This window comes from Lathamus discolor, chromosome 4 (genome assembly GCF_037157495.1).
Source record: "Lathamus discolor isolate bLatDis1 chromosome 4, bLatDis1.hap1, whole genome shotgun sequence".
In the NCBI taxonomy this organism is placed as follows: Eukaryota; Metazoa; Chordata; class Aves; order Psittaciformes; family Psittacidae; genus Lathamus; species Lathamus discolor.
In genome coordinates this window covers 48,063,206-48,207,384 of record NC_088887.1, presented here as the reverse complement: position 1 = coordinate 48,207,384, position 144,179 = coordinate 48,063,206, and the positions used below count along the sequence as shown (strand labels likewise).

General features: G+C 39.6%; 2 protein-coding genes across 7 annotated transcripts; one reads left to right on the top strand and one right to left on the bottom strand.

The window, feature by feature from the left end:
* Positions 1-48,100: 48,100 nt before the first annotated feature.
* On the bottom strand, positions 48,101-116,309 carry CTPS2 (CTP synthase 2). 6 transcript variants are annotated; one of them, XM_065677389.1, is made up of 19 exons: positions 116,151-116,309; positions 113,232-113,437; positions 110,412-110,582; positions 110,032-110,132; positions 107,141-107,257; positions 105,617-105,700; positions 101,293-101,373; positions 99,922-100,073; positions 99,537-99,669; positions 98,719-98,807; positions 97,330-97,424; positions 96,437-96,499; positions 95,780-95,823; positions 66,960-67,056; positions 65,566-65,621; positions 63,795-63,891; positions 60,271-60,415; positions 51,246-51,355; positions 48,101-49,634 (listed from the first exon to the last, which is right to left on the bottom strand). In XM_065677389.1, exons 2-18 carry the CDS (start codon positions 113,395-113,397, stop codon positions 51,274-51,276), a joined length of 1,773 nt encoding a protein of 590 aa, XP_065533461.1. In that variant the 5' UTR covers positions 113,398-113,437; positions 116,151-116,309; the 3' UTR covers positions 48,101-49,634; positions 51,246-51,273. The 6 variants fall into 6 exon arrangements, 5 of the variants coding, with proteins under 5 accessions (XP_065533461.1, XP_065533463.1, XP_065533462.1 ...); XM_065677391.1 differs by having other exon boundaries at positions 110,439-110,582; XM_065677390.1 differs by lacking the exon at positions 116,151-116,309 and adding an exon at positions 115,804-115,964.
* Positions 116,310-116,341: 32 nt separating this feature from the next.
* SYAP1 (synapse associated protein 1) lies at positions 116,342-137,461 on the top strand. Its single transcript, XM_065677394.1, has 9 exons — positions 116,342-116,665; positions 121,450-121,568; positions 123,311-123,377; positions 124,911-124,984; positions 125,337-125,476; positions 127,202-127,347; positions 131,917-131,975; positions 133,522-133,669; positions 135,220-137,461. Exons 1-9 carry the CDS (start codon positions 116,452-116,454, stop codon positions 135,345-135,347), a joined length of 1,095 nt encoding a protein of 364 aa, XP_065533466.1. The 5' UTR covers positions 116,342-116,451; the 3' UTR covers positions 135,348-137,461.
* Positions 137,462-144,179: the final 6,718 nt, after the last annotated feature.

Sequence of the window (144,179 nt, the reverse complement as noted above, 5' to 3'; positions counted from 1 at the left end):
CCTGCCCCTCTACTCTGCTCTTGTGAGACCTCACCTGGAGTATTGTGTGCAGTTCTGGTGTCCTCAACATAAAAAGGACATGGCACTGTTGGGACAACTCCAGAGGAGGGCCACGAGGATGATCAGGGGACTGGAGCACCTCCTGTATTAAGATAGGTTGAGAAAGTTGGTGCTGTTCAGCCTGGAGAAAAGAAGGCTGCGTGGAGACCTCATAGCAGCCTTCCAGTATCTGAAGCGGGGCCTATAGGGATGCTGGGGAAGGACTCTTCATTAGGGACTGTAGTGATAGGATAAGGAGTAACAGGTTAAAACTTAAACATGGGAAGTTCAGATTGGATATAAGGAAGAAATTCTTTACTGTAAGGGTGGTGAGGCGCTGGAATGGGTTGCCCAATGAAGTCATGAATGCTCCATCCCTGGTGATGTTCAAGGCCAGGCTGGGCAGAGCCTTGGGTGACACAGTTGAGTGTGAGGTGTCCCTGCGCATGGCCTCTCTCACCTCATTCTTGCATCTTCTGAGGTCCTTGCTGTCCACCAGGTTTTCTCCAACATCAAAGAAAATGTTATGGCAACATAACTGACATTTAGCAACAGCACAACCTAGTCACACATACATCCATGTTCTGTAGGCATTAAGAGTTCACTCTACCAAAAATGGTGATCTATTATAAGGCAGATAGATGGATAGCTACATACAGATATAATGGTTTGTCAACTACTTGCTATTAGTATTCCATATAGTAATAACACTTGTATGTTATCAAAAGAGCTTTTATGGCATTTGCAACACAGAGATGGCACAAACTGACTGGGGCAGGACACTTAGGCAGCACACAGCTTCCTCCTGCTTCCTGAGCCAGAGCCTTGGCTGCTGCCAGCTGGTGGGAGCTGCATGGCGAGTGCCTGCCAGGGTCATAAGTGGATAGGTACTCTGTAAAGGGTGGTAAAATGATCATTTGGGGCAGCTCTGTGTGTGGCCTTAGCCAGTGTGGCATATGATAGTGTGAGGTATACAGGAATGATTCGTGTCAGCAACTTAGGAGTTCTTGTTGCCATTGTACTTTATGTGGATCGGAACCCCTTGTGACCATTGTACCGTGTGTGGGATGTACAGGAATTATCATGATTATGATAAATGTTCCTGTCAATACAATGATAAGAGAGAAGAAGAAACCAAGGAATAATCCCTCTTACTCAACCGCTTTGTTTTTCAAAGGGTGCTTTGTTTAACTGCTTGAATGTTTTAAGGGGGTTACGTAACTAAGAGATAGATACATCCTGTTACAGGATAAGTAACCAGATAAGGAATGGAATTTATGGGGCTAAGATGGTGGTTAATTGCATGTGAAATTGGTTAATTGGTTGTGGTTAATTGCATGTGAAAGACATCTCCATTGTATTACCAAGAAGTTCAGCAACGTCTTCACCAGAGAAAGACCCCAGCAACAAGAAAAGAATAATGGAAAGGGGCTACGTCGGCATCCGGGTACAGAAGAATAGATTGGCTGAGACCCCGGACCAAGAAGTATAAAAGACTAGACCCCAAAGACCCCGATGCACGTCTCTGGTGGAGCACAGACTCCCCAGCGCACCCAGCATTGCTTGCTTACTGCCTTTTGATATCAATCAATTGTAATAAAATAATTGAATCAGATCATAGCTAAGACGAAATTTTTATAACAAAAGTCCTTCTTTACTGAGCTCCTTTACCTATCACTGCAAGGCATATTACAGTGGGACCTACTTACAGGATCATTTTGATGGGTTTTCACATCTTGTTTCAGGGTACCTAAACCCTGCAAAGTGACTTTCTAGATGCAAATCATTGCTCTGTAAGATTATTATAGATCTTTAGTTTGCAAATCTAGAGGTGTTCTGTTTCTAAAAATAGCTCTGCCATCATCTGAGTTGTCAAAGTTAAGCTCTCTTGTTTGTGAGTTGCACATCACTACACTCAATAAAGCTGTAGAGACTAGCAGTTGTCTTCATTTAACATAACTCCTCTGTATTATGACTTTCTTATCCTGTATGTGGGTTTTCAGGGGGGCATGGAGAAAGGTCTTGGTGCAAATTGATTACTGAAAGCTGTATTCAGCCCACCTAATAGATTGCCTTAGACAGATTGGTGGGATGGTAGTAGGGCCAGGGAGTCGCTTTAGGGACATTAGGTGCCTGAATGGATAATGAGGTTCAGCAGGTCATTCAAAGCTCTGCGGAAGCCCTTTGGTTCTCAATTCAGACATATAGACTGGAGGAATAGAGTTTGATGGCATTCATTGTGACCTAACCAATGACTTTTTAGAATCATACAGGGAGGTGACAAGCAATTCAGAGCACTTGATGTCCCGTACTTAGATACCCCAGCTGTCTGTACAGACACTGGAGAGAGGCAAGTGATGCCTGTTCTTGGAAAACGCAAGAAGGATCCAGATGTTAGCCCCATGTCTGTCCTTGGGAAGGCTACAGATGCCTGCCCAGGCATGTGAAGGAAAAGGCAGGGTAGTCTCCGCACTTGCAAGTCCCCAGTAAGCAACAGTTTTTCCTTCTCAAAGAAGTTGAGTAATCTTACAAAAATTTAACAGATTAAATACTGGGCAAAGAATAAGTGTTGGGATGAAATCTTCATGATTCTATTTAGTATAGATGCTGCATGTTATCATACGGATGAACAGAATTTTCCAAAGGCTGTTGTTATTAATCTATTTAAAACATTCAGAAATTCAATTTCCAGTCAAAATTGTGAAAACTGGATATTCCTAAACAATTTCCAGCTTGAAACACACTACTATCCGATACACATGCATATTTATCTATCAAACACTCCCTAGACTGTTCACTCACTCCACCCATTCTCAGGATAGCCAGAAAGTAAAAGGAAGGTGAGAAGACTTATGGATTGAGATAATGACAACTGAAACAAAAGCAGAGTACAGAAGCAAAGCAAAATATGTAGTTTATTCTTTACTTCCCATCAGCAGGTAATTTTCTAGTTGCTTCCAGGAAAGCAGGGTCTTAGCACTCGTAATGTTTTTTTAGGAAGAAAAACATCATAGCCACAGATGCATTCCCTTCCTCCACCTTTCCTTGAGCACAACAACAGTCAGTATGGAGTATTCCTTTGGTCAGTTCAGGTCAGCTGTTTCCCTCCTAACCTCTTGCTCACCCTCATCCTTCATGTTGGGGGGCAGAGTGGGAAGAAGAGGAAGTGTTGACACTCTACATGCACAGGTCAGCAACAGCAAGCACTGGTTTGTTATCAACATTGTTTTAGTCACAAGCTTAAAACACACAAAACGTATCTACAGATAATTGTCATCTGATTCCATGATACTCAGATGTTCTGATTTCTTAAACTAATCTTGTCTGCCCATTTTTAGCTTTGCCTTTTCCCACGTTTGGCTCTTCCCCTGTGGTCTGAACAGTGATGGAGCCTGAAAACACTTTATAAACCAAAGGTTTATTGAGGCAGTAAGAAAGATGATCAGCAACACACCCATATGGCAACTCACCCTATCACTTATAGCAAACACCGAATCATAAGTGATGCCATGGCTCTGGTGGGATGCCAAGGACACAGAATGTTTTGGGTCATCTGGCAGCAACAGCCAATTGTGCAAATGCCTTCTTAACATAAGAGTCACATGGTCCCTTGGCTCCACCATAGTCAATGTGACTAGGGAGAATCATACCTTATATAAATCATGTGGGTGGCATCCAGCTATGCGGCCCATGTCACTTGAGGAGCAGGGGTGTGGTGTTGTCAGTCCGGCCTAGCTGCCTATGTTGGTTGACTGGAAGGGTATCAGGAGGCAGGGTGTCATCTCCTAAATATCCCATAGTGAGTCCTGTGCAATCCTGAACTGCTTTTCCTTTGCATTCCCTAATGTGTCCCAGCCTTTGGCAGAACTCTCCCTTAGTCTAAAAGGTGATCTAGAAAGCTACTCCCGGTGACTCCTTATCATGGGTTTCATATCTGGGTACTGAAGCTGAGGCCCTGCTGGGACAGCCCTGGAAGGGGCTCAGACAGAGCATTCATTCCTCTGAGTCCTTGATTTGGATTCCCATCCGCCTTTGTGCCCCTGAGCTCCTTTGGGCAGATGAGGATGGGTCTCTGGTGGGCTAATGGCCCTCAGGATGGGCATGGGACAGGGTTTAAATTGGGATCCCTTCTGCCATTGCTTCTCCAAGCTCCTTTGTGAGTGTACAGACCAACTTTTATTACCTAACATGACAGATTAAAATCAAAGTCTGCAAACTACTTCTAAATGGTGCTGGCAATGGCTCTAGAAAGGCACCAAATGTTGATTTAACGGATTTATAGTATGCATGAGCTTGCACCCAGGTAAGCACAGCAATTACACTTTCACTGCTTTCTTACAGCCTATATGACTAAGTTTCAGAAGACAGGTTGAGGTCTGTAGGAAGATGTCTTGCTGGTCTTACAGTCAAGGGTATTGAGCCATTGAATAATGACAGCTTTTATTCTGGCAGCATGAAAACCTTCACCTTACATCTGCAGATGATTTCCTTTTGTCAGCTTGTGTGCCACCCAGCACAGTACAAAGAGATAGATGATCTTTCATCTTCTGCCCAGCTTTGACAGTTGCTCTCTGGAATTTCCCATGCTGCCATAAGTCTGCGGCTTTCTTACCACTGCGAATACAAATGTGGAAGAGGAAAACTGAGTAACATTGTTGTAAACTCATTATTATAACTCTAGTCTGCAAAGCCTCTTCACTGGAATGCCATATAGGAAAGAAAAGCAAACCCTCACAATGTAGTCCTCTTTCTACTGCAGGCATTTCCATTTAATTGAAGATGATATGTCCTCATCTGTCCCCATGAAGGAAAATTCAGATAAAAAGGATTTCAATTTGCCGTTCCATTGTAAAGACTAAGAAAGGGGAGAGTTACGTCTCCAAAAAGAATCCTCTTTCATTTGATAGCTTCCTTTCAAGCACCCATAATATTATGGCCAGGACACTTCAGACTGGTACCCTGCTCTAGAATCTCTGCTGAGAGTGCATGTATTGAAAGCTTTTTTCCTTCTCACATCAATGAGAAAATGTGTAAGTGCAGAGTGTAATTTTATTTCTATTAGATGTAAATGTAAAAATAGAATTTTCTTGATAATTCAACCTGGTGCCTCTTACACCAGGTAATTCACTGAGATCAAAGCGTAGATACATTTAACCAATGAAGGGCTATTTAATCTGATGTTTGAGAAATAAAATTAAGCACAAATTATGTGAACAATAATTTTTTACCAGGAGGTATCAGCACTTTGGGAAAAAAAATATTAATTTATTTATCCTTATATCGTAGAGATGTTTCTACTTGGATGTTCTCCATGTGTGGACCATAAAGTTTTCAGAAATAAATGAAATCTTTCCTTCTAAGTGTCTTCATCTGCAGTTTTCTCAGATGTGGGATTTTGGGAAGAAGGGAGTTTGGAAGGATGGTTGTTTTTTGTGAGCTTTTTTGCACTTGGAGAACTACAGCTTTTAACAGAACAGAAATACAGTTAAAAAGCCATGGGTTTGCCTCCGTTGCCCACCAAGAGTTCTCCACCAGCCTTTACTGCCAGTGCAAAATAAAAGCTCTGGAGAGTATTTTAAACACAGAGTAAGAGTTAGACACCTTCTTATTCTGCCCTTTAGTGTGCCTTACAAAATCTACCCTGAAGTCCCCAAGATGTCCATAATGAGGGACCAGGTAAACAGGTGGGGTCCTACATGAGTTGTAGTCGCAGATGCTTAGAAAATTGCTACCCACATAATGCTGCTTAGGGAGTGTCAAAGTAACAAGTGTTTGTGGCAAGGCAAACCGTAACATTACCTGCATTCAGACAGTGAAAAATGGCAGAAGTTACTTTAAGAGGCTTAAGGTACGAATTAAGATAGAAACATTAACCTTGTCCTATGCAAACCTTGGAGGCACGTCACTGCAAATCAGAATGCAAAATCAGACTGTTAAAAGGGATATACCTTGCTCCTCCTCAAAGAGGGCTGGTGTAAACCAAATATTTTTCTTGGATCTTTTAGGAATGTTTGTTGCTTGTTTCTTCAGACTTGTTTCTCTTGCAACTAAGTACACGTTCCCCATGGGCAATGCCACCTTAACCACCTTGGACAACATGCACTGTCCATCTGAGATACTCACGAGTCTCACAGACCACAGACCTCATAGTTAAGGGCAACTGCCACACGCATACAGCAGCTTCTCTAGCGTGTCACAGCAACTTCCCTAAGCACAATCTAGGCTTTCTGGTGGTCAAGCTGAGGTGACTCAGAATGGACAAGGACACTTCCCTCCCCTCAGTGGCAAATCCAGAGGAAGAGTTTCAGGAACACAGAAGGATCCTTTCCATACCTTGCAACATGCAGGGACCGAGCAGGAACCAGCTTCAGACCAGTTAGAGCTCTGCAGGCACGCTGCAACCCTGCTTTCCCTGAGAAGGCACAGCCCTAGCACCAAGCCAAAGCTACAACAGCTGAAAAGATTAGAAGTAGAGTTTGGCATTTTTTTTTCTCATGACAAAATAAATGTAAGTAGAAAAATCATAGTCAATAAGTACAAGGTGACTACAGAATGCATTGTTTTGGTAAAAAATCAATTACTACTTTGGTTATCACAGAGTCCCTCAGTCCATTGGTATTCACGATGTACCGTAAAGTTCACTGATAAAACTTCATCTTTCATAAATTTTCAACAGTATTTTCATTGGCCACAACAGCACACAGTTATAACTCTCACAAATAATATAATCATCTCAGTCTTCAAATTACTCTTGTTTTTCTTTTATTTCGAAAGGGCTGACAACTGCACTCAGAAATCAGCGTATGTGGCTTTACATTTTTTATTTATTCTTCAGAAAACATTGCTCTGGCTAGTGCAAAGGGTTTGTGTAGGCTGAACAAAGATGCTAGTGAAGTTATCACAAAGTATTCTATGTACTGCAGTAGGAATAGCTTCAGGCACATTAAACTCATGGTCCATTACATCTCCTTCATTTACAGTACAGTGATGAAAAAAGAAATTAATTTCATACCCCTTCAAGCCTTCTCTGTCACAAAGCAGTTGGTAATGCTTTATTCCCTTCTTCTTGGGTGGTTAATTTTTACTGGCAGTAGGGAAATGTAATTACCTTCATTCTGGTGTAGTTCTAGGCTATACTTGCTCTCCCAAACATACCCAGATCACCAAAACTGTCTTCCACAGGAATTTCAACATATATAGAAGTTAAATTTTATGTTAGACTCAGCAATGCCTTTTCTCCTGCAGCAACAAGTCTGGTCTTTGTGATCTAGTATTGTATGAAAAATAAGCTTTCCATTCAAATACAGAGAGTTCTTTCACAGAATTATTTGGGGTTTTTTTTCACCTATTTGAAATCCATTGTCAAGCTAAATCATCTAATAGACACCAGATCCCAATTTATGTTCAGGTAGAGTACTGTCTTAGGATTCTTGGAACTCTGTCTCATTAGTGCACCCTGTCTGTGTAAGATTAGTATTTTTCTTTAGATACAGATGTCAACCAATATTGATGAAGTTCTCCCACTCCTAAAAATTGGCATGAGATTGTTCAACAGTCCCTGCATAGAAATGCATAACCCCTTCTGTAATGAGCCATTCAGCATTCACATGAAGAGCTAGCAAGGAAACCATGTTCTCCAAAAGCTAATATGATAAATTAAAAATTGTGAAACTTCGTACCATGTCAAAGAAAATTAGAGTGCTCTCTAAGGCTTTAAGTACATCAGTTCACGCACAGCTCTGTGTGTACAGTCCCTTAACTCTCCTCTAGTACGATATGAAGGCCAGCATTTATAATTGCTTATTATCTTCTTTGTTTAAAGAAAAATAAGTCAGAACTGTTCAAGGTTGCACAAGGTCTCTTCATGTTCCTTGAGTTAAGAGCTTGTTCATTTTTACCTCAATACACCATTGTCTTCAATCTCTCTTCCTTATTTTGTTTTGCTATTGCAATGGATCAGGCTGCTCTCTCAGGAAACCACTTGGGAATATTACTGTGGAGGAACTAGAGAGGGAATCACCTACAAAAGAGAAACTCGAGAGGCCATCTGGTCCCTGCCCCACACTGTTGGAGAGATGGCCCTGTCAGATCACTGTTCAGTCACTTCTTGAAATTTTCTGAAGCATTTCAAAAGCCTTCTATGTCTCTGTTTCTATATACCTTTAGAGTTGGATTTTTCTTTCCCACAGATCAAACTTACATCTTCTTTTCTGCAAGTAAACCGAGTACTTATTGCCAGCTGTGGAAAACAACTGGACATGGAAATCTATTATTTGTTACGTTCTTCACATTTATCTTTTACTTATTAGAAATCTATTAGGGTGTTCCCCACCTCTGTCCTCTTTTCCTAAGACTAAGTAAAGGCAAATCTTTCAATCTGCCCCTCAGAAGTGATGTTTTTAAGTCATTCATCTTCTTAATGTTGCCTTTCAGCTTTTGGCATACTACAGTTTGCCTTCACTTTTCAATGGGATTGAAAAGCAGGAAAAGGCCAAAAACCAGAACTGGACAGAATCTTATTGTATGGTTCCTTTTTTTTTTTTTCTTTTTTTTTTTTCTAAAACAATCCTCTTTAACATAATGAACACAGTTCAGTTACCAACACAGGGGCATCTAGTGTCATTTGACATGTCCTACAGACCTCCCCAACTGGCAGATGCTGCTCCACAAACGCACAGCTCTCTCATGACTGTACATTCCCCAGTCCCACACAGATGTCTCAGCTATCAAAGCAGCAGAAATGACACTTGTTTAGGCAATTCGATCTCTGTGTTTCTGCTTACAGGGCTGGACAAAAAAAAAAAGAAAAGAATCCTACAAAATGCAAACTAATGTCAGTTTAGTTCATTCATTTTAGATATCCTTGTGCTTTTGCAGGCCAGACAGATTTCTACTGCCTCACATTATGCCACTTTACACTTCCTGAGGATCTGCGGGTATAGGAAGTATGATTTTCTATCATTGTCCAAGAATAAAGCAGTTCACTAGTAACTTAAGCTGTGTATTGATATCTGAGTTACTCTCTGGCCAAAGTACTTTTTTGCTTCATGAATCATTCTATAAGCTCCAAATATAGTTAATTATGTCAAAGAGTGATACCTAAACCCAAAACAGACTTCCATGAAAGTTTTCCTGGAGAACTGGGTGTAAAACCAAGACTTTGCTCTTAATTTGAGCCAGCATCTGATTATCATCTGGTTTTCCAAGTGTGCTTCTGCAAGCTCCCTTGTTATCTATGTAACTATGTAAACATGTATGTATGGCATTCCTAAACCCCTTCTGTAGTTAACAAAAAAGATAGACCTTCCAGACTCTTGGACTGTCAATGAGATTAAATGTAAAGGGCCAGGAAAGAAGTTTACACATTGAAACTTTGAGCATCTGTAACTTTTCTTATTCCTTGATATGTTTTTGATTGCTTCAGCTAACTCTAAGATTCCACCCATGCCCAGTAGAGATGACAGCAGAATAATTCTCTCAAGAAGATGTCCCATTTTAGGACAGGTATCTTCTATCTCACTCAATAGAAACACCATTTTGGTGGTTTAAAATACAGACCTCCTGTTGTCTTAGTCAGGGGAACTCAAAGTACACACAGAAGAGTAAACCCAGCTCTGAGGCAGAGGAGCATCAGCATGGGCCCAAAAGAAACCCTGGGCCAAGAAATGTGCAGCTTAGACATCACCAATCTGCACTAACAGTGGGAGCAATACAGACATGAGCCAGTCCACACCAGCTGGCTATGCAGCCAGGGAAATGCCTTACCTGTACTTAGAATTGGAAAGTCATCATCTCCCCTACTAAAAACAGCTTAAGACAACAAAGTCTTTAGGTGGCACTGCACACCCCCAAAAAAGCCAGCTGAAGGCCATATGCTGCTGGGTAACTGTAAGTAACAGATTTGTAGATCCTATCCAGAGGGGTTAGAAAGAAGTTACAGGCTACATGGGTTTTCCTTTTCCTGCTCCTGTCCTCGTAAAACAGTTACCAGGGAATTCCTTCAGGCAGCCCAAGGGTGAGAAAATCCTCATTTGACCAGTGCTTTGAGATACCTTGATGTAAATTGTAAGGGGGACAAGGAGGGATACTTTTTCTTGGCGATTCTTAACAGTAATGTGCTTTTTTCATGTTGAAGGACAACCGTATAATTTCTCTCAGCAGAAAACCAAAATGTTTCTGATAATCTGTATGGTGAAAAAATACTTATTAACATGCAGAAATTACAATGTACAAAATTACAGTTTTTAATTGAAAACTGGCATTGTTGCAAGTATATTGCTGTAGAGGGAAATATGGTTTGCGATACTAGCAGTGTTGAACCCTGTAGCGGGCTGTTATTTACTAATGTTTTTATACATCCAAAGCATACACCCATTAGCAAGCCACTTCAGTAAATAAGTAAGGTACAACTGTAGTTAATAATTATTGCAACTGAACCTGTACTGAACACAACCTCTTCTCATCTGCACTCAGACACACAGACTTTCCCCTTTAAGCTCGTTGCTTATGCTTACATGTGAAAAATAAGCTCTCTGCTTTTATATGGTTTGCCTTTCTATGTTGTCTGCAGAATACAAGAATAGCAGCAGGGCTGAAACCCTCAAACATGACTCAGAGAGCTAAGAAGAACCACCAGCCACCCTGCTAATGTGATGAGAACTCACACACAGAGCTTCTAACTGCTTCTCTACAAAAAGCCTCCCCCACGTAATACATCTCTACTCACTCTTTGTATCACAGCTTTCATATGTATATATCTACGCACACTGGGGATGAGCATGGCACAAAAACAGCGGCCTCAGTGAAGTCAATCATAATATTCCTGGTGAGTTAAACAGGGACAAGGATTTGCCTCAGATATTGAAATCAATGTTGCTGTGTAAAATCACATCTAAACTGCAGGCCTGAGCCTAGTGTGGGGTGTTTGCATTTGGTTTACCCTGGAGGGAACTGAGGGAAAGTCAGTACGTCAAAAGTTTGACATAGTTTCCATACATAGCCAGGCCCCTAGCTGAGGCATGAAGAGTATGCACCCACCATGCTGTTGCAGTCCATGGCCAGCACACATTCCCTGAGTACTGCAGCCCAGCCTTTAGCCAGATTTGCTGTTTCAGTAGGCACAGGATCCCCCACTGTCAGCTCACCTTGTAAACCTGTTTATTGCTTAACCCATCTGAAGGGAAAAGCAAAATCATATTTATTGTCACAGAAGACAGGGGCAATGTATTAGGAACAAAGTTACAAAAATTAAAAAAAAAAAAATCTAAGTATCATAGAATCATAGAATGGCTTGGGTAAGAAGTTACCTTAAACATCATCTAGTTCCAACCCCTCTACCCCGGACAGAAACATCTTCCACTAGACCAGGTTGCTCAAAGTCCCCTCCAACCTGGAATTAAACACTGCCAGGGATGGTGCCTCCAGAGCTTCTTTGAATCTTCACAATTTGTTCCATCTTTCCAGTATTCCACTTTTCAGCTATTAACATCAGAGTTTGCACTGTATTTCAGCCTCATTTCCTTTTTAACGTCATGCCAGCCAGTGCAGACAGGTCCCTTGAGGCCAGTTTGGCATGTCATCAGTGCTGTGCCTGCTGCATTTGCACTACACGTTTCCACCACTGGTTCAGCAGTCCCACGGTTTATCACAAAACTTCAAACATTACATTTTTACTGTTCCTTAAGATATAGTAGCACTTCACTAACGCGCAGTTCAGCAAGTTTCTCCCCACCCCAGACAATGAGGCCTGAGACACACTCTGTAAGAGGGGCGGAAATTGAAGTGGAGGCAAGAGCTACAAGCCTGTCATGTCTACTTAGCGTGAGGCTGAAGAAGCTGAGCGGTGGAAACAAGCTCTGTAAACTGGGCTTACGCTCAGCTGTGTGCATTCATTTTCACTGCCAGGGACCCCTGTACCTCACAGACCACCACATGCCCCTTTCAAATCCAGCCCTGCAAATGCAGATGTTTAGCACAGAAAGGCTTAATCCCCACTTTCTAGTGTCCTGGGAGAGATACTGGCCTCAAGCACTCAGTGGGACTGTGGGAGGTCGCATCTCCCCTCCATACCCAAGGATACAACATCATTCTGAATCAGCAACCCTTCAGAGATGCTCATGCAACCCAGCCATGTGTCAGTGCCCGATCCCCTCTCCTCTGCAACAGTTTTCTGATCAGTGTGAAAACAAAAACCAGCGAAATCAAAATCCAGCCCTTACTTCAGGGAGTATGTGTTTCTCTAAATAGGGGACCTTTCCAATATCTCTGGTTTTAAGTGCTGTGGCAACAGGCTGTATGAACATTAATAAATCAAATTGAATGGGAGGAAAGGCTCTGAAACAAAGAGAAAGACCACACTGCACAAGTGGACTGTGCAAAATGGTGAAAAAGCCAACACATCTAGAATTTATTTAATAAGTGATATGCAAAAGGTACAGATTTCTTGGGCCTAGTAAATAGGGTAAGAAATCTAAAGATTTAACAGCTGAACCTGGCAATTGTATCCCATGTAATTATCTTGACATCTTGAAGTGCAGATGTGTTAGTTGATGCAACCAGCACTTGTTATCTACAACAAACCCAAGCAATTACTTTTCAGGGTAAAAATGTCTTCAAAGCAAACTCAGGGCAGGGCAGCAGTGCTGAAGCTGCTCCTTTTTCTCATGGCTGCAGTGCTTTCCTGAAGGAGCTGTAACTTCTGCATTCACTCCTCTGCTAGGACTGGCACCGGAAAGACCAGAGGGCAAATGTGGCTGCTATTGAAGCCCTTCTAAAGCAGGTCTGGCAAGCAGGATTAAAATAAGTACATCCCTTAATCTGCACTTACAGACAAATATAGATGCAAAAATCAAAATAAGGCAAGTCTATTTCAAGAGAATGGGACTGTAATATGAAATAATATACTGGAACAATACACTTAAGTCTTGACATATGATTCCTATTCTCATTACTTCTTCCCATTTCTAGATAGGGATTTGGTTCATTTTGATCCTTCTTTACAAGCAAGTCCCACTGTGCTGGTACTACCACAAAATACATGGAAATAAGAGTTTGCGAGGGGACAAACCCAGTCATTTCTTACCTCACCCCAACTGACTGCAGAGCCATTTTTCCTACTTTCTCAAGTTCTTTTTAACATATATGCACATTAAATTCCTATACATACAGAATATGATGCAACCAAATCAAGATAAGGTAAGGTTGCTTTCTTCTAGCAAATCACCAAGAAAATAAACACAGAGTGATTATTACTGAGGATTCTTCAGTGTTGGAGTGCTGCTCACTCACTACTGTCACTTCTTATGTAGCTATTTACAGTTGTATAAATATAGCTAACTAGTTGCACTAGTTACTAGGAGCCACATTAACAGGAATCATGCGAAATGATATCAAACGCCACCAGACTGTCCATCCAGCAGGAAAACCTTTAGGGGTCAAACCACACTTATTCCTCAACAGGTGATTCCTCTCACTCTAACCTCAAACGAAAAATAGACTAGCAAGGTCTCTGACACAGGTCTGTGCTCTCTTGGAGGTGAATGGCACCCAGCACAGCTGAGCTCAGTCCCAATGGAGTTAGCACACATCAATAATTGGTCAGTTAAAAGCTACTGTATTGAAGGAATGCACACTAATTTAAGAAATTCCAGAATGAAAAGAAAACAAATCACATTAGCTTTGAAGCTGAGCTAGGCCTGCACAGGCGCCCAAAGATGTCAGAGGCTGTCAGGACCACCCAGGCATTCACCTTCCTCTGGGGGTCACAGGACCACAGTTAAAGCAAGCTGTTGTCCTCCATGGCAGCACTGCCATCTCCCAAGTGCACCCATCTCTACTCGCTGCTCCGTGAGCACCATGAACTCCTTGTGAGTCACCACAGCAGAACCTTAAATTCAGGAAATTAGTTTGCTCTTCGAACAACTTGTCATAACTTCAGCTTGATTTGGAAATAAGGAGTGAGCAGTGTTTTTGCTGGAAAAGTTCTCTGAGCTATACAGCAACACAGGAACAGTGTAAACATTCACAACAAGGTGAAGATGTATATGATCTAGCCTATCGGTTTCAGCACTGAAATTTGGTCTCATCCAGCAGACATGCCAGGTGTTCACAGTGCTGAATAGGTGAATATTTAGTGTACAGTTCAGAAAAGGAGAAGTTTTGCTGTTTAGAGGTTTAAATTGATACAGCATGAAAGAAAAGGCTTGAACACCTATGGCTTCAAATACATTCAGTTTTCTTTTCCAAGTATATGAATCCTGTGCTCAAGCAGCTCACTATGCACACAGTTTTCTGAATTGCTTTTAACAGACATAAACAACCTCATTTTTAGTTCACAGTGTTCCAAGTTTTATCAGCAGCATACTGTGTCTCATAACCTCTTCCAAAGTCCAAACACAAATAACATGCTGAAAATAAACTGCTTACTTTGCTAGCTCTACGTACTGGGACATTTTTCTTACTTTTATAACTCTAAGCACTGCTTGGCATTTATGGATTTGAATATATGGAGTATGAAAAGGAAGACAAGTGGATTTTCTATGGGCTTTCTAAATGTCTTCTGTAAAGACTGCTCCCAAACAAAACTCTGGAACAGGCTGACCTTGCCGCATGTTTGCCTGTTCATCTGCAGTAGCTGCACAGTGGAATCATTTTTAAATGTGGGAAAGAGATGCTGAACAAAGGGAGCAAGCTCCTGCAGATGACACATGGGGTTTCCTTTCTTTATGGGTGAGGTTAACCAAGTGTTCCACTGATTTTCATCCAACTTCCTCCAGAAATCTCAAGACTTCTAGAGCAGCTGCTGTGAGGAGCGCTGAAGCAAAAGAATCAGAATATGCTAACCAGGCCTGCAAACATGAGTAATCCCAAGGAGGGCTGCTTTGGGCACCCAAGCATTTGAGCAGAACTGCTGTGAAATTGGACCAGCCTCTGAGACAAAGGCATGCTGGGTGGTGAAATTACTAGCATAGCTAGTCTCTGCACCAGCACTGGTTGTCCCAGTGCAATTTCCCCACCGAACCCAGTTTGTAGCATTAGCTACCTGGACCAGCATTAGATACCTGGACCACAGTCACAGTACATGCTGTGGGCTGCTTCCCTGATGGGACTTCCCTGGAGTGAAATACGGCATTCTCTCAAATGAGTTCAATGCTGAGAAGTGACAGTGTACTTACATGCCCAAGTACTTACATGCAACACTTAATGAGTAATTTAATCTTTGTCTGGAAAAGCATTGCCCAAAATGATCTTTTGAATCAGAGAAGAAAAGGGAGCTGCCCCTTTGCCAGGGATCTCCTGCCAGGGCACCAGGTGGAGAGAAGAACCTCCCATGTTTTGCAAAGTGGAGCAGAGTGGCTGAAATGCTTGAAGACAAAAAAAGCTTGGAATTACAGCAAACTACAGCCCCCTGGAGGTCATGAACTTCAACTCTCCAGAGCTAAGAGGCGACTGGAAAGCTGTCATGGGAAACCCAGACATCCACAGATGACCACTGAAACAAGCTTTTGTCAAGCAAGTTATGCATAAAGATTACTGCTTTCCTGCTTTCGGATGCAAAAATGTCTACTCCCCAAACATGAGCACCTTCCAGGTCTGTACAGATCTAGGAGGAAATCTTGATCTAGCTAGATCTGTAGGAAGAGGGAGCAAGGCACAGGGGAAGAAAAAGGTCAGAATAACAACATGGGCTTTCCAGATTGTACCCGTGCTCTGACAGGCTTTGCAATACTACAGGAGGGGAAAAGGAGCAGGTTCATTTTCATTAGGGTTTGTGCTGCAAGCTTGTTCTCAGATGAGGTCCACAGGCTTCTGGCAATCACTGCTGTCTCTGCTGGTTGCTTACAGACAGATAACTGTTCACATGGCAGTGCCTCCTCTTTCCTGTTTTCAAATCATTTGAAGACATATCAAGGTAAAAACAGATATCCAAAACTGAATGTTACTTGAGAAGCGGAGCAGAGGTCATGGGATGATGGAGTTGCAGCTGCTGAGCTGTCAATGTGGGGGGAGATTGGCTCAGGGCAGATGTGCTGAAACACAATGCTGGGTCAGCAAGAGTGACCAGGAATCATGGCTTGAGGAGTCCTCATCAGAAAAACCATTTGACTATTTTACAGAGACTTGATACCAGGAAATGGAGTATTTCTCTAAACATGGCAAACCTGTGGGGAGAAACAGTACTGTAATGTGGGAAAGAGCTGCCCACAGGTGTGTGGTGAGGAGGGAGCACCAGCACAGTTCTGTTCCCCAGTCAATGGGAGAAGGGCAGGAACAAGAGCATGTGAGGCCAATGGGTTTGCTAACCTATCTTGAAGATATGAAAAATCACAATGGTGGCAGGTATCATCTTCATAAAATAGCTATCTCCTGGAAAAGTCTGAAGGCCTGTCACTGGCATGAAGCTAAAAGGAACCTACAGAAGATTTTTTACATTGTCTTGAATTCTCCATGTGTTGTGGTAGTTTCTGTTGAATTGTGTTTTCCCTGTAGATTTAAAACTTATCCCCCAGAATTCTATAGTTACAGTTTGTCTTTCTTTTAAAGAGATAAATTGTCTTTTTTTTGTTTCTCTCTCTCTTTTAAAGAGATAAATTGGTTCTAAAATCCTTTTCAAATACTATAATTTTCTATGAAGATTATCTAGGGACCACCCAGAAAATCCATATGGACAGAAGCTTCAATTACATAAACCACAGATACGGATATTTTACATGTGCATTTCCATATGTAATAACTCATATTAAGCAGGTTTGCCAAATCAAACAGTCCATAGAAGGGAATGAACATGTCATTATCTCTACCAAATGTTTGGTTTGGAGTTTACTTTCTTTATTTATTTTATTTTGGCAAATAGAAAGCAAATATCTTAATACACATAATCTGTTCTAAATAAATACAGAAATTGACTTCTATATATCTTCTATAGATACAGTATATCTTCTATATCTTCAAAATACCATTCATTATCATCAGATCCTGTCACCTTATACCAATTACTCTATCAATTTATAAGCAGCCAAAGGGAATAGATTTCAGTAATACCTTGATATATAATTGATGAACTCAGTGTTGCAGATGCCTTTGAGCCAAATAGCTGGACCATGCTACTCCAGCCTGACTGAAGAGGTTTTTAGTAAAATGTCACAAAAGCATGTGATGAGTTATTGCCCATCAACACTATATATTGGTTGGTCCACTAACTGGACAAAGATGCATCACCTGCAGCTGCTTCAAGTCCTCTGTACTTCCAGCTTTTCACATGATGAAGTGTCTGCAGGCATTGATTTTCAATAGCTTGCAGTGAATTACATTATTCCAGCTGTGAAGTTTACAAAATTACAGAAAATAATCTCTGTTTTCCATTATTAAGAAAGAGGTTGGGCTTTGTTTTATTCATTGAATTCGTTGCCCAGCCTAATTCCTAAAGTTTTTTCCAAACTTTCTGTTCAAAAACTCCTAAGAGCTCTGACATATTCTTGCACTCTTAAAAAATATGAAGGTTTCTATTTGTAAAAGAAACCAGGGGAAAGAAAGAGTGAAGGGAAAGAACAGAGAAAGGAAATCTTATCATCCTATCCTTTCCATCCCCCAAGCTCTCCCCACCTCCCCTGAAGTGTGAAAACTTAGCTGCTGTGCTGGTGGAGGTGGTGCTGGCAGAGATAATGTATGAGGAGGCTTTGAGGCTTTGATGTCTCCTGACTCTTTATTCCACCTACACCCTTTAACGCACAGCAGAAGTGGGTGTGCATCCTCTGACCTCTCCAGTGCAGCCAAGGAATGGCTGAGAATTCACAGATCCAGCTCATGGATACTGCTCCCTGTGGAGCTGATCCTGAGACAGCAGGACAGGGATGCAGGGATGCTCAGAGTTGCTAGGCTTCACATGGGCAGGATTTTAGGGGCTTGCTTAGTGGTGGTGGACCTCAAAACCAGTTAAAACTACTCCCTGTTTCTGGGAACATGAAGACAGAAGTAACCTGCCTGAGATTTTTCTAGCATCAGTGGCCAAGACTGTAAACAGAAGTGTTTTCCCACTGGCAAATCCTGAGTTATTCTGTAGTATGGCACAGAGTAAAAGGTGCACTCCTGGATGGCCTAGGCTGAAAATTAAAGTGCAATTTCTCTGTGTACTGCAAGATATCTCTTATGGAAATCATGGCTAGGACTGGATTCAAGCTGCACTGAAAAGACCTTTAGCTGCCACATTAGAAACATTTTCCTAACATCAGCAGCCACCTTTTCAATTCCTTGGCCAGTTTCTTTCCTGAGGAGCCTGAAATTTGGATACTACAGAGCAACATAGAGAATCTCCCTCACAGCTGCAAAATGTTTTTTTCTTATTATTTTATACTTAGGCTCTATTGTCAGTAGTCATAATGAGAAAAAGGCATATTTTGTTCTTCCAGGCCCAGGGCACTCTGTTGGGTGTGACACTTGCCTGGTGCAGTCCTTTCATAGAGAAACATATTCAAATTGAGTCAAAATGGGTGAGGGAAAAACCACATAAGACACTCTATGCCACTTAAAAGTTGGCCACTTTTCTTGGGTAGAGCAAAATGGACACCAAGGGAAAGAGAAAGCTCTAACTTACCCCTGCCCAGGGAAAGCCCATTAGGGTTACTGGGAAATGGTGATTTCATGATCAGATCCACATTCTCTGACCAGTGGTCTCCCCTTACTCTTTCCTTTCAGGCAGTGTTTGCTCTCAGCCTGCCCTGACCCCTAACAGACAAAAGTAGAAAGCTTCGTGTGTTAAGATGATGTTACATTACTTTCACTTCCACTGGCAGAATAAAACATTTAGGAGTTTTTCTTTCACTAATATCAGAGTGGAAAATGTGAATACATTTTGTCAGCAGCATAGGAACAAACTCTGACAATAACTTGGCTTTGATTTTGGGGGGTGATGATTGTATGAGTGGAGGAAGTAGGTGTTTTAATTTTCATCTGTAGCAGGATTTATTCTGAAGAGTTAGAACACATTCTGGCATGCACACACATACAGATGCACACACGCCACTGACCGCAAAATTTGGTCTGCTTTATTCAGAGCATATTAGAACACTTTGCCTTTGGGTCCGCAAACAGTTCACCCCTGAAGGTATCAATATGAAGTTATGTGGTATAGAGAACTACTGCAAAAATACCTGTACCAACATTACACAAAAGCAGGCACTGATACTGTAAACAGCTGAGCAAGAAATTAACTCCCGTGGTAGGAGCAGACAGGGAGGTGAATTTTCTTTCTGTGTGATACCTGCCTCTTTTTAGGATCCTATACATTCAATTTACTTCGAGCATTTTCATTCCAGCAGTGGATGTCACACAACTTGCCACACAGCTGTTGTCAATTAATAACAATGGAGCATTATAGTAAAACAAATAGCCTATTAGATCACATCCTGTTTTATTTTCGTGCCTCACTCTTGAGAAAACCAGCAGGCAGCTGCTCTGGGACTTTAAACTGGTCCGTATTCATTCCCTTATGGGTTGTGCCTGCACACCAAAATGAATTATGCATGCACACCAACACAAAATGAGCCTCGTTCTTGCTTCGAGTATGCGAAGATAATACATTGGATGTGACGGTTATATAAATAGTAGTAATTATGCAGAAAACAGCCCCTGTTCCCTTGGTAGTGGAACCTCATTAATACCTCTGAAACCTCTCTAAATTATAGTAATGAATTCTGCTGTCAGTTTTTGGGTAGGGGTTTTTTATTTGTTTGTTTTTCCCTTTCATGAGCAAATTGTGCCATAGAAGAGTAATATTGGAAATGTTTGCAGTGGACAAATTGCCGATCTGATAAAAAGGCAGTGGGAGAGAAGAGCTATGATGCATAGTATACACTGAAATTGTGCTTGCTAACAGCTGTAGAGAAAGTAACACTGACAAAAAAATTAAAGAAGTAATTCCAGAAGTGGTGGAGCCCAGTTTCCAATGGATTCTGCCTTGTGGATAGCTGAATTGCATTAAGGCTACAGCAGGAACTCACCATGTCAGTAGATAGGGGACACCCCTCAGAGGAGAAAGAAGTAACATGAATTTTGAGGAAAACTGCAAGGTTTGGGTTTTTATTAGTCATAAAAGCCAGATAATCTGCTTAGGACCCAACCACTGACAGAGGACAGGACTCTTCACTTGTAACCAGCCCTGTGCATTGTGCAGCTGAAAGTGAGCCATGAAACACAACTCACTGGAGGGCTTGAAAGCAGCCACAGCACCCCTTCAGTCACCATATAGATCTTCTGGCTACTAGTACAATTGAGCTGAGGCTGAAATATCTTTCTCTCAGTAAGGAAATGAGTTGAAATGAGGGTCTTTGAGGCCTTCAGAAGTCCTTTAAATCTGATCAAAAGCAAAGCACAAGTTTGACAGTTATTAAGAAGGGAGATAATGGTGGACATATATGTGCAGTAATGGAGAATGAGCTTAATTTCATCAAAAACCAGGCGAATAGAGAGATACTCTCTCATTATTGTCACCTTTCTGGTTCCCAGGACTAGCCAACAATAGTGTCACCAAGTTGATGGCCTCTGCATAAAAGACTACATGTATTCTTTTCAATATTTCTGTCTTTGGACTTCCAGACCTTTAACACATGTATTTCTTTTCAATGGACAAACACTACAGAAGTAGCTCAATAAGTAAAAGGAGTGATCAAAGTCAGGACAAGACAGCATTGGAAGCTACATTTTTAGATATCAATTTGCTTGTGTACTAAAATAGACAATGAAAAACATAGCTCCACATATGCGGCCAGTGTTCACAGCTCAGTATGGGAGCAGGACGGCACAGAGATTCATTTCTCCCCCCACGTGGCAACAGCACAAGCAGCTACTGCTCCAGTGGCATTGACCTCAAACAGTCTCAGCACTTATCAAAATATATTTTTTTCAAAACATAATTATTTCAAACTTTATTCCTACTTTCAAAAGACTGTGAAGAGTCTTCTTCAAAGACTAAGACACTCAAAGCTATTTTGGTTTCATTTACAAAATATTTGATAGATAACTAACTGCTAATAAATACTCCACAAATCCAGGGATATGTGAAATTTTCATTTCATTTTCTATACTATTGGATGGAGTAATTGTAAGGTTAATTCATGGCTATTGCTCTCCTGCACATGCAGAAGCATTCAGATTCAGTTGCCATTTCCTGAAGTTTCAAGTTCAGTTAGTCATCAGTCTGTTTCTGATTTATTTTTTTTTCCCAACCCTTTGTTAATTTTACCTCATCTAGCTTTGTAATTCCTGGTGAGGGTTGTTCCCAAAGAATCCCAAGAACCAGGTATTTCAGGAGTTCCTGAATTCCCAGGTATGTCCTAGCTGAGGACCTGACTGGTTCTCATAAGCGAAAGTATGGATGAATGCTTCAGTATCTGTGCGTGCCATGTTTTCCCATCTTTTCTGCAAGATGCAGCTATAGAGTGTCACTGTTTTACTTCATTCTGGCTTACTCATTCCTTTCATAAATTGCATGCCTGTGATACGTCTTATCAAAGACTTCTCAACAAATATAACCGTGCTAAAGAATCTTGATAAAGAAAATAGTTAATGAAAGTGTAAAAACAAGTATTAAAATATAATTTAAAAAAATGAATACAAAATTTGTATGAGTATGTGGTATTTCTAAAAAGGTCAGTGAGAAGGTTGGAGAACACTAGGGAAACCTCCGGGCCAGTTCTTCTTGGTTCCAGCACACCTGTACAGACAGGTCATCATTTTCAAGCTCAGTTAATGTGACATTAAGAAATACTGAGTATATACAGGCTGTCGACTAGAGGCAGGAGTTCTTAGTGGCTGTAAAAAGCAGTGTTTTCTAAATTAAATCCTGAGGCAGGAAAAATATCAGTCAATGCCTTTCTTACTAGCTGTTTCGAATTATTCTCTTATTTCATTGTATTTGGTTTATACAGCAAAGTTTTGGTAGCAGGTGCACTGCAGGAGTGGCTTCTGTGAGAAGACACAAGAAGCTGCCCCCATGTCGGACAGAGCCATTTCCAGTCGGCTCCAAGATGGAGCCACCAAAAGCTGAGCTCATCAGCAATATATTTATGCAGGGATGAAAAATGCTGTACAGCAGGTGGGAGGGAGGAGTGGGAAAATATGAGAGAAACGTCCCTGCAGACACCAAGGTCAGTGCAGGAGGGGAGGAGGTGCTCCAGATGCTGGAGCAGGTTCCCTGTAGCCTGTGGTGCTGGCTAGGTGAGGCAGGCTGGTCCCCGGCAGCCTATGGGAAGTCCATGGTGGAGCAGATACCCACCTGCGGCCCATAAAGGACCCCATGCTGGAGCAGGGGGATGTGTCCTAAGGCAAGTTGCAGCCTGTAGATTGCTCCTGGCAGGAGCTCTCGGCCAGGAGCTCCAGGAGCCCATACTGGAGCAGGTTTTCCAACAGGATCTGTGAGCCTGTGGTGCCTATATGTGACTGATGCTGGAGCAGTCTGTTCCTGGACAACTGCACCCCAGGGAAAGGACTCATGCCAGAGAAGCTTGTGAAGACCTGTGTCCCATGGGAAAGACCCCACAGTGGAGCCAGGGAAGAGCATCAGCTCATCACACATCTCTGCCACAAGCCCCATGTCCAGTCCCCCTGCTCCACTCAGGAGGCAGAAGAGGGAGAAATGAAGTTGAGTCTTGGAAGAAAGTGGTGGGAGGAGAAGGTGCTTTTAATTTTGTTTTATTTCTCACTATGCCAGTCTGTTACAATTAATTGGCAACAAATTTAATTAGTTTCCCCAAGTAGAGTCTGTGTTGCCCATGATGTCAATTGACAAACAATCTCCCTGTCTTTATCCTGACCCATGAGTTTTCTTCGTATTTTCTCTCCCCTGTCCTGAAGGGGATTGGTGGGCACCTGGCAGCCAGCCAAGGTAAACCCACCACATTCATTTACATAATGTTTTCTTCTTGTCAGAAGTCCTTCTGTGTCTATTTACTCTGTTTTTACTCCCTGTCTGATATGCCTTATTTTCTCTCTCTTCTGTTGTGGTGTTTCCTAAGTAAATACACAATCACTCATGTTTTAACTAAACTTTAGTTACTAAAATTACTGCTTTTTTATTCACCGGTTGTGTTACTTAATTTTACTTCATTTTGCTTGAAGTTTTAAGTCTGTATTCAGTCTTTACTAGTGCAACACATTATTCATTCAGTTCCTGAGGTACGCATAGTACTTTCGACAAATGCAATGATAGTCTGCCCTCTAACAAGCTTAGAGCTGAAATAATAGATGGCAGAAGAAGCCTGAGCTGGGGGCAACCGGGGAATGACCAGATTTGCACCGTATACACTTGAGAATGAGTTGACCACAGGATATATATAGATCATCACATCCTTGATGATGTGTAACCACATAATCAGGATCTGATAAAGGCTTCACAACATCAAAACAATGAGGTTTTAGAAAAACCTTCTTGTTTGAATTGCAGGCACAAAAAAAACATGTAAACCTTAAGCTGGAGCCTGGCATGTTTCTGAAAAGAACTGTGTGATACTAGTCTGCAGCAGTGGGAGAGTGGATTTTCTTTTGTCTTGGTTTTCGGTGGGGTTTTTTACTTCTTTTTTTTTTTTTCCCCCCACTCTATTTTTGCATTTGCTTGCTGTGAACAGGGAGGGAAAGGGGCTTGTTAGAGTGCAGGTTTGAAGAAGGTGAATGCCAGAGCTGTACTCATGAGGGTCAGCAGTCAGGGAACAGCACCTTGTGAATGGAGGAAGAAGTGCTACATAAGATCTATCAAGAAAGCAGGCTCATTAAATGGCTTTCCAGTGGTTTCCCATCTGCTCCTGTGATACCTCGTTTCCATGCTCAGGAGGTGAAATTTTTTCTTACAGAAGAGACAGACACTGTGCATTTGGCAGAGTATTGCTGAGGACCAGCAGACAATGGTGACAACGATGGCTGTCAATGTGCCATACAGTGCTGCTTGCACGTGACACCATTCCTGCTAACTTGCCAAACCTCATTAAAACAAACCATAAACTACTTTCCAAATAAGCATTTTCTCTGACTTTTAGAGAGCTAATAAAAGCAGGGAGGAGAAGGAAGTTGGTCTGCTGGGTGAGGAAGAGAAGGGGGGGCATGGCCAGAAAACAGTCTTGCAATTGACTGTGATATGTTTTTCAAAAATAGTTTCTACTCCATCTGCAAAGAGTGTATTTCATAATAAATGGCACTGCTGGCAGAGTGGCTGCATGTTCTAAGAAAAAAATAAATGGTTCATTTGATTATATGGGGATAAAACATTTGCACAGGTGAAGCATAATTGAAGTTCTCTACAACCCTCAGAACACTGCTGCTAAGGTTAAGATACTGTCTTTTTCCCTTGTGCACTGATTTCTTTTTTTGCCCGCACACACTCACACCCTAGATCTGCCAGCTTGCTGGATGTGCCCTTTTTTCCTGATTTGAAATAGTCTTCTCTTACTGGAGAAAATACTTTCATATGACCACTGGTAGCTTCCCAAATACTGGTAGCATTCAGGAAGCACTGGCAGGGAATGGCTTATTCAGTCCATCTGTTTCTGTCACCGATCATGCCTAGATTCTGAATCGTGTTTAAAATACATCTTTATTTCCTAACTGACTGCTTGCCTAGGAGTACAGATATCTGAAAGGAAAAGGCCAATTTAGGGGCCAGGTGAAGTGTGATTACAAACTTTAAATTTTTATTGGATTTCAAGTAGGAAGAACTTTTCTATGGTGCTACCTGATAGAGAAATCCAGGAGTTTCTACACAGCAACTGCTTAGTGGCTTCCGAGCCCCAGGTGCCACCCTAGCATACAGTCAGGCTGCTTTCTCCCTGGCTTCTGCTGTGCCTGTGGTATCTCCACTGAATGTTTCATTTTCTGTCACTCTGCAGAAGCCAGGCAATGCTGTTTCCTTGGAATTTTTCAAGCACCTCTAGGCACATAATTATTTCTACATAAGCCTTCTTCAGCTTCTTCTCCTCTACCTACTTCACTCTCTGCTGCAAGTCCCCTTTTGCTCTGAAACCTTGACACAGCAAAGGCAGCTGCTGGTTCAGAAATTGCTGTCTACTGCCCTGCCTGTCCATGTCTACCCATGGAAACTTGTTACCTAATTATAGTCAAGTGGGAGGCAAAGATGGTCTTTGGCCAGCACCCAGCATGTAGGGATCCCACTATGTGCAAGCACTGCTGAGCTTAACACAAACATATCAACAAAATAGCACTTGGAATAGAAAGACTCTGCCACAAACACTCAAGAGCCCCTTTTCCCTCTCTGTTGTTGTGAGGAGTTTGATCTCCCTTTGTGCACCCCCTTCACCAAATGTCTTTTGCAGCACACACAGAGGGTTACTGAGCAGGGCAAATTTCAAACCAAAGCAGCTGCCTTGAAGAGCATTGCGCTCTGACCATGTATCTTGAATGCAGACACCAAAGTAACACCTCCCCTTTGATTTTCTTTAAAAGGTTTGTTACTGCATTTCATACTGTTTTGACTTGCTCTCTGATATTTATTCTTAGTGTCTTTCTGGCAATAAAGATGTATTTTCCTCCATGAGAAAGTGGAGAGTATTTATTCCTCAGCTCTGTAAATCTGCTTTCACTATCTCTTTCAGGACAAGCCATTGCTAGCAGAGCTGGGTAAACACAGTACATTGGACTTTCTGAAGTGAGACAAGAGCAAAAAAATCTTGAGTGTGATGGATCAAGCACAGGGTGTCACAGCACTTCTGCCATGGTCTTGGTGAGGGAAAGTAGAATTCAGCTGCTGAGGCCCTTAGGGACACTTCTCACTCAAATCCAGGGGTAGCATCCACAACCTGTTCTCCATAAGTCCACTGATGGCGAGACGTATGGGAAACCATGGAATACACCTCTTAATTCTTGAGGAAAAGCACCCAAAAGCTCTTGCATAGAGTTATAACACTCCAAATTCCCTGAAGGGAAGGAGAAATGGGGTAAAATGAAGATGGGGGAGAACGTGAGAGGACTAGATGGTGCAGCCATCCTGCCAGCAAGAAGTATGGTCAGTGAAAGGCTCTTCAGAAAGTGGGGTTACACCATTGCCCTGGGCATCAAACGTCACCTTGCTGTTGACCAGATTTTTTTGTAGTCAGTTCTGTGGGGAAGTTCTCTCCTAGAAACTGTTTACTCATTGCCCCATGTCTGGAATAAAAGCTGAGAGTCTGAGAGAAGTTTTGAGTTATAACTTGGTATCTTCAAAGCTTCCCAGAAAACATGACTGTAGGTGCCATCAAATAAAGTTTTTCTTGTTCAGTCTTTGCTGGAGATCCAGCTTCTCTCTTGAACTTGTCATGCCAGTCAACTTCATTTCAGTCACTTAAAATGGGTAATGCACTATTCCTTCATGTTTATATACAGGTAATGGCCCAAAAGGTGGAGGCAGTGTAAGAGTTTAGAGTTTTTCCAGCTTAGCTTTGTTTCAAAAATAATTTCAGTTTCAGAAATTAAAAAGAGCCCAAAAAAAGGCAAGCTTTGCTTTTGTCCTGAGTATGGACTTCAGATCAACCGAAGTTACAAGCAAGTTATTTGTAGGGTTGGGTTTGAACTTTCCTATAAGAACAAGGCCTGTTTAGATACAGGTCTGCATCACTCTACCTACCTTTATATGAACTGAAATTGTCATTATCTAAAATATATTTTAAGTTTCTTGAATTTAAAAACAATGGAACAAACAAAGGGTTTGTTGATAGCTGCTGTTAGGCAAGAGACCAAAACACATGCTAAACCTCAGTTTCTTTAGAATCGTCCCAAATCTCTTTTCATTTAGTAAAAATTTGGGATATTGGAAAAAAGGGTACACACTGTTACTGTAGGAATTTAAAGAAGTATTATCATGTTTTGATACTTTTAAATTCCTGACTTTCAGTTATTGAAGCACCTTAAACCTCATGTAATTCACTGTAGTTCTAACAACATCTGTAGTTTCCTTGGGAATACTTCGCTTGTCAGAAATTAAAATTATCACTAATGAGATATTCTGATTTCAGATTGTCATTTCCGATTCTAAATATAAAAGTAATTACCAGCACATATGACCCCCCCAATGGAACAATTTTATCATAATTCCCGGAAGTAACATCAATCCTTTTGCTGTTTCTTGTAAATGAAAAGCCTTTACCATAATGATCCCCTGAGAGTCAAGCAGAAGACATTACATAGATACAAAGGAATTAAATAATTGCATCAGAGGTTTAGTAACATTTTCTCCTTATAAGAGCAAGAAATAGATACAAAAGAGTAGTTATTATGTACAGTAGTATAATAAAGGTTTTGGTTTTGTTTCCAAACACATGAAAAAAAATACCCAAATAAAGCAGTCGAGTCTATGAAAACTGCAGCAATGGCAAGCAGCAAAGAAAATCATAGAATCACAAAATCATAGAATCATAGAATGGTTTGTGTTGGAAGGGACCCTAAAGATCATCTAGTTCATACTACTTGTAAATCTCAATAAATAAAACATCCTTTCATTTCATCTTACCAATATCTCATTTTGCAAACTATACAGCTATTCACAAGAAGCCTTCTAAAATACAAGCATCAGATTCATAAAAAAGCTGGATATTAGGAACAATTTTGTCAAGTGCAAACCTGATATGTGTCCTGCAGCACCTCTCCTTTTTCAGCACAGCTTTCACAGTAAGCAAACCTTTCTATTAGCATCAGCATCTGTTAGCATCATCCATGTTACAATTTGGCCCTATCAGCCCTGTATGCTCTATATCAGATTTCCTGTGATTGATATAGAATATCACAAGGTGTCTAAGAAGGGAGTCACACAAGTAAATAGACATTTATAGACTCCCTTCAGCTAGCACTCATAGTTTAGATTACCTAAATAACTGCTGCATTCTTATACTACCTATTCCTACTCTATAATTGCATTGAATATCCCTGCACGTGTCTATACATTATAACATACCTCTGCATAGCCCCATCCATGCTTTATAAATTAGATTTTTTGATGAATAATACTGAGTATATTAAGAATGGTGATAGATTACATAAATTTGTCAAGCACACTTCTTTATTACTTACTGCTTATTACTGAGAAACCGTATTTTGTACAAACTGTTCTGGTTTATTCTAATCAAAAAGTTTTTCAGAACAAAGCACCATACCGGCTATCTGATCAGCTCAATACTTAGACAGATATTAACTATGCCCCCCTTTCCCACTCCCATTTCACACCCATTTGAAAGACATGAGAACTTGGTGGTTTTTTACTAAATTCTTTCTCTAGTTAAAGACCATGGGAGGAGATTGATTAAGAAGAGAGAAAGGATCTTCTTGGATCATCAGGCCTAGTCTTTTGTCATCTCGATTGGCTATGTCACACACATTTTTTCATAAAGAGACAAGTACATAACTTATTATTATTATTGTTCCTATCAGAAATCAGCTACCTGTTAGGAACACTGTGGTCATTTCCACTTCAAAATTATTCGTGTCCATGTTTATTTCCAGTTGTTTTTATATTAGTATTTAGGTTAGATAAATGCCGCTAGGTCCTTCAGTTAACTGCCAGGAAATGGGTTTTCCACTCTTCTGATCCTCTTCTCCCTTTTGTCCCCATTCTTAACCACTCTTCAGAAAGGACAGATCAGCACAGATGTGTGCAGTGCTTTGGCCTGGAACTTACCTGTGGTTCATATGAGGTAAATAAGACTTTTCCAGTCTCTATAGGTAGTACTCTGGTCCAGCCATAGGCCCCTTGTTGGCATTCCCACAGTTGAATCTCAACCTGTTTACCCTGGAGCTGTTTAGTATAACAAGGTCTTGTTCCTTCATCCTTTGTTTCCAGTTGATGAATTCCAGCTTACAGGAGGAATTTTTGATGCTTAGCAGTCTGTAATTTTGACTTTAACAATTTCATTATTTCTTTATTACATCAATATTTAAGGTCATTCTGATGTTCCTTTACTGTTCCTACCTCCCAGCTGTTGCCATCAGGAGTTCATTAAGGATGTTCCTATTTTTTCTGCTGATCTCTAAGAGATTTCTGAATCCCACATCCAGTCCCTGAGGAATTCAGGTCTTCTCTTCCTTCCTATTGATTAGTTCCCCTACACTGTAAGCCTCTTGCCATCTGCTTATTGTCCATTTCCTTAGATATTATATACTAACTAATACACAAAAACTTGAGATTGATTAATCATTTCCAGTGAGGAAATGTTTTACTGAAGTCCAGACAGATTGGAGCTATTTCACTTCCCTTGTATCAAAAATTAATTGACTCATTAGACATAAGTATTAGGTTACACTGGCACAATCTACTGTCAGGAGATTGTAAATCTATGTTGTATTTTATACTATTCTCTGTGTAGTTCCTTGCCTTTAATTATTCTTTAAGACTTCTCGGATGAATATTGCCCAAGTTTCTAGTTTGACTGCATTCAGCATTTTGAATTCAAAGTTAGTTATGGGACTCAGCATATTTTATCATCAAGTTCAGAATTACTGAGTTCAGTTGAAAATATGGTAACATTTAATTATTGGCAAAGCTAACTTTCAATTATGTAATACATCTGTTTGGGCATCTATACTGCTGAAGAAGCTCTTATTTGCTTTCAAGTGCATTACAAAGTCTAAATGAGTGCCATTTTTCTGCAGTTCTGATTTCAGTCATAATCTTCTTGATTTCAAGATTGCCTTTTTGTTGTTGTTGATTTACCCTTTCTGGTTTTGCTGATCAGTCTGACAGGCACCTGCCTCTCTATACAGATTCTAAAGACACTCTCAGTGGCTCGATGTAGCAAGTCTTCATCAGCGCTGCAGATGCCTGAAGCCAGGAGAAATGAAAACCAGCCTGATAGTCTTTCAAAATACACTGTACCTAATTCAGACGTTATGGACTTGACTCATAATACGAGGGTCTGAGGCAAAAATCACATATATGATGCTAATGGTCCTGCTGGATTTTTTGTAGGTAATTAATGAGGAAGCTTGTCACTAACCACATCCATCAAAACTGTACTCCACTTTCATTACTATTGTTCTCCATTCTGCACCTGAGAAGGTAATTTCCTCATTCATATTGCAAATCCTAACATGTTTTTAACTCAGAGAAGTATTCAAATATTAATACACTCAAGTGCATTCACACAAGCAAGCACAGAGACGAGCACCAGGGGAAAAGAAGCCAAAGATGTGTGTGAAATAGTTCTGCAGTACATAGTACAGCAGTACATTTGCTTTAGTAAAACTAGTAGAAAAAGCCCTTCTCATTGCCATTTTTACTAGCATCCTTACAATCACCCGAAGCATTCAGTTTCGCACGTATTTCTGGTGTGGCCAAAGAAGTAGAGGATTTGACCTCATTGTTATATTTAAGAGAAAAAAGACAGACAGAAGATTAAGCTGGAGGTCTGCAAGGCAAGATGTTGCCAGGGTTACGGGAGTTTGCTCATTAAATGCTCTCTGTCACATTTGAACTATACTAGAGCTGTTTCCTGGGCACACACACTGAAATAAGTGCATATGCATAGGTCTTGAGAATGTCATTTAAAAACTACGGGAAATACAAGATACTGTGCTCAACATTGCTTTCAGCTCATTTTGTTCCTCATTCCTTATCAAGTCAAGTATTCTATGTAAAAAAAAAAAAAAAAAAATATTAAATATGAGGTAACCTTGCTTTAAGGAAGTTAAATGGACTGTCAAGATTTTTCAGTATTATTCCCAGAATGGTATCATTTGAGTAGACTCTAAATATCTCATAATGGACTTCATAGTAGCATCGAAGAGTTTCAGAAAAGCAAAACTACTTTTTATGTCTGTATTAATGTATATTTCACCTTATCAACATGTGACCAAAATGTTGTTGCAAAACAGTACACTGTAAAAACCCCTCAGAGAAAGCAAGTATTAAGATCTGAAACGTGTAACCCAGGAGCTTCTCTGTCCCTGCATGGGTGTCCTGGTTTCAGCTGTGCATGGCATGGGTTTTCTGAATTTCATTTCTCCTTTTTTGTTGTTCCCTATTATTATTACCAGTACTGTTGTTATTTCTATTATTATTATATTTTACTTAATTTCAGTCATTAAACTGTTCTTATCTCAACCTGCAGGCTTTACTTTTTTCCAGTTCTCCTCTCCATCCTGCCTGACAGAGGTGGGTGGATTAGGTAAGAGGCTGCCTGGTGCTTAGCTGCCAACTGGGCTTAAACCATGTCACTGGGCTATGCTGCAGGTCCCTGTCCCCTCTGGCATCCCTTCCAACTGGGCATCCTGGTCATCATTGTTTCTTGTTCTGCCTGGCCCTGCCTCCTGCATGAACCTTAAATTCACATCACAGCTGCGTCTCTGCTGCTGCCAGCTGGACTCTCAAGCTGGCTCACTACCTTGCTTCATCTGGGACTGTCAGCGGCTCCTGGGACTGCCAGTGGATACTGCCAGTACCACCAACCTTCCCTTACTCAGACCCTGAGGGACAGCACTTCACTGGAGCAGGCAAGCTAAACCTGGGGCCCAAAGGCAGCTGGGCTGTCACCTCAGTGCAAAGAAAACACAAACCCTGTGGTAGCTGTAGTGAGAACAAGCCTTCCCTGCCCTTTGATTCTTCTAGATTGCTCTGACTTTCCAGGCTGAGCATCTGTCCAACAGGGCACAGCCTGACTGAAGTCTGCCTACACTTCTGCTACAGCTCTTCTTTTGTACTATCCTCTGGGCAAGAAAGATTATGGTAGCATGTGCAGTAGTTAGCTTTGCATGTCTGTGGAGAGTTTTGTTCTGCCTGGGAAGGTCCTTCTCTGGCTGGATCACACTCACTGTAGCAGCTACCTACTGCACTCCCCAAGGTCCCCTGGGGATCCACAGGGCCCAGGAGAACGCAGCAGTACATGAAGCTGGATTTCATTTCAGAAATATCCAGGTAGCTCTCTGAATGCTGATTGCTTTGGATGTTTACCACACCACAAGGTGTTGGGAGCTAATAGGTTTCGGTGAGTCCCTGTAAAGGATTCATTTCCTTCTCAGATAGTGCTGCTTGTTCTGATCCTTGCTTTCTTTTCATGCCTGGTCATCAATTATCCTGTTGATTGGCACTGATGGAGAGGGTTGACCAATGTACAGGGGAGTTGTAGAAGGGGATTGTACAAGGGGGTTAAAGGAATTTTGCTTGCTTAACAGAAAGTATTGCTTGCAAATACCTATCATGCTTGCCATGCAGTACCAGGACAATAAGCTACTGATAAGGGGGATAAACAGACTGATAAGGGGGAGAAACAGTTACTTAGTTCCAGTAAAAAACAGCTTTGCGGTTTGGACATTGACCAGACTCCTAAAGAGCACACGTGATGGCTAGAGGTGAAAAGTTCAGGCTCGAGGAAGACTCATTTACTTCATCTTGAAGACTCCTACTCACAAGAGGAAGACTCATCTACTTCATCTTGAGACCCTTGCCCGTGATAACTAGAAGGCACTGCGCAGATGCAAAGGACTTCCTAGCTCATTATAATACGAAGCGGGGATAAGACATGAATATGTATAGGCGTGTTGCACAAACTTATGTATATGTATAACTTTAGAGGATAAATGTAAGAGGGAAATGACACTGGGGTGCGCATGCTTTGGAGGAGCTATCCCCATGCGCATCAGCACTAAATAAAAGCATACCTACTTTACAACTTTAACGAGTTGTAGATTCTATCCGCATATCAATGCAGGCTGTGAGGACAGCTTGCTTTTGAAAATAAATCTTCATTAAGGAAAGCTGGGGATCTGGTTTGTCTGAGGCCCATATGGATAGACCCAAAAGACCTGATAGACCCATCATTAAAGCTGAAAGTAAAATGATCTCATGGGCCGTATTTTCATTAACATAATGCTCCCCAGTGAAGGGTTAACATTACTTGAGAATGCCTTAGCTGGGTTTTTTCTGTAAGAACACTTAGTGCAATTCTCAGCACGTCTGAGACTTTGAAGTACAGAATGGGACAGGAACCAAGAACGGGTTCAGCCTGCTAGTGAGCAGTGTGGCATTGTGAGGGTATTACATTTGTGTGACACCATAATGCCAACAGTCGTAACGCTGTTCGGGCACGTATGCATAAATGAAATGCAGAGCCTTCAGAATAGAGGCTTTACGCCCTGCCTTGCATCACAGCCACAACCCAGCCCAGCTGCCTTTTGCGCAACTCAGCCCCAGAGCCTCCTGACTCCACAAGCAATTCCGAGCACTCAGTGGCAAAGCAGGACGGGAGAGCTGTGCTTTTTCCTCACCCATCCTTAATGGCAGCTTTCCAGGCAAAGTGTTCCAGTGAGGCATAGAGGACAGTCTCTGAATCCCTGTGGAGGAGATTAGGGAAAAGATTATGGTGGAATGAAGAGCTGGGGCAGGAGAAGAGAACTCATTGTATGACCTTGAATCACAATGGTCATTGTGGAGACATATCCCAGGCTCTTCACCACTCTCTCCTTTGTTCCTGTTCCAGCTGAGCACTCAATGTACCAATTCTCTCCTAATCAGCATCACCCTTTGTGAGCAACACAGGAAGCTTCCCATTTTCTAGATACAGCAAAATAATGCTGTGATTGAATTTCCTCCCTGGAGAGAGGCAGGAGAAAGCCTTTCTTCCATCCCTACCTTTACCCTAAGAGCCCCTTAGAGCAGCATTATTTACAATGTTCAGAAAAAAATCTAGCTTGTGACCAGAACTAAAAAACAGGGCAATCAAGAATAGTATAAAATCTGTGCTATTGCTTCCTTAAAATGCCCTTTAACTGACAGCTCTTAAACCCAGTATTGGAACAGAGGCATGACCACAATTGAATGGCTTATAATGCAGTGTGATAAGGTCTCAAAACCTAGACTCATCCATCCAATTTGTTTGCAAGATCATCTCCATAGCTTTTAACTCACTTAAGTAACTGTAAACGCCCACTGCAGCTACCTTGTTTTCTTCAAGAGAGGGCCTACTACTGTGTGACCCTCAGCCCTAGCAGCACCATGACTAAAATACCCTAGTTGGATAGGGGTAGTATATGCCTGCAAGACAATAAATATATTTTTGCAAGCAGTTCCCATTGGGAGTCTTGGAAATCATGCAACCTGGTTACTTAAACATTTGGCTTAGCTACCACAGAGAGATAACATTCAGATATAAAAAACCAGTATCAGTTTGTGGGAACTTTATTTCATGGTTTAATGGTCCTTAGGGCAGCATAAGAGAAGCTGTGCATAAAACAAGAAAACAGGCAAGTAGGCAGTGGTCCTGGCAAATGGCATAGTCATTTATTCTAATAAACTGAATTAAATTACAGGAGTCAGACAAACTGTCTTTCTACAACCAGCCAAAAAATCAATACTGAGGATTAGTCATAGCAAATTTAGTAGTGTTAGCTGTTATGAAGGTGGCTAGATATTTTGTATTAGAAGAGTTGGTTTTGAGCTTATTATTCCCCACAAAACTTCATCTGTCTGAACTGAAATTTTCCATATACAGTATCTAATTTGGCTAATTCTTCTAGAAAATTTTAGTAAGAAGATTCGAACCATTTCCAAGAATTAAAATAATGAAGAGTGTACTGCTTGGGCCTGTTACTTTCTGGGACCTTTCTTTCCACCTTCTTAACTTTTGTGTTGGAGGAGGGGTTTGAAATGCAGTAGAAAGTGGAAGTGAAGACATCAGTAACTGCAATTGTGCCTCCCCATGGGGCCTAGACCCCATAGGGTCTAGCCAAACTCAGCTAAGCTTCACAGTCCTCAGACACTCCACGGATGTTCTGAAGAGTTTGCTAGCCATGATGCCCAGAGGTCCAGCCCTCCTTGATGGCACTGTGCCCAGTTCCCTCACTGGGACACAACACAGATGACCACTTGACATGCAGAGGAAGCAGGAAACTCCCTTGAGCAGCATTCTTAGCCATTCTTGACCCACCTGAAATAATCATATGATTTGTACCTAATTGTATCTTTGTTGGCACTCAAGCAACCCATGGGAGGGACCAGCCCCAGTTTGAATAAGGAAGGGATACAAATCAAATGAAATGTGGACAGCAGGTCGAGGGAGGTGATTCTTTCCCTCTACTCTGCTCTTGTGAGATCCCACCTGGAGTACTGTGTTTGGCTCTGGGGCCCCCAAATCAGTAAGGACCTGTTGGAGTGAGTCCAGAGAAGGCCACAAAAATCATTAGGGGGCTGAAGCACCTCTCCTACAGAGACAGGCTGAGAGAGTTGAGCTTGTTCAGACTGAAGAAGAGAAGGTTTTGGGGAGACCTTATTGCAGCCTTTTAGTGTTTAAAGGGCACTTATAAGGAAGACAAGGTCAGACTTTTTATCAGGGCCTGCTGCAACAAGACAAAGGGTAACGGTTTTAAACTAAAAGGGGGAGATTTAGACTAGATATTAGGAAGAAAGTTTTTAGAATAAGGGTGGTGAAACACTGGAACAAACTGCCCAGAGAGGTGGTGGGTGTCTCATCCCTGGAAACATACAAGGCCAGGTTGGATGGGGCTCTGAGAATCCTGGTCTAGTGGAAGGTGTTCCTGCTCATTGCATGGAGGCTGGACTAGATGACCTTTAAAGGTTCCTTCCAACCCAAACTGTTCTATGATTATATGTTTAGACAAGCACCCAGGCAGTGGCCCAAATGCCTCCACACTGTGGAGGCCCTCACACATACCGTGTCCTCTCCAAGGTGTTTTTCATGGCAAGAAAGCTCCCTGCGTGCAGACAGAAACTTCACTACAGTCCAAGAGGTGTCAGCTCAGTGTGATGAGGAAAGCCAGGATGAGGGGAGGAAGGAGAAATAGAAGGAAGTAGAGGGTATGGCTTATCACCAGGCAGGAGAGAATAATACCCTGATAGAAAACAGACAAATATTTCTTATAAAAACAAAGTTTATTGATTATTTATTGATTATTCTAATCAATAAATATTAAAAAGACAGTAAGGCAAAATTAACACATTCACTGTTATTAATACTCTTGCTCTTCTTGCAGGTGTGCTGACTATTTCTGGCCCATCACACAAGAGGTAACCAAGTGTTATCCAACCACTCAACAGAGCCATCAATAACTCTGTCACCAGGATACCTAAGGGAATTCTCTCCTAACCTGTTTGAGTCCCAGAGCGCCTGGGGATAGTTGTCAAAGCAGATTCTGATATTCTGTTCTAATCAACTTTCCAGGCCACCATGGAAGAAATTAAATTGTATATTTTATTATCTGATTTTCTGTGGGTTTGGGATTAGGTCTTTTAATTTCTTATATGAGAAATTCAATCTTCCAATAACTGTCTCCAAAAGCTTTCTACTCACCTCCTTAGGTCTGGGCTTCTGAGGCTAATCTAATCACGGTCAGATGTGCACTGCAGAAATGACTGTCAATCCGTATGTTATCACTTCCCTGACGGAGATGAGCACTTCTCCATGCAAATCAGGACAACAGATTGTTGGAGCTCTTAATCAGTCCTGTCTCAGCTGCTAGGTTGATTTAATATTCATTAGAAGGCAGGTTAACCTACCTTGTCTTGCTTTGCCTTGAGGCAAAGAGACCTCACATTTCCTCCACCTGAGGGAGCAGCGACATCTGAAATCATCTCAGATTTTCAGCAGGAATCATGTGTCTCCAACCTAAATTCATGCTGTGCAAAAATGCTCAGCACAAAGTTTATGTCCCAGAGCATCTGTTTGATGCCAGAATTTAGCCCACATAACGCTGAAAAAAAAGGAGAAAATTGAGGACAACCCAGATGCTGCTGTATTTCAGCAGTTGACAAACATTTTGGTTGGAGATGTTGGCAGGGTGGTATACCTACAGATGAGCAAAGTAATTTCTACTCTTTAATCATATGAGAGTTTCCTGAAGTGTTTATCTGTCATGGGAGAGGGCTGGTCTATTCCTTGTATCTCCTCTCCTGTGAATTCTGAAAAGGTGTGAAGAAAAACAAAGGCAATTCAAACATGTATTAGGTTACGCTTTGTAAGAAAAATTACATCAATTTTCATGGCTTTGACAAAAGAGGCCAGACACAGGTAGAGCATTTTCATATGGCATGCGGATGGGCAAATCTCTCTCTGACTTTCATCTCAAAATGACTTGGCTTCAGTATTCTTAAAAAGCATATGTCATTGTACAGTACTGAATCAGACCTGTAGAGCTGTGACTGATGAAATCGCCCAGCAGCCCAACCTGACATTTCTGCTATTTTGCTTCATCAGACAGAACCACCGATATGACTGCTACTTGTCTATAACAGTCATGGAGGCAGGCAGGGTGGCCTTGTAAGTATTAAGTCATCTTTCTTCAGCTTCTCCATCCACACTAGTGGTAAAGGAGCTATGAGACAACTGGAAACACTCTTAATGCCTAGGATTCCAATTCTTTCTTTACAAAATAGATTGAAAACCTGAAATCTTGTTTCAATCTATGCTAGCTATCAAATATTCTGATTTTTTCAGGGCAACTTTTGAACTGACTCTTGTTTTGTGAGAAAACAGTGGCACAAGGACCATTCCCCAGCTACTTTTAGAAAGCTGTCACTGTGGTTCCAGCCACAGCAAGACTACTCCCATTTCAGACAAGTATAAGGAGAAGGACCGAAGGACAGAAACTCACTTTCCTCTCTTAATCTCAAGTCACAGTATTTCATATTGCCAGTAGTGCAGTGGTCAATTCTGCCCAGGAACCCCACACATAAGTTTTTCCATGGAGAGGAAGGAAACTTGGGAGGTAAAAGCCCAGGTAGGCATCTCATCTGTGATCCTCTCCTTCTGGCAGGCACACCTGGCTTTAGAGACTGCATGTGCCTCTCTTAAGGACACTGCAGCAAGAATTTTTAAGTATTAATAACTGTTTTTCTACTGCACTAATTTATTAGAGAGTTGCTGCCCATTTTTTACTTGGAGCATTTTATAAACTGTGATACAAGAAAATAATCACTGATAAGAGCTGGCAGTTATCTATCACAGACATGACAAGAAGAAAGGAAAGAAATGCTAGAACTCTGGCTATAGCACAGCCTTCATCTCTTTTTTTAATGTAGTTGCTGCAACTTATCTCTTTGTGGCCTTCTCTGGCTCCTGCTCCCTTGCATCCAAAAGGCATATACTAAACCTCAGAACTGTGTTAGGCTTTTTTCCCCATGAACAATTGTCAAAAAAAAAAAAAATCTCTTATTCATGTAAGGATTGAATAGATGGTATTCATGTGTTCATACAAAGTATCTTCCTGCTTTTATTGCAACATGCATTATTTGTAGTCATCCTTGTAGGGATAAAATGTGCAGCTGTTCCTAACAGGAACAGGATGTTTTAACAGAAAAATACCTCATGGGGCTCATATATCTCAGTTCCCTCCACTCCTCACAGCCTTATCATTTTGTGCCCCAGGTTGTTGAATTGCTTCCCAGTTGACACCTTAAGAAGTCTTTCCTTGCAGCTATCTTGAAGTTGACTCTCTCCGTAAGACTGGTTCGCTGGTGACAAGATAGCCCTGTGATCTTCACCACCCCTGGGAGGCAGCAAATGAAACCAATATGAGTATGTGGATATTTAAGCAGCACACATTCTCTAATCCTGAACCCAGTGAATAATGAGGAAGTTTAAATGTCAAAGCTCTCACAGCCTCATACCTACAAGCACCGTGATCTATTTCACTTTGATAAGCTGTGTTAGTGCTTCTGTGTCTCTCACTGCCAAAGCTAGCCTTGATCTAAAGACTCAGGAACTGTTTTGGTAACATCCCTGCCCAGATTTTCACAGTGTGCTAAACTCTGAAACGTCTGGTTCCATTTACATCAAAAAGGAGATATGGCCTCTTAATGGGTGTATCATAGAGCGACTAGAGAAAGTCTAATGAAATTCATGCTGGGATGTTTCATTATCTTGCAGGCAATAAAGCCATCAAAACAAAGCCATTCATTATCTTTCCTACTAGGGAAGAAAACAAGTGATCTATATCATTTAGATTATCTCATTGTCCTCCCTGGTCAAAAATGATTGTGGCATAAAGAACACTAAAGAAAGTAATGTATATTACTCACTTGTTTGTTTCCACAGTAAGGAAGCAGTGTCTTAGAAGTAAGAATAAGCTTGCGGGCTCAGCTGCATAAAAATTGTCTATTTTACAGCTCATTGCATTGTTAAGTAACATTACATGGTAATTTGGGCTTTGGGATATAGTTTTACATAGGGTAGACTAGCACTTGCAGATATATTTTTAATATCCTATTCCCCCAAATATGTTGTACATAACCAAATTCAATATTTGGATTTTTAAATCTGCACTAAATGGAAATGACTATGAGCATACTTGACAGCAGGCAGTTTCTGGACTCCAATCCTGAAAACATAACTGTTTCTAAAGTGATTTATTAAACACTTCAGAATTGTTTGTCTCTGTTGTCTATCTATCTTGTTAAAAGAGATTATAAGGTCTTTATGGTAAGAGCTTTGTCACATCAACATGCCATAAGGCTGTGATCATAATAAGAGATCTGGGATGTTAAAAAAAAAATAGAGTGATAAGAATAATTTCTATCCTGTTTCATGAGAAAAAGAGACTTCTGCGACTGCACAATTTTTTGCCAGCTCCCTTCCCTAGTCTAACAGTGAACTTCTCATGACTTTTGGGAAACTGTCAGTCAAGTGCAAGAAAGAAACAGGGGTGTCAGAAATGTTCCTCCAAACTTTGTGGAAACAGGCTAGAAATAACTAGGTAAAAAGCAGTTATTACTGACAAAAAAGCACCATGGAGCCAAGCAAGTGCATCAGCTTGGTGCAGGCTGGGCTGACCTGCAGTGCTACCAGGGCAAGACTCAGCAGGAGCTCTTCTGCCCTGGAGTTACAGGCAACTGTGCTGAGCTTATCCCCTCATCTCTGATGGCAGCAAGGATGCTCAAACAGGGCACAGCGTGGCCAGAATACATATCTCTCCATGGCTGTTGAGAACTCTTGGGAAAAATAAAAATAATGCCTCAGCTGTTGCAATGTTTATTAGACCCATTCTCCTTAAGAGAAAATATACTAGTGAGGTATTCTCCCAGGTTATACCTTTCTATTCCTTCTTTGTTTTCCCTATTACAGAACACATACATTCAGCTTTCATTCTTGCTTCATTCTTGCATATAAATATCTGATTAGATAACCCTGTGTTGTACTAATATGCCATTCTGTCTTTTAAAGACTTGGTTTTCAGGTCAACCTCTAAAAATGCTTAGCTATGTCCAAAGGAGTACTGTAGCCAGCCATCAGATCCTAACATGTGAAATGTGTCTGGTCTGAGATGTCTAGCTCTCAGCTTTCTAAGTTTAAAACAGAGAGAATGGGAGATCTTTATGATCTTTATGGGGTAGAATCCCCATGGGTTCCATGTGGAAGACACTGTACTGAATGATGATTACACCAGAAGTAGATCAAGGGAACTGTGGAGTAGGTTTATCCAGTACTTGGATTCAACAAGGTTAGGATTTTATATATAGGAAATGCTTTTTCACAGTTTCCATGGCACTTTTATTTCAATTAAGCAAGAATGAGATTCTAGTCTCCTTGGCTGTGGGAAGTAATCTGATGCCAAAATATGGCTCGGAGGCAGCAACGGACATTACAGGGAAATTCACAACAATGTGTCATTATGCTATCGCCCATCTCTAGATAACTAAAGAAAACAGCATCTAAAAGAACAGCAGAATATATTTTACTTTCAGACTGAAGTCTCCTAAAATAAATGGCAAAAAAAACACAAATCCAAACCTGTTGGTAGTAAAGACAACCAGACTGTGTGAAAGCAATAATGTACCAGGTTACTCCTAGTAAGAAATTCCCCTACAAAGAATATGACTAGCACACATAATTTTTTAAAAGCTCACTTGCAATAAGATTTTTTTTTATTTAGCAGAAGAAATTAAAACTAGGAAGAAAATAGTAGTATTTCATTCCATGAGGGGAGGGGAAATTCTGGATCATGTTCTGATGCTGGATTCTTAATAAGCAAACTCATTATTAAGTATTTGTTCAGGCAACTGAAATGGTTATTCTGTGGTAGCTCCTCTGTTCTGCATTACTGAATAGATAGAATAAATAGATAGAATATAATTCTCCAAAGCTGGACTTTCATTTCCAGATTCACTATAGTGCACCCATCTTTAATTGTAGGTAAGCAGTAGAAGATCCTTTACGGTAATTTAGCTTCAAAGCAATTAAGTTATTAGTGCTACCTTAACATAAACTTTCTCTACCATTTTCAGCTTAGCTGAAAGGAGAGGGTCAAATGTTGTCTTTGGGCACATTAAGGTAAGTTACATAGACAGATGAATGAACTTCAATTGGTATTTGACATTACAAATTCTAATTCAAATCCAGAAGAGCTATATGTGACTTCGAAGCTGTTAACCTAAAATGTATCTCAGCTCAGGTCATAATGTATGAAACTATAATCCTCCTTAATTTTTCACCTCACCAAATACTTACATAATACTTTTCATCCACAATGCTTCCCAAATGACATCCATCTGGGTAGATGTTAGATCTATTTCTGAGTTTTATCCTTAAGCACCTGAAAACCTTTAAAAATCTAATTAGTTCTTTAAAGGATAAAAAACAGGCAGCAGAGCATCACAGACCACCCTGGAGAGAGAAATACAGCAGAAAAATACTGCTAAATTGTTATAGGATTGTTGCCACAGCAACGATAGACCACAGACCAAGGGTAAAGTGACACGATTTGTGGGCAGAAGCAGTATTTTTACTAGAACAAGTTATATCACTGGGAAAAACTAAATTGCAGATACACGAGCTCTCCTTCAGATGACCCAAAAGTTTGTCAAAACTCTTCTAGATAATTCTTTTCATTCCATGAAGATTATTACATTTGCTTTCAAATTCGCTTTTCCTCTAATTCACAGTCAAAGTGTTAACCAATCTGTCAAAGAGTCAGCAAAGCACAGGGTACTAGTTCAGACAGAAGCAGACACCTGTTCTTTCCATCAGGTTCATGCTGTTGTACACTGCAGTAAATATTACCAGAATTTTTATAAGTCTGGACAGTAGAAACAAAAATGACATAAATTAGCACTCATGTAAATTAAGGCTCCTTACTGTTAAAGAGCAAAGTAAGGAGACTGGGTAACAGTCTTTTACCCTTTCACACGAGATGACCAACAGGTGTTGAAGGTATACCTTAGAAAAAGCAGTTTCAGAGAACTGACAGTGACACGTTTGCTTTTATATCTAGATGTTTTACTTTACACAGTCATGTTTTAAGCTATGGCTAGGCTCTTGGCTGAACTTAGAGTTGCCTCACTGCAACATTAAATATAAAAGCACATCAATTCTGGGTGATTACTCTAACCTGCCCTAGTAAACCCTCTGTCAAAAGTCTCAACTAGAACAATCCCAGGACTACTTCTACACACTTCTCAATTTAACAAGCAATCATGTCTTTGTTCCCCAGTGAACACAGAGCTGCATTACCCTGAGTAAAATGGAGATAATTGCATGTATAATCTCATCCCTAATTCACTTAGTTATGCAAGTAGCAAATCTCCTAAATCATGCCCCTTAGGAGGTCTGACTCTCTCCTGCTCACAATACTGTGCTACCTAACTTCATGTAGCCAGGAGAGATCAGTATCTTCAATTAGTTGGAGAGAAATGTTTGTTGGTCCAAAACCTCCTTTCTTAAAGCTTCTGTAAAACTGAAAGATGCTCCCAAGAGTGATACCCTTGTAAGTCTGTGTACATGAGTCTGGTAATAATGACATCAGTAAGACAGCGTACACAAAAATGACTCTAAATTGGGAACCTGCTTTATACTCAACTATAAACTAGCACTGACCAAACTTTGTCACATTATGCTCCTAAGATTAAACACAGGGAAAGTACATTAAACAGCCACAAGCCTTAGAAGTTGATGTTTTGACTGTTCAGAATTTTGGATGCCTATTCAATTTCTCAAACCTTGAGACTCAACCAAGGCATATTATTAGGCACGTATGTGAACAGGAGTTCAAGCTCTTCCAGGTTGTGCTTGCACTGGAACTGTGCTAAGAACAGTTTTCTTTCATGTTTACAAGCTTCCTTCTATCCCTTTTGGAATAAACTCAATTAAAATCCTGGGTAGGATAGATGAATGAGTAGCACATCCAGCAGAAGAAAAGAAAATAAGCATTCCTCAGCCTGAGGCTGGCACTAGCAGAAGCAGAATCTGGCACAGGCTCTTATGAACCAACAGGGATAATAACTGGATGGACAAAGCAGTGATGCAGCAAGTTCCAGCCATTAGAGAAAAACAAGAGGTGCCGTCACTTCTTCCTGACAAATCTGTGCTGCCACAGAAATGGGGGTTCAAACTTATTTGGCCAAAAAGGGAAAGCAGGAGGAGTTCTTTAACCTATTTATTATACCACTTATATAGCAAATAGGAGTCCTGTGATCTAGCTCCTTTGCCAGTGACTGTTTCTCTCTTTTGCTCAATAACTACTTAAAATACAAGCACAGTCAAAAGACCTGGGCTCAGGTGCTCTCCCTGCCTCCTTTCTTTCCCAAGCAACCTCTTGTTGCCTCCACTACAGAATCATACACTTCTGGTTTTCCAGTGCAGGACCAGCGATTTTTTTTTTTACAGATTGCCCTAAGCAATGAACCTCAGCACCAAGAAATGATACTACCTTTATTGAGTGGACAGTCCCTAAAAGAGAGGGTGCCTGGCTGCCTCTGAAACTCAGAAGGAAAGTGGCCATGTCTCTTACATCCCAGGGAAGTGCTCTCGGAAATGGGTTATTGTTCAGCAAGGGAGGGAGGCACACTGCACGGTAACACGTAACAGCAGATTCTGCTGCTGCATCTTGAGTGGAAATGGAGCCAGTGAGGACATTCTGAGAGCGCTTACCTGAGCACCCACACTGGTACAGGGTTCTGGCTGGGCTTAGGCAAGGAAGAGTTGCTAAATTTGAGGCCCTAACTAACACAGAGATAGTTTGAGGCCCACTGGAACGTTGTACCCTGGGGAAGCTTAGGCTAACCAGGAGTGAGTCTGCTTATTTCAGCCCTCAAAAACAAAGGAGCCAGTTAAATATAGTTATTAGAAATGATGAGGTGATTGTATTGACTAATTCCCCCTTCAGCACCTACGCATCAGGAATGTATATCTCAGCCATTTGGGCCAGGCTCTTCTTTAAGGTTCATGACAAGAAAGAAGCAATACCCATGAGTGATTCATCTGATCTGCTGAGTGAAAAGCACCTGGGTTTTTTTCTACTGATTATAAAGGGAGTCTGTGGTGAGTTGCTCACATACAGGCATTGACATTTTGCTAAATTAATGCTGTGCAAGTGCTTAGAATACCACAGTCCACCTATTTTGAAACAAGGATGGTGGTGCTGCATCTTGCATAATACCTACCACTCAGGTAAGATACTTACCAAGCCCATAGAGGACCCAGATCAGGCCATCCAGGGTGACTCAAGCATTGTGCTGCCTGCCTCATGTGGGAACACAGACCCAGCAACTAAGAGCAGGGTGGCTGAGTGGAAGTTTGAGGAAGCTTTCAGAGAAAAAAAGGTAGACGGGAAGGGGCACACCACACCCATATAGGATATAAACTATTTTTGTACGTCATGGGAACACTTTCTGGTTTGAGAGCCTTCTTTTGGTACACGCTCATTAGACGAACATTGCAGGAAACCAGGGCAGCATGATTCCCCAGTGGGTTCAGAACCGAATCACACCAGTATTTGGAATGGATCTTCAGTCTTATTTCGTCCAAAAGGATCTGCAGTCTCAAGCACAACAACTGCAGTGGGAAGCAATCACAAGCAGTAAATGGAAAGTGTTTGCTTCAAAACTGCACTTTTTCTCCAAATTGCTGATTTAGACTTAGACAATGATTAGCATGTTCCAAAGGTAGTAATAGTGATATTCAAACTAAAAGACACCTGAAGTTTTTTAGTTTGTTATTTCTCAAACTGACCCTGTGAAATCATGAGTTTATTGAAGCTGCTATTGGGTGAGGTTATGTTGCACAGAAACTCAGAGCAGACTATCTTAACTATTCCTTTAAATATATATAGTTCTGGATTTTGCTCTAATCCAAGACTTGAGTCAGTTCTTTGGTTATCCAAACTGCTACTGTTACTTCACAAGCAACTTCCATCTGTTAAATTATTATTTCTTAAATTATTAACAGAGAGCCCATAGAGGTGGAAAAGATAGACTTACCTTTCCAGGAGCGCTCCTAAAGCATAGAAAGTTATCTACGCTTCAGGCAAAAGCTGGTTTTCTAGGCTCTGATCCAAATCTGTGCAAGTATGTTGCCAGGAGTCCTATAAGGCAACCAATTTCCTCAACCTAAGATGTTACAAGCAGAGAAAGTATTTCACACACAAACAAACCATCAAAGTGTAAAGTACACAGTTTTTACAAGATGAAAGGCAGTTTAACAGACATTATTCTAGCAAGAGGTCAGCTAGGTCAGACCAGGATGCTAGATCCTGAAATCCATGAGGAATTTTAAGGAGCAAGGAACCAGACAGTACTGAAGATTACTCACTTGTATACGAATAAAGAACAACACAACTGGTTTACTTCTGTGCTCCGTGAAAAGTTAATTCACATTAAAATACATATATTGTTTGGTTTGGGTTTTTTGTTTGGTTGGTTTGTTTTGCTTTTGGTGGTGGTGGTGGTTTTTTTTACATCAGCTTACAGATAAAAGTAAGAGAATCAACCAGAGACTAGAAAATCAACATTTCTGGAATTGCTATTTCAAATGAACTTCCAGATGAGGCAACATAGATATTTTCTTTAGATATCTAATACATGCTTATGTAAATATTCTGGATCATTTTAGGGGAATTACACAAATATGAACAACCTAAATAGCAGAAAATGCGTAGATTCTTTTCGTATCCTTATTTTAGATGAGTCCTTAATCCATTTCACCCTGTCAGCACATGGTAGTTAACAGCTGAGATACAGCTGAACACCTGAAAAATCTAGACAGAGCTGAGAACCCGATACAAGGAGAAATAGCTAAGTTCATTGACATTAAAAATATAAAGGATGCTAACTGGGAAAAAGAGTGAAATCCTGGAACTAAGCACTGACTATGTCAAGAGTGGGGATGGGGTGCACTTGGAAGAGGAAGAATTTGTCTGGAAGTTACCACAGGGATAACAGCTACCAATTCACTATGCTAGCAGGGAAAAACTGAGCAGTACGTGGGATGCAATGCTGAGGCACAGAAATATACCACAACTCTCACGCAGATGCCCAAGTGAAGGAGCCTCCTCCAGCCTGTGTGCAAGGATAAGGTGTTATTCAGTCCTAGGTACAGAAAGGATTATATTGTTTACATCCTGTGTCATGTTGCAGTGAGTTTTCCTGGGATTGCTCCCAAGAGCAATATTATTCTGATCCCCTCCTTGATCCACCTTACTCCCTTTCTCAGCAAATTTTAGTCACCTCACGTATACAAACAGTGCAGTTGGGGAAAATGAGCTTCAGACAGTCCCACATAGGTTTCCACAGCTCCTGTTCACTTCCATGCTGATCTGGCCTCACCGTCAGCTGCAGCCAAGATGACTCAGAAGTCCTGTATGCTGTAATTACACTCCCTACTGTCATCATGACACACACCCTGAGTTTGGGGAGAACCTTTCATTTGCATTGCTATAGTAACTGCAACATAGCTCCCACGAGGAGGTCAGCTCAGGTTGGCAAGTCACTTGTTGCTCTTACACTTGTTCTTTCCTTAACCTCCTCCACACCCTTTTGAGCAGCAAGCCCCTTGCCATCACTGCCTATCTGCTTTTTCTTTCCTGAAAACTTCCTTTGGCTTGGTGCTGTACTTCCTGCTCACACAGACTTTTGCTGAGAAGTCAGCCTTACTTCCAACCTGCTGCTCAAAACCTCCAGTGTATTCCTGGCAAGCAAGGGCTTAGACACCTGCAGAGGAACTTAGAACCATGCTTGAGTCCCATGAATCCCAGGTGACAGAGTAAGAACTCTTCAGTACCACCCTGTAATCAATAAAGTCACACTTTTTGTGATATGAATTGGCATCACTTCAGTGGCTTCAGAAAAAACAGCAAGCTACTGCAGGATCTGGCCCACCCTTCCACAAGTATTCCCTGATGAGGAATAGTCTGGGTAGCCAGGCAAATCATCCTCACTGTCCCAGGAAAACTTAGATATAAGACCTTCTATTAGATTTAACCTCTGCAGGCATTACATTAGCACATGAAGGTTATTTCTCAAGCTGCTAAATAAACAAGGAAAGAAACCTCAGCTTCAAGGTAGGACATGTTACATATGTTGAGCAGATGCTAAAAGATTTTACCTGTAAATCTTACAGTGAAACAGGAGCTTGTGCTGATGAGATGCAACACTTGACTAGACATACTCAGTAAGATACAGCCCTGTCCACAGTATCAGTTAAGTGCAATATCTACACCACAGTCACATCCAAGCTTGGATGCTGCTCCCCTTGTTCACAAACAAATAGCAGTCTCTGGTCCAACTCAACCAAGCTACCAAACTTCCTGTGAGGGAAAACCTGAACATAGCTGGCATCAGCACAGGACCACTTTCTGGACAAGGTAGGCATAGATTTTAAATGTCATCCTCCAACACACCCAACAGATCCTCCAACACCCAACAGAGCTTCAGTTCCAAATACCCACACCCAAAATTTCTTCAGTCAGGTTTTTCCAGAGTGGTTCAGCTATGCCCAGGCTAGTAAACCGTATAGGCTTACAGAACATACCCAGAAACAGGTAGATACATGATTATCCACTCTGGCATAGGATCACCTCCCCGGATCTGCTGGCAACACTCTTAATGCAGCCCAAGATTTGGCTGGAAAAAGCTCATTTGCCTTTTTCCATTTTGCAAATGGCATGCTGCTGCTTCTGTCAGCTCAAAGAGGAGATGGATCCCTTGTGACAGTAATGGGTTTGTCTCCAAGGATACTCCTTTATGTAGCACAGTTAGCAAGAGGATCAGTAAGGGCACTGGGAGATGAGAAGATGAAGGTGCTGTTTCCAGCTTCACTTGACTAAATGAAAAATTCCCTCCTTGACAATACAGTTCACAGTGGGCACCATGATTCTTTAACACAGTATCTAAACAGTTCTAAATAACACAATTTAATATATTTGAAAACACATTTGCACATTTCAGACAATCTTAGGAAATGCTTCATCTTTCACAAAACAGTGTCTCTCATTGGGGAAAACACAATGACACCAATTCTGGCAATACCTGCTATTTCTAAGGCACACATTTGCAAACCACTTTAGAAAAACCCTTTCATAGGAATACACTTATATTTTATTACCATTGAAGCTTCTTTTAGTGAAGAGATAAACTGTGTAACCTGAGATTTTTTAAAGCAATGCAAAGCTTTTAAACTTACTGTTCTACAAAGCTGTAATAACTGCTTTTTTATTTTTGTACAGATATTTATTTACCTTTTGGTGAAGTAAAAACCATTTTGCCCAAAACCAATGAAACACAAAGCTCAAAATTCCAAAATTTTCTTTGTAGGAAAAGCTGGCCCAGGTATTTTGACCCCGTCAGTTACATAGCTTGGGTCCAGCTTCTTGACAAGTCTACAGGGCTACAGGGCTAATAGGATTCAGCCTTAAGCATGGCACATTCCCTTTCTGTGCCAGTGATTCAGGCTGCAGTCCTAGTATTGCAAGGGTGCCTTTAACTGTCATACAGTGGAATAACTTGTGATTTCTAAATTAAAATAACTGGTTTATTCTATTGGGGAAAGAATGTCATGACCATGGAGTGGTCACTGGATGAGAGAAAACAAGAGTGAACCTTAATTCACCTTCATACTCAGTTATTGAAATTAACTGAGTGTTACATGGCTGGAGTCCAGATAATTCTCCAGGTTTATGACTGGTTCTTCTACAATTTCACACAAGTGTTCAAATTACATTTTAACATATAAGTGTATTTAATTTCTCGCTTACAAAATACAAATACAAAAATGCGTTCCGCTTCTGTAATTTTGCAGATCACAATTATGTTCAGTATTGTCAGACTTCCAGGAGAAATAGCAAATCAAACTTGAACTTTTCAAAAGTGAAATCACTTCTAAAAGCAAGGTGAAAAGAGGTGTAACCAACATCAGTTTTTATAATCACAAAGAGCTGAAATACAGCAACAATTTTTTATTTGTACATACTGAAGAGCAAAAAAGTAAAAAAATTACATATACAATAAGCTTAATAGCAAAACAAACTCAAAACAGTTCTCTACTGCTCATGGATAAAACAACTTTTCCTTACATTTTTTTAGTACATTCCCTCTCCTTCACAAGAACCAATGCATCTTCCTGTTCTAAGGGGAATTGAAAACAATCAAATCTTCCTTCAAATCAAGAACAGTTGTGAACTAGTGAATTAATACATATTACCTGAGACCACTCTGAAACACAGGACATGATCAGTAATGATTAACAGCTAAGGTGCACAACCATTTTGTCATTTTTAAAGAGAAAGAGCATTTATACAGAACAGTTTTTGCTACAAGAGTGAAACTCTCATCAGTAAAGCAACATGATAGGTGGAGACACTATGAGAATCACAAGCAGCTTACTCTTCTACTTTCTCCTCTTCAGTATTGAACTGTTCCCAACTTTCTGTAACACAAAAGAGTGAGGGTAAGGAAGAATAAATGGAAAAAATAATGATTCAAAATATTTCTTCTGTAACAGCCTATTTCATGCCAGTTTCTCCCAAATCTGTTGACTTACTTTGAAGTAGTCCTATGGTAAATACTGCAGATGGATGCATTTCATCTAGGTCAAACAGCTTAAGCAAAACCACATAGGTAAACATAGACTATGTGTGTATCCAGTTCTGATTAACCCTGAGATAAAAATAAATGAGCCAACGCTTGTATCCTTCTTTTGTATTTGGAATTGGTTATTTAATCCTTTCTAGAGTAATTCTGTTGAATTCAATTGGTATCCACTAGCGACATGTTCAAACAGAATCAGCTTTACTGATACCTACTTGAAAGCATCATGAAAGTACATTCATCCAAGCACTGAAAAAGTCACATCTGCAATGGTAAACAGAATTACCATTCATAAATTCCATGGAGGAAAGCAAGGTCAAAGCTAAAGGGGCTGTCCTTTACTATGCTGGCCTTAAGAAACAGAGCCATAGTGATGTCTGGAGGTGGGAAGAATCTGGGCAAGAGCAAATAGGAACATTGTGACTACTTATTTTTTGGTGACTGTGACATGCATCATTACTGTACCTGCATGCACTAGGTCATGTAATCATTTAACATTCTGCTCTTCACTCTTATGATTTCAAGATGTATTATTATCTTTAATGTGGTACATGAGAGTGAAAAAGAAATAAATTAAAAATACAGAAGAAATCCATACTGCCGCTAAAGACTCCAATTTCTCACATCTCATGCCAGTATTTTAATCAGGAGACCATCAGGCAGAAATGCATCATTCATATGCAGACTTAATCATCTGTTTGGCACAGCTGCTTAGTGACTACACCATGTGAGAGGAATGAAATCAGAGGGAAAAGTTGTGTCCTGCTTACAGAAGTGCCCAGAAATACGGAAAAGCATGAATGAACACATGTAACAGAGTACCACACTAGGTACAACTATGATGAACCTGTGTAGGGAAAATAAAGACTAAGATCTGAAAGGAAATCTGTAATCACCATGTTTACAGGTGAAAAAAACCAACCAATCCAATATTGCTTTCACAAAGCCTAAGGCAAACAAAGCTATGATTTGATAAAACTGGTTTGTATCTCTATCACTCTGCAGATTAAATCCAAGTATTAACCCTGGATGTCTTCAATGTATCAATTCATCAGATGAAATTACAAGCAAATATTAATGCAGAAAGTCATGCCAACATAGTGTACTCAAAGTGATCCAAACTTGAAAACTGAAGTAACAAAAAAAAAAACCCAACCCTCACATCATTTTAAAGTGTATTTTCATTGTATCATCAAACACTAACACAACTTAACTTTGTACAGCATCCTACATACAAGCTGTACCCAAAACAAACACTTTGCACACTTTAATATCAGAATTGCAAAGTTAAGCAGCAGAAGAAGAAAAAAATTAAGTGCTGCAGGCAAGGAAGAAAACAAGCTCTCAGATGGGACTTGAAACAAAAGGGAGAATCAAGATAACTGTGTCTCATGTTTTAAGTCTAGAAAAAATAAATGTCACAAACCAATATCACAACGATTCAGCTTACCTCAACAGCATCATCCATTTCTGTGCTGTCATACAATCATTTCAGCTTTTTCTGAATTAGGAAACTCTTTTTCTAGAGAGCTGTCATCACTGAGGTCACTGTAGCTGTCACTGTTAAAAGCAACACACAGGTCAGCAGGATCTAAACCAAATATTTTATTTCAAACCCTCCAACCCAAACGATGCATATAACCAACACTTTCCTCAAATGCAATCCATTTCCAGAAACCTACTTTAAGCTCATGCTTAATTTTGGTATTTAGAACGCCTTCCTCTACAGGAATAGGCTTAAGTTTGGAGTCTAAGACCTGATGAGAAGAAGTATTTTACCTGAGAAACAGCATGTGCAATTTCTTTTCGCTTGGCTCCTGTGCATTCATTCTACAGTTTGCTGGTGCTTTGTGCCTATGACCATGATTAACAACATGGAGAATAGCAAGCATTCAGAGCAAGACTAAAAGGAATTTCTCCTTTGTGATAAAGAAAAATATTGTTTGGCCAAAGAAAAAGTTAAGACAACTTTATTTATTCAGAATGTTTCCCTTTATACTTGAATTACAATTCTTGTTCTTCCAATCAGAATGTAAATAACTTTTCTTGCTCCAAGCAATGCCCTGACAGCTCTTTTTCCTGAGGTTTTATCCCCTTTTGCTGTTGTTTTTGAGAGAAATAGACTGGTTTTCACAGAACAAACCGCCATGCAAGTAATTGCTTTGTAAGTGGCCAGAACAAGGAAACAGTGAAGAACAGGAATCACAGCAGTGACTGAAGAAAGAAGCGCCAACAATCCACAGTCGGCTGTGATGTCTACTGGGTCTCCAGGTGTATCTTAACTCAGTGCACCTCTTCAGAAGAGCCTCGAGCCTCAGCCTTTCCCTACTACGCTTTCCTTCTACAATTTTTTTTCCAGATACTTGAATTTCCCAAGATCAGAAGCCAGCAAAAGGAGACTGGGGAACTCACAAGTACCTTTGAGCAGCAGTAATTCTGGTCAGTATTGCGGTACTGCAGAGCACAGGGTATGGTTAAAACAGTACAGGTGGGGATCTCAGATCTCATTTGTGTGGGTATACCCATATCAGCCTCAGTATCAACTCTACTTCAGACATTGAACAGACACCTTCACTCTTCAGCTAACAGGATCTCAGTCATGTCACTCTCCCCACCTCTGGGAATGATCTCCTACTGAGACATCAAGCACATAATCAGCCCATGACCCACCTCAACACAGCATCATCAGTTGATCTACAGTGACTGCCTGCTGTGTAATGTTTCAAGGGGAACTATGCAACCCCACAGCTGGAAATCTTTGATCTAAACAGCGAAGTGGAACAGTGAACACACTGCACTATACTAATCTTGTTACTGGGCACTGATGAAGCCTGAACTTTGTAGCCTGAATTTCATGCTCTCTTCTTTAATAAATAAATAAATAAAATAAAATCAAAGATTAGGTAAAACCTAAAAGCCATTTTAATAGAGTGGGACAGCAGAAATGGCACCAACAGTCATCTCATTTAATTTCTACCTCTGACTGTTAGGGAAGCTTCCTACAGTTACATCACATCACTGTACCATATTCTGTACAAGACAACACAGAAATTCCAACTGTTCTAACATTAAGCACTAACATACAGCACTCTGCCCTTTCTTCACATGACACACATGTTGTTGATGCAGTTCTTACAAAGAGTGTGTTTTATCAGGCTAGAGAGAAATGCTTAACCTGATAATTTCACCAGCAGGCAGGCAATTACACAGTTCAAGTGAGGAAAGTGTTAACAGTATGATCAAGCATGCCAGATGCACACAGACAAACACAACATCACCGACATTGTACTTACTTCTTTCTGAAAGTACCCATGGAAACATGGAATAAAAATTCATTATTATTAAAACAGTTTTGCATTTTCACATCACAGCAAAAGAGAAAAAAATGTCCACGGAACAGAGGGTAGAACAGTGACTGCACAGAGCTGCATAATCTTATTATACCTCTGGTTTAACCCCAAAATCTTCACACAATTCAGGGTTTTTTTAATTGGTTTTGCTGCCCTGTGGCAGTCACAGCCTAAAAACATATGCCAGAGCTCCGTACAGAACACAGTATGAGAGGCAGGACCAATGAGGTGAGTGGAGAACTTCCCAGCTTCACCTCCTAAAGACAGGCGCTGATCTCCACCCAGCACTCCCATCACAGGTCCTCCCCCACCAAATGCCATAGGTTTTAGAGGCAGTTGCAAATAGAAGCACTCACACAATGCTGGATGCTTCCATCATTTCATTGACTTAACCACCCCAACTTCTCAGGCCTGTTTCCAGTTTGCCGAAGCTGAGGGTCACTTGGGTTAGCCACTAGTACAGAGGCTAAAACATTTACTCGGCCAAGGACAATTTTGTTACTGTCACCACACTGCCCAATTCAGCACAAGATTTGACTTCACATCACAGAGAAAGGATCCTGTCATCACACTTTTGACTTCTGCAGTAGCACCTCACGGTGTTCCCTACTTCACAGTTGTCCTGTTGAGTGTAAGCCAGTTTTCTCTCTAACAGGTAGGCCACAGTGGCAAGAAAGGTAGGGGAAATACCCAGGTAAAGATCAGCTCTTGAGGTTCAGACTCAGGTAACTTGTCAGTCTCACAGTTTCAGCTGCTTGAATAGTATCTCTAAGTATCCCCAGAAGCTGTGGTTATCATATTAAGAACAATTTTGGATCTGAGACAACCTGAGCTTCTTCAAAAATTATGCTGCCAGTGGACTTCAAAGCAAACAGGAACTCATGAATCTCGGCATATCTGCACTTGCATGTTACAGCTGCAAACCAGTGCTGATGTCCAGTTTGTAAGATTTACTGTATGAACTGTATTCAGCTGATGAGTCATCTGAAGAAAAACTCCGGGTGGTACTAACCACAAATGAGTCATCATCTCTCTTTGGAATAAATAAAAAGTGAATAAAAAGTACCTCCTTCCAAACTACAGTTTAATATCCAAATGGATATTAAACTCGAAACCTAAATGGATATTTTGTGCTTACAGCTTGTATTATGTAACCTTACTTAAATGTGCTGGCTATGAAAGCGGTGGTGGTGGTAAACCAAATAAGCCCAGCTTTTCCTTCATGACAGTTTTCCACGTAGAGCCCCGAACTGACAAAAAAAAAAAAAAAAAAAAAAAAAAAAGGCTTACATTTCCTTCAGCAAGGTTGTACTCACTTTGTGTACAAATTATCTAGTCTTTATCTTGGGTGGGAACCTGACACCCACTGCTTGTTTGTAACAATTCTTATAACACTAGACTCCCAACAAAAAGGAGCCGTGGGCAGATCTAAGGTGTCCACAGCAGTTCTATTCTCTTTTGGTTTTGTTTTTTTTTCTTGGGCTCTGGAGTATAAAGATGTGGCCAAGAGAAAAACAAAAACAAAACTCAGAGCATGCAGTGTCACTGCATCTAGTCAGTCACTTTAGTCTTCAAGATGAAGAATTCTGGTCACTTTGATCCTTATATCTACCAGTAGTTAATGGAAATACATCCACTGCAAAGTGAAGAATCACCAGAACCTATATGGCATTTCACTTTGCAGTTAACTACAACGTGAAATATATACTAGTACTTAGCTGGCATTTCACTTTGCAGTGAACTGCAATATCCTCTGTTCAGAAATTACATTACGGGGTTTTGTTCTGTTTTGAAGTTCACTCATCCTCAGATCCCTGTCTTCTCAACATGTAAGCAATAAAAAGAGCTTCCCCCTGCACAGGCTCCATTATTACCAAATATATGCTCATTTCAGATCTCTCTGTTCTACTGACAGCATCATTACACATCTGCTATGCATCAGTCCAAAACATGGAAGGAGGCAAGGTATTTCCATATGGTATGGCAATATGGTATTTCCATACCATCCTATTGGTATGGTATAGAAAGCAGCCGATAGCTGGAGCTACATGGAATGAAGCTGGAATGCATCACGTCAGCAACTAATCTCAGCTGCAGAATCACGAGAATTAAGTCTCAAGATCAATTTTAAGTCTATGTTTCTCAAACAGCTGCTCAAAAGTCCCTGCTTTCAATGTCTTTATTAAGAAACAGGCAACTGTAAAATGGGTACTCCTTGAACATTCTGTTTGTTTTATCTGGAAATCCAGATCAATGTCCTTTAGAAATGAAGTAATTCACACAGTTTCAGAGGGGCTATTTTCATTCTTTTTTGACATATAATTGATAAAAAAAGTCCTTTTCTAGAAACGTAAGCAATGTTAATAATTGTTATAATAATGCTATTCTGAGGAAAGGCAAGAGCCAAGCTAAGTGCATTTCTTCCTCAATACAAATTAAACATAAACATAATTATATTTAGTATAGGCTGTGGCTGTTTAAAATAAATGCTGCACTCACGTGACTAGACGCGGGATAATGGTCTTATTAGGACCCAGCACTACAAAAATCACAACCAAGCTGCCAGAATGAATCTGGGGTTTATAAAACCCCTCAGCTGAGTCTCGCACATGGGGTTCAATTCATTCACCTTTAGACATCTTCATCTTCAGCTGCTTACAATCAATAAACAGGCACTTGTATGGTAGGTATAATGCTTCTGACCCATTTAAGCATTATCTTGAGCTATCTGACTCCTTTAAAGTGCATATTTACTTAGCAAGTACAGAAAGAGACTCGGGGTGACTAGTTCATAAGTGTCTTCACTGTAAACACCTAATATTAAAATGACAAAGTAACTGCCTTAATTAAGTTGATCTCTAGGTACTGCTGTTGTTGAAAGGATTTCCTTAAAATCTTTTTTTGTAGTTTTCTGCAAGAGCATTGAGGGTCCCAGCAGGTCTTAGCTGCCTTGACCATCCTCACTTAGGCCTCCACTGATGGGCCATGGGGCCTTGGCTCCTAATCCTTGCCTGAGCTATGTAGCAGGCATGCCTGTACCCAACTCTGTAGTTCTGTATTGACTTGCTGACTGGACTTCCTGGATTGACCTCAGACCTATCTCATCACTCTGCACTTCTGCACTGGATTGTCTGTAGGATATGGTGATTGACACTGGTGCCAGTTCACCTTCCTTCTTTGGTGACTGTGGTTCTAACTCCTGATGGTGAGGACACTACCCCTGCCAGCACATCTTCCACCCCGGTTCCTGGTTTGACTTATCTTGTAGAGCAGTCCCTCTCTTGCTGCCCTCTTAACAGTCTTCAAATCACGAGATATCCTTCCCTTCCTCTGAAATGTCTGGATTTGGACAATGGTAGAAATATGATACTGTGCCAGATCTGTTCCTGGCTGGGGACAATGTACAGGTGACATAAGAGATAGCACTGCCCATACCTTCTTTGTCCCTCATACACCAGAGAACATGTCTCACAGGCTGCTTCCTTTTCTGTTTATAGGTGCTTGCCCAAACCTCTCTACACAGCTGATTTAGGAGGCACTTGGACCATTTTAGTGCAGTAAGCATTACATGGGCAAATCTTCCCAAGTGTCTTTATGCACCACACCTCTGGACACTTTTGTTCCTTGCCTCTGAAGGCAACTCAGAATCTTTTATTAATCTTTTATTTAATTTAATCTTTCATTAATTACCTTCCCAGAACTTAACAGACTATTCTGTGATTAGATGGCATTGGATTGGTGCCTATTGGCACATTAGCATATTCACTGATGACATGCAAAAATTTCCAAAAAGTTGCCACACTTTCTCACCTAGAAACATCTTACACTTCCTGCATTTCCTCCCATCTACTGGACATTTGTGTTTAAATTAATTATCTTTAGCTTGTTATCCTCTTCCTCCAAATAAACACCTGATTTCATTATTTTCAGCACAGGTGTCTTGAATTCCCTACATATTTTTATGTTATTTCTTTGTTCTGGATAGTGCTTTCAGCTCTTATTTAAATGACATATGCAAATATCATTAATGCACTGTGGCCTACTCTTGCAGGCCATTAGTAAAGACGTGTGTTAAGCTGAGAGAAGAAATAAACCCTGCTGATGCTCAACTTGTGGGGGGGGGGGGAACAGCAATATGGTTTTATTGTACAACAGAGGTTTTGCAATCCATATGACATTGTTCCCAAGGATAAGCCAGTTTTTATTACTTTTTTAAAATCAAACTGTAAGACTCAGTACAAGCCAACATTACGTGTAGAGTTCTCCTCTTCATTCACTACTTTTCTATTAAAACCTTTTGTCTTCTCTTAAAAAGCAGTGTATCTGTGGGTACTGTACATTTTCTGAGAGTCTCCTGTGGTTCTCCTCTGTTCTTTAAAATGAAAATGTAAACTGGCAGCCTCTCCTCCTCCTCAGCTCCATAATAAATGTCAATTTCAGTATTTCCATGGAAATATTTGGAAGGGTCATGATTTAAAACCATTCACAAGGAAATGAAGTGCATGGCTTTGTCTGATGGTTAGACACTCATGCCAGAAAGCACGAGAAGCTGAAACAACAAAGGCAAGTCAGATGCTTAACTACCAATTCAGGTAACTAAGTAGTAACTCATCACTGAGTTACTCTGACTCTTTGCTCAGTTCTTGACTGTCTCTGTATACACCAAAGCTTCTGGGAACTAAGTTTAACCGAGAGGATGCATTCCAATCTCAAAGTAGGTATGCCTGTTCCAATGTGTAAGCATTGTCTCCTTAGACTGTCTACCAGACTAAGCCTCACAATTATTCACTCATTATTGTTCACTTTATTTATTTAGGGTATTCTCCTGGGAGGTGTGATGCGTCTTTAAATTTACAGTTTACTTTGCTTAGAAGCTAGGGCTTCTGTCCAGGTGTCAGATGTGTCTAAAATTGCATTCTAATTATGGGGCTGTTAAATGTTCTGGAGTAATGCTTTCCTGTTAAGGACCTCATGCTAAAATATGTATTTCCTTTTGTCTCAGAACTCCATCATTGACTCTCTTTTTAGAATTTTAATAGCTTAGTTTATGTAATCTGCTCAACTTGCTGGTCTCCACAAATTCTCTTTCAGGTAACATCTTGGCTGTAGTCAGCAGCATGACTACAATTCATGTAGGCAGTGCTGGATGAGGTGTGCAGAAAATCCCCTCTTCAGGTTTGTTTCAGTCTTGCTATGACTTGCCTTAGCTTTACTGCTCAATGAAATCACCAGCATTCTGGGATTTAAAGGTTTAAATTGGAAATTCTTTCCACTCAGCAGGTGCATATGTTAATACAAGTGGATGTGCTGTAATTACCACTGAGATTCCCTCCTGAATGCTCCTCCCTGCAAAATACTCCTCTGTTACTCTCAAAATATTTTTCTATTCCAATGCTCCTTCTCAAGGCAGAGTGGTTTGCTTGATTGCTGGGTAACCAGGTAAATGGCAAAATCTGTATTTTATATATAAAGTTTGGGAGTACTAAATTTCGTCTTTCCTAAATGTTTAAGTACTAGTTGGAGTTTATTGTACGAATGTGAAGAAAAAGACTGGTATATACTTTTTACTGATTAATCGAAATAAGCCTAACTGCAGCACATTCAGTAAGTGCTGAAACTTAAAGTCAGGGTTAGAAAATATATTTGCTATAATGCTAAGGGATTTAAATTTAAATTAGGACACATACAGATCACCCATTTTAAAAAAGTAATTTTTCTTTATATCAGAGAGATTAATAGGTATACTTATGGGAGGAAGCAATAAGAGGAAGGATATTGGGACCTGGGAAACAAGATGAACTGTGAGGCAGAGGGAGCTCACATCAGGAAAAGACTGAAAATCACTGAGCTTGAAGACTCCCTCATGCCAAGCACCACAAAAATTTGAACTGTGTAATGCACTGGCACAAATTTTAAAAGGTAGATAATGACCACTAATACCAACGACAGGATATGGTAATAGCAGTATATCAATCAAGCTGTATTTTCCAGCTCGTTAAGAAATTCTGTATTTATGTACACCACTGCACAATTGGCCATGGTGAGCAAAGAAGTGCATTTATGAAAGGCAACTGACAGCCATAAGGATCAGAGTACCAAAATAGATTCATCTGGTCTGGCTTGGCCAAAACAAAATTTCTATTTCTCACTTAAGAAAAGGACCTAATTTTAATAGAAAGGAAGCCCAAAAAAACCCAAAAATACAAGAAAACAAAAAGACACCCCCACAAAACTACTAAGTTTGGTGCCTTGTGTGGAGGAGAAGGCAGTAAGTCAGCACTGGATCCGTTCTGTTTTATTAAGTCCTTGTGATTTTCTTTTTTAATTTTTGTTTTTCTTTTTGTAACTGTACCCTAGACTTCCCTCTGACCTCCTTATTATTCTTGTTGTAATGAAACTATAACTGCTATTGATATCACTGAAATAAACAAGAATGAGTTAACACTGGCGAAAAACTATTGCTACATTCAATAAACCAAAAACTCTGTGTCCAAAGGAACTGGGACAAATAATTTTAGTTTGGCTGCACAATTCAGTTTTGTTCTAGATCCAAACCCTTCTATAAGTCTAACAGTATTCCAACCACTTTGTTTCAGGCCTGTGCCTGCTAGATAGTATTAATTATTTACCTACTGAAAAATAAAATCAATGTTTTCTTTTTTTGGAACTATCATCATTCAAATACAACTAGATAAGAATTTCATTTTATTACTTGATCCTCTGACAAATACCTTTCCCTGTGAAACTACTGTCATTGAAATAAGAATTTCATTTTATTACTTGATCCTCTGACAAATACCTTTCCCTGTGAAACTACTGTCATTGAAAGTTAACACAGGAGGCCACTAATTTCATGACTTTGTTAAAGGTTTTTTTGCTTCTTTCTGGTTATAATGTATGGATCCATCTTTAGCCCTAATAGCCCCTGAAAACGAGGAAGTCAGGAACTGTGCTTACTGCTTACAGTCACTTTTTTACCAGGGTTTACATCAGACATGCACAGAAACAAGTAAATCAGTACGTTAAGAACTCCTTTTCCTTTCATGGACTCCTGAATTGAAGGACAAGGTAGTCCCTCCAAAAAACGTGACTTCAAACCTCAGGCAAGTAAGTAAGAAAGATTACCTTGGAGACAATTTACATCCACGTTGCAGGTATGCACTGAGTGTCCCAGTTGCTGCTAGCAACAGTCCAAGGTATGGAGGCGAAGGTTTCATAGGTCTTGAGGAAAACTCTGGGTGGAACTGAACTCCTACAAAATATGGGTGATCTACAAGACAGATGTCAAAAATAATTCTAAGATGTAGGAAGAAGATAGTAAAACAACTGTTATTGAAGATTTCACAGAATTAAAAAAGTCAGATCAGCATGTGTGAATTTAACAGTGAGGCAGCAGGATACCTTCACTTTTTCCACGAAAAGCAACTGACATCAGAGGCAGAAGATTAGTAAGACAAATTAAGGAAAAACCATGCTGTCATTCGACCCTAACATGCACAATGATGTAATTAAAAACTGAATAATAAACCTGTACTGACATGGGGGTGGGAGGGGAGGGAGGGAGAAGCAACCACGAAGTCTCCATTTATCATGTTATTTTCATAGTAGTTTGGTTTCCAACATATATTTATGCATGTATATTCAAAACATGCATCCATATATATCTGAGAGAAAAAAAATAAAACAGTTCCTAAAGGACCAAGCACCACCATATAGCCACTATTTACACACTAAGAGATGGGTATGATAGCAACATACAGAGAAAACTGTGGGAAACAAAGCTTCAAATAATTAGGCCTGGAATCCATCTCCTGGGACATAAAGTCCAGTCTCCTGTTACTGAATGCAGTCACATCATGTAGTCTCAAGCAAACAGGGTCAAGGTTCTGCCATAACACCTGCTAGTTTTTTTTTGCTCCTACTCAAAAACTCTTACAATACTCTTTCCTTTTGCTTTGAAACCTTTCCCTAATTCACAGGGCATCTTTGTTACTGCCAATTTATATATGCTGTCATTAATTCTCATGGCACTGCTCTTTCCTGCTGCTTGGCCTATGTGATTAAGGATGACTATCACTATCATTCAACTCTGCCTGCTAAGATAAACAAGCCATGCTGCTTCATCTCTCTTAAATCTTCAGCACTCTGTTTCCAAATCAAATCAATTCTTTTAACTACTGCTTCTGCTTTCCTTTTGTCTTCTTCAAAAGGGAAGGAAGGAAAAATGTTTTCGCTGTCTTCCATGATGTGCACCTGCTCCTTCTCTGAATATTGTCTTAAAGGAAATAACATTAATCACTTCTAGTGCCAGGACACTGAATGAAATCAACCACAGATCTCTTCTGGTTCAGCAATTTCCAAAATAATCCCATTCAAGGAATTTCTGTGCAGTATATAATAAGTGATAAGAAAAAAAGCTTTGTTTTTCTTCTATGAAGATAATATGATCTAGTATACTGATCTTGTCTCTGCTGCTATGCCTTACAGAGAACCTGGATCCTAAATTTATCTCATAACTTCTTTCTATCTACCATGGAAATTAGCTCTTTAAAGGTGTGAAACAAGGCAATGACAAAGCACCAAATATTTCCTGTGGGAATATTTTGCTTAAAAGCTTTGCCTGAGCTATCTGGTATAGTGTTATTTCTGTGTTTCTGCTCCAACCCACCCTCCTCCACACGATCATTATCTCTTTTTAGGAATCAGAGTCTCCTTGTAGCCCTTTGTGAAATAATTCCAGGTTTTACTGCTGCTTTTACTCTTTTCACAGTAGCATGCAGTTTAAAAATTCTGCCTGATTTATTTCACGATGCTTTCTCTGGAAATTCTTTCAGACACAGCAGGCAAAATAGCTCCCCAACACCAGCATGCGTAACAAAGGTAATATATCAGGAACATAGTAAGCAAAACCCACCATGACAATTAGTATTTTATGAATTCGCATGTATCCTTTGCTCTCAGATTACTCCCTGTGGGGCAGTTGTTCGACATTATTTGTAGGTGTCTGTATTCAAACCCTGGTTCAAAATTACAGTGCTGTTCTTCATTATACCATGGAGTACATAAAATGAATCTTCAGGAGCATCATGTCACAAATAGCACTCCATGGGATGATAATGTATTCTTATGATAAATTCATGCATAGAGTTTATCTTAACCAACGGCAATTAGAGCACATGTAAGAAAACAAAAAAACTTGTACCTTCATCTTCAGCTGGCTGATAGTCATTTAGCCAACAGTGACTTAAAAGCAAGGAGTTGACCAAAGAATCAAGGAAAATTAAAGGGATTGTTTCTAAGAGCTACCCTGTGTTGTATACACAAACATATGCAGTGTAGCTCCTTTTTATTTCAGAACTTTTTTAGAAAAGACATCAGCTCTTCCTTGGCAAAGCAGCCCCAATCTATGAGATTTCCACAGTATCAAACCCTCATCTGAATCACCTCTGTGATAGAAAGGAACTTGCTTTCTATCTGATTTGCATACTTTTTTTCTATAATTCTAAACAGAAGCTAACTGAGAGAGACACAAAGTAATTGGAAGGTATCTTGAGAGGTCTCTAGCCTCACCTTCTGCTCAAAGCAGGTTCAAGTTTGAAGTTAAATCAGGTTGCTAATGGATTTTTCTAGTAAAGTTTTGAAGGTTACTACCAGCAAGGATGGAGATTTCACATCCTCTCTAATTTATTCCAGTAATGGTTTATACTTTGGCTATACTGCATGTATGCATATTTCATATACTGAAGTAAACTGAACATATATTAGTTATCGGGACCTAAGTAAGAATATTAGAGGGTGTTTAGGGAGTAGGCCAATGTCATTGTGAAGATGGTTTTTATCTTTGAAGTGCCCAGGTGATCATGAAAGGTCTCTGGTGACTGGAGAAAGAAAGTCACCATGCTCTTCTTCAAGAGAGAAAGATGGAAGGAACTACAGGACAGTCAACCTAATCTCTGCTTATGGCAAGATTATGAAACAAACCCTCCTCCAAGGCATTTCCAGACATATGAAAGACAGGAAGACAACTGGGCACAACAACCCTGGGAACAATCAGTCTTTGGATTAAGGGAGAGCAGTAGCCTTCCTTTATCCTAACTTCACAATGCAAAGATTTTGATATGGTTTCCTAGCATCCAATCTGGGAGCTGTGGACTATGGATAGACTACAAAGTGTGTTAAAAAATGGCTGGACTATTGGGTTCAAAGACTAGTGGTGAGTGGTTTGAAATCCAACAAACAGCATACTTGGAGATACTCAAAACTTGACTGATACAGCTCTCAACAACCTGATCCCTATTTGAAGGTAGCCCTGTGTTGAAGCAGAGGGCTAGACTAGCTGACCTACATCACTCTATGATTCTACTCAGCCAAATCCCACTAAGCTAGAATTAGGACCTTTTGGAAAAGGAGCATGTCTCCCCTGATAATCAAATACATGCACAATCCTTGACAAGAGTAAGATGCCTCCTAACACCCTCTGAATCTTCACCCACTGCAACACACAGGTGGAGTCAGCAGTATTTCCCAATATGATCTTGGCTGTTATGACAGATAAATATTATTCCTATACGCATTTAAGAACTGAAAAACTGATAGTTTACATGGTTTTAATAGATTTAGAAAGTACTACAGACAAGTAAGACACTCACTCTCCAGTTCAATAATTTCCATCCTCTTCCCCTCCGTATCATGGCCAACAAATTTCAAACCTTTCTCTTCAAAGCAGTGAGTCAACTCTGGGTTCACCTGAAATATTCAAAGTAATAATAATTGTAATTCTATTTATTTATGGATTTAACAAACAGTAGAGGTTATTTGTAATGTTTTCAGTATGCATACAAGAATAAGAAGGATTGAGAAAACAGTTGGGAACTTGTGCTTTCTTGTTTTAGCAACTCAGGTATAAATTTGTAAAAGTGGGCATGCTTATTTAATAAGAGGTGAATTAGTAATTTTAAAACTTACTACATAATACTAAAAAAAAAAAATTAAATTCAGAGTCTCTCCTGCTTGCTATCCTCTTGATTCTGCGCAGCTTGCATTTCTCATTTTTTACATGGCCCACTGCAGTAGGCATAAAGGCTAACCTCCTTTTTGAACACTGCATTTCAGTGGTTATGACACAAGCTGTGGTTCAGCTTCTCCTTCAAACTGAAGAGTTCTGCAGTGAGCTGTTTCATTTCCTTGGTGATATTCTAACCACTCAGTTATTATTCAAACTCTGAGCACCTTTACCACGATCACATTCTCCTCCAAGCTTTTTAAGGAAACTTAACATGGTCTGAATCAGTCTGCAGCACGCATACGTCTCATAGCTCAGGTCCCTCTGTAGATACTGGTGGAGTCAGGTCCCTTCTGAACTATCTGAGAAATAACTCCAGGAGTCCAGCTCTCACCTAGTTCCTCAAAGGACAGTACCTTGAATATACAGAGATGTTCTCAAACAGAGGAGTGGACCTATACAAAAGGCATACAGAGTTGGATGGTAGGAAGCAAGTGATCTGTATTAGCCTCCAAGTTGTAGATGCCTGAAGTCCACCTACATTTGATGCCTGAAGTCTACCCATATATGAAAGAATGTGCACCACCTGGACATAATCTAAGCTGTTAAATAAGCCAAATCAGCCAAGGATCAACACATTAAGGATTATAAGCCTTTAGCTTTCAAATACTCCTCAGAAAGTCAAGTAATCTCTGACATCACTCTCCAATACCATTTTGCTAAGACACTGCAACTTCTCCACCACAGAAACAGCACCCTAATTATGCCTCTCTATGGATCACTTGCAAGAACACCTCTGCAATACTGTGCCTAGTTTCAGGCCCCTCAGCACAAAAAAGACTGACAAAATATTGCAAGTCCTTAGGAGACCCAACCAGGATGATTAAGGGGCTGGACCACATGCAGCATAGAAGGAGAGACTGGATGAGCTGGATTTGTTCAGCCTGGAGAAGAGAAGGCAGAGAGCAGATCTTGTTGCTGACTTCAACTATTTAATGGAATGGTATAAAGAAGACTGAACCAGACTATTCTGAAAGATGCACAGCATAAGACCGAGAAATAAAAGGCAAACTGCCAAAGGAAATGTCCTATTAGATATAAAGGAAAAAAGGGATCATAATGAAGTGGTTAAGCATTGGAACAGATTGTCAAAAGATCAACATCTTCATCTTCAGAGAGATTCAAACTAGAGGTAACAAAATCCTAAGCAGTCTGATCTAATTTTGAAGCTGGCTCAGCAAAAACAGGAAGCTGAACCAGAAGACTGAAGAGGCTCCTTCTGATCTAAATTACACTATCTATTACCAAATTTTGGGTTATGTTTCTACATTGGCTTTAAGGAGAATCATGCTTACCAAGATAAACGTAATTTGCTTGAGCTTTAACTTCTGAGTACAACCTACACTAGCAGTGCTTACCTCATATCGATGCCTGTGTCGCTCCTCCACAAACATTTCATCACCATAAAGCTTCCCTAAATATACAAAAAAAGAGAAATTAATGCTCATGTCTTGCTTTAATAGTTATTACAACACTTCAATGTAATTTTTAAACATCAAATTTAGAACGTAACAGGACACTCCAAGTTTACGCTTTTCTGAGTGACGACTAGTTTCGTTTATGTCACCCAAGTTTATTCAGGATTCACATTCAACATTCCTTAACCAGAAATAGCTTAGGTAGACTACAGTCTAAAGGTCACATTTAAACTAATTTAGACTGTAAAGCCTAAAATAAAGTAAGTTTGAATGAACAAGCAACATAAAATCCCTTCAGGGTATTACAACAGTTGTACATAATAGGTGCAGCAAAGGAAGCCTTTTAGTAACATCTGTTCCATTTTAATAGATAATGCATGCCAACTGGCATAATACCTCCAATGACAGAGAATATTGTTTTCCTCTCTTTTCCTGATCTCATTACCCAAAGGACTCTTGCAGTTCATTGAGCCTAATCTGGAACACTCTACATTCCAGAGAGACAAGGGGTAAGTTAGAAGCATGCAGTAAACAAGAATTTAATCATATCTCTCATTTACAGCCATGGCTCAGACTTTGCTCTCAATTTATCTTAGTGTCATTAGGACTACAATCTCACTTAATGGTTGGTACAGGAACTAGACTGCAAGATCTCAAAAAATTGTGGAGTGATAGTACTGGAATTTTACAAAAATGCAAATATGCGTTAATTGAAGGAACTGCCTTTTCAAATTGAACTATTTCCACTCAAGTTGTAAAGCATCAAAAACAGGAATAAGATTTCCTGACTAAATTACCAGAGCTTTCTATGAGTCTTTCATAAAGTGAGGACTATGGCAGTGAGGCCAGGTGACATTTAAAGCTGAGGTATACTGGCAACTCTAGAGAATGACAAGCAATATTTAGGTCTGTCAAGAGCATAAAGCATAGGAGACTGGGGTACCAAAAAGCTTCAAGGGTAGAACAAGCAGTCCTGGTTCACACATCCTATCAGCTCATAAAGAAAATAAAATGTTCTGATCTTCTCCAAAAAATAATGACTTAAACTATCTGCTTTTCAGTTATCTCAACAGATTACTCACTGTTTATTTAAAGTGTTGGACCCTAATTGATCTTTTCACTGGGACTTCTAGATGTCTCTCATTTCTTTCTTTACATTCCAATCCTGGGTAAACATATATGGGAACAGGATCAGAATGAATGAGCTCAGGAAAGTTGTCACCAAAATGCTTGCTTGAGGTTGTAGTACTGTAACAAAATGTGCTTTGGCATTTTTGCTTTGCTACAGAGTTCCTATTCAAAAGGCAAGTCATAAGAGCAGAAATGTAACTTACTTAAAATGGAATTTTGTGTTTTGAAAACAGTCTTCCTCTTCCCCAGTCTCATTGTTCCACCCATATCTCCAGGATTGTGTTCTGGCATGTCAATAACCTGTAGAGAAAAATTGTATAAACACTGTTTCATCCAACACAGAAAAAAAAGCAGTAACTGCGTAACAGGCTGCACAGTTTTATAAATGGCAACATTACTAGTTTTTCCTCCAAGCACTCCCAATTATGACTACTCTTTGGTTTCCCTAAAGCATTGTTTTAAGTACTGGGAGTGTAATAGACTGAGAGTATTAGCTAACTGGTGTGAGACTTTTTAATGTAATGTTATGATCAACAAAAGCAATTTATTATTAATTCCTTAATTTAATTTTTGGGCTAGAAAAATTTTTTTTTTTTTTTTTACAAAATACCAAACCCAGATACCAAAATATTAGCAATAGGATAATTCTACCAAAAGCTATTCTTTGTTTCTATAACAGTACATACATTTTTTAAAACTGATAACTTCATAGATGAAAAAATCCTCCAAGTAATAAAGACAGCATCTCTGAAAAAGCAAGTCCCTGAACCACACAGTGATAGAGGCTGAAAGATTATCCTAGGTAAATATTTCTGAACACCAGTCCCTTTCCTATACTGTTCTTTATACAGAATGTTCCTTCTTACATTAAGAAGCAGAAACAGCTGTTGCATGAAGACAGCAAAAGTCTTCATTTTGGGGAAGTGGTGAGGAGTGAAAAGGCATGGAAAAGGAGTGGAAAGAAAGCACTCGTAACAAGACTATAATGTTGTAAAAGCAGAGTACTAAGAGAGGTGACTGCAACATTTCATGTTATATAAGTCACTAATTTATCACTGGGAGAAAACAGAAAAACATTCCCCCTTAGTTCCACCTTTACCAAAGGGTTTCTCAGATTGCCTCAGAATACACAGAACACTTTGCCTTGTATGTAGAATATGCTATTTAACATAAAATATGAAGAAAAGAATACACAAATACTGGGTTTGAGGACTGAAATGGATGAGTCAAATGGATGCTATGTGGGTCAAGTGGAATCCAGGATGGTGGGATTCAGAGGATGTGAGAAACTACAGTTTAATGAAAGGAGCATGTTTAGTTTTGCTTAGCTTGAAAAATCCTGCTGGGTCTCACAGTCATGTGACAAGGCAGACTTGAAGTCTGCCTCAGAGAAGTAAAACAGTTTAAAAGTGTAGAAACACGTAGGCAGAAACTATGACCAATGTATTCACACACAGACAGTCAGTGAGGAACGTAATTGACAAAGATTCTAAAAATATAAATATTCATACATATGGGTAATACGGAATTGGATTTTTATCAACCTTAGTTTGCCCTCTGGGAGTAATGAAAACAATTTCTGATGATACACCTCATAAAGTGAAGTTATTCAATTTAGAAAGGATGGTGGAAAGTGCTTGGCCTTTGGCCTTGTGCCAATGCATTTCAGCTGTGCAATTATCTCTCTATAACCTTATGCCTTCAAACTGCTATTTATAAGCTATATACCCATTACAAAATGTCACAAACAGGAGTTGTGATCAAACTGGTGGGGTATTACAAATACCTTAATTACCTCTCAAATCATGAAGGTGAGGACTATACAGAAAAAAAATAAAATATTCACTGAAACTTTATTACTTTAAAAATATGAAATTGTCTGCTTTTTACTTTATTTCCACCCATTTGCTTTCACATTTTTCCTGAAGTAGTTGCCACAAAACAACACAGGACACCAGAAGTGGTTAAAATGTATCCAGTATACTGTGTGTATGTGTCAAACACTCTGATCCTCTGAAATCAAACACAATTTTTCTGTGAGGTGTTATTTACTTGCCTACACCCCTACTACAGATAAATTTAAAAGTTATGCTCCTGACTCTTGTAAAATGGACATGAAGTAGTAACAAGCAGCTATCAAGTACTTCCAAGCATCTGCTTCTCTTGCAATTACAAAAATTTCACTTTAACAGCTGTTTCATAAATATTTGCAGTAGACAGGTTTTGTTTGCTTGTGTTTTCTTAAGTTTGGAGGCTAAAGTCAAGACTAGACATTCCTTCATCCTCAAAAGTGTACCAAGCACCTAAATACTGTCCCTTTAGATTTTTCTCACCTTTAGATTTTAATTCCTCACCTTTTGATTTTTCTTCCTAAAAATTTGGGGCAGGATGTTTTGGTCTAATTTTGCTAACTGAAGCGTGGTAATACTCAGGTGTTTGAGGTGTCATCCTCCACCCCCTCCACCCCACCCCCCCCCCCCCAAAAAAAAAAAAAAAGATTTTACTATTTTCATCTTCGCTGTACTAAGATATTCTATCAAAACTTCGAGCACAGTGCCACAAATAAAAGGAAACATCGGGATACAATAGGTGGGATGGCAACTTCCTGAAAGACATAGCTCAGCTCTTAAAAACCTGGCTCCAAATGAAGTGGACCTGTCTATGCAGTGTATAGCAGATTTCACTAATATATTGTGCTTAAATGTGTCCTCTAGGAAGACTTAAAATCATCAGTTAGCAAATATACGGTTTCCGGTTCAATTAAACAGAGCGTATCTGTTCAAACAGGGTATGGCCACACTCTCAGCTCTTCCTTCTCTCAGCAGGCAAAGAACACTGATCCTCACGAGTCCCACTAAAGCTCTAGACTGGAATCCTGGAATCTAGATTGGAACCTGGAATGAAGTCACACTGTGAAAGCACAGCTTCATCTGTTCTCCTGAGGGCTTCTGCCACCCTCTCTCAGAACCTGACATGGGGCTGCAAGCCCAACAAAAATTTCACTGGAGAATCGGACTCTCAGGGAAGAGTCAGGCAATTTTCCTCAACTAATCTCTGTCTTCAAAAAGGCCCGTTTCCATGACTCAACAGTTATATTAGTGTGGTCAGGAACACATATTCGAAAGATAATCCAATCCTTAAAACCTTCCCTAATATCTCCTGAGTCCTAACTGAAATGTCTTTTAAGAAACATCACATGATACAACTGTTCAACCTTATTTCTACCAGTGGCAAATTTTCTGCCAATATGACAGCAATATTGAGTTTTGATCTCAAGCAACTTACTGCATGTGTTCGTATTTTGTTATTAATATGTTTATTATAAACCAGCTCTCCATCTTCCCCAAGATTTTTATGTTTATGATAGTAAGAAAATAGACGCTTCAAATATTTTTCATAGTCAGGTGAGGAAAGGAGCTACTTATGAGGTAGTACCTCCAAGTTATTCTGACTCTGGATCTTCCGTTTTGATATGCTCTGTGACTCTGATCAACTTCAGCAACTATTACAGCACATCCCTCAGTGTTTATATATTACATGAGTTTCTCTGTAACAAAGTTTGTGCAAGAAGCTTTTGAAAGCAAAGTGACACCACTGCCCTACACTCCCAGGGCAGTAATAAGCATCAGAAAAGCAACTCATTATGGCAAATTATGGAAAATTTTGCCATATTTATCAGAATTCATTTGATCAGATAAGACGAACCTTCAAGTGGTGGTTATTCTGAACAACTGTGCAACTGAATAGATTCTTCAAAGAGCTTATGCTTCCTGCCACAGAATAAATCAGCTCTCACTATGCAATAGTTCTTTGAAAGACTGGAGAACAGCATAGAACAAGAGGTACCACAAGCAACAAAAAGGCATCAGCAGTGAGGATGCAAAAAGGGATAAGGAATTTCTCATCCAAATCTCTGAGAACTGCGAGCACTACAGGGATTTTACAGAGACCACATATTATACTTAGCAGACAGTCAACATGAAATAAATCATCACTCTGAAATAATACAAAACACATCTTAAACAGTCTGATCAGTATTAAATCATTCTACTGATGAATAGTGACTTTAACTACTGATTTTCTTTCAGAAATCTACTGCTTGAGTTGTTCGAATGTTGTCAGGACACATATAAAAATTAATGAGAAAACCTCTCAAGCCCAGACACTCAATACGGAGCAACCAAGGCCCTGAAAATACACCACCTATCATTTTAGTAATCACCCCTGAACCATTAAATTTTGTCTTTGCTTTGCCTCACAGCCTGCAATGCATTTTGAAAAATACATCTACTATGGATACTGGGCCTGGGAGGGGGATGTTAGGGGTGTCTGTTTGGGTTTTGTCTGGGAAGGATGGGTGAGGAAAGGTGGGGAGGGAGAGGAACATTATTTAATTTGAACAAGTCATTGGGAAGTCAGCTTTGGAAGCAGATTTTTAGGTTTTTTGCTTTTTTACTCTGCCCTCGTCTGCCAAGGAAATGATTTGTCACTGCTGAAATAAATTGTTACACATGTAAATGCTGATCAAAGCATCAGGAGAAGCCCTGACCCTAAAGATTAATTGAACACTGAAAAGAGGCTCTAAGACACTCAGCACACAAGAGATGTGCAGAGAGAAAGCAAACAGGAGTAGTGAATACAGTGACAGGTATTGATGAATATTAATCCCTGCTGAACACAGCTATAAAAAAAAACAAAAAACAAAAAAACAACAAAACACAAACTAACAAAGACTCAAACCATTCTTTTATTGCCTCTTCCATTCAGGATTTGTCAGTACTGGCTAGATTCAACCTCATCTGTTTCATTCACAAGTTCATCAATAGACAGACCCAGCCACCTACAAATGGGATGTTTATACTAACATTTTAGAAACAATAGTACAATCATTTTAACGAAAAGAATTGATGGATGCAATACTAAGTACAGTACTGACAGCTTCCAACTTGGCAAGTAAAGCAAAAATACATTCTTTCCCTGTTCATTCAAAACCAAGGTTTAAATATTTCCAGTTACTGAAAGAAGGTGAAAGGATCACCTATCTGCCAGAATCACCTATTCTCTTATTTCCCAAAGATATCCTAGTTCCAAGCAAACCCCATCATTGCCTACTTATCTAAAGCACTCAGCCCCCGAAGATGGAACTAGCCACATAGGATAAAGCCACTTGCAGATTTCAGACTACTCAGCGCTCTATTACTCTGACTGAAGTAATGCTTGTTTTCAAAAATATTACCACCACCACATATAAGATCAAAGCAGAAATCATCTATAGCTGACTCGTGCAGCTATACAGTGATATGAGCAACCAGCTTGAAAAATCCTGTTCTCTACTCTCTTAACTAAACTACATCACAGTATCCAAATATTCCAGCAAGTATCAGCTTAAATTTCTTAAACTCTTAAAATCTCATAGCCTGTTATTGTCAAACGTTTTCCAGTTTGGAAAATCCTCTTTTACAAAGATCTGTTATTTCCTGGTTTACAATTAAGTAACTGCCTTTCAGCATTTATTTAATTAAAGCCTAAAAACTCTCTAAGAAGGACTGTGTCTGAATAAGCAGAAATTCTGGTGCAGAATGTAACATTTTCTCCACAAAATGTTACAAAGGGTGTAACTTCTTTTTCAAACAGTGCTTGCTTACTCATAAGCAAAGTGCAGTGAGCAGAAAAAGTTAATGGAGATGTTGATATGCAAAGCCTATACAGATACTGCATAACAGATTTTAGAACTCATTCTAGTTATTCCAACCATATGTCCCAGAGTCAGCTTAAATACTTCATCAAGCAGAAAAGTTCAAACTGTCAGTACTAGCAAAAGGAATCAGGTCAAGCAGTGCTGGCTGTAGAAATACACTGGAGGGCCAGTCACACCACGCCAGGGAGTGCAGGATTTGTCAGACTTGAATAACCAAAGGGAAGTGGAAGGCTGTTCTAGGCTTTGGACCAGTACAGCTCATACTACAATTAATCACCAAATATTCACTAATTTAATTTCAGAAAGATCAGCACATCTATAGCCAGCAGAAATCCTTCCCTTCCTACCACATTCATCTATTAAAAAATCAGAACCCTGTCACTGCCTTTGAGACTTCTCCAACTGAAATTAACAGTATGTGAAATTTTGCCTTTCTAATTCACTTAAATCCACATGTGTACATCAGAAGGAGGAAGGCATGAAGTGAGTTTGTACCTCTGAGCATTCCAAAGCAGAGGGAAGAACCTAGAGAGGGAGGCAGAGCCTGGTGCTCTTTTCGTCAAACACCCCAGCCACAAAAACAAGACACAGATAATCAAACACAGCCTGAGATTGTTTAAGCTCATGTTTGATGCTTCTTGACTCAGGTAATTATATCCTACAGACAACTGCCATGGAAGACTTGCCCACAGACAAGCCCCACTAACTAAGCTACGCAAAGTAGCCAAGGAGACATGAGATTGTCCTCGGTAGAGACAAAGCACACATTTTACCCTTAAAACTGTCCACTGTGTTCTGTACTTCTTCTACCCTGAGTTACCACAAGTAAGCAAGAAACCATTATTCTTCCATTAACAAGGTAGCATTAGAATCATTTCATTATCACTCATCTCTGCCTACAGCATGCAAGGCAGAAGGAAAATTATTTACTTCAAAGAAAGTAAGCAGAAGGATTGCTTACTTTAAGTGCTCACTACTCCAGACCTTCAACTGAGAAAAATTTCTGCTACCTGCTTCCAGACGATGCTTAGTACCAGAACCTGCACCATCCTACTATTTATTTTTTTTTTAATTCTATTCATCTGCCATAAAAATCAGCAACCTCATAGGGAAGATAAGCAGAACTAGCAGCTGGTTTCCATCCCATTTCCCTAACATAATCAGACCACTTCCAGACTCCTGAGTAAGACTGACTGCATTTCAACCTCTGATCCTTCTCACAGAACGGTGTCACCAACTATCCTGATAACCTGTCTGTCTTCCACTTCTGCCTAGCAGTGATTTGGTACTTGATGATCAGGGATGCAGAAACTAAGTGGTTTAGTTTAGAAAGTGCATGGGCAAGTAGAAAATTACAGTTTTCCCTATTTTCATTTATATACTAGCTGGAGGTACTTTTTAATTGGAAGGTACTTTTGTGGTGGTGTAAAACTTCCCAGCTAACTTCAGAGCTATGAAAAACACCCTGGAAAGGTCCTGGATCAGTTTAAAGATTTTTTTTGAGTAATCTCTTTCAAATCAGAACAGCAAGCCACAGCCATTTGTTTGTAATTATTTTTTAAGCCCTTCTCTTTTTCAGGCCTGCCAAATCAGGTGCAGGGGCACGTTTGCCACAAATCTATTAAATTGTGTGTGCACATCCTAAAGAATAACAGTTGATGTAATGGAAATAAAATACATCTGTGGACTATTTCTTTCATTTGTTGGAGATGGAAAAGCATCCTATCAAAAGGATAGCTATTTGAATAGGGAAAAAAAAAAAAAAGTAAGGTAATGGTACAATACTATACTTTGAAATTGAAAAAGAATCTGGAAGTTTTCAAGTAAGTACTCACAAGGTAGTTTAACTTCTGTTTTAAGAAAAATTGCTTTATTGTCTGTGATTCAGTCTAATAAATCATTTTTACGTTTTATCTGACAACACATGCTTGACTGAGATGAACAACTTCATGCAGTTTAATTATTTCACCAACTAGCTTTAGCTACTGCACATTTGATTAACAGATCATTAAATGGAGGTTTTAAACTGAAGGAAAAAATATACCATCATGTTGCTTGATACTGCCACAAGAAAATGCCTTATTTAGAATCTGGACTAGACGAATGAAACCGAAATAAAGGACACTAGATCCATGAGGATTTCTGTGCTATAGATACGTTGGAAGCAGCCCAGTTTCACAATTAGAGCATTATACTTCATATAATACCCAAAGATCAGTGGCAGACCATCAGCTTTAATGATTAGTTGACCACATATCGAAAGGGACACCAGAATTTAAACCCTGATTCTCTACTAGTTGAGCTAAAATAGTATCTCTGATAGGTGAGTATTTTATTAAAATCAGCTGAATAGGAAGAAAAAGAAAGTATCTTGAAATGTTTTGAAGGCACTGCAGTGCAAACACGTTAAAACTTCTACAAGGTATTTTGCAGGCTGTATATCTTTGCAAAAAAAAAAAAAAAAAACCCACTAAAGCTGTAGAGAATTGCAGAGAGCTGTAAAAGTAAATGTTACTCTAATCCCAGTGCCAGAATTTTGGGCCAATCTAACTCCTTTAACAAGCAGCTTAGCTTAGTTCATTCTACAAAACCACACAAAAAGACCAGCTTATGCCAACCACTGTAGCCTTTAATTGAAGCAATCCGTTCTGATAAGGAAGTCTATTTTCTTTTCAACTCTACTTCTACATTTCAGCAGTCACTATGTAGAAATGAAGATAGATGAATGAAGACATGTTGATAATGAAGGGTATCATACTAACACAATACTAATTTACAGTATAGTCACGTTTCTTCCTCCCTTCTACCCCCTTCTTCTCTTTGTTTTCATTTTTACATTTTGAAACAGCATCTCATAAGGGATCACACCCAGGAACAACACTGCGCAAGCTGAAGTAATTGTTTCTGGAAGGTAAGCAGGGTCGCTTTTACTGTTTAAACAGAGATATATATCTACTATGTAGATATCTCGGAATACTTTATATGTAGTTTTGTACTGTCCTCCTTCTTGCTTCTTCTTGGTTTAACTCCTGTTTAAATGTCACGCCAGTCCCCTCACCTCTACTACCTGGTAACATTCTGCTCCCTGTAACAAAATGGAAGTACTTATCAAACTGAAGTTGGCCACCCCGTGACTTAGTGGTTCTCCTACTTAATTTACTAAATTGAGTTATTCTAGTAAAGACAATCTTGTGGAATAATAGCAGAACAGAAATACTCTAACAGGGAATTTCTAAGCAAAAGCCTCTGGCACAACCACTAATTTTAACTACTTCCATTTGTCTTCCATGGTACACCAAAGACAATAAAAGTACCTTGGCCTGTCTGGTCATTCATGCCTGCTACTTTTCCTAAACTACAAAGAATAATCTGAAGATGCTGGATATCTCATTAGGCATATAGAATGGACACCTCATCCAATGGAAAGCCTCCAGCAAGGAATAATAGGATTTTCTTTGCCCTATGAAGTCAACAGCAGTAGTGAAGATTATTTCCAAGAGTTGTTACCCTTTTCACTCATACATTGTAACGTTCCTCATTCCAGTTGGAGAACTGGAAGAACTAAAGCAAGTGCTGGGTATCATACAATGTAATCAATGCACTGACTTTTTAATTTTAGGATTTTCAGGAAAAAAAAATGAAAAAACAAACAAACAAACAAAAAAAAACACATAACACAAACCAGTAAATTATATTTAAAAAAAAAAAAAAAAAGCCAGAGCATAGGGAGATAATTGCAATGATACAACTTTAACCACTTAGATTATCTTGCAGAAAAGTACACTGGCATTTTCATTACTGTCTATCCAACAACAGTACATTATCTTTTATGCTTCAGAAAACCAAAAGTAGTAACACATATTAATATTATAGCAGAGATTAATTACCTTAGTTATCACTGTCAGTCATTTCAAGGATGCTCTGAGTCACATGCTTTACAATACATTTAATAGTTTCTTGCTTCCAGTCAGAAAAGCTTCAGCTAGCCAAAGATCAACTTGCCTTTAAGAATCTTAATTCTGGTAGAAGACTTATGACCTACAATCCAAATAATTTTTATTTGAAGCAGGAACCACAATGTCTTCCTTCTGAGCAGGCTCCTTCTTTCCTCACTTTGTTCTGCCTCCTCCAAAAGTCTGCTAAACATCACTGTCCAAATCATAACTTAATCCTGCACTCCTTGTAGTCGTCCTTCTAGCACACTATCATCTTCAACATAAAATAACAAGACTTCTCTAGAATTTGCTTTCCTTAATTGTGATTATATAAGCCTCAGGGTCAAGTTCAAACTGTGTTTAGAAGACAAGTGGCTTGACCAGTTGCATGCATGCTATGTTGGCAGAGCTCAAATGTTAATCACTTCCTCCCCCAGCAAGACATCAATGAGCACCACCAGGATGTTTGTATTCAACTACGGGAGCCAGAGTTAACATGACAGTACAGACGTATGTGTGCAGTTCTTGTTTGCTAATGGATCATAAAACCAGAAATGCAAATCTACATACTTATTTTAATAAGTAAATATGGTACACGCTTTTTTGCAATATAACCAGATAGAGATACGTGGGAGGAAGTTAGAAGAGAGGAGCAGAGAAGATGTGTGCATGCTTGTGGAGAACCATCAGGAAAAAGGCCAGAGGAGGATAAATTAATCTTCAGATCATTTCTTATTTAGCCACAAGATGGTAAAAGCCTACAGAAAATATTTTACCAATACCATTTCTAAGAAAGTAGCAGTTAAAGAGTAATGTCACCTTTATGCTACCACAAATCAAGTAAGTATTTCATTAGCATGACATCAGATGAACACACCCAGCATAATTCAGACATCCTCTGTGAAAAGCGGGGGTGGCCAGGCACAGATCAATTCAACAGATAATGCAATGATGCACTCAAATGCTACAAATGTTTACCACGCAACCAGCAAAAGATTACCACACAGCAAAAGTTCTAGGCTGTGTCACCAACTGGCACAGTATCACAAAGCTAAGCAGATAGTTCTCATACAAAGCAACACAGAGCAGCTACAACCTCACAAAGTAACCAGTTATTTAACGGTGCCCATACAAAAAACATTTTATCTTTCACCTGCACCTCTAATAGTTTGTTTCCAATGACAGAGCAAAGAGTCACAAAACATGATAAAGAATTTTTAGTTAAAATCTACAGTGAATAACTGTCGAATCCATTGCAAATGAAGTTCTGTTGTTCAGTTTCTAACTTCACAGTACAGATTCTTATCATAGAATCATACAGAATCATAGAATAGTGAGGGTTGGAAAGGACCTCAAGATCATCTAGCTCCAACCCCCCTGCCATGGGCAGGGACACCTCACACTAAACCAGCTCACCCAAGGCTTTGTCAAACCTGGCCTTGAACACCGCCAGGGATGGAGCATTCACAGCCTCCCTTGGCAACCCATTCCACTGCCTCACCACTCTAACAGTAAAGAATTTCTTCCTTATATCCAATCTAAACTTCCCCTGTTTAAGCTATAACCTGTTACCCCTTGTCCTGTCACTACAGGCCCTAATGAAGAGTCCCTCCCCAGCATCCCTATAACCCCCTTCAGATACTGGAAGGCTGCTATGAGGTCTCCATGCACCCTTCTCTTCTCCAGGCTGAACAGCCCCGACTTTCTCAGCCTATCTTCACACAGGACGTGCTCCAGCCCCCTTATCATCCTCGCGGCCCTCCTCTGGACTTGTTCCAACACTTCCATGTCCTTTTTATGTTGAGGACACCAGAACTGCACACAATACTCCAGGTGAGGTCTCACGAGAGCAGAGGTAGAGGGGCAGGATCACCTCCTTCGGCCTGCTGGTCACTCTCCTTTTGATGCAGCCCAGGATACGGTTGGCTTTCCGGGCTGCAAGCACACACTGAAGCCAGCTCATATTCATTTTCTCATCGCCCAACACCCCCAAGTCCTTCTCCGCAGGGCTGCTGTGAATCTCTTCTCTGGCCAACCTGTAGCTTCATCACATATAAATCAAGGATGGAAGACAAATACAAAATTAAGAATACAGAACACATCATTTAATAAATGAGTCTTAATTTTGAGGGAACCTCTTATTGATAGGGAGCCAGAACACTTGTTAAAAACAAAACTTTGGCTAATTGCTTTTATTTTCAATTAAAATCACGTAATTCAGAACATAATGAACAGACCACTTACATCTCATTAAGTGCACCCTTCCAACTCAATTATGCAACCAATTTGAATTCCTCCTGTTTTTCTTGCCTACATACTCTTAGGCACATATTCAATTTCCATTCTCACTCCTGGATGTCTTCAGGGCTCTTACAAAAAGAGTGGAAGTTCTCAGCTGCACCACAGACCTTTTCTTTAAAGGTTGTCCTGGTTTCAGCTGGGTTAGAGTTAATTTTAATTTCTAGTAGTTGGTACAGTGCTGTATTAGGGCTTTAGTCTGAGAACAATGCTGATAATACACCAATATTTTAGTTGTTGCTCTGTAGCACTTACTCTGATCAAGGACTTTTTAGTCTCTCATGCTCTGCCAGTGAGGAGGGACACAAGAAGCCGGGATGGAGCAGAGACAGGACACATGACCCAAACTAACCAAAAGGGTATTCCATACCACATCATGCCCAGTATATAAACTGGGGGAAGTTGGCCAGGAATCACTGATCACTGATCTGGGATGGGCTGTATATTGGTCAGTGGGTACTGAGCAATTGCACTATGCATTTCTCAGGGGTGAGGCTTATTCTTTCCTCTCTTTGTCTCTTTATTTCATATTATCATTATTATTATTGTATTATATTTTACTTTTATTTCAAGTATTAAACTGTTCTTATCTCAACCCACAGATTTTTCCATTTTTTCCAGTTCTCCTTCCCATCCCACTGCGAAGTGAGTGAGCAGCTGCATGGTACTTAGTTGCCAGCTTAGGTTAAACCATAACACAGACATCAAGCCATTTTGGAAAGGCAAGTGTTTCATTACCTGCACCTGGTATGAGAAAAACAAAGCAGATTAAGCAATTTGTTTAACTTAGCAGAACCACAACCTCTGTGACACCTAATCTTGTTCCTAACACTTCAGAAACAAGGCAGCTAATGATACTGAAACTCATATATTCCCAGGTGAGCATCTAACAAAGCCAGCGTCTTAGTGTAACTTGGTCAGTTATCCATGTAGGAGAAACTTCTATGGAGATGACCTTCATAATATTGGAGGTGATTTCATATAGTTTTCAATATATGAACTGTAGCATACAGGTAATCTATTTCATTCTTTCAAATGTTGTGGGGTTGAGTGTTTTGTTTGGTTTTTGTGGTTTTATGGGTTTTTATATATACACAATTTCTGAAAGGTTGTTTGCATGGGTTGTTTTTGGGGGCAAGCAGGTCACTTTGTCATAGAAGGTGATCAGGTTTGCCAAGCACAATTTGCCCCTGGTGGGTTAATGCTTGCTTCTCCCACACACGTGCTTCATTTGAATTGTGATAGCCCCTAGGAGGCTCATTCCACCACTTTCCCAGGGACTGAAGTAAAACTGGATGCTCCTTTCAGCCCTTCTTGTAGATGGGGGTGGCATTAGCCTTCTTCCAGTTTTCTGGGACATTCCCCAGTCTCCAGAACATAAAAGACATTATGGAGAGCAACCTCACAATAATGTCAGCCAGCTCTCTTAGGAACTTCGTGTGGGTATCGTTGGGGCACATCTATTTGTAGGTGTCAAGCTTCTGCAACGGTTTACATACCAACACTTCCTTCATTGAGGGTAGGTCTGTGTTTGCACCAACTTGGATTTTTGTTCCCCAGCCCTGGGGCCCAGCAGAGCTGGTAAAGACAGAGCTGAATAAAGTATTGAGAATCTCTGCCTTTTCAGCATTTCTGGTGACTAATTCACCTTTTCTGCTTAACAGTGGGCCAGTATTTTCCTCCTGTTTCTGCTTGTTCTTTAAGTACCTGAAGAACCTTTTCTTGTAGTTTTTGACATCTCTGCCCAATTTCAGTTTAAGATGAGCTTTAGCTTTTCTAACTGCAACTGGGCGTACGCTGGCAATGCCCCTGTAGTTCTCTTGTACACTTCTCTCTTGGTTTTGAGCAGACTCAGAAGCTTGCAGTTGAACCAAGGGGTTTCTTACTCCACCTACTTCCCTTAGCTTTAAAGTGGATGAATTCATTTTGTGCTTCCAGGAGAGCGATCTTGAATATCTCTCAGTACTTACTAGCTCTTTCACGCTTCACAGAAGTTTCTCATGGAGTCCCCCCGGCTGAGCTCTAAGTGAGCTGAAGTTTGCTCTTCTAAAATCCAAAGCCTTCATCTTAGTGCTAACCTTCAGCGCCCTCAGACAGATCCCAAACTCCACAATATTCTGATCACTGCAGCCAACGTTATCACTGAGATATTACAAAGCAGGTTTTCTTGCTTTATGAGTAGCAAGTCCAGCAGTGCCTCATTCCTGGTTGGCATATCTAACATTTGTCTGAGGGAAGCAGTGCTGTACGTATTCCAGGAACTTGATGGATGACATGGGCTGCTGTGTTGTTCTTCCAACAAACGCCTGGGTAGTTGGAGTTACCTGTAAGAACCAGGTTCCACTGACCCAAAGCTTGCTTTGTTGGCCTTTTCATCTTGCTTTGGAGGCTGGTAGAAGATACCTATTGTAAGATCTCCTCCCCAGAGAAGACCCCTCTGATGCTGACCAAGAGGTATTCTAGGGCCTTTGGTGTAGATGGAGATGCAGCATGACACCGTGTGCTTTTCTTAAGTAAAGCTGACACCATAAAAATCACTGGAAAACACTAAATTCATTGCCTACCTGTGATACAACCATAAGGGTGATTAGTTCACAAATACATTTCAACAGTTCAATCTGTGTTTTACAAGGAAAGCAGGGTTCTTCCCTTTTAATTCATTATCTCAAATAAAGGTCCCCCCAGAGCTACTTCTCACTTCAGGTTTTGCTGAGCTTGCAAGGGCATGGTGGAATGAATAAGAAACTACATAAATTCACTGACAAAAGAATTATTTGACAATTTTTCAGTTGTTTGCTTAAGTACTGGCTCTCTAACACCCCCAAGAAGACAGAGACGGTTGAATGTGTTTTGTCACTGAGGTTTCAGCTCAGAAAACACAGGTAGAAAGCAGTTAAGTTGGGTAAAAAGGTGCTAATATATTCACTACATAATGGTGCTAATGATACTGAATTTCAAAATGGTAGTTTATTCCAAAATACATATCTTCCCCCCCCCATCCACATGAATTCTGTTACAGAATTAATATATTTTCTTTATACCATCACTTAACAATTCCACATTCACAGTAAGAGGATCAGCAAGACAACAGAAACCTTGCAAGAACTCTAATTAACTTGACTTAAAATGGATTATTCTCAGAAAATTCAAAATATTTTCCTGCCACAAGATAAAAAAGTTTTGCACAAAGATAAGCTGTGCAATAAAACAATGGTTGCCAATCTGTGCTGTTTGCAGACACAGCATGTCTGCTGTGATTTGTCAAAATTAATTTTTCAGTTTACAGATTGAGCAATACTGAGGCTTTAGTGCTTTTCCCAGGCTCTTGGGCAACTGTTGGGTTTCCTTCTCACCAGTGAAGACCAATGTTAACAGTTTCATGGCAAGTTACATCTCTCATCCCTATGTAAGCTCTCTGTAATTAGCCAATCCAAATGATAATCTTAATGGAAGCCACAGCTAATTAGATATGTATTACCTTTTAGGCCACGATGCAATAATTACAAAGTCTTTCTATATATACATTTTCATTACTTCCAAGAGTATAATTTTGAGAGTCTTCCTTTGGAAATAATTTAGCAAATATCTATTGTATCTACAAATCAACACATCAAAGTGCTAGCAAATGAGGGCTTTGTATGCCAAAGGTAAAGCCGTTACTTCGTAACATCATTTGTTATGTTTCACATTGATAATTAAACATATCCCAGAATATTACTAATAATCTGATTTTACATGGTATGGCATGGCACACTTACAGACTTCTGAGAAGGAGCAACTACTTGAGCTCAACCACTGCATATAGGCATCTTTGAATCAAAACAGAGAGCTTTAAGGTTCTTACCACTATTCTATTTATGTTTCTGCCTCTGCATTTTGTGCTGCTGAGTCTGACCAAGCCAGGCCAGAACTCAGGATTCCCCATCTTCTCCACATGCACACAAAGAGAACCAAGAGTATCCGATCACATCACCATATCATCACAAGTTGTAGTCATGCTTTAAAAGAAAGCATCACTAACCTCCATTACATTAGACCTTTTTCTATCAAACCATATTAAATAAATTAATTGTAAGAATACATAATGGATTAGGCTCTTACAGGACTGAGACAACCACATGTATCATTTCTGACTCACTAGTAGGATTATTACATTGACAGACAGTAGTCCTGGACTTGCATGACAACACATTATAGTTACTTCCAGGCAGGAAAAAAAACTGAGCAAAGGAGTTTCTTCCTAGTAAGTTCACACTTAGGGATTTAGGCATCTCAGTGCTGAGCAACACCTACATTCTGTGCCCATGTGGTTTATTACATGCACCTCTAGACCTCTTTTTAACAGTCCATCAGGTTTGCATTGCTGAGAGCAGCAACAATGCTTTGAGAACAAACTACAGAACTAGACCATCTCTCCTCATCAATTTCATTTTCAGAAAATGGAAGGATAAAAACTCTCTTGAAACATGTTCTCCCTCAAAACTGTCTCGTATAACACAAAATGTCTATATCACAAGGAGTTTCAATGACGTTTGTCTGCCAGATGTGTACATGACAGCAAAAGCTGACACATATAGCTACGATGAATAACACATCACCGATTTAAAGATGACTACAAACAACGCATCATATTAAATCATTCATCCCTGTAGCAGCTACACCCAGTCCTGTTTAGAGAGACACCTTCAACCTCTCATTAAGGTATATGTCACAAGGGAGGGCCTGGAAGAAACTCTTGTAAGGATAAGCCATATAGTTCAAGTTTAATTTGTGAGATGAAACAACCCTTTTATACATCACCACTGGAGGTTTTACAAACAATGGCATTTTTAACGTAAGTAATGCATCACTTATGACACATAAAGGATTTTACAACCCATCTTCAACTTCCATCTAACAGTTCCGTACCTCAGAGCAATGCCAGGTTCTCTGTAATGGCTGTAGTGTGGTTTGCTGAACTTCTCAGCCATAATTATTTCATCTTTCTCAGAAAATTTGTTAACTGGATATTCCTTCTCTCCATCTGCCCCTTGTCTCCTCCTAGCCCAACAGTGAGAACCCATGGCACTGGTAACATTGAAAAGTTGAAGTCTGAACATGCCTGCAGTTGCAGGACCAATTCTCTGCAGAACTCACCAAAGCCCTTATACCCAAATTGAACACACATGGCGGTAGCAGAAGACATATGCAACTCCACATCTTTCCTTTCATTATTTGTTAATTACTACAGTACAAGTGTTTTAAAAAAATATTCCTACTGATCTAATATTGTACATGTCCCATATTTAACTTCAGTGTGGGCATTAGTATTTTACAACAGGCGTAGATACATGTACATTCTTTATACTAGCATTACTACTATACAAATGCTGCTCTGCTTCCTTGTAACAAATCAAAATTATTTGACACCCTTGTAAGATTCCTTTGCAAATCAGATAAGGAATTGTACATTCCACAGAACCCCTAATCCAGTTCAATTTACTTTAATTGTCCCATCACCTTTCTCCACTTCCACTCCAGAAAGTAACCAAAGCTAACAAAGGGCCTTGATCTAGTGGCTGACGTCTGGAAGCTAGAAATGATGCACAAGCAGCATACAAGTAGAAGTAGGTAAATAATAAGCACAAAATCACCTCCTGCTCTTTCTTTCCAAATGCACAACATTTACAAATATATATTCTCATTTATAGCGGACTTCATCTTGACAGTGGACATTTCTATACTGCAGTCAGGCTGTAACATAAACGTTACAGAGATTCACAGAAACATAGAATCATAGAACGGTTTGTGTTGGAAGGGACCATAAAGACCATCTAGTTCCAACCCCCCTGCCATGGGCAAGGACACCTTCCACTAGACCAGGTTCATCAAAGCCCCACCCAACCTGGCCTTGAACACTTCCAGGGATGGGGCAGCCACAGCTTTTCTGGGCAACCTGTGCCTGTGTCTCACAACCCTCACAGTAAAGAATTTTTTCCGACTATCTAATCTAAATCTACCTAAATTCCTCAACTAGCTTTGAATTAGTTGTGCTCACATACAAGTAACAGTAGTACTGCTACTATAAAATACACTGGAGAAGATGGAAAAATACTGGAGGGTTAGGGTGTTAACCTATCACCAAAGGATTAAACAGGATGACAGAGATAGTTGCTGCTTTCAGGTGACAGCCACACCCCTGTGGAAGGTGCCTTGTCCCTTCCAACAGTATCAGTCAATGGCATAGACGTCCAGTTGCAGACCAACCTAGTTTAGTCCAGCACATTAAGGTAAACAAGGGGCACATATTCACATACCATTTAGCCATCAGTGGTGGCAGGAAGGATGTGACGAGCAAATCCATCATTAAATGTGCATGAAGACCATGTGACCAGGATGCCATAAGCTTCACCCCTCCTACCACTAGCAGTGGTGCCCAAACTTCAGTCATCTCTGCAGCTTGTACTGTCTTACTCTCCAATGTGATTAGAACTGCTTGCTCCAAATACACCAGCAAACCAGTTTACTAGGGTAATACTCAGCAATAACCAATTTGAGTGACTATCGCAGACACCATCACTGAAACAACACACAATCATCACAGGGACATGTGTGTGATGTGCAGCCCTAAACAGACTTACACAATATCATCAACTTTGTTCTTTTTTTGCTAATGGCTTTGTACCTAAGCTACAATAAAAATGTCAATTCTAAAAGGATATGGTGCTTACTAACATGATTTTTCTAGCCCAGGGCAAACCCAATTGAATTATGTCATAAACTGCAGAAAAGACATATATTCATACATCCCAGAAAGAGCAGCAAACCACTGTAACCAAAGCTGGACTGCTGCTTTTACACTGCAGGTAAGCTTGCACAGACAAGGCTTGGTATCAAGTGCTGTTCTTCAGCATTGATAAATGCTGCTACCTGCTAGTTACACGTCATCTAATAGTGGCAACAGCAAGGTATTAGCTTCCCCTACTTACGTTCAAGTTCTTGGCTAGTGACCAGAATTCCTTGCACCTTGATAATCATTCTGCCATTGCTGGGTTGTGCTGGACAAACTATACCTATTAGAGAAGAGCACTTATGTCCTAAAAAGGGTCTTCTGGCAAAGAGAGTGTGCTGGGGCCTGTCAAACTGAGTTCTGTTGCTGATTCCAATACAGAGTTCAGAGATGCCACACAAATTACTGGAGGAAGGCACTGTGGTCTAAATGAGAGAGAAGAGGACAAAGAGTTGGGAGATGAAACTACTAATCCCAACTCTGTCAGTTTCTCATTCAGATAGCCTCTTAAGAGATTACAGTGCTTTGTGAATAAAGCTGATCTGAAGAGACTGGATTCTTCCCCACATTTGCTGTGCGACTCCTAGGCAGGTCACCTAAATTTCCAGACATTGGTCTCTCACTTCCATGGGAAGATGTTTCAATAAAACTGGTTATGCTATTTTGCAATTAGGTGGTGTTCTTTAACAAAACCTTAACAAATTTGTAAGGCTAATGGACTGAATTCCTTGAGTTGTGTGATCCCTTGAAATGCAATTCTTTCATACTACTAAGCATCTTACTACTACATCTTGAAGACAGGGATGTGCTTTCAGTGCAAGTAAAGACAAGTCATTTGAACACTTAAAAAGTTTTGCAAATACCGTAATGTCAACAACACACATCAGCACACCAGCTTTCTAACACTGCTTCCAAAAGGGATAAAGGAGTAAACATCGTGAGGCTATCACACGCAGGACCTGTAGGCAAGGAGAATTAGCAGATGTGGAGCCAAAGCCTTAGCAGATCACCTAGTCATACACTGCTACTAAAATTTCACCATCTGCCAAAGGTGGAAAACAGGATGTAAGGCAAAACATACAGATGTTTGGGTTTCATTTTGTTTGTGAAAAGAAAAGGAAGAAAAAGCAACTTAAGATTATCTCATTGTCATGAATGAGCTTAAGAGTTCATGGCCCAGGTTTGGTGCATGGGTCTTACCCTAACCCATACCATCTATTCTAGACCAGGACTCCCAGGCTTGCTTGCACTGTTACCACCATATACCTTGGCAGCATCAGAGATGCCACTAGTGATAACAGCAGCAGCTCCTAGCTTTATGTCTACATATACATGATTCACTTAGCAAAGCTTGCCTAGTCTTCTCAGAAAACCTCGTACTTAACTGTCATGGAACCCTGGACCCATATACCTGCAGTTCCAAAAACTTTCCAACCCATCCATCTCCTACAGATCCCCAAAGCGCTTAGTTTAGGGTTGTAAGTGACACAATGGTGACTGATTCACAGTAAGTGATGCACAGGGTAAAAGATCTACTAAGTGAGCCTGGAGCTAAGCATCAAAACCAGACACCAGCAGACATCAGGCAGATTAGAAACCACATGCAGAAACCACAGCCAGAACCAGCAGCTCAGCAGCTGCAAAACCAGCAGTGTTGGGCCATGAAGCATTGACCACGGGCTAAATATCACTCAAAACCACTTCGCAGACCACCAACAGAACACGATTTCAGAACCTGAAGAACACAATACTCAGTTGGAAAGATGACTGCAAGGAACAGTTTTTCAGGATCTTAGATTCACCTTTCCCATTTAGAATGCTTCAGTGTTTTTCCATTCACATCAGAGTGTTTTGATTCTTAACAGTAGCAACCAAAATTTTATCCCAGAGGAAATTCATACTCTCCTGTGCTAGGTAGCAGCACAAAATTTGGAGAAGTGGCTGTGGCATTGGTGATTATCAACTCGCACAAAGAGCAAGTAGCTTCTTCATGTTTACTTAACTGGATCTTTTTAAAACAAACTTATATTTACCATTTTCTAAAACTCCATTACAATAACAAATGCTATAGATATCCCCATAGCAGCCTTTTTGAGGCTTCTTTGTGTGTGGTACAGAAAATTTAAAATACACAAGTCTAAGACAGAAGACCTCTCCCTCCAGGATGGCCTATGAACACCAAGTAAATCTATGTCAAGTGCAGCAGTGGATGCTCATGACAACCCATTCCAGAGGAAAAAAAAAAAAAATTGCTCATTTCTACTGCTAAAATATCCTATTCCTTTGACTACTGAAAAAACAATAGAACTAGTGCACTGACTCAATGACAAATGCTAGTTTCATAATTAGGGTGGAGCATGCAAGCAACTATAAAGGTTGCCCCAACCTGAGACTCTCAGTTCTGCTGAATACATTTGAAAGCTCTGGATTTTGAGTCAGGTAAGAACAACCTAAACATATTTGGTATTTCAAATCTTTGAACCTAACTTTTGTTGTTTTGTTTTGGGTTTTGGTTTTTCTTTTTCCCCTTGGGAAAGTTGATCCAGTACAGGGGAGGGGAAAAAAACAAAACAAAAACAAAAAACCAAACGCAAAACCAAAAAACACAAACCCAAAACCAATTCTTCTCATCTAGGTTAAATATTAATCATTTCACATGGCTCGTTAACAACAAACAGGATTTCAGATACATTTCAAAATTCTGATGCACAGGATTGTTACTGTGTGCTTTGTCTGCAGCTCTTCAAGACAACATCTGAGAAACATGGAACATTTACTCAATGATAACCTTCTGAAGTATTTTACCCAGTATGCTTTAATGGAGGGTAGCACCAGTGCACTGTCCATTGCTGGGCTGAAAAATCTCCTTCAGAATCAATTTGCACAGTACCTGAAGGTAAGTTTCACTCTTATATGATATTATTATATTCATATATATTTTAATATAATGTATTATTATATTCACTGTGCTTCCTGTGAAATGGATAGGAAAAAGGAAATACAGGCAATGACACTGCAAGGCAGATTATGTGCCAAAATGGTTTCACTGACTGTATAAATAATTCTTTAGGCTTGGCTTATAAAAAACTCTACTCGCATTAATGAACAGCGGCTCCAAACAGATATCTGCATAGGGAGTTTAAAATGCAAAAATCTTAAGAAGCTGTTTTGTTTGGATTTTTTTTTATGTAAGCCAAATCACACACAGAATATTGCATCCGAGTCTTATATTTTTTGCTTCAGTCTAAGTAGTAAGTCTGAATCTAGAAAATATCTAGAAAAATATATAAACCAAGTACATCAGTAGGACACATTTAAAAGGAAGAGACATGAGCTAATTTTTATCTAGATTAAGTTCCCACCACTACCAAATAAAAGAAGGTTTGCCCTTCCAGAAAGAAGCCAAGTAAAGAAAAGAGATGCTACCAAGATAGAGAGAGAAATACCCATTTTCTGGGGAGTGGAAAATAGGGGGAATAGTTAAAAAAAAAGAAAAATAAATTAAAAAAAAAAATTCTAGATTCTGATTCTATATATATTCTCTGGCAGACCTTTCCTGAACTGCATTAGGACCCAATTTAGTAATTTCATTAATATGAAGTGGCTAACTAAAACAAACAAAACCCCACCAAACTAATAAAACACAAAGGGTTTTTTCTCTTAAAAATTGTCAGAAATTGTCAAAATTTAATAGGAAATATGATGGCAAATCCAGAAATATAATGGGTTTTATATTAGCTGCGGACAATTTAGCACCATACCCATGTTCTCAGATATGCAGAAATGGAAGAGCTCAAAAAAGCAATGCTGCTGCTTTCTGTCTGGGTATTAGATATTTTCAAGCACCTACTCTGTTTGCAGAAATACATGGCACCATAATAACTCAACATAAAAGCAGGTGAGGACATTACAAAATATGCATAGGCATAAAGTATGAAGAAACAAAAACTTTTTAAAATTCAGATTAGAAATCAAAACTGTTTTTATATTATTTAACTGGCCTGATCAGGGATGTTACCAGAACACTCACTGCATTAGCATGTGAGATGTGCTCTTACCAGACACAACAAAGAAACTAATAAGCTGACCTAGATTTAATACATTAGCAAGAATTTTTCAACAGTGAATACAGTATCCCTAGTAAAGAGGGCAAAAGGGAAGGGAAAGACACTCTCAGGTCCTGATCCAAAGCCTTAAAATGCATTCCTACCCCCATTAAACAGCGTATGCAGGGCCCAAATGAGTATCTAACAAAGCAATAGTAGCATGCATAAGTTTTTATTGGTGACTCTGTACATGCTGCAGCTATGCTACCTGCTCTGTTTCCTAAATTCAAAATTTATACATAAGACTGAAGTAACCCAAGTAATACTTGATATTTCTAAATGGTTACCATATCTTTGTTAACATTTTTGGCAGGGGATAGCAGGCACTGTATTTCTAGTTTAACGAGTAAAACGAGTAAAACGGGTAAGTACAACACCTTCAAGTAACGCTGACTGTTAGTGACTGCATCACTTCTTGGCAACATTCCTTACAGGACAATAGTTGTGGCAATCTAGTTATTTCATTCTCTCTCTCTTTTTCTTTTTTTTTTTTTTTTTTTTTAATAAAACAGGATTCATTCTCACTTGATAACATAATTAAATCGTTGGACAAAAATAATGACGGAAGCATCAGCTTTGATGAGTTTGTGATGCTTATAAAAAAGATAACTGGTACAGGACAGTAAGGCACCTGCAAGAATGAACACCACTGCTTTGAGGGAGAAGAGCCTGGCACATGTGTACATTATAGGTACACCTAAACACACAGATTTGTTAAGATTTTAAAACATACAGAATAAAGATCTGATGTATAACAAATTATGTCTTGTACTGTGTCTCCTGCACACTTACTAGCCACCCTTTCCAGCTAAGCTGCCCCAATTACTTCAGAACTACCTGTTTCTATTTCACAGTACATTTGCAAAAGTGTTTAACAAATCCAAACCCTGTTTTACCTGAGCTATTGTTTGGACCTCTAGAGCAATTCAAATCAAATGGTTTCTAAAACACACAAAAGGAAAGATGTGTCATTCCATTTGAGGAGTGTCCCCTAGTGTATACTATCCAATACTCCTCCCAGTTCAGTTTCATCATTCACATAAAACACCACTTGCATATGGCAAACAGTTAAAATTTTTAAAACATGAAGTACCTATTTTCAGTAACAATATAAGAATGTTAAGTACGATGACTGAAACATTACGTGTTCATTTTAAATTATATTTACATAACTATGTAGTTCATGTTATGACTCTTGTAAATGGGAATACATTACGTATACACACACACACAGAGAAGAACTGACTGACCGCTGTTGCAATTAAAATATTAATTACATTTATTTGGTGCAGTTTTAACCTTTTCATTGCATGAGTACCTGTGACATATTTTCACACACATCTCATGGCCATTACTATTTAACAGGAAATTAGTGAGCAAGAAGATAGATAAGAAGAATGACAATTTTTGAAGACAAGTAATTCAGTGGATTAGGCACTAATCCTACTGGAGAACTTGGGATTTTTAACTGAATTTTAACACCAACATCATTCATTATCCTCATAAATCAGTGGGATCTCAGAGTTACTTAAGGACTTAAAGGCTCAACTTACTTGCAAAGCCTATCAAGCACATTCAAGATCCCATACTACATTCAAGATCCCATACTACAGTGGTTCTTACCCCTGAATTTCCCTTCTATGAAATGAGGAACAACTTACTCCACACCAGTGATGCATGAATAGAAGCCTCAAAAATTCTGATATTTAAACATGATATGAATGTTCTAACAGGCTCCTGGGCTGTTCCTTTACACAAACCCCTCAGCTGTTAAAAAGTGTTATGTTTCTTGCCAGGAAAGTAAATAATAATATTTATGACCTTTTTCCGATTTATGGAAAAATAAATTATTCTAAATTAACAACAAGCTCTGATTTCAAAACTAAATATACCCCACACACATTTGCTTACTAAGCTACAGTAGCTACTTTAGAGACATAAGTAAAATCACAGAATTTAAAGGTGCTTTTGCGAGAGTGGGACATACACTCCTTTCATCTCTTAGGCGACCTCAGAATTTTTTTAATTCAATCAGGTTACTGACATCCTGAATAGGGAAAGTGGACATAAAGGAACAAACATGTTACAACAGCGTCATCTACTGGCAAAATCTATTTCTGCACAATTTCTTGAGCTTCTAGAAAATGCATTTTTTACCCAGTGCAATTTTTGAAGTTTCATGATGCTACACAAGATGCATAGGTCATGAAGAATAATTGTCACGATTAAAATTTGGAGGTTTTTTAACTGAGGAAAAATAAAAGAAGTGTATTGGAATTATTTCTAGAGTCATCTTTCTATTTTCCTAGAACAGTTAGATGCAGTTACAATAAAATTGACAAAGAACATACTTAAAAGGCTCATCCGAAAAAAAAAATAAATCTAAGCTTAATAGTTGAGGAAGACAAGGGAAATGGAACAAAACAAATAATTCCTTTGCCATTCAGTGAGTCCAATTCATTAGCAGTTTACAGACTGTACAGTTTCCCTTTGAAGGAGTTAATTTTAAAATTATCATTTGCAACAGAAAATTCATACTAAGCGTTACTCTCAAGCAAATGCATTACTTTTCTGAACAGCTATTCTCCTGCAAAGAACAATAACAATTTACCTATCATTATTTTGCAGAAGGCTAGGAAGTAAAGCAGAAAGCTTAAGAATATACATAATGGGAACATGACCTGCAAATAATCAACCAAGATGAGATCAAGAACTTGATGGGCTGTGATGAGTGCTCATGCACCTCCCTCATTTTTCCTACTGAAATCAAACGTGTGTTAAATAGGAATTCAAGCCAAAACCTTAAGGTGGTATTTTGGTAGTGTAAATTGTATTGTCTGACAATACAGGTAACTGCCATATCAGAGATCTTCTTCTTTTTTTTTTATCCCTTCCAAGTTCATATTTCTAGTTTAAGCCTAAATAAAATCTAGTATCAACTTCTAATCAGCCAAATGTAGCTTATTAAAATTCTAGGTCTCATGTCCTGTAAGCTTTTATCACACAAATACTCAGCTTCAGGATTTTTTTATTCCCTACAGTATTTTAAAGATGCAATTTTGGCCGGTTTACACCACTAAGTCATTAGCTTCCATTTTTGTATGCAGAGACTACTATTTCTTCCAAGGTGTTTGACACCTTAACTTTATGATACTTAGCCATTTACATGCCAATATAATTGATATCCATATTCCCCAAAACAAGCAATACAGGGTTCCCCTCCGATACAAAGTTACTCATGGGTGCTTTTGAAGAACCCAGATTGAGCAACACTGTTGTCATGATAGTCAGTAAAAATACATGAGCAGCTGCAATGAAACAGATACTCAGCACTGCAGGCAATTCTCTACATTCAGCTGTGTGTTTGTGATTATTCAAAACAAAACAAATCATAATTGCCTTACCACATGAAAGGCTTCTATGATCCTCAAAACTTTTAACTAATGCAGACAATGCCTCTCTGTAGTACAACAACTTGTGTTATTTAAACTGCCAGTAATGTTTTTCATCCTTTCACACACCTGTTTTTAATCTGGAAGCCTAATTCTGAGTTACATGGCTACTTTATATTCCCATATTTTATTTCTAATGAAAAAGGTTCAAATTTCCACACACACAGACATTAGGTAAGCAAAGCAGACCAAGATATTTTATACATACTTTAGAAAAAACTATCAGATTTGGTTAAGTACAGTTCAGAGTATTTGGAAGCTTAGCAAATTACGAGATGCAAAAGTTGCTGCATATTTTACGGCTGTCCCTGAGTTCCCCTGCCAACTACATATATGAACTTTTGTCTTTTTTCGTTTTGCTTAAAAATAAAAGCAAATAGAACTACTACTACTACAAGTGCCTTTCTTCTCCCACTTCAGTTTCCAACAGAGCAGGAACCAAAAGAAAAGTACATAAATTCGGTCCTAAATTAGCCCTCAGTTAAACAACATAGTGGCATTGCAAGATATTAGTGCTAATACAGTGAACTGTCTTGAATAATGAAGCACCTACACCACTTAAGTAGTTCACAAGCTTCACTAAACCACTTCTCTTCTGATTGTTTTTATTGATTTGTTATTATATAGAATATCTAAACTGGTTTTAGCACAACATGGACTCTGTTAAGACAGATTATTAGCAGTTGTAATTATTGACAGAGCAAATTTACCCTTTGGAATGATTTACTGGGTAAATCATTTTTTTTTTTTTTACTGGGTTCCTCACCCAGAACCGAGATGTCAAAAATCAGATTAAAATGCTGAAATATGACTGGCAATAATCAATTTCAGAACCTTAATGTAGCTCAGAACAAAAGAATATCCATTATACATACTGCAAGCATACTGCTTCGATTGTAAACACTGCATTAACTTTTCATGACACATTCAGCCACTCCATTATTTTCTTAATTTTACGTGCAAATAATGTTCTCTTTAACATATATACCTTACTTGCCCTTGAATGCAAATCACTCCATTAATTACTTATGGAATAAAAATTTAGTCCTATATATCTTGTACTAATACACACTACAATTTCTGTAATAGAAGAAACTGACAGTAGGGCTGCAGCAGACAAGCACCCACGTTCCCAACTTCAGTTAAGCATAGAGCTCTGCATCAGAGCCAGGTACTGTGAACAACCCTAACAATCATGTAGAGAAACCACCAGTTCCAAAGGGGCAATCAATCCCCAATTATCTAGCTGTATCCCAAAAAAGGTACCTGAGGTGACTATCTGAAATGGAGTCATGAGAAGACTCCTGGGTTCAACAGTAGCAGCCATTTTTCTCCTTAGTAGTTGGTGCAGTGCTGTGGTTTTGACTTTCAGCCTGGGAACAGCACTGATAACAGCGATGTTTTTAGTTGTTGCTAAGTCATGGTTACTCTGACCAAGGACTTGTGAGTCTCATGCTCTGCCAGGGAGGAAGTGAAGCCGGGAGGAAGCAGAGACAGGACCAGAGACAGGAGGAAACAGAGACAGACCTGACCCAAACTAGCCAAAGGTGTATTCCATACCACAGCACATCATGCCCCATATATAAACTGGGGGGAGTTACCTGGAAGGCCCAGATCGCTGCTCAGGTCGGGCTGGGTATCAGTCGTGGGTGGTGAGCAGCTGTATTCTCTCCCCTTGTTATTTCCCTTATAATTACTGATCGTAGCAGTAGTGGTTTGTGTTATACCTTAGTTACCAGACTGCTTTTATCTCAACCCATGGGAGTTACATTCTTTTGATTTTCCTCCCCATCAGCAGGAGGAAGAAGGGGGAGAGCGAGCGAGCGACTGTGTGGTTCCGAGTTACCAGCTGGGCTTAAACCACGACACTCTAAAACATGACACATATAGCATATAAACAACCTTGAAAAAGCAGGTCAAGTGCTTTTAAAAACTCCTATTTGCATGTTCCAGACTAAGCAGCTGTGGGGAAAAAAAAAAAATTATATAATTTTAACTACAAATCCCAACAAAACTCTTTTGAGGGAAACTGACACAGGAACAGTAGGTCTTTATAAGTTATCGCTAAAACAGATGTTTACATCGGACACTAAGAAGCTACTTTACTTTTCATCTGTATTTCTGTTCATTTGCATTTTTTTAAAAACCCTATCTTACTGACCACTTTTAAGTTTTACTACTATGACCTTGTGACACCATAATCTCCTGAGCTAGTAGATACCTAGGAAAGAAAAAAAAAAAAAGATTCTACCACTGGCATAAGATTCAGCCCTGTCATATCTACAGTACTGAAATTTTTCTCAAAAGGAAGACTGTGAGATTCTTAAGGGAGAAGGAGTGTAGTGGTTATTTATACTGTTTATACAAAGGAAATACAAGAATTTTTCAACAGCTTTTCATACAATCCTTATCTTTCTATATAAATTTCTACCTTGATAATAGCTTTGTGCTACACTTTCCAGCTTCTGTTCATATTTTATTCTCTAGTAAAGCCAACCTAATCATTATTGTCTACTCCCAGCATCAGTCTACAGGCAAGAAAACTATTAGAAAAATTACAAGATATAAAGCTAAGACAAATCACACACCAGGCAAGGCACTATTAAAAGAAAATACCCTTTTAAACAATATTGAATAGAGATAACAGATGCCTTTCCATGTGCTACTATGTAACAATATAGATAGATCTTGCACAGAGCTAACTCCCTTTTTAACAAAAGATACATGTTCACAAAACTAATGCAGAAAAAAAAATCAGTACTTACAACAGGGTTTTTTGTGTCTGGGTCAAATTCTGTAGAATTAGCATCTGAAACACATTCAAAACAAACACAGTACATTTCCATTGTTATACATGCAATACAAATGCACCAAAACAGTTCTGCGGCATTTCATTGTCTGCATTTAAGCTACAATCTTACATGTTTAAACACACACTGCACCACTTTTGAGCAATCACAGGAAGCATATGACCTCAGTCATACACATTGCCTTTCCTACTTCCCATAACTTTTTCCTCCCAGCTGTCAGTTGCAGAACTTATTTGGTGAGCTAAATCTCTTCATACTTCTACTGCAATAGCTATGGTTTGACTACTCAAACTGATGAAAGCAAGTGAGAAAAACACTTCTCACTTTTACTCTTCACCATCTGAACACTCCAGAAAGAGACTACAGAGGTAAACTATGAGCACACTTTCTCTTACACTTGCTAGATCAAGAAGCAGGTTTCAAGCAATCTGCGTAAGAGTTCCTATCCCCTTGTACAGAAAGTTAGCACAGAGTGCTGAACTGAAAATGATCATGCTGAAGAGCTAAGTACCTAATGATCTATACAATAGTTCTAATAATAAATATACACTTCACATACAGACTAAAATTTCTTCTAAGCAAATCATATTCACACTAGCATACTGAGCTCACCTTCCCAATTCAAACAGTTTCTTGCAAATTCCACAACTGCTAACTGCATTCCCAGGCAAACTCCTAGAAGAGGAAACAAAACCCCCAGAATTTAACAGGACAAAGAGCAGGACTGAAAGTATTTGCTATTCTGGCTTAAAGTTGACTGCTTAGAAATCTTGGTACCCAGTGTATATACACAGACTTAACAACAAGCTAAAACAAAAACAACTGCTCAATGCAAAAAACTCTTTAAATTTGGCACACTGATAAATAAATGTGACACAATTAAGTGCTTTAAGCCTTTTCAAACACTTTTTTTTTCCTCCCATCTATTTTACCAGTAATTACTTTAAAGACACACGGAAGCTGAAAGCCTGGGTATATCCAGATACGAATTTTGCTTTGGCAACTAGTCCAAGTAGTCACTTTAAAAGTGTAAGAAATGTGGAGAAGGGACCAAAGCTTCAGAGGCACTTACACAAACAGCACTTAGCTTATAGGCTAGGTGGCATCTTTAGACTTTACTATAATAAAACATACCATAAAGCAAGAAAAATGATTTAATATAGCAAATGTGTCCAAAGACACCTAGGTTTTCTGCATGCTGATTAGTATCTATAATGATCCTGATTTAATTACGAGACATAAAGACTCTCCACATAAATGTGAATATAGCAAATAAAACCTCTGAAACAGGGACAGTCTTTTCCTTGCTTCCTTTATATAGCGAACGTAGTACATGACTATAACCTTGGGCATTACCTACAAGGCAAATATTCACAACAGCACACACACTGCCTAAGACAGGATCCTTCCGCAGGGTGTGTATTGTTGTTTTGGTTTTTAATCAAATCAATTAGCTTGCTATACAGTCCCATAACACAACAATTTCTAACTCTTAATGATCTTACCAAGAAAGGGTTTTTTCTTTGTTCTTGCCCAGGAAATAGCCTGAAGTTTGCCTTCTGTTCCCCTAATTCCAAACCCTCCTGGGACCAGAATGCCACTGTAATGACACCAACATATACAGCAACCAACATGTAGAATCCAGCCAGCAAAGGAAGTCCATACAAATTGAAGACTTTTGAAATTGTACCGTAATAAGCACGAGGCACAAAAGGCATGTTTTATATGACCATTCAGAATACACAGAATTTAACTCTCAGTCTGGAGATTTGTCTCATCTACCCACCCCAATTCTCATCTGACCAGCCTCATGCGTCACAAGGAAACTCCCACTGCTTAAATACCTATTGTTTAAATAAACTTGCTACATTTTCACTACTCTATCTTAACACTAACACTTAATGTCTACTAAATAATACTGAAGAAATTAAATGCACTTTGACAACAAACAAAGCAAACTGAAATCCTGGCAATGATTCTTAACAGATGCCCTGCCCCTCTACTCTGCTCTTGTGAGACCTCACCTGGAGTATTGTGTGCAGTTCTAGTGTCCTCAACATAAAAAGGACATGGCACTGTTGGGACAACTCCAGAGGAGGGTTACAAGGATAATCAGGGGACTGGAGCACCTCCCGTATGAAGACGGGCTGAGAAAGTTGGGGCTGTTCAGCCTGGAGAAGAGAAGGCTGCATGGAGACCTCATAGCAGCCTTCCAGTACCTGAAGGGGGGCTACAGGGATGCTGGGGAGGGACTCTTCATTAGGGCCTGTAGTGACAGGACAAGGGGTAATGGGTTAAAACTTAAACAGGGGAAGTTTAGACTGGATATAAGGAAGAAATTCTTTACTGTTAGGGTGGTGAGGCACTGGAATGGGCTGGCCAGGGAAGTTGTGAATGCTCCATCCCTGGCGGTGTTCAAGGCCAGGCTGGACAGAGCCTTGGGTGACATGGTTTAGCATGAGGTGTCCCTGCCCATGGCAGGGGTGTTGGAACTGAAGTCCTTTCCAACCCTAACTATTCTATGATTCTATGTTTGAAGAGTGTTACCAGCATTTACTAAGATTTTATCTAACTACCTTTCACTATGATGCATGTTGACAAAGGCAAATCTGTGGCAATTCACCTGCAAAGAAAATCTAGCTATCAAAAACAAAGAATAGAAAAAAAAAAAAACACAAACAACTGCAACTTCTCTAAAGAGATTAAAAGTAGATACTAAGGTTGATACTATAATTCGCTATGTCTGAAGCTTGTCACTAACCATACACATCTATCACTTTATGTAAGTAAACGAAGTTTGGATGCACTGAAACTTATTTACTGAAGCATTTTTCATCACATAAAATAAGTATCATTGTTTGCATTTGGGATACAGAATACCCGATACTACTTACTCTGCCTTGCACAGTTTGTGCCATGCCTGGTGATATTTCACCGAGTTCTCCGCTTCTGTAGAACGCTCAAGTTCTGTTGAATCTATGTACTAACAAAAAAACCCATGCAATAAAACAGGTTTTTCTTCCACTGAAAGCAACTTTTTAATGGCATTAAGACAACCTAATAGTTTCAAGTGAATTTCCAGGCTTGCCATCTCTGGAACAAACTCAGCAATGGAAAATGGTAATTCTACCAGCAAGAAAGGTGGTGAACCTTTCCTGCATGTAGTTCAACTTTCCGTTCTTATTAATAAGGGGAAAACTACATCCCTAAATAGTTCTGTATTTGAGGAATTACTAAGTTTATGGCCCAATTCTGATATCAGAATCCTGCTAAAAATAAAACTGATAGCTCTCAGAATATTAAACGAAATAAAGAGCAACAGCTTCTGGCACTGGATTTTAAAAACAAACTAAACTGCTTTCAGCTTACCTGTTTTCTTCTGCCTTTAAGCTAATCTTACTAACATGATAAGCAGTCTCGTGAGCAAAACCTACCTCTGGTGTAAATAGAAATGTGTAGGTAAACCCTGCTTTTTCATCAGATCCATTTTTGGGTACTGCATTATTCTTTTCAAGTATGTTTAGATCCAAATAAAATTACTAAATCCGTACACACTTCTTGAAAAAATGGGATGTTTGGCCAGTTAGTATTTATCTGCATGATGCATCTTCTAATTTCCACATGAATTAAAACTGCCTCCCATGATGTATAGCATAATATAGTAGAGTATATTCAAAGCATCCCTGAAAGAAAAATCCAAAAATATCCTCACCATTAAATCCAGTTTGTGATTAATTGCCAGTGCGGAGTGCTCCAGAGCCTTGAAAACAGATGCATAGCAATCACTTAGTTTTGTGTACTTGCCAACGAGAGCTATGGAACATACCTTCAGCAACCTTTCATATCTGACAAAAACAAGTTTTTTGGTTATTAGACTGATTTTCACAAAGAAAATATTCTAACAATGTTTGCTTTTCCTTCAACTTCACAAATCATCAAATAAAAATCTCAAAACGGACAGTTTTTAAACCCAGACCATTCACAGCTGTTGATCAGCCACATGCTACTGTCCCCCATCGAGTTTGGTGACTTCACAGGACCTACAATCCCAACGTGCATTAAAATACTTCTAGAAAAAGCAGCAGCAATTAGGATACCTGTCAGCCATTTTCTTCCATCTCATTAGAAGTTCACTTGGATGGTCATCAATAGGCAAATTTAACCTCTGTTTAAAATACTTAATGATGCCTTGCTCCTCCAGTAGGATTGGTACTCGGTAAGTGGAAGATACATCATGGACAAATATCACCTAACAAAGAAAGGGTAACATAAGAGACTTAGCTAATAATTTTTCATAGGAAATATAACATTCTACAGTTTTGTATACTACATGCTGAGCTTCTACCCTAACAGACAGAAATTTAGAAACAAAATACTGCCATGAAGACAGCACCCTCCCTACCAGGGAACTCTTCAGGGAAGTTCAGGGTCACACTGGACTCTTAGTCCAGTCATGTAACTGCAGCTGGAATCTAACTGTGTGCATGATTACACACAGCCTGATACAGACAGGAAAGCACACAGCATTGTTGTTTGATTGAACTTCAATCTGTCTGTCTCTGGGTGGAGAGGAACCACAAAGGTATTTCTGAAGGATTTCCAGAAGCGAGCTCAAGGATGCTATCTTCTACAGATATTAAGATGGAAGCAAGAGTAGCGGCGGAAGTAATAGCCCACTGCCCTCTACATGCTCATCTGGAATCTCACTATAAAAAGGTTTTTCTTACACACCTGCAGAAAGACAGGCAACATGGACACATATTTGAAACAAAGCGTAACTGTTGGCATCTGTTATCCCTTTCATATTATCCATTACATTGAAGAGTAAAATGCATATTATGCACTCGCATAAATATTAAGGAGCATTTATCAGAATTAGTATTCAAATAGCAATTAATCACAAACTAGTAAGGTAAAAATCACACATTAATTATAAAAAAATATACAGAACTACACAGAGATGTTCCAAGCATGTTAAAGGGCATGAACAGCCTATTAAATATTATCACAGTAAGATACTTCATGTGTCTGTGATGATCTATGGATATAAGCAATGCCCTAGCTTTACCCACACTTTGTTCATCCATTATTATAACCACCTGAGATGATATAAGGACAATAACCAACCACAGCTTCAGAAGTGCACAGTTTTCACAACTATGTATAGGAATAGCCTTGTGCTCAAAATCTATTCCTTTTATTAACTTTTCACTTAACATCCACTTAAATTGTTAATGACTATTCGACATAGAATCTAAAATATAAACTCCCAATACTTTTAAAGTGTCATAGAGTATATAACAGCAAGAAAAAAATTGTAAGCAATTACATATTAATCATAGAATAGGTTGCAAAGGACTTTAAGATCATCTAGAATCAGTCTGAAGTTGAAAACAGGAATGCACAGAAATATTTTGATGCTTTCACACATATTTAAACAATGATGAATAAAACATTAAAGTACTGACCTGCTCAGGCTCCACATGGCAAAACATGGAAATCTTTTCCTTCACTGCCATTTCTATAGGTTTTGCACTTCTACAGACGATCTGTCATAACAGAAGGAAAAGACTTGAGCATTTACTAGGCAAACCAACAGAATACTCAATACTGCTCATGGAGAAATTAACTCCTTTGGAAGCACAGAACAAATTCATGTGCCTTTTTTAACTCTTCTTCTCTTTTTGAGTTCCACAACATACCATAGCTTACCAATATCTGCTAGCAAGGCAGAAGTAAATGAGTCACCTGCACATACTGACCCACTTTTATTAATCTTTGGTATTCCCTGTAGTACTGCTTCCTCATGTTCTCCCATCTTGTATTACTGTTGTAATACTCTCTACCTAAAGTCTAGCAGCTCTACAAGTACAAATAATATGATGACTCAAAAGAACAGATAAATTTTAAGCAATAATACTTAGCTTACATGCATGTTTTCCAGTATTTCAGTACTTCAGCACCTTTTTGTAGTTTTTAATTTGTATATCATAAAGAAAAGCAGGCTGAAGATGAGAAAACTATTTCATAATTTTTTTTGGGGGGTAGGGTGTTCCTGGTGTCACTATTCTGCTGAAGAATTTTAGAAAATATTGGCAATTTTTACCAATAAACAAACATGTGATTTAGTGTTTGTTGGAAGGTGTTATTTTGCATTATGTAACTTCAGGCAAATGCAGAACTGCTCTATCAGTGTGCTTATTGATTACTCAGTCTACTACATGAAGCTATTTTGAATCCTAAAAGTGCAACAGAAAGTAGGATGATCCTGATTCATTCATTATTTTCCCCATCTTTCCAGCCAATGCAACTACTTAGTGCATTAAGCCCTTTTTTGTTCACAAACTTGTAGTGGACCTCAGATAGCCTTGCCAGAATGCAGCTTAGTTACACTAATACTGACAAAGTCTAATTAATTTCCCCTACCCTTGCAAGAAATTCCAGAAACAGAAAACCAATGGCAAGTATAGGGGAAAACCAGCGCACATTTTAGTAATCATAAAATAATTATGAAACAATTTGTACATTCTATTCAATTAAGCACAACTTATACTTAAAAACTGCATAGTTTGAAAATATAATTCTTCAAACAGTAGTAATATATAATTGATAATATGGGCATATTATTAAATCCACTTTGAAATCTATCAACCATCTTGCTGAGACAAATTTAAAGTTAACACAGTCACAGAAAATTGGTTACAGTGGCAGAGACAGATCTCAAAGAAACAAAGATGCGTGACAATCCAGTTGAATAGGGCAGCACTGACAAGTGTATAATCAGTCTTCAAAACACTGTTACAGTGTCCACAGTATCTGTGGATACAGCAGTTTTCATTAAGCGTTTAGAACACCCCACGGAGAACAGAAAGGCTCCTGTACATGCACAGCTAAGGCTGGCCCAGCATGCCACCTCAGGGAAGCCTGGGCCCAAACAAGAAGGCAGCAGGTACTAAGAACAGGTCTAGCCAAGTATAGACCAGGCAGCCTGGCAGCACAGATTATGAAGGAAGACCTCCTGCCTGCTGTTCTAAGAACTTTCCCATGCGCTGTCTTGGCCTTGGGCCCCTGCTCAAGACAGCAACCATTTAAAGATTTTCTTGAAGCAGTGCCCAAGCAACTTTATAGCAGCGCCAAAAAGCTGTGCTCAGAGTTTAATCTCTCAGTGCTTTAGTGGTCACCAGAAGCCTCAGGCAAAGACTGAAGATGAGATAAAGTGACTAGATCAGCCTGTTTTTCTTTTATTACACACATTTAGCAGGCTTTTCAAAATTAATCTGAAGGGGAGTGAGGAAGTCAGGCACTGGCAATTATCTTAAAGGCTTTAAAAATCACAGGCAACTTTCCATATGCAGTTAGCACCTGAAAAGGAATTTTGAAATTTAGGGCCTGAAGCTTGGAACATAGAGCAGCACTGCACTACACAAGCTGATTACAGTTGCCACGTCATAACAATCTGAAGCTACACAAGACATCCTTTTCACATATCCTACTTATAAAGCCTATATAAGCCTAGGATATATTGTATGTACACATTGTAGGATATATTGTATATACACATATCCTACTTATATTGTAGTTATAAGCATGCTTTTTTGATAAACCTGAAATGCAAGAATTAAAAAATAAAAGAAAAACTAAAACATAGCACAAAATGTAATTGAGTGACTATTCTTTTAAGTTTTCTTCTTTGAAGATACAAATATATAGAACCAGTGACCATTCTCACTCCTCCTTCATTTCTGAGAAGGTGTCCTGGGTTCAGCAGTAGCATTTTTCTCTTTCTTAGTAATTGGTGCAGTGCTGTGGTTTTGACTTTCAGCCTGGGAACAGCACTGATAACACCAATGTTTTTAGTTGGTGCTCCGTAATGTTTACTCTGACCAAGGACTTTGTGAGTCTCATGCTCTGCCAGGGAGGAGGGGAAGCCAGGAGGAAGCAGAGACAGGACACCTGACCAAAACTAGCCAAAGAGGTATTCCATAACACAGCACATCATGCCCAGGATGTAGAACTGGGGGCAGTTGCCCAGAAGGGGCTAGATCACTGCTCAGTTGGGCTGGGTATCAGTTGGTGGGTGGTGAGTGGTTGTATTTTGTTCCTTTGTTTCTTCTCTTATCATTATCATTGGTAGTAGCAGCAGCGGTTTGTGCTATACCTTAGTTACTGGACTGTTCTTATCTCAACCCATGGGAAGTTACATTCTTTCGATTCTCCTCCCCATGCCTCCGGGAGTGGGGGAAGGAAGGGGGGGAGTGGCTGAGTTGCCAACTGGGCTTAAACCATGACAGAAGGGCTAGGAAGCTTTTTCTCTCAGCGGACTTTATGGAAACGGAAAAGGCTCAACAACTTCCAGAATCAAGTAAGAAAAATATTCTTTGATGTAATAGCCTCACACAAAAGAGCCAAATTGTCCTTTTCTGTTTCTCAATCAGACCTAGAAATAGAGTGTGTCTTCAGCAGTACCAGCTGCAGCTCAGGAAGACAGGAGCGTAAGTCTGAACTGAGGTTTTACTGGCATTTAAAGCTGTGCTGCCCTGGCTTCACTGCTATCAGCACTTGACCAAGCAGATTAACATCAGTGTCAGACACGTATAACAACAAGGAGCTGCATTATAGAATCATAGAACAGTTAGGGTTGGAAAGGACCTCAAGATCATCTAGTTCCAACCCCCCTGCCATGGGCAGGGACACCTCACACTAAACCATCCCACACAAGGCTACATCCAACCTGGCCTTGAACACCACCAGGGATGGAGCACTCACAACCTCCCTGGGCAACCAATTCCAGTGTCTCACCACCCCAACAGGAAAGAATTTCCTCCTTATATCCAATTTAAACTTCCCCTGTTTAAGTTTTAACCCGTTACCCCTTGTCCTGTCACTACAGTCCCTGACTGAGTCCCTCCCCAGCATCCCTATAGGCCCCCTTCAGATACTGAAGGCTGCTATTAGGTCCCCACGCAGCCTTCTCTTCTCCAGGCTGAACAGCCCCAACTTCCTCAGCCTGTCTTCATACGGGAGGTGCTCCAGTCCCCTGATCATCCTCGTGGCACTCCTCTAGACTTGTTCTAATTGTGTTTCCTCTCTGCTCCCAAGGAAAAGTACCAGGGAGGCAAAAACTGCATCCAGTGAATAACCACATACTCATTAACTAAAGCATTGGGGAGAAAGAACGGAAGGAGCTGGGCTTTTGATCATCTGCCAACTAGCATGAGGTGTAACTTGCTGGCTTTAGGTTCAGTATAGTATGTGGTGCAAGAAGGGACTGAGAGCAGCCTTGCTGAGAAGCATTTGGGGGTAGTGGTGGATGAGAGGCTCAACATGATATGGCAGTGTGCACTTGCAGCCCAGAAAGCTGCAATATGTTGGGCTGCACTAAAAGAAGTGTAAGCAGCATGTCAAGGGAGCGATTCTACCCCTCTACTCCACTCTGGTGAGACCTCACCCAGAATACTGTGTCTAGTTCTGGAGCCCTGAGCACAGGAATGAAGACATGGAGCTATTACAGCGAGCCCAGAGGAGGCAACAGAAGTCATCAGAGGGCTGGAGCACCTCTCCTGTGAGGAAAGGCTGAGTTGTGCTTGTTAGACCTGAAGAAGAGAAGGCTCTGTAGAGACCTTACTGTGACCTTCCAGTACTGCAGCCTTAGTGAAGCAGTGAAGCATGTATTTTCTATTTCTTCTAAAGTTCTTTTCTTTCAAGGGACACTAAGGCTTATACTTTGAAGACAGGTTACACAAGGACACTTCTGGATGACCTGTAAATGAAAATCTGCATTTATTGACTCACCAGATCTGGAGACAAGCCTAGACCCCTCAGTGCTCGAACACTGTTCTGTGTTGGTTTTGTCTTCTGTTCACCAGTGGCATTAGGCTGGAAAGACATATTTTGAAAGCTCAGATAGCAAAGCAGTCACAGGTGAAAAGAAAAAAACCATTGCAAATAATAATACCTGAAGGAAGTAAACATATCCAAACAGAGCCACAACATGGCAGAAACAGAGATGGCATCACTGTTCTATAAGGAATTCTGTGAAGAAACCACAAGGCCCTAGTTCAGGTCATGTTTATTTGGGGGTTTTTTGTTTGGTTTTGTTTGTGATTTTGGTTTTGGATTGTTTTTGGGTTTTTTTTTCAGAGAAACAGTTTCAGTGCAAGTGACTCAGGTGATAGAAAAGGAATATTCCAAAAGTTGGATTTTGCTAATAAACAGAGAATGCCCAACACAGCACACGGCCTTCAGTAACTGTTCTTGGAAATTAGCAGAGGTAGTAAGTAATTCTATTTTCAAATACGCAGAATCAATCCTACCAGCAGCTGACCAATCCTCCAATCCAAAGCTGTGGTGGCTAATAATTCTCTCTGTATCCACACTAGGTGCAATCATATCATCATTACCAGTATTTGCTTATCAAAATCTCCCCAGTGAATACTTATCTCTTAATAAGAAAATATATTTGTGAAGTAAAATTTAGAATAGAATGTTTAGAATAGAAATATACTTTTAGCCCTGCACAAAAAGTTGCAGCGGCCTTGATGAGAAGACCATTGTACACCAAGGAGTTCGTGATCCACACGTGAGTTCCCTTACAGAGGCCCACTGCGCTGCGCAAAACCCCTGGCTGCAGGACAAACTCAGCCAGCTCTTGTAACAGAGGAGCCAGCAGGCAGCTCCCACTCAAGATCTGCAATCCCATTACCTGCGTGGCCTTCCCTTTATCTAGGAACGCAGCAAGAAGTTCTCCAGAAAGGATGTTTGTTCTATCAAACATCCTTTCTGTTTACAATAAAGATGCTACAGTTGTTTCCTTGTAATGAAATTCTCTATTAGTCCAAATGACTAAAAGGGGAGAACCTCTTCTACGGATGTGGTCTGCCCAGCACACTGCACAGCAGGGTCATTCAATGCTACACAGCCTGGGGCTCCCACCACCTAAAGGGACATAAAGTCATTTATACCATCCTTTCCGTATAGTGTTAGCTCTAACAAATAGATTTTAAATGATACCTTAGGGATTTTCATGGCCTTTCTTACTGGGTTCATCATGTACCGGCGCCTTCTCGTGTGAAGTACAACTACATTTAGCCTTCTAGATAAATCAGTGTTGATAACAAGGGTTTTCAGTAACTCAGAATACTAAAACTGATTCTCATATCAATAAAGTAAACAGCAAAGCCTTTATTTACTTCAGTGTGACTGGGTTTCATATTTGCATCTCTAAAACCCTCAACCATGAAAGGGTTAATGGAAAAAGTAAATAAATACGAAGCCCAATACACATTAAAATCTATTTTATCAATTTTAATAACTTACCTGTGGTACTAGACTAACATGGATATTACAGAAGTTCTCTTTTTTTGCTTTGAACTGAAACTGTCGAAATGCTTCAATGAATGGCATTCCTTCAATATCTCCAATAGTTCCACCAAGCTGAAAAAGATAGCTTAGATATGTCAGCGTCAGAAAGCAAAAACAAACCAACCAAAAATCTACCTCTACCCAGTTTTCTGAAATATTTACCTTTAATAAAAAAAAATAATTAAAAAAAAAAGACAATTGAAACTCGCAGGCACACTCTGCAAAGAGCCTTGATCTATTCTGCGTATTTGTTCCCTGTGGAAAACATAACAATTTTCAAGTTTTTTTAAATTCACTTTACATCAAACACATAAGCTTCCCCTGGGAAGATGAGTGGTGCTACTGAATCATACATGCTTTGACGATGCCTTGGAAGTGGTAAACAAGTAATCAACAATGAACGATAAAAGCTTCCAAATAAGGCAGAAGCAAAGCAACATCTCCCTCTACAGGAGTCACCTGCATTGTACCCCAGGCTCCTGGCAATCTCTGGCAGTTCTACCTGTCCAATGAGCCAGGTCAACTGTGTGGGCTGACAGTGAGCAGATGCTGAGAGTATCAACCACAACTATTTCAAACTAAAGTCTTGATTTCTTGACAGCTACTCCGAATATGTGCTTTTAAAGAGTTTACACACATTAAGGAGAAACCCAATGACTGGTGTTGGGTTTTACTTCAAGTTTTAGTTTTGGTTGGTTTTGGGTTTTTTTCTCTCTAACAGGCTTTGCAATGATTGTGCTTACATGTGCTGCTTTGGATGGCATGCAACTAACTGCATAGGCGAGAGACACAAAAACCCTTTAGTTTCCTGTCTGTCACATTAATGAACAGTTGTGACCAACAAAATACAGGCATTTAGCAGTATTATCATAACTTTCCAACATCAATAACTGCCATATGGACAACATGAAGTAATACTTGACATTTTATACAAGACTTTCAATATTACCAAACCAATACCCAATACAAAGTCCCTGTTTTAAAGACAAAAATTGGATGTCTTTCAAAGATACAAAGAGATAAAGTAGACTAAGCACTGAATAAAGCAGTGTTTAGCACTTATGTCTTATGAAGTATTCCTATTTCATAATGATGGTTCTGTGCCATCAAGTGGCCTTTGATAGAATTGCACATTTGTGTTCAGTAGCAGAAAAACTTCAGACTGCATTTGTACATGACACACATACTCAGCCTAACTCCTTCACGGTTTTGCAAAGGGAAAACTTAGCAGCTTAGTTTCAGCAGTGTTCTAGAAGGGATTTAGTCAAGTAAACAGAAGCTGTAGGGATAAAAACCATACCTGTCATTTTCAGAACAAACCAAAGAAAATATAGAATCATAGAATCATAAAATAGTTAGGGTTGGAAAGGACCTCAAGATCATCTAGCTCCAACCCCACTGCCATGGGCAGGGACACCTCACACTAAACCATCTCACCCAAGGCTTTGTCAAATCCGGCCTTGAACACCGCCAGGGATGGAGCATTCACAGCCTCCCTTGGCAACCCATTCCACTGCCTCACCACTGTCACAGGAAAGAATTTCCTCCTTACATCCAATCTGAACTTCCCCTGTTTCAGTTTTAACCCATTACCCCTTGTCCTGTCACTACAGACCCTAAGGAAGAGCCCCTCCCCAGCATCCCTATAGGCCCCGCTTCAGATACTGGAAGGCTGCTATGAGGTCTCCATGCACCCTTCTCTTCTCCAGGCTGAACAGCCCCAACTTTCTCAGCCTATCTTCATACAGGACGTGCTCCAGCCCCCTTATCATCCTCGTGGCCCTCCTCTGGACTTGTTCCAACACTTCCATGTCCTTTTGATGCTGAGGACATCAGAACTGCGCACAATACTCCAGGTGAGGTCTCACAAGAGCAGAGTAGAGGGGCAGGATCACCTCCTTCGACCTGCTGGTCACGCTCTTTTTGATGCAGGCCCAGGACACATTTGGCTTTCTGGGCTGTGAGTGCACACAGAAGCCAGCTCATGTTCATTTTCTCATCGACCAACACCCCCAAGTCCTTCTCCACAGGGCTGCTCTGAATCTCTGTGCCTCGGATTGCTCTGACCCAGGTGTAGGACCTTGCACTTGTCATGGTTGAACTTCATAAGGTTGGCATCAGCCCACCTCACAAGCGTGTGGAGGTCCCTCTGGATGGCATCCCTTCCCTCCAGCGTACCAACCAAACCACACAGCTTGGTGTCATCGGCAAACTTGCTGAGGGTGCACTCAATCCCACTGTCCATGTCAGCGATGAAGATGTTAAACAAGACCGGTCCCAACACCGATCCCTGAGGGACACCACTCGTTACTGGTCTCCAGCCGGACATTGAGCCATTGACCACGAGTCTTTGTGTGCGGCCATCCAGCCAGTTCTTTATCCACCGAGTGGTCCATCCATCAAATTGATATCTCTCCAATTCAGAGAGAAGGATGTCGTGTGGGACAGTGTCAAACGCTTTGCACAAGTCCAGGTAGATGACATCAACTGCTCTACCCCTGTCCATCAGTTCTGTAGCCCCATCATAGAAGGCTACCAAATTGGTCAGGCAGGATTTCCCCTTAGTGAAGCCATGCTGGCTGTCACCAAGCACCTTGTTGTCTTTCATGTGCCTTAGCATGCCTTCCAGGAGAATGTGCTCCAAGATTTTGCCAGGCACAGAGGTGAGACTGACTGGTCTGTAATTCCCTGGGTCTTCCATTTTCCCCTTCCTGAAATAATGTGCCATTGCATTGCTGCTCTTCATAAAACTTCAGTCTGACCTTTTTACAGTAAGTAGCAAGGAGAAAGCAAGCTAGTTGTTTGTTTTCATTGTGAATATATACCCTAAAAGATTCTATACTTGCCTCAATTACACAGATTTGTGGTTCTTTTCTGTCATCGTCCACTGGAACTTTTGCCTGATTCATTACCCATTCCTGAACTGCATCGGTGATGTGTGGAACAACTACAAGAAAAAAAACAAAGCAAGCAAGCATATCTTGAGACCTACATACCAGGTTTTGCATGCAAAGCGGGAAAATGAGCAAAAAATCAAAAGGAAACTACTAGTTTCTTTTTCTATTTCTCTTTTTCTTGAGCCCAGAAGCCAAACATTATAGGAATATGCCCAAAACTCTTAGAAAAGAGAAAGGAATAAAGTGATGCAGCAAGGAATAGCTTGTTCTAGCTAATCACTTCAGCGAAGACTGAATGGACAAGTATCCCACAGAATTAAGAATATCACCTTGAACAGTTTTCCCCAGGTAATCACCATGTCTTTCTTTATTAATGACATGCTGATATATTTTTCCAGTGGTGATATTGTTGTCTTTATAGAGATTGATGTCCAAAAATCTCTCATAATTTCCCAAATCTAAGTCAACTTCTCCACCATCATTCAATACAAAAACTTCACCTGAAAAAAGAAAGAGAAAAGCAACAGAAAAGCAGTAAAATAATAAGGAACTATTAAACACTCAGCAGGAACACCACAAACTTCTCCTAAAATTTATTCAGTATTTTTTAAAATGACATATCACAACAACATATCAATAAAGCACATGCTGCAACTCAATCTGCTTTGTCATTCTGTGTGACCTAGACATTAAGTCTTTACTTTTACAGTCTACCCCTCAGTCACATATAGTTTGCAAATAAGTTTAAATTATATTGCCAAAATATTTAAGTGACTTAAAATATTTAAGCAGCATTTCAACAGCATACTACAACCCCTGACTGGAAGAAAACAATCTCCAGGAATCATAAATCAGCAACAAATAAAACATCAATTTACACATGGGAGCCAAACACTGCTTTCATAAGCATAAATTATTATGCATGTTCAAAGTGTTTCACTGTAAATTCTTGTTGGTTGAATCTACTTTAATGATTATAGCTTGGACCAGAAGGAAAGTTAGGCTAAATATAAACGCTTCTTCAAGCATGACCACTGTTTCTTATTCAATTGTTTCATCTTGTACATTTAGTTCACTACACCCACACCAAGTGTTCCAATCCTGAAAAATCTAACAAAAATATCCTTTGGGTTCAGATTTTTCGTAGACCTCTAAAGAGCCTCTAAATTCTGAATCTAATCAACTTCTGAAGGAACTAAAGTTGCTAGATCTTGACATAAGGCTGGAAAGCTCTTCAGAAAAAAAACAAAATATTTTGCCATGACTCAATAAACTAATAGTTAAACAAATCATGGAACCAGTGCACAAGGAGAAAAAGAGTCCTCCTGAAAGGGTAGTGTGGACTACAGAAATATATATCCTGCCAAGACACAATGCTCCAATGACAGTTTAACAAAAGCCACAAAGATGATAAGTGGACTGGAACACCTCCTGTATGAAGACAGGCTGAGAAAGCCTGCAGAAGAGAAGGCTGCATGGAAACCTCATAGCAGCCTTCCCTTATCTGAAGGGAGCCTACAAGGATGCTGGGAGGGACTCTTCATTAGGGACTCTAGTGACAGGACAAGAGGTAACGGGTTCAAACTTAAACATGCGAAGTGTAGATTGGATATAAGGAAGAAGTTCTTTATTGTGAGGGTGGTGAGGCACTGGAATGGGTTGCCCAAGGAAGTTGTGAATGTTCCACCCCTGGTGGTGTTCAAGGCCAGGTTGGACAGAGCCTTGGGTGACATGGTTTAGTGTGAGGTGTCCCTGGCCATGGCAGGGGGTTGGAAGTAGATGATCTTAAGGTCCTTTCCAACTATAACTATTGTATGATTCCATGATTCCGTGCTTACAAAAGGGTGGAATACTCCTGCCTGATCCTGGGAGGCACTGACTACATTCTCCGTACTAAGTTATCATTTAAGCCAATAGACACAGAGTGGAACCAAGACTTCTCATAAGCAGGCCTTGGAAGAACTAAAAAATATATCACTAAAAAAACTCTTAACTAGAAATCACTGAATTAAAATCCTGTGACTCAATCATATTTCTGCCAAAATGTTAACAAAAGAGGCTTGCCATTTTGGCATGAGTGAATTTCTGCTTACTACCCAGAAAGCTGGTGTTTCTTCACAAACATTAAGAAACTCTTAAGTGAACAGAATGGGGGGGAATATCATGTGGGAATTACTTGCCCTCATGTCCCCTCTCCTCTGTACCTGATCTGGGGGAGGAGTATATTCTCATAAACTCAAGACATCACAGGAGTCTTACCACCAAAGGTAAAGGCAACTGCCTAAGTAGCACCAGATATGCTTCTGAAAGTGCAGGACCACTGAATTAGTTAAATTTTGCTTTTTGGGAGAGGTCTGATGTGCTGTGCTCTTCCACTTAAAAAGCAAAGTGGTCTTTTTTTTAGTTAAGGAGATATATATGTTTACCTCTGGTTCCAAAACTTTTGGACTAGACTAAAAGTAGGCAGAAAAAAATCTAACAAATAAAAAGAATTAGAAATGTCAATTGGCTGAAGGTACTTTGGAACTTTGAAAAACAATTTTTAGTAAGTGTCTAAGTAACAAGCCAGATTGCTGAAGGAACAGCCAACATTACAAATGTTGACAGACTGACCTGTTGCTCATCAGCAATGTAGTCAATACAATCAAGGTAGCTTAGAGAACTAACCAAACAAACTAATGGTACCATTAGTTGAGTCTATAAGCTTCACTGATGGTTTTGACTAGATCCTTATGGACTTAGATGAGAACTTAATCTAACTCCTATGAAGACATTTACACTAGAAGGCACTGACACCCAGATAACAGCATTCATAAGTAACTGCTAACTACTTCAGTTTCAAATAAGTTTTACACCACTATTCTGTTGAACTGAAAAGAACTGAACAAGGCCTACAGCTAGGATTTTCCTAACAAAATGGGATTTTATAGAAGTGAAGCATCTACTTCCAAAAGTATCTTCAACAAATAATCTCTCTTTACTTAGAGCAGACAATGCCCTTGAGAACACATAGCCAGGAAGGAATTTGCATTGCAAAATAGATTATAAAATGACTAACTACTACTGTTGTTTTTTTAAAGACACCACAAAAACCACCCTACTAAGAATACAAATATTTATGCAAAACAGAACAGCACTGCTCTCCATACCATGTTCATACGGTGAAAAGGTTCCAGCATCTATGTTTATGTATGGATCAATCTTGATTGCAGTGACACGTAGACCACATGATTTCAATATGGTGCCAATGCTGCTTGCAATGATTCCCTTGCCAATGCCTGAGATGACACCACCAGTTACCAGGATGTACTTCATCAGAAAATCAGCACAAGTACACAGATCTCAAGCTGAAAATCTAAAATAACAAAGACATACATCTGATAAATGCAAATTCATGTTAGGAAAGAACACGGTCTCAGTATGCAAAGAATCTAGGTTGAAATGACCTTTGGAAACAGACAACAAAAATCACCAATTTGGAATCTGGGAGCAGGATTCATCTTTCCAAGCTTACAGACCAATCCATAAGCATAAATCCACTCCACAGTCAATGGAAAACCAGACACCATTTTGATACACTGCCCCATGGATGTGCCAGAGAAACACAGTTCATCTGCCATATCTCTCTCCTGTGACAGGAAAAGCCAGCTAAGCTTTAGAACCACATGTCAGGCAAGACAAATCTCACCCTGATTTTTTTTTCTAAAGCAGTTGATAACTTCACGTTTTGAGAGTTTAGCTCATTGCTACATTAGCCATAACACTCACATGCTCTATCCAGTAGCTTTACCCTTAAAAAGCGACTGTAGCTTCAAAAATTTATTAATATTGGGCTATACCACCCACCCCACTTCCAGTAGCTTTCACTCCTCCAACTCATAGTGTATCAACTGTTTCACCCGAAGTCTTACAGTATCCTACAGATCAACAGAACATGAGACCAAGAAAGAAAAACTGAACAGAATATCTGTATTTATAACACCCTAGAGTCCTTCCTTCGCAAGCCTACCCATTCTCCCTCTCCACATAACTACTGTGAGAGAAAAAACACTAAAAGAATCACTTAGCATATGTGGACTGCAATGTAGAGGAACAGTTAATGCTGTTCTTGAAAACAACATTTTACTCATTTTAAGTTCCACATTTAGAAAAAAGCCTATGACACTCATCATGCATTCAGAATGGCCAACTTGTCAGAGCCTCTGTTTCCCGGTCTAGACCATGAAATAAATTATTCTTCGCAGGAGGGAACTATGAATACCCAACAAACCTCATATCCTAAAAAAAGAAACCCAACAGTTAATGCCAATTACAGGTGGTGAAGACTCAGTCAGATATAATAACATTTTTCCCATCACTCTGCAATAGTACCAGCATTGGCAACAACAGCTATTCAGGTACAGAAACTTCCTCTCTTGAAAATTTGGTTCTTTAGAAGAGACTTACAATGAAATAAGGGATTCAAATATCGTACTAGATAAATCATATGATTGGGATGAGAATAATGCAATAGATTCTAATACATCTATGCCACCTTGCACCGTGTAGGAGTATGAATGGTAAAGCATCCAGAACTATTAAGAAAAAGATGAAGAAACCACCCCCTAAAAATGCTGATAATTACTATCCTAATTAGAAATTCTTCTTCCTTGTTGCTATAATCTGCTGTTCGCACCAACTCCTGATGATGTTCTCCCTGCTGGTCTCCTCCTTTATCTGGCTTTCAGACAAGCCTAGATTTTGCCACCATTTTTCCACCCCATCTGAAACAGGATGATGCATCTCATTCATAGTCGCATTCATGTTACATTCAGGCAGCTGTGGAGGCTGATCAGTACAATAATTTTTGCATAGTGGCAGCACGGCTCATCACAGAGCAAAAATTCTAGAGTCAAGAAAATCTTTCCTTACTCAAGCACCAAATTCATCCAAAGCAACATGCAAAAACACGTGACCTAACAGAACTCAGTATAAATCAACACAGTATGGTTTTCAGCTGCTGGCTGTAAGCAACAGCTAATGAATGAACATTGTAAGTCTTCCTCTTACTATACTGAAGACAAATAAGAGAGATTCCTCTTAAGAGTTCAAGAATGTAACAGTGCCTGTCGTCAATGTCATCATTCTTGATAATAGGAACTACTAAATTATTGTTTCCTTGTTAACATGGACAAAAGAAAGACCATATGCATCAAACATATACTGAGAAGAAAAGGTTCATCAGGAATTAACTTTCCCCTGCTCTTTTAGTATTCAATTTATTTTAGTAGCCTAGAATTTTAAGAGGAGAAGTTATTTCGACAACAGATATAAACCTCGAGCACATGCTGCTTCAAAACTCATAAGCCCTATTACTTTGCTTACAGGAACCACAGTGAACAGCCCGCTGTGATTTTAGCAAGAACAGCGACTTTCCAGCAGCTTAAGGAAACAGCTTATTTGCAATAGAAACAAAGGATTCTAGGTGGTTCGGAAAGCTACTTGTAAAAGAAGAATGAAACAGAGTTAGGGGAGGGAAAGCAAAAAGCGAATACTGGGAAAAGTCATTTTGTTGGGAACGGGAAATAAGCACAACCAGAAAGGAACACGATTTACTCTGTTCAGCCCTATCAACAGAAACCTGCTGCCTTCAGCAGGAATTTGGGAGCGCTCCACCCGAAATCTGCTGCGCCACAGCGAAAAGCCGGCGGCGGCCGGCCCCGGCAGAGGGGCTGCTCTCACCCTGCCCTGCGTCAGCGCTGGGTGGCCGTTACCTCGGGGCCAGGTGCGGAGCGGGAAGGGCCCTCAGAGGACTGCCGCTGAGCAGAGGCCGCGCCGCGCGGCAGAAAGGGGGAAGAGAGTGGCAATCTCCTCCCAGGGTACCGTATGTCACCGGACTGCGACTTGCCGCCCCGCGACACCTTTGCGGTCTTAAAGGCGGATGGCTGTCCCACCAAGATGAGGTGCGCCCGCTGCGTGGTAACCACCGCGGGATCACCGCCAGGGTCTGCCGAACTCAAGCGACCCCCCGGAGGAGAAGCAGCACCTCCCCACGGAGGACAGCGAAACGCCACGACAGCGGCCCTTACCGCCGTCCTGCCCCGCGCGGCAGAGTAGCCCCGTCAAGGCGGGGAAAGGCATCCGCGGCCAGAGGAGCCGGGCAGCAGGGCGGCGGAGCGAGAGCCCAGGGCGGAACAGCGGCGCGGCCCCCGCCTCGCGAGCCGGCTCCACCACCCCGCCTATTGCCCCGCCTCCACACCACACACACGCGGCGGCGGAAGTGGCGCATGCGGAAGGAGCGAACTGCCTGTGCTTCCGCATTCGGAGCTGGTCGCTCCTTGCAGTTTCGAGTGCCCGTTAACGGGCCTGTGCGGCTGCCGCTCCTCAGCCATGTTGAGGGGCCTGGGCAGCTGGTTGGGGCTGGAGCGGGCAGGCGAGGAGAAGCTGTTGCCAGCTGAGAAGAGGAGTAGCTCCGCGGAGGAGGAAGAAGAAGAAGAAGAGGAGGAGGAGGTGGAGCTGGAGGTGGTCGATAAGGAGGCGGCCGTGCAGAGCTTGGAGCAGCCGGACTCGGAGGCGCTCCTCAGCCAGGCTAAGGGGCTCGGCAGTGAGTGTCCCATCCTCGTACGCTGGGGAGCGCAGGGGTGAGGCAGCCCAGCACCGCTAGCTCCGGGACATGGCCGTAGCCTGGTGGCCAGCGCCCCGAGGGTGGAGAGTCCCCGGGACTGCAGCGGTGAGAAGTGGGGCTTCTTCCCCTCACACAGGCGTCGCTGCTGGGGGCCATGATCCAAAGAGAAAGCTTGAGTGAAAGAATGGTCTCACTTGTTGAAGAGGGGTATCGCGCCCAGGCGTCTTCATGGGGGGAGTGCTGCTGTGGGTTTAGTTTAAAAAAGCTATGTATTCTCAGAAGTAAGGTCCTGCAATGTGGTGAGAGTAGTATAGCAATGGGAGGAGGGAAGGTAGGCCGGATTTATGTATGCTTACAAGTGGCAAGAGAAGTTAACTAGTACTACTGGCATTTACACCAATGCTTAAGTTGAGCTAAACAATTACAGATAGGTTTTCAGATGAGTTAAGCATGTTTATTCTCAATTCGACAAATGAAAAGAAAAACGGCTTTTCATCTAGATGGCAGCAACTCCAGTGTAGCTTGCACAGTGATGGAAAGCAGAGAACACAAGTTTATGAAGGGACCCAGAGACGTTATTTTTTATTTTTTAAATATCCCTGAACCATATCTTTTAAGATATAAATGATAATTCAGGTTAGGTTAGGTAGTATGGGAAGCTATATTGGTGAAAAGTTTTAAAAGTCATTGTTTGCTATCATTTTCTATTTTTTGTTTTTGCATATATTTGTTGTTCAGCTCCTTTAAAATCATGTCTGCTAAGTGCAGTCTGTGGCATGCATAACTGCCGTGTATTTCACAAGATGAAGTTTTTCATGCAGCTTTGTAGTCTCTACCACAGTTATGAAACAATCCTGTGCAACTGATAAAGCTGCAAGTTTGGAAGTGACACAATTCTCTAATTTCATCATTTTTCTGTATTTCAGAGATTTGTTTTGGTGCTTACTGGCAATGAAAAATATTTTGTTGCACACAATTCTGTGTACTGGTAAGGAATGTTGCCTCACTGCAAAGCAAAACATATTAAAAAAACAAACAAAACAAAACCCTTCAGTGTTTAAAATATGACCCAAGTAAATGAATGCAAATGTTCCTTTCAGTTATTTTTTTTTTTTTTTTCAGAATTGTTACTAAATTAACATTTCTCATTGGAAGTAGTCACGCACATATAATGTACCTCACAAACTGGTGTGGGGTTTCTGTGATTTTGTTCTTTTTATGGGAAAGGAATGGGGTTTGATTTTGTTGAATTCATCTGTAATGAGGCAAGGCTATAATTTGTTATGGGTAAGAATTCTGCTTTACTATGGTAGATTTTTTAGATAAAATTAATCCAAAGTACAGCTTCACGCTCATTGCTAGAGTGTCTTTTTTTTTTTTTTTTTTTACTGGTACTCTGAAATGCTCTATCAGTCTCATCTGAAAGGTTAGTCTGATATGATTCTTCACTGTGCTTTGCCTTGGGCTGTCCGAGCTGCAGCATTTTATGTGTATAATTTGGTCAAATACTTGTCTGGTTATTGTAAAGCAATCCTAATCTGGTAGTCAGTGTTCAGGATGGGGAAAAGACTTTGAATTTCAGAGGAAAATTAAGTATTGACTGTTACACATAGAAAGGTCCAGACCATAATTTGCTCTGGAAGTGAGAATTTGGTTTAGTGATTCATTGTCTGTGACACTAGAGAAGATTGTGGTGATAAGGCTTTTTCATAAAGATTTGCACGTCATTGTTTTAACACATGATAACTTTAGAAATATCTGCATGACTAACAACCAGTGTAGCTGTGTGGAGAGGTTTCCCTAGCACATAAAGAATTTTACTGGTAAAACTGAAGCTTTAGGTACCCTTTTTTTTTTTTTTTTTCCTTTTTCCCCCCTCATTATCGCATCCTTACAAAGGTTAGGAGAGTTTGTCAGTGTGAACTAATACTAGATATATTGCTAGATACATGTTCTTAATATGGGCACATATTTATAAGAGGGAGGGAAAGTTTCTTGGTCACTCGAAAGTGGAAGTGTTATTTACCACTAATTCTATTTTTCTAAGGCAAAGTACCAACTCTTATTGAAGTTTTAAAGTTCGGAAGAAAATTTGCCCTTAATGGAAATAAAAAGCATTTTGTTTTTCCGACTGGTTCCAGGACTGGCCAAAACCACTTTGCCCAATAATATCAAAACTTTGATGGACAGCAAATGCTTCAGCGCCTTTTGCACCTAAAACAATTGCATATGAGAGTTTTCAGGGGTACAGAAAACAAGCAATACAAGCTGGTAGGAAGGAAACAATTCAGTAGACTGCTGCTTCCTCTGCTGTCATGAGGAGAATAGTATGTATCTATATAGAATGTGTCTATATCTAAAGTGCAGAAGATAGGCGGGTATTTTTACAACATGAAGCATGTGATGGGTTGTAAAGCCTGATAATGGGTATGAAAGATGCTAGCAAGTACTTGAAAGAAGTTTGGTTGCCACCTTTCTGTGGCTTATAACTAGAAATTACATATAAAAATAACTTGCTTAAGGGCTGGCTAGACCTCTGCATATTTCAGTATATTTCAGAGGTAATATCATAATGGGAGAATATTTTATATGCCAGAAAGAACAGTCAGGTTTCCAAAAGGTGATATGAATGCTCTGAAGTAATTCATTCTACCTGTGGCTAACAACTGCATTTTAAAATAATTAATTTTTTGCATTTCAGGGTTATTTCTTACATTTCTAACCCATGAGGAAAGTGGAATCTTTGTGAGGTCTTGAGAAGGAAGTTGGGAGGTTTTGTTTGAAACAGAAATACCGGGGATTTTCTAAAGTCTCCTGTATAAAGGTCAAAGTAAAATTTTTGGGAATAACTAAAACATTCTTATCATCTCACGTGCTTTTCATTCTTACCAATGCCTAAAATATTTTTGGTAGTTACTGTGCAGTTTAGATCTACCATTACTACTTCTAACCATAGAACGGAATAGAATAGACTGTTTCTGTTGGAATGGACCTAGATGGTCCCTTTCCTCTAGGTCTCTTCCACATCTAGTCCAACTACCTGACTAATTCAGGGCTTACCAGAAGTTAAAGTGTGCTATTAAGGGCATTGTCCAGATGCCTCTTAAACACTTGACAAGCTTGGGGCATTGACCACCTCCCTAGGAAGTCTGTTCCAGGGTTTCTTCACCCTCTCAACAAAGAAATGCTTCCTGATGTCCAGTCTAAACCTCCCTGGTGCAGCTTTGAACCATTCTCAGGTGTGCAAGCCCTGGATACCAGGGAGAAGAGATCAGCAGTTCTTTCTGCTTCCCCTCCTCAGGAAGCTGTAGGGAGCAATCAGAGGTCGCCTCTCAGCCTCCTTTTCTCCAAACCAGACAACCCCAAAGTCTTCAGATATTCCTCATAGGACATTCGTTCTAGCCCTTACACTAGTTTTCTTGCCCTCCTCTGAACACATTCAGGGACCTTCACATCCTTCTTAAGTTGTGGGGCCCAGAACTGCACACCCAGTAATCGAGGTGAGGCTACACATCTTGAGTACATCAGGATGAATACATCAGGACAGTCACCCCTCTTGGCCAGCTACTTATACTGTGTGTAGAGCACCCCAGATGCAGTTTGCCCTCATGCCTGCCAGGGCACACTGCTGACTCAGATTAAGCTAGCTGTCAACCAGCACCCCCAGGTCCCTTTCTGCAGGGCTCCTCTCCAGCCTCTCCCCATTTATACTTGTGTCTGGTATTACTCTGTTCCAGGTGCAGAATCCAGCATTTCAGCCTGTTAAAATTCATGCTTGGTGATTGCCCAATGCTCCAATCTGTCTAGATCCATCTGCAATTATTATATTTACAGTGGCACTTACCAATATTTTATCATTGTATACACTGTAACTGTGATCTTAAGTCATAATACAACTGTTCAAATATAATAAAGTGCTTGTGACAGTGTCATTGCCTAAGGAAATAATACCAATGTTATTTTAAAATCCATTGTCAATAAACTGGTATTTAATATTTCTGAAGGTTTGTAGTATACGTCTTGCTGCTTGTAACTGCCTATGCCGCATAGTTCTCTCCCTGCCACCTTTCTTTACTTCAACACTGCTAATACAAAGAAATGATGGTTAGTCTTTGGAAATACTTGTTACTGTTCTGGCGCTGAATGTATTCAGAAGTAAGCCAACAGGGCAATAGTGCCTCTCGAGGAGATTAAAAAGAAGACTATGCAAAATAGAAAAAGGGTAAACAACAGGAATAAACTTCTGTCTTAAGACTTTAGAAGGCATCTCAAATTTTACTTGACTGAAATGTTTAAGGAATTTGTTGTCTTAGTCTAGGCGACTTTATTGTGTATGTTGATTTTCTTAAAAAGACCAAAATCGCAACCCTGTTTTAATACTGTTGTTAAAGTTACTTTCCTGTTTAATGTCTCTGAAATACTTATATGAAATTAGGAAAAACACTTTCTTTTGCTTCAGAACATTCATTGAAAAGCAGTATTTCAGGGACCATTAATTTGGTAAACAAGATTCATGTGTAAAAGTTTGATTTACAGAAAGTTGTGATCAAGCAGATTGATCATCATCACTAAAGAATATGAACTAAGAGAGGATAAATAGGGTTTTAGGAGTTCTTTGGAGATCAGAAGTTGTATTAAATGATTTTGAAAGCAACTTTCAAGTAAGTGTCCAAATGATTAGAGAAAGGAAAATAAATCTAGTAAGAGACCTGGATGTAAAGGGATTTTTTTTTTTCACATCTTTCTCTTTCTTATTTTGAAAGGTTACCTCTTCAATTTTGCCACTGCAGCTACAAAAAAGATATCTGAATCCGTTGCTGAAACAGCACAGACAATAAAGAAGTCTGTAGAAGAAGGAAAAATTGATAGTATCATTGATAAGGTATTTTATTTTTAGACATTTCATCTAAAATATGTTTTCTTACTATTGTTATAACACGGCAGCTCGAGAGACAGGTTAGTTTTACCCTACTGATGATGTGTTGTTGCAATAGTGATCCTGCTCAGTACGAGAGGAACCACAGGTTCAGACACCTGCTGCATGCGCTTGGCTGAGGAGCCACTGGTGCGAGGCTACCATCTGCGGGCTTATGACTGAACGCCTCTAAGTCAGAATCCTGCCTAGACATTTGATGTTGTGCTGTTGTGTCATCGGTTGCTCCAGATTGACCCAGGAGATGACAGTCTTGCTGAGAATATGTGGGGAAAGCCCTTCCTGAATCTTCGTTAGCGAAGACAAGCCTTCCACATAGGAGAAGGAAAACTCCTATCTTCAGACCCGGGCAGATCGAGCTCGTTTAGCCTTGTAAGGTCTTCCATCTAAGAGAAGGACACTCTTGCAAAACCTACGACCTGAGGACTTTGCTGTCATTGTCCTAGCTAGCTAGGCTGCGGCAGTTAAACCTCAGGTGTAAAGGGTGGGGCCAGCTCTGCGCACGCTGTGTCTCACCTAAAAAATTCACTGCGCAGGCTGAAAGGGTTTACTCTTGCTTGTCTGTATGGACAGGTGAGGGTCAAAACAGCAGGTAACAAGGCGCATAGGTAGCTGCAGATCCAACCTTGCATGCAGGCAGACCAGGGCACTGGTCGCTTGAGATTGCCCCAGAAGATGACAGTCCTGGTCGGACACTTCCTGATTGCCTAAGCAGCCTTTTTTCCAACCAGATTTGCCTATCCCACACGCCCTTGGTCATTGTGTTTGTAGTAAGTGTGGTTAAAGCCCTTCCCAAATCTTCACTCGCGAAGCCAAGCCATCAAACATGGCAAATCTGGCATGTGATAATATTTCTTTAAGGCATCTCTCACTGGTGTTAAATTGAAATGCTGTGTTATTGAAGGAAAAAAATAATTACAGCAATTTATCAGGCTTAAAGACTTGTGTGCTTTTTGGCAACTTGTTAAGCCACAGACCTCACTGTATAAAATTCTGCATTTTATAGAATCATAGAATGGTTAGGGTTGGAGTTAAGTATTCATTTCTAGCTTCACAGTTTCTTTGCCTCTGCTTTCAACTACAGAACATTTGCACTGTTACTACTAGATTTTGGCATTCTTCTATTTGTAATTCCAAATTCAATACAGGATGTTTCGGAACATAATTTTTTGATGAAAACTTGTCATCAACAGAAATGGAGAAATTATGTCAGCCAAGCAGACATTCTTTAAATAATACTTAACAATTTTACAAGTCTGATTTATCGCAGTAGATATATTTCTTGAGCAACTCCTAAATTTTATTGTAAGGCAAAGATTATCTTTAAACAGTCTGTGTTGTCTGTGTTTGATACAGTAAGGCAGTAAGTGTATATTCATATTATTCTAATGTTCAAATTATCAGCTAGGATTTTCCTCCCGTATTTTTTTGGTCCCCTGAACTTGATAAAACTCTAAATGTAATTTTGAAAGCATACATAATAGTTGAAACTTTTAAAGGCAAAATCAAATGTTTCAGTAAAGAGGCATGTATGATTTATGCAGAACGCTTAAAATTAACTTATAAAAAGGGCCACCAGGAATATAAGAACATGATCCTGCAGTGTATTTGAAAGCACTTTCTGAGTGAACATGAAACAAAAGGAGTGAATTTTTTTTTTTTTAATTGTGGTTCCATAATTTTTATTTCAGACAATTATTGGAGATTTTCAGAAGGAACAGAAAAAATTTGTCCAAGAGCAGCAAACCAAAAAATCAGGTAATGTATGATTTTTTTTTGCATAAACATTGCATACGCTAAAACTTGCTGGAAGCTGGATAATTAAGCTATATCTAAACCTAATCTATCAAAACTGTTTAATGAAACACATTATGGCAGAACTTAAAGTATGTTATGGAATAGGATGATGACATTTTTAAGTGAGGTTAGTGTTACATTATCTAGTTGGTTTAGATTTGCTTTTTTAACCAAATTCAGCTTTCTGAAATTAAATCAAAGATCACTGTGCTAGCAAAGCTGATTTCTTATTGTTGTTTTGAATCTAAAGCCTGTGTGTTTATTGAAAACAGGCATGCTGATTATTTCTCTTTTGAGCTTTAGCAATCATCACATTTTCATAATGAAATTAAAAACATGGGTTAGGGTTTGCACTATTGTATTTAACTGGTTTGCTGTAGGTGTTGCTCTGCTTACAGTAAAGGCATAATTGCTTTTTTATATTCTGGTAAATCATTTGCTTTATAATTATCTGTGATCTAAATCCTTTGAGTTATCCACCCATGTACTATTAACTGCAGTGGATCTATTTGAAACTTTAAAATAAGCACACTTTTCTTATGTTGCATTTCATTATTGGCTTTTGTCTCCTTTAACATGTTACATCAATGCAGTAATTTCTTGCAGTTTGAGTAATTAGTGGCTGTACTGTTAATCTTGAAAATGAGCTGGTTTTAAATGGATTGTTCTAAAATTTTGCATACTGTCAACAATTAATATTTTAGCTGGATTTCTTCTTGCAGGATTGTTTATGTGATTGCACTTGTCTGTATTTCTGTCTTTTTGTCTCTGTTAGTAAACTTTGTCATCTGTTAATATAGTTCTGAAAGTTTTATGAAAATAGGTAGCTAGATTGGCAAAAGAAGGTCTAACAGATGGCTTATTGAAAGAAGCATTAGCATCAGATGGGAATCCATGTGTGTGAAAGATCTTGCTGATGTCAGATGCATAAACAAATAAGCAGTGCTAGTTAAAGTGCATAAGAATTATGATGTATCTGTAACAGTTAATGTCTCTGTAGGCTGAATTTGCATTGACAGTGAAGAGATTAGTAGATTTCTGTAGATCTACAATATAACAAATTTATAACTTATTTTTTCCACCATTCAGGAATTGGTGACTTCTGGGTGTTAGAAAATTAATACAATAGCAAATTATTTTTAAAACTTAGTTTAGACAAAATTAACACGTTTAAAGTGAATCTAGATATTTCTGTTTGCAGACAGATTAAACAATTTTACAGCACTACTTCAGTAACTAAGAGGTACCAAGTTGAGTGATGCACACTGCAAAGAAAATCCCATGGTTTTGCAATAACAGAAATCAGTAATTATTTATATTTAGTTAATGAGCTAGTTTACCTCTGATAAACAGAAATTCATTCCTAGAGTTTCTCTCATGTCCCATGTGCTTAGTTTAGGAAAATGAAATGATGGCTTATTTTTGTTATATGTTACTTTAAGGCGGGTTTTGTTCAAGTAATACATGCAATTATTTTCTTTCTTTCAATAACAGAAGCAGCAGTACCTCCCTGGGTAGACAGCAATGAAGAAGAGACAATTCAGCAACAAATACTGGCCTTATCAGCAGTGAGTATTTAATTTCCTGTAAGATTTAAAGTTTTCCTAATGGAGAGGTTAAAACTTCCTTTTTTTTTTTTTATTTTTGGCTGGCATTAGATTATGTATTTTCAATGTCCTTTTTTAATGTATCTGTCACTGCACTGATCATGCAAGACTAAATAGTTCTTTCAGGATCAACCTGAGCCAAAGGAGATCCCCAGTATTACTGGGGTCAGTAATAAAGCCAGTAACAAAAGCTTTGCAGCTTTGTGGTGTGATAAAATTATGTGGGAACTGGGATTCCATTGCTGGTCTTGTGTGTGAAATATGATATCCTTTTTCTGGTATCAGTTAATGACCATAAATATATTCTTCAAAGGATAAACGAAATTTTCTGCGGGATCCTCCGGCAGGTGTGCAGTTTAATTTTGACTTTGATCAAATGTACCCTGTTGCAATGGTGATGTTACAGGAAGATGAACTTCTCAATAGGATGAGGTTTGATCTCGTTCCCAAACAGTAAGTAATTTCTGCTGGTTACTATCATAGAATGATATAACAGCTGTGGTTGGAGAGGACCTTAAAGATCACCTAGCTCCAACCCCCCTGCCATAGGCAAGGACACCTTCCACTAAACTAGGTTGCTCAAAGCCTCATCCAGCTTGGCCTTGGACACTTCCAGGGGTGGAGCTTCTCTGGGCAACCTGTGCCGTCCCTCACCACCCTCACAGTAAAGAACTTCTTCCTAATTTCTAATCTAGATCTACCTGTGTTCACTTTAAATTCATTCTTCCTTATCCTATCACTACATGCCCTTGTAAAAAGTCCTTCCAGGTTTGTTGTAATTACTTTACTCTTTAGTTACTGGAAGGCTGCTGTAAGGTCTCCCTGAAGTCTTCTCCAAGCTGAACAACCCAGCTGTCTCAGCCTGTCTTCAGAGAGGTGCTCCAGCCCTTACAACAATGTATCCTTGTGCTTCTGATGTGTCTGTATATATTCATAAATTCCTCCTTGTTATTTTCACTTCCTTCAATTCTTTATGTACTTCCTCTGTATTTTAAATCCAATTTAAAATGCATGAAATATTGCACATGCATTGTGGTTTAGTAGCTGGAAGAAAGAACACAAGTAGATCCATTAGGCATTCAAATTAATAAGGACCTGTTGACTTACGGATGGGAGAAGCCTTAATTTTTTTTCTGTATTCAGTGTGCTAAATTAATTGAAAATCTTTTTCCCAAAACCATGGTAAATGCAGCAACAAAAGTGCTTAGATCTGTTGGTGTAACTAACACCCCAAAAAGGTTATTAGGGAGAGTCAGAGGCCCCCTGGAGAAATAGTAAAAGAATGCATCACAAAACAGTAGCAGTGCAAGTAAGAAAAACTGGTTTTGAATAGGCAGCGGGAAAAGCTGTGTGTTGCAACTGCCGTCTTTCTAGTGGACCTAACTAAAAGATCCATAAGGCCTTTTTCCCAGCAGTTACCACCTGTTCCACTATGGCTTTTTGATCCCAGCTTCATTCAAGTGCTGTTCTCCTTCCTGGTCCAGTTCCAGATGCTGCTCCTAAAGCTTGTTTCACAGGTCAACATTCTTCTTAAGTAGGAGTTCCTAACATTAGTTTCCTTGTCTAAGGATGGAAACAGGAAAGAAAACATCATCTTCATGAGCTTTTCTGTCTTAAGTCTCCTCCTTTTATATAAAGCTTCCCAGCTTCTCATTTTATTTACCCCCTTCCCTGCTGTTATTTGCTACTGTCAGTCCTAAATATTCTAGGTCTTCATCATATCTGTGTCTGATGCTCTTGTCTTCAGCCTCTGGTTGTGATGTCCTTGCCTATTCTACATTGCTTAACAGGTTTTTTTCCTCTCATAGTCTCAATAGTCACTGTTTGCCTGAATGGGCAGGAAGGTAACTTCACTCCCCTTGTAGTTTGACAAGAGAGATGCTATTCTGTCTTTCCAGATTATGTATTGCAGCATGCTGTTAAGCTTTTCTAAAGTTGTAACATTATTATATGTTTAAGTCAATTGTAACTGTCTTGTAAGAGATCAAGAACTTCTACAATGATAGATTTTTTTTTTTTAAAACTGTGTTAATACTACAAACTTCTTTTTAAAGTTTTTACTTAAATGGCACCTATGTCTACTTTGTCCCTCTGCAAATTTAATTTTATTTCACTGCTAGATGTTAAAAGGAATCATATTTCCAAATGTAGTAATCAAAATTTGTTTGTTCTCTCTAGTGTAAAGGAGGAGGTGTTCTGGAGAAATTATTTCTACAGGGTGTCTCTAATTAAACAGTCTGCACAACTCACTGCACTTGCAGCTCAACAGCAAGCAGCAGGAAAAGAAGAGAATAAAGGCAGAGAAGAGGATAGTCAACTGAACGGTATGGAAAGGATTTGTTTTAGGATAGCTTACTAAGTTAGTGTCAGGCATTCTGATAGTGTACATCAGGTGACATTGAATTTTTATTCTGGGTTTCTTACTAAATTGAGGCTTCCCTTGTCATACTCGGTGTGTTTGTCCAGATTGGGGAAGAGGAGGCTCCTAGTGGTTTTAAACCATTTTACGATTTCAGCCAACTTTGTCAGAAGAGTGAAAATCTCAAGAGAGAAAAATTTTTACATGGCTTATAGCAGCTCAAGACCCCTAGTGGTCTCTGGTGTGCTTTTTTTGACTTGTCAAAAAGTAGTAGGAGGTAACTTTGGTTCACCTAGTTAGACAACAGGTACTAGTCAACCTAGCCAGCTGGCACATGGTTTGCTCTTAGCTTTTGCTTAGACCTCAGGCCAAAAAGACGTTAATGAGTGATATGGGGGTAGAATTATTGTGGTGGTGGAGGCAGAGATTATTGCAGGATGTAGAAAGTTCCACAGTGTATTATAGAAGTGGAGGAAGATAGAGACCAGGAGGCTACTTGGGATTCAACCTTGAGATGGAAAAGCCACTTCAACCTAAGTGTCTTCAGTTACATTTATCAGTTTATACAGATGATTTTTACTGACCACTTGGCATCTTATCTGCATGTAAACAAATTCTGTGAGCAAGAGTATATGCAGCTTAAAGAGTAGAAAGCAGTTATTGGCAAAGACACAAAAAGTAACTAATAGCTTATTAAATCTTAGGTTAAGCTAGGTATGCTCACCACCCCTGGTTACACACCTGAAGCATCTTGGCAGGTTAGGTAGGCATTAGGCAGAAGGAAAAAGCCTTTGCTGCATCTTGGAACTGATTCTCGTATCCCCTACATCAAAAATTTGTCATCATCCGTGAAATAGTTAATGCTTAAGTCCTGTTGACACTGCTGGCGTGACTGACAGCAAACTGATCGCTACTAATTTCATTTTTTTTCCCCCTTTCAGATATATCTTTTCATAGTGGTGTTTTTCTTTTTGAGGCAAGATCCCTATCTAGAATGAAAAAAGTAATATTCCAAGCAATGATGGCAGGACAGATGACTCCAGAATCTACAGCAGAGCAAGAAGCACCAATTCTGACTGCTTTTATCCAAGACAATTGGCTGCTGCCCCAATGGGCTTTATACAGTCAAACATGGCAACATGTCCGTGTGTTGAGCAGCATGCTGTCAATCACAGAAACACTACTCATGCTATTTCAGGCTTTGTAAGCTTAAAAAAAACATGGCCTTGTGATCGTATTACATGGAGCACAGAGATCTAGGAGAATGTCTGGCAAGTGACCACATGCCATGTGCACTTGAGAGGATGCTAGCCTTTGAAGAGAGTAACTGTTGCCAGGACACAGCAATGTGCTGATGGGAGCAGGGTTCTCTCCCTCAGAAGGTTGAGAAAGACAGCATACAGATAGCCGAAAATGACTTAGGAGTTTACTATAATGATGTAATTCTTTTGCTTATTGTACTTCAAAAGACTGCTTTAAGCAGCGGAGTACAGGACTTGTGTTCGGGGTTTTTCTTCTGTACCTTTAATTTAAAATATATGTAGGTTTAAAAAAGGTGAGAATTACATGATAGTGATTTTTCTTACTGTTCTCATAGTTTTGTAAGCATGTTCTTTTTCTCACCATAGAAACAGAAGAATGATAGAGAAAATATGATACATGCAGAGAAACAATCAGTTATGGAAGCTGAGACTTAATTTTTATCCCTCATGTAAAAGAGCTACCCTTAAATGTCCTACACTAACTCTTTAATCATAACAGAAAGCTTTTGTCTTTACTTTTCAGTGCAGACTGTATTTGGGCTCATTTCGTAGTTCCCTGGTCATGTCACTTGTACACTCCCACCATATTCAGCTCTCATTTTTACCATTTGCTGTGAGCAAATTGTGTTCACTCTTACCCTATACAGGTGGTATCAATTCAACAAATTGCTAGAATTCTCATAATTTCATAAACTTTTGCACCTAAATGGCGTCTAAATGCATTTATCAGATTGTCTTTCCTTCTTGTATTTCTTTGCTTGGGTGTTTGTTTTTTTTTTAATCTTTTTTTTTTTTCATTTCTGTTCCTCTGGGTTTTTTAATTACACCAACTGATAGGATTATATTATAGACTATTAAAAGTAGTAATTGTCTTCTCCTCTAGTTTCTGTAGTGCCTCACAATAGGTTTTTGAGTGTCGGATCCTTTCATTTAGTCCTTTGTATAGAGGAAATGGTTGCATTTGGAAAGATTAGAAACATGAATTCTGCCAGAAGATACTTTCGTGACTGCTGTTTGTAAGACTGAAGTCTGTTATTAGTTTGCTTCCCCTTTCCACTGAGCTTTTTATTTTATTTCTGTTTCTGCATATCATTGCTTCAGTAAACCAATTTCGGAAAAGAAAAGCAAGCTGCCACTGTTGTGGCTGACTGGCAGGTCAAATCAGAGTTACTCTATCATTAATCACAGTGCTGAGGGATTCCTTTATGTAAGCTAAATATGTAATTAAATGGGCAGTCTTAAATTGTAAGTTCCTAGAACAGCATAATCTTTTTTCTCTTTTTTTTTTTGTTTGGTTTATTTGTTGGGTTTTTTTGTTTGGGTTTTTTTTTGTTTGTCTTTGAACAGCACAGTGCTCACATTTGATAAACTAGCTGCTTTACTTGAAGTGGCTCAACTCTACAGAAGAGATAGCAACTGACCCTACTGAACAACAAAACTGTTGTCTTTGAGTCAGCTAAACACTTGGAAATTGCCAGTCGAAGATAAAGTTGCTGGATAATAGTAAAATTACCATTGTGACTGAAAACAAAACATAACTTCATCTAAATAAAAAAAAAAAAAAAAGCAGCACAATCTTTCGACCTCTTACAGATGTTATAAAATTCAGAAGACCAGTACAGGATATGCAGATAGATTTACTGTAATGGCAGAGAGACATTTACCAGACTACAGTAAATGCGTGTTTTGTATGATTTGAAAATTGTATAGACTTGGGAATCTCTGTATCATCAGTGTTATTTTTGATTTAAAGAACCTTTTTGAAAGTTCAGTTCCCTAACTGGAGGTTAACAAGTAATGGCCTGTTGGTAACTTCATAATGTTAAGAGTTTCTTCTGAAAGATGACTGTCTATAAAATAGAATTAATTGCCTTCTATTTTTATCTCTGTCGCTTCCTTACCTGCTGTTTTCAGAAAGTAAAAATTAGTATGGTTGATGTGAAAGGAAAGAAGGGACATACGGATCTTATGTAGAGACTATGTAAGATCTATAACAAAATGTCCCAGCACAGGACTAATGGTATGTTAGTCATATCAGACTGGTGCATGGCCCAGTGCAGAGCTGCTGTGCCACTTTCGCATGAGAGCAACAGATGGAGTTTGAAGCACCTCTTTTGCATTGTGCTTTGGGCATTTGGTGCTGAACAGCAAAGAGTACAATGTTCTACAGCCTCCTTGAACTAGGAGTGCTGGAGTCTCTTTGTGGAGCTGGGTACAGTATCAGGCCCTCTGAAGACTGGGAAGACAAAGGGAAGGTAGAGAGGTTACAACAGGGGGCACTGAGTAGATGAGCTGTATAAGCAATGACAGCTACCAGTTAAGGAGTAATTTTAATTAGAACTAATCTTAATTCTAAAAATAAAATCTGGAAAAAAAAAAAATAGTGCCCCCTTCAGAAATTGCTGAGTAAGCAGGAAGGGTCCACCTGGGCACATTGCAGTAAGCAGAGCTGCAAGCTCAGAGCAGCGTTGCATGTTTAAACAAATAGAACTGCTAAGCAAGCACTCCATCACTACCACAACCTTCCCTGTATGCTAATTGTTCTTGCAGCCACCTGGCTCTTTATTGTGACTCCTCTACCCTGCTAGTTGCATGAGGAAGAAAGCTTGGGTGTTCCTTTACCTGCCAAGAAAAAGATCTGTCCTTGCTTATAAAGAATCATTGTCTTCCTAGCACCATGCTATTATATACAGAATGCACAGTGAGTTTTCTTAGGAAGCTGGGATCCACTTCTAGGTTTTGTGGGGGTTTCTTTGGCGACTTCTTTGTGTGAAAGAAGGTAAGGCTGAGGAGCACTCTTCTTGTGTGCATTTAGGGGTCTGCATACAGACATAGTCTGGTATACCAGAGAGCTAACTAGTGCTCATGTCAGTGGTAGTACCCAGCCAGGTCTACATGCTTGTAACTTTGAAGATCTTGTGACGTGATGCAATCTGCAAGTGTTCTACCTGAAAGAAGGCATTCTTTGAGATTCCCAACTGTTCCTGTTTACCTAGTTCTCTGGATGGTTTTGAGGGGGAGTGGTTTCCTGTGATTTAACTTTAGAGTCATAATGAGGAAATTGTTTGCTAAATTTGCCTTAATTAAGAATAGAAAACGGTTTCTCCTCCATTTTGTTGTTGCAAATGCTTTATCTATGGCTGAATTCAGCATTTAACCACAAGGATTCCTTAAAAAAATATTTTCTTGTACATTTAATAGTTATGCAGATTAAATGAGATCTGTAAATATTTAAATGTAATCTACTTTTTTTTTTTTTTTTCCCTTAATAGAAACAGTACGGCCAAAAACACCACCTGTTGCAATAAAGCCTCAAATAAAATCTCAAGAGGTAAAGATGCTGTTATATTTTTTCTGATAGTAAGTATGTGAAACTGTTACTTACAGGTAACAGGGAGTTTGAGCAAGTTGTGCTACGAAGCCATAGTAATATATCTGACAGTCTGTCCTGGGTTCAGCAGTAGCAGTAATTTTTCTCCTTCTTAGTAGCTAGTGCAGTGCTATGTTTTCATTTTTTGGCTTGGGAACAGTGTTGATAACACCTATGTTTTTAGTTGCTGCTCAAATGTTTGTTCTGGCCAAGGACTTTCTGAGCCTCATGGTCTGCCAGGGAGGAGGGGAGGCCGGGAGGAAGCAGAGACAGGACACCTGACCCAAACTGACCAAAGAGGTATTCCATACCACAGCACGTCATGCCCAGGATGTAACCGAGAGTTACCCCGGAAGGGCTAGTTCACTGTAGGGTTGGACGAGGTATCAGTCAGTGCTCGGCTGGGGGGAGTGGGGCAAGTTATTGGTCGGCTGGTGTTGAGGTGTTGTATTCTTTCCTCTTGTTATTTCTTTTATCATTATTATTATTGGTGGTAGCAGTAGTGATTTGTGTTATACCTTAGTTACTAAACTGTTCTTATCTCAACCTGTGGGAGTTGCATTCTTTTCGATTCTCCTCTCCATCCCTCCAGGAGCAGGGGGAGGGCAAGAAGGGGTGGGGAGTGAGTGAACGAGGTTTATGGTTGGGTTTAAACCACGACACAGTCCTAATCTGCTGCTCTTCTGCTGTGATACTGATTTTTAGTGCATACACTTTAAACTCCTTTTCAAAAGAGGAAACAGTAGTTTATCTAACCAATACTTTCAGTAGTATCCTGCACATTATAATAAGACATGTTTTCAGTCTGAAGAATGATATTTCCAAAATATTTTGAGTAGGTTTGCACTGTACTTAGACATGAGGAATGCCTTCATAAAAATATATTCATGATCCATGTTCTGTCCAACTCTTCAGCAGTTGTCAGGCTTAAGTATAGGAAATCTAAACAATACAATGTAATAGCAACATTATTTTATTGTAATGGCAAGAACAGTTTTGCTTGATACTTTAAAAACCTTTAAATTAGATACATAATGACCCTTGTTCATTTCTGAATTGTAAAATCAGTGCCAGCAAATGCTCTTGGCAGAAGCAGAGCTGTGAGTTCACTTGCAGGTAATATGCAGTGGACTAAATTAAGCTAGAAAGATTTACAAAGAACAATTCTCTCAATCTTACTTGTGTGTAGAGAACTGTACAAAATTGTAGTCAAAATTTAGTCATAGGTACTGTTTTATTACTGTTCCTGAAGATTACAGAAACAGAATTAAAGTTAGGAGAACACAGAAGGGAGCCTAGGATGAAAAGCAGATAATTTTCAGTACAACTATCTAACATCTTTCTTTGTACAAAAATACTTTTACAACTGTTTGTGGGCTATTTTTCTTTAAAAGTAATGCATTTGGTTTGCTTTTTCTGCTAACTACAGTCACGTAAATGGAACTATGCATTGGTGGCATTTTTCCCCCCTTTTTGCATAAGCTTATACAAAAATGTCTTACTGCAGGACGAGGAGGAGATTTCCACAAGTCCAGGTGTATCAGAATTTGTGAGTGATGCCTTTGATGCCTGTAATCTGAATCAGGAAGACCTAAGAAAAGAAATGGAACAACTGGTGCTAGACAAAAAGAAAGAAGAAACTTCAGTATTAGAAGGTAAAGCTATTATTACATTCTGTATCTTAAATACAGAAATTCTAAGGTTGATGTAATAAATAATTCAATTTAGGAAAGTAGATTTATTTTCTTTTTACCTTGTTTCAAAGTGAGTGAAATGACCTGCAATATATTGCAGTAATTAATGCTGATTCTCACCACAGTTGAACCATGTCTTATACAAAATGCTAGCTGTGAGGAATTTATATCCAAAGAACCTTCTTAAAGTGGCTCTTATGAAACTGACAGTAGAATATCTTTCTTTCTGTCTACTTCCTCCTTTCCCTGTCTTCTCTTTCATAGGTCTTCATGTGTACAAATTTTTCTTTCTTTAATTGACATAGTGGAGGTAAAATACAGTATTTGAAAGTCAGGCAATGTTTTCTTCTTGTTACACCAGCTAAAAAGGCAGTATTTGCACCAGACTGAGCTTGCAGATGCCTCTGCTGTAAAATGCTTTTCACGCATTTTGAAAAGTTAAAATTTAAGAAATAGCTTTGAGAATGATGAGAAGAAGTAAAATGGGGCTTATGCTTAAAATAATTAAGAACTAATATCAGTGTAAAAAGCATAAAACCAGTCTGTGATAATGTGGCTCTGTCCATACGCAATGAACAGCTTACTGTGAAGACACCTGTATGTGTAGATGCTTATCATAATGTAATTTTCAGAATTCATCTTAAAATATGTTTTTCATGTTGCTGAATCCTTGTTTTCTGAAGTTGTGGGTTTTTTTTCCAATACGTAGCCAAACTTGAAGAATTCTAATAAGTAGTATCAGTTCTTTGCATCTAGCTTTTTGATGGAAGTGTTGTGCAGCATGTTGGAAAAATCTCATCTGGCTATAGTGACTTGGACTATGGAATTACGTACCTTCATATCTAGGCTGAAGTACTAACCAACATGTAATACATTAAACGCCCATCTCCTCCCCCATACTCTTGCATATGATAGGTAGAGCTAATTAAAACAGATTAACAACACAGGAATGCTTTCTGACTCATTTTTTTGCCCTGAAGTATGAAATATGATTACCCTTAACACTGATTAAATGAGCCTGCCTAGCTACAAGTGTCAGCAAAAAGAGTACCTGCTGCTCTTTCTAAATTATCCATAGTATTTGATTTTGGGTTTGAGGTTTTGGTTTTGTTTTGTTTACCTCCATAAGAGTATATCCAACAAACTTACGAACTTCAATAGATTTTTGCTGGGGATTTAAAAGTACAAAAGGAGATTTGGTTGACGTTAAACTGAAAGACTGTAGGAAATGAGCTTGCAAAGGGACGCCTGTTTCAACTAAGCCACCTATTTAGTTTTTGTATCTTTATTATAGTATACACATAGGAACAGAAACTTTTATAGTAATTAATTCCTGTTTGTGGTCAGTAAGATGATGAAATGTCTGATCTTAAAACCTAAAGAAACTTCAAGGAGAATTGTTCATAAAGCTTAGGGAATATGAAAGAGATTGAGTGCAAATTCATCTACTTTTATGTAAATAAGCTACATGCTATATTATCAAGTTAATTCTTACACATTATCTTTTGTAGAAGAAACTGCTGAGTGGGAAAAGGAATTGCAACAAGAGCTTCAGGAGTATGAGGTGGTAACAGAATCAGAAAAGCGTGATGAAAACTGGGATAAAGAAATAGAAGAAATGCTGCAAGAAGAAAATTAAGCGTTTTCACAAAATCACAACGCTAAGCTTTTTTTCTGAGGACTGATGTGGATTTCTGCTTTCATATTTTGCTTATGAAATATCTTCAAAAGACATAAAAGAATCTAAAATGGTTACAATTCCATATAGGAATACAATCAGTATTTCTTTTCTTTATGAGCAGTTTCTGAACTACATTCTTCAAAAGAAAAAAAAAAAGAAGAGGAAACAGACATAGCAGGTTATATGTCATAATTAAAAGCGATAACATTACATGAAGCAGCGATTTAGTTTGTGGCCATCTTAGGTGGTCAAGAAGCTCTTCAAAGAGATTTCTAAACCTAAGAATCTCAAAACTTTTTGTCTGCAGCCTTCAGTTTTGGATGTAAAAATGGATGTTGTAAGTAACTTAGACCTTGATAATAACTCTTTGCTCACCTGTGCACTCTGATCCCTGTATAATCTGTAAATGTGTACTATTTTTAAGGTACTTGTAGCTCATAGCTTTCATGTGTATTTAACTTCCTTAGTGTATGTAGCCAAAGAGTTTATAGAAAACCCTATTGATGAATAACTTCTGATATTTTGTTAAACAAAACACTAAATCAGACTCCAAAAGAAGTACTGATTAATTATCAACCAGGTATGATTAACTGGCAAACATTTAAGCATTTAAATAAGAACAAAGTTCTTAACTGCTTGAATTAAGCTGTTGTTTTTGTTTAATCATAGTATTAAGATGCTGCCTTTCCCCACAGAGAGATATGGTTTAATGCATTCTTTCTTCACAAGATTGTTATGTTTCCATTTAATTTTGCTGTCTGAGTGAGAACAAATTGTTTCTCTTTAAGTGCTGAAACATTTCTGTAAAAAAATGTGACTGGTTTGGGCATCTTTATTAAATACTGTAGATATGTATAAAATTGGCTCATTTGCTTGGAGGAGGGCAGAGTGAGAGACAAACATACTTGAGATTTGGACAGGTTTCAAAAATATACTTTTGTCACCATGTATAAGACATGGAATTTAAATAGAAAAGTTTTATTTAAAAATAAGACTTTCTGATTCTTCTTAGACATCTGGATGTTTCCTGTAGCTTTACCATTAAGTCAGTATCTGTGTATAAATGAAAATGTTATGTTCTATTTGTCATCTGTTTCAACTTATGAGACAAAATATTCATGCAATTCCAAATATGAAGGAAAAGTGGATAAAATTAAATAGATAGGAGACATTAAGCCCAATTGAATTATAGGTATGTTAGACACAGTAAACTCTGTCTTACTGACAAAATTCTACAGGAAACTTTTAGTAAACAGGGTGAAACTATTCAGCCTCAGCTGTAACTATTCAGTCAATATTCATCCCATGGGAACTGAAAAACACTAAGTATGTTTAACTGCTATTGCTGTAAAAAAAAAAACGACTATTTAAAATTGTATTTGTTAGTAACTTGGACGGAAAGCCCTCCTGTATTTCTCATTATGGAAATTAATTGATTTAAACCTGCATCCATTTGGCTTCTCCAATTAGTTTCTTTATTGCCATTCACTTTCTCAACTACAAATTATCTTGAGCACAAATTGTGTTCTTTATAGTGTTTTTCACTTTTGGTTAACAGATGCAAGTCATGCTAAATAAGTACTTTAGGAGCTTTTAATATCTGGGATTAATTAAAGGCTGCAAAAGTTGAATCTGTTACGCTCATAAAAATCAGACTATTCAAAGCTTAATGTTTACGCTTGACAAATACAACTGCTTACAGATTTAAACTGGAGATGTTAGGATCTGTCTACTTACAGTTTGACACAACACGTTCTAAGAAGATGGGTAGTTCTATTCTTATAGTGGCCAATCTTCTCTGGATGACTAAAAGCTCAAAATAATTGCTCCAAATGCCTACTTCCTTAAAAACCAGCATGATAACTGCTAGTGATTTCAGATACATGACAGGATTATTTGCATGGGGTCTGTATATCAAGCTTTACCTTTCTTTTTATGTGAGCGTAGCATATATGATGGTTATAGATCTCAGACCCCATTCCTCATAAATGTTGGCTCTGCCTACATATAAACCCTTTGTTTTCCAAGTCTTGTGAAAAGCAAGTATGCAAACAAGCAAACAAAAAAACCCACCACAAACAAACAAAGAAAAAGCAAACAACCCACTTTTTAAATTTGCCTTTAAAAAGACAATAAGGTAGCAAAGCTGAATCTAACTTGAGTGCATTCCACTTGTCACATGAGATGAACTCAGGTAGACCTCTTCATGTTCATGGTGAATTTTGTAGGCATTTGTAGCCCAAATGTGTCATAATATTATATCTCATAAGCATGTATGCCGGTGTTTTCTTAACAACATCATTCCAAGCGCTGGGATGGTGCAGCTGCTAAAAATCAATGACAAAGCTAAAAGAAGCCAAGAATAGGTGTTAAATAATACCAACCTGTGAAGACTATTTAACTGAGAATGCAGTTGTTTAAAACACTGAGGAAAAGCAAACAAACGAAAAGATTGCTGGCAAGTCTTCTTAGAAGAAGCTAAACTTGCAGATTTTGGCATTAACCCTTGAGAAATAGGGAAAAGATTGCCCAGGAATCATTAGGTTAGTTTGGAGCAGTACTAACAACTTTCTTCTGAAACACTATCTCCAGTTAATCTGTGCACCGAAGCATCCTCTTCAACTATTTTAGTTTACTAGTCCAGTTGGTATTAGTTCAGATGTGTATAGAATTTTTTGATTCACTAATTTGTTTGGAGGAGGAACAAGAAGAAAGATCATAAAAGCCTGCAATAAAAGAAGTGTAGTAAAATGTTCCCCTACATTTTGTAGAAGGTGTCCCTGCCCATGGCAGGGGGATGGAACTAAGTAAGGTCCTGTCCAACCCAAACCATTCTGTGATTTTTACTTGTTCATTTACAGCTGTCCTCTAAACAAAGTTAACCAAAGTGTTCTATTTCCTGAATTATTTCAGTAATTTTGAGTTTATTTTATCACTTCAGTTGGGTCAAAAAGCTTTTTTTTTTTTTTTTCCTCCTCGCTGTTTTGTTATCTTGGTGTTTGTTTTCTGGGGTTACGCCTGTAGTACTGAAGCACGGAATGTCAATTTTAACCTCATGCATTTGAGGTTTTAAAAGAATAACCCTTTGTACAGGAGTGTATCACCTGACCATGAGATGCATCCTTGAACTGTTGGCCACTCATATATTATTGACTTTTACTTTGCAATAGGCCTTACATAAAAGGGAACAAAGCGTGCCTGGTTACTTACCGGCATGCTGCCAAGCAACAGCAGCCCCACCGGGTCCTCAGTCCATGTGCTGTACCTAGAGTCTGGTTGGATGACTGCTGTGCTGAGAACCACACAGATAATGGCCTACCTTTTGATTCAGCCAAGGTTCAGAAGATGTATTATCTGGCCTGATACTATACAGCACAGTAAGTGCTGAATTATACATCTGTAACAACAACAGTACAGCAGCCTAGCCTTAAATCATGTTATCCACTAGTAGATTTTTTGTTCCAAACTACTCATTTTCAGTACTTTTTTCTGTTGCTTTAAATGTTAGGGGGTTGAGTTGTTTTGAGTTTTTTTTCAGATCAGTGTTCCAATTCTTTTAAATAAAATGGTAAGTAACAGTGAATTAATTTCTTGCTATATTTTCTTTGTATTATGCTTAAGTTTAATTATTTCAGAAAACAATTCCTACAAGAATAGCAGAAGGCATGTATGGCTTCATTTTCTTCTCAGTACAGCCCAGTATTGGTTCTCTATATACACATGTGAAGACCATGCACATATATAAATAGAAACCTGCATCTACTAGTGTCTAAATATATTCAAAAAATCATAATGTACTTCTCAGCTGTCACTTTTAACTAGATACCATCACGAGAGGAAGAGCAACCAAAATAAAAATCATTAGTTTGTCACTGTATCATTTTTAATGAGACTGTGCTCTCTAGGAATTATCTGGAAGAATGAATCACTTGCTTTATTTCTTAAAAGCCTGGTTTTCATTCTGGCACAGGTTGGGAATGTTTTCCTCTGCTAATTCAGGGATTCATAAAGCTATGACAAACCTCTCCAGATACATTTGGGGAGGTATGCTTAATCCAAAACTTACACAGGCAGAAGGGTTATTTTAGCTCTGTGATCCTGACAAAGTAGGGGAAGATAGAAGTAAAGTGCGATTAGTTAACAGCTAGATATAAAACTAGAAAAATAAGAGTTGATGCGTGATTTGATATACAATGCTCTAATGAAATGATATGTGTGATGTTGTGTACTTGTACACATGCACAATACCTTATTTTGCACTTCTCTTACTTACTTGTTCTCTTAGCTATGGCTTCCATACTCAAATGTGAAAGTTTCAGAAGCAGACACAGCTCCTGCTTTTCTGCATTTCCTACCCTTCCCAAGGAGAAATGGGCCAATTTACCTCACAGTCAAATAATGGCCAGAGAATAGACTGATTACACCCAGCTTCTTGTCTCATTTCAGAAACATTTTAATGCTGGCCGTATGCTCTTTCATGACTTTGATGTCTGCAATTTAAACATCAAACAGTTTTTCTTTTGCTGCATCATCACCGCCTTGCATCCTGTATCATGTAACAAGACTTTCAAGCCCATTGTGTGTTGTATGGATAAAAAGTGCTGCTGTAAAAGTATTACTGGGGTGGAGAGGAGCCTCCTCAGACATTTAATGTGGATGTGGTGTTAAAGAATTAGCAGGCATGTGAATGTAAGAGCAGAAACCATTGTCTATGCCGGCCAAAATACTGTTACATAGATCTTTATGGTGGAGGAACATTATTACCAGACACACTTCAAGTCTCTCTGCCTACAGATGTACTAGTCAACTGGTGTGTCTGAGCACGTGTTGAAATCTGAATGCCTATAAACAGTTAGTAAGAGCCCTAAAAATGTTTCCCCTGAGCCACCTAGCAATCCCTTGATTGGCTTCTTGCCACCGAGTTATTCCCAGTGGAGATGGTGTGCAACCCAGCTTTGGAGGGTGAGCATCAAGGGATAGTGTAAGGAACAGTCTGCATCCCCTTGGCCCAGATGTCAGAGGATGATCACTGGCAGATTTAACTCACAATAGTAAGCACAGCCTCTGGTTTGGGTGTCCTGCCTCCAGTCCTGGCTGGTGTAAACCAGCACACAAGCAGGGTGAGGGTAAGCAGTGCCAGGTTCATTGGAGTCCCAGACTGACCACCTGCCTCCTCACAGTGAGCCACGGCTTGCTTCAGACCCTGGTGGCTGGCATTTCACCCAAATTCTCTTTCAAAGTACATCTGCACAAACCTGTAACCAGCTATTATTCTTAACCATACAAATGTCCAGTTCCTTTTTTAATCTAGTTCATTACTTCATTGGTGGTGTGGGGTAATTAATTTCTTAATGTGGGAAGGGGGAAAATCTTTTTTTATCAGTTTCGAATGTGCCACTTCATAATTCAGCTGAACTTTGTGTGACATGGAAAACAAAACAACCTAACTTTACTTTCTTTCCATCATGTCCCACATATTATTTTCCTGAACCAAGGAAGTAATTTCAGACTTTTCATTCCTGTCATATTTTAATGATGGCATTTTCCCGTATACCCAGTAATTTCTGACAGCTTTCTCAGAGCCCTTTTAGGAGTTCATTTTATGGGAGGGAGGTGTGATGTGCAACACCACATAGGAGAACACACCACCCAGCTGACACGCTGTTTTCATTTTTTCTATTACTCCTCATCCCATTCCAAGTGTACACCAGCACCTTGTTTGGTTTTATTTCTAGCTGCATGTTCAGCCAGTACATGCTTGCCATATTGTCTACAATGGTCCCCAGGCAATTTGCCCAGTAGTCATCACTGATCCTGTGAAGTAGAAGAGTGGTGATTTGGGTTAGGGTTTTGGTTTGTTTGTATTTTTCTATTTCCCTCTGCCTTCATTTTCAGTTGGTCATTCTGTGAAAAGTAACACTGAAAGAATTATGGTTCCTACTCAGGACCAGGGGGGAGTGTTCCAACAACAATTCTGGTAGTCCAGAGTTTCTTGAAAACTCCTGTGAAAGCCATTATCATAGTAATCATGAGAAAAGGACAACATTAAATTTGGTGCTGCACTTCAATGGTTTCCTGACTGCACTGCATGCTGTAACAATGCTGTAAGAAAAGAAATACTGTCTTTATTTCAGTTTCTCAATTGTCTTTGTTTAGAGTTTTAAACATCTTGTTCTAGTTGTCACCCTACCAATGTGTTTCTAAAAAAATAACAAAGCAATTCATTTTTCACCAAGTTGCCTAGGAGTGCCCGCCCCAGTGAGGGCAGTGAAGTAGTTGAGAGGGTTCATGAAGTTAAGACTACTCTTAAGTATGGTAATAACCACATAACTTGGATGTAGTTCATAAAGCTAGGTTACCCTGAAAATGACTAAAGATTCTTACCAAAGCATGCTTAGTTATATTCTAAATAATTCCCCCCCCCCCCCCCCCCCATATTTTCCTAAGATATGGCTTCTTGCCTGTCAAATAAGAGCACTACTTCTGATGCCCAGTAATTAAGTGGCTTCTTGGCAACAGCTGTTTGGGTGGAACACTTGCTTGCCTGCTCCCAGTACATAGTCCGTGTTCCTCCCTCACACGAGCAGTCTCCAGCAAGGTCATGAGCAGGGCACAACTGCAAATAAGTCCTCAGCCTCCTGTCAGTAAGTGTATTTACTTGCAGGAGTGGAATATGAATTTTCAGTACTGTTGACATGCACTTTGCTGGCAGGTACATTTCTGAGAGAAATTCTGAGAGAATTCTGAGCATTTCTGAGAGAAAACAGTTCACAAAATAACTCAAAAAGACACAGGAAGAAAACCATAAATGCAATCTAAAATACTAAAAGTTGGTGGGTTTTTTTTCATTCAGTTTCACATTTGTGGTGTTCAGAGGACAACAGCACAGGGAGCAATAGGTGCACCAGGGATCTGTGACTGAGTCTGGAAGCCAGTGGTACTTCTCTCACTAAGCCCATATCAGCTATCCTCAAAACCCCCTAAACTTCTGTAAAAACTGACTTAGCAGGAAGCAGTGTCTTTCTTCATAAAATAATTACAATCAATCTGTGTCACAGAATCAGCAGGAAAAACCCTGCCAGTTCAAGTGTGAAAATAATTACTATTGGAAATAAATTCTCTAACATCTGGTAGTTTTTGATATCTTTGTCCCCCTTGACAGAATGGCCTTGTGCCTGCTTTTACTGCACGATGTGTGTTAACTTCTCTGGCACCCAAATTCACCAAAATAGGCCTTACAATGAATTTTATTACAGTAGAGGCTTACAGCCAGTAAGAACTCCGTGGGTCTTTATTCTCTTTTCTCTCAAAGTAGCTCATACTTGTAATTAATCTTCCTTCTATTCCAGAAAGTGCCTATCAGGGCGAGGGGAAGGAGAATGCAAGAGTTAATTTATGTTTTAGTACACATATAAACGTTCCAATAATGCTTTCAAGATATTAAAAACAATCTTAAAACCCTTAATCTTAAAGAATTGTACCAATATTATGCATGTTTGTAAAAGAAAAAGTGTTATTCTAGGGGAGAAAACCTCCATCTAAAGATTGGGATAATACCCAAAAATATAAAATTATTTTTCATCTTGAACCTATCAGTTGAATAGGTCTGGGAAGCATAGATTTAGACTGTAAGGCCAAAACAATTCAAGCGGGTACTGCCTCACAGAAGCTACTTTGCTAAGCACAAATATCCACTCCACCTATTCTCTGAAGCAGTAAGTGCTTAAGGAGGTTTAGAGTGGTACTTTATTCAGTAACTCTATAAAAGAACATTGAGGTTCCCCTTGTATTATAGAGGTTAGGTTTATTTCCTTGGCAAGTGGAAACATCTGTATTTCCAGGATGTGTGCTTGCACGTACTAATGCGCAGTCCAGCAAGATCCACACGCACCCAGGAAACCAGTAGTGGGTTCAAAGGGTTGCGTGCATGCCTCAGCAACTTCATTCTTCCCTCCAGCATATGATGTCAACCTTCCTTCCACAGAAGCCATCCTTAACCCCGCAGCAGCCATTCCCCTTGCTGGAGCCTTGTGGAGAGAGGAAGGCCTGGCTGAGGTTTGGGTTGCAGCAGTACACGGCTACGTTCACTAGAAGGGCTTCTGCCTCACTCCAGGTGGCTCCCCAGTCTGTGCTGGCCTAAAGAATCACAGAGTCATTGAGTCCCTGGTTGGAAGGGATGTCACGGATGTTATGTGGTCCAGCCTTTCTAGCAAAGCATGACCTAGAGTAGGTAACCCAGCATCCTGTTAGCCAGATCTTACAAGAGTCCAATGCTGGGGAATCCACCACATCCCTGTGGAGATTATTCCAATGGCTGATAGATCTGTGAAAATTTTTCCTTTTGTGTCTAAATGGAATCTCCCCACGAGTAACTTGTGTCCATTACTCCTTGTCTTCAGTATATGACTCCTTGTAAAAAGGGAGTCTCCATCTTCTTTAAACACTGGAACATGGTGATATGGTTTTCCCCAAGCCTTCTTTTCTGAAGGCTAAACAAACCCAGCTCTCCCAGCCTTTCCTCATAAGCCAGGCTTCCCAGCCCTTTGATCATCTTTGTGACCCTTCTCTGGATCCTCTCCACATCATTTTTGTACAGCAGGGATGAAAACAGAACACAGTATTCCAGGTGTGGCCTGACAAGCGCTCTGTCCACAGTCCCGGCCTCGGCCACACCTGCACAAAGCAATTCCTGGCTAAACCTCTCTTCCCAGCTCAGTTTTCCCTCACGAGCAGCATCCTCGCGGCCGCCGCCTCACCCACAGGCGGCCCGCGGACCCACCCCACCCCCGG

Excerpts from the sequence above, each read along its gene's own strand:
- SYAP1 (XM_065677394.1), top strand. The coding sequence starts at position 116,452 with ATGTTGAGGGGCCTGGGCAGCTGGTTGGGGCTGGAGCGGGCAGGCGAG. Across the intron at positions 116,666-121,449 it reads CCAGGCTAAGGGGCTCGGCA|GTTACCTCTTCAATTTTGCC; the intron begins GTGAGTGTCCCA and ends TTATTTTGAAAG. Across the intron at positions 125,477-127,201 it reads TTTGATCTCGTTCCCAAACA|TGTAAAGGAGGAGGTGTTCT; the intron begins GTAAGTAATTTC and ends TGTTCTCTCTAG.
- CTPS2 (XM_065677389.1), bottom strand. The coding sequence starts at position 113,397 with ATGAAGTACATCCTGGTAACTGGTGGTGTCATCTCAGGCATTGGCAAG. Across the intron at positions 110,583-113,231 it reads CTTTTCACCGTATGAACATG|GTGAAGTTTTTGTATTGAAT; the intron begins GTATGGAGAGCA and ends TTCTTTTTTCAG. Across the intron at positions 65,622-66,959 it reads AACACAAAATTCCATTTTAA|GGAAGCTTTATGGTGATGAA; the intron begins GTAAGTTACATT and ends TTGTATATTTAG.